Source organism: Urocitellus parryii, chromosome 2 (genome assembly GCF_045843805.1).
Source record: "Urocitellus parryii isolate mUroPar1 chromosome 2, mUroPar1.hap1, whole genome shotgun sequence".
Taxonomy (NCBI): domain Eukaryota; kingdom Metazoa; phylum Chordata; class Mammalia; order Rodentia; family Sciuridae; genus Urocitellus; species Urocitellus parryii.
Window position 1 is genome coordinate 55,030,615 of NC_135532.1, and position 144,179 is coordinate 55,174,793.

Here is a 144,179-nt window from a genome sequence, read left to right on the forward strand (position 1 = left end):
TTTGGTTATTTTAAGTGGATTTGTTCACAATGAGGGCAGTGAGAAAAACTGACCCAGTACAAAATGCATGAAACTTATGGTAGTTAATACTATAAGCACCCACAGTTGTAAAAATCTACTCATATGAATGGAACTCAATCATTCACCTCTCTAATACAGCACATAATGGAAGTGTTAGGGTACGTCCATTAGGAAAATCTATTTAAAATGAACTAAATAAAATTCCACAAAGCTGCCTAGTGTAAAAATATAATTTTTTATCATGATCCTATTAATATTAAATATTTTTAGTCCATCTATAAAGTATCTTTTGGGTTTTTTGGTTAATAATATCCCTTTTCATTGTTATCCTTTTATTCTTTGTATAAACAAAAATATCTATTCACATTTGATCAATTACTCTTATTTTTCAATTAACTTAAAAATGATACACAAGTGAAAATAAAACAGGACCGGTAAAACAAATGACAATCATTCCCACAGAAGAAAATGGAATCATTTTCCGAACCTATCACACATATGCTATACCGTATTAAAAGATAAAAAAGAAACATTGGATTCATTACAAGACAAATAAAATAAAAAATTAAATTAAAAAAATAAAATAAAAATACAGTCACAGTTTTATCTTTACAAGTTGGTTCATCACTGTTCCTCTCCAAGATACCATTTTCTCACTTATAAAATATTTAGCTTTGGCTACCTAGAAACTGAAATGTGACGAGTCTAAACTGAAATGTATGTAAGTTTCAAGTATAAGACATATTATGGAGACCAAGCACAAAAACAGAAATGTAGAATACTTCATTAAAAATTACATATTTGTTCCATACAAAAATGATAAAATTTTATCTGTATTTTGTTAAATAAGACATTATCAAAATCATTATTTTGTGTTTCCTTTTGATATTTTACGTGTACATTATAAAGTTTAAAGTTATATTGCCTGTGAGAAGGTACTGGGGAATGAGAATGATCAAGTTATGTTATGCATGTACAAATGCACCATATGAATCCCACTTTTATGTATAATTATAATGCACTAATAAATTTTTTAAAAAATTTACTTTACCTCATAATTTTGGACTGTATTATCTTTCTGTAGGGAAGTGCTGGTCTATGAAACAAAATTTAAGAGCTTTTTACTAATAGGAGAAAGATGAATCTCAGTTAATCTTCTATTATTTTGAAGAAGATATATTTGCTATTCAAAATATTCCTTCCATGTTCAATTTAATATTTTAACAGAATATATTTTGTTTATTTTAATGTTTCAAACTTTATTTTACTATTTTTATATTCTAGATTGAGAATGTAATCATGGTCTGTGAAACTGATCTCTACTATTCAAGGACACAATTTTGAGATACTGGCAAGTAGGAAGGATACCTACTTATTGAATTGAAGCAGCCACCTCAGTCCTGCTCCTGAATCATGCAACATCCTTACATGTAGTCCTTTATTTCAGAATCATGAAAATTAGGTGGAGATGTTATTGTCACCATATTCTATCATTAAAATTAGGCAAAAATTTCACAGTTGAAACGTGAAATGTAGTTTGATATTTTCTTGATTTGGCTGATGAGGTTTTTATTGAACCAATTAAGAGTTTTCAACACTGGGAGTTATCCCATCTTTCAATTTTCAGACATACATTGCAGCAATGTTATGATTTCCTCTGGGCTGCTGCTTTATGAAAGCAAGAGATTACTTTAATGGGATACATAGCTCTCATGTAAGGAAAAATATCCTAAGGTCACTATTTTTTATTTAGAATATTTATCTGTGAGATATCTCTCTTTGATTCCAAGATCAAAGTAAAATCATTTTAGCTAATTACATATAGGTACTATGTTTTATTATATACATGTGTGTATACACACTAAAAAGCACTTATTCTTAAAGAAACATTAGCATACTCATCCTGTTAGGTTTTGCACATTCAAAAACATCATTTACTCAAAGTACAGTAAACATTATTTTCTCTTATAATAAAAGTATAGTTTCATTTGTTAATGCATGTATTCACCCACTCAAAAAAATAATTGCCAACTTTCTTTTCTCTGAAAAGCATTGATTATCAATGTACAACACCAGAAAGTAAGATAAAATCCACAAGGTTGGAAGCAATTTTCTTAATGGTAATTATTTCAGATGATGAGTTTTGGTGCAATGGAAACCAATTAAATTAAATTTCAGTTTTTTTGTTGAGTAAACAAAAACTACTGAAGATTGTTGATATTGAAAAAAGCCATTAAAAACTCTGTGGTTTTCATATTGAGCTCTTTACTCTTGAGTCATACTTGTTTATTTATACATTTTATAGTGACAATGCCTTCATTGAAAACTAGAAATAATTGGATTGTTTTGATCATGATATACAATTCAAAATGCCATGATATTGTAAATATAAACTTCAATTTAAAAAAAATAAGTGAAGAATAATAAATATTGTGTTTCAAAAGCATTTGAAAACATGTAATCTTAGTTTTTACCAAAGCTTATTAGTTACTCTTAACAAATTTTATATTACTAAAGACAACTTAGAGCATCCAGGTAGAGTGTGTCCTAAATAATAATAAATAATTGTTATGGATTTTAAGACTCAATATTTTTTTCATTCACCTTACTTTTCAATTGGAGATTACTGTTTGCAGAATAAACTGGATTTAATGCTCTTCCCTTAACTATGACAGAAATATACCAAGATCCCAAGTGCATGTCTGAACTCTATATGCACAATGTCTTTTTTCTATACATACATACATACCTATTACAATGTTGAATTCACAAATCAGTCAAAATAACAGATTACAACAACAAATGAAGAGTGATAACAATATACTATGGTAAAAATTGTGTTTTTACTGGATAGAATTGCTCTCTCTAGTCAAAACAAATTATTTCAGAATTCAGTTGACTATGTGTGACTGAAATCACGGAAAGCAAAAATACATAGTGAGGACTACTTTGTCTATTTCCATATAAATATTGCAAATTTAGCGAAAATGTATTATGTATTGAAACATATGTGTTTGGGAGGCTCTTAGTAACATCTTAAACATTTTCCAATTAAGGACAATTATTATCAGTGTGATTATTACCTACATGATAGTTTTTCATATTCTTAAAACTTGGAGAAAAGAAGCTAAATCACTTTGCTACAGAAATGCTATATTTATCTACATTTAACTGGGAGATGTACTACCTAAATATGAAAAAGTAATCTATAATTAAACTATTGTCTTAGAATTACCCTTATCTGTATTTTATCTTTAAAAAATCCTGGATAATAAAGTCTCACATTTCTTTATTTCTGGAAAGTATTCTGATTAAAGTGATTTTTGTCTTTATATGAACCAGTAAATGAAGAGAAGCAGTTCTGGTCAGCATTACTTTCACAGGCATAATAATTTCTTTTTGCTTCTCACTGCAAATTTTAAGTAATAAAAATAGAGTTATGCTCAGAACCCTGTCTGGCTCTTTTTTAATACACAAAAGAAAATATCATCAAAATTAACAGATAATAAATTTTTCAAAAATTCTTTACATATTTGAAAAGTATATCTTCTTTCTTCTTCTCAGAAACAAACAAAAACAAAACAAATAAACAAAACTTCCTTGATGTTATTGTAAAACAAGTGGATAATGTAGAACCATTAAGAAATCAAATCTCCAGATGCAGTCGCTTATAATATTTGTGACTTTGAAATTTATTCTTTTATTTTTAAGGTTTTTTGTACTCTTTAAATCATTCAAATAATATAGCCCAGGAAAACAAATATCTTGCTATTGTTTTTGCTTTAATAATAAAATTGCATGAATTCAGTAAGTGAGTTCATGTGTGTTTTATTGTACTTGCTATTGATATCATATGCAGAATTATAATATTCAGTATAGAGTTACCACTAATGCTCATCCAGAAAACAGGAAAATGACCGTTAGTCAAACTATCTAAAAGTATTATGTGATATGTAGGGAATGAAAGCTTTAGGAATCTGCATGTATCAAGATTCTATGGCAACTTTGCTATTATAGACTAGGACAAAATTGTCTCAGTAAGGAAGATCAACATGATATTGCAGCAGTTTGTGAATCAGGACAAAGGAGTATACAGATACACTAAAAACCAAATGTGTACTTTGATTTAGCATTTGCAAAGATATAATTTTTTTATTATTATCCAAAATTGTAAACTTAATGGAAGCTTATTGATAAATTCTTCTCTTATTTTCTGCTATAGTTTGAATGTTGAATGGCACCCAATAGCCTATGTGTTAAAGGTTTATTCTGCTGGGTGGCTCTTTTGGAAGGTAGTTGAGCTTTTACCAAGTGGGGCCTCATAGGAAGTCCTTTAGTCATTAGAGGCATGCCCCCAAGAGGGCTTGAGGGACCTTGTCCCTTACTCTTTTTTTTTTTTTTCCTTTTTCCTGGTCCGGAGGCGAGTGTTTTTTTTACTACTATATGCTCTTGTCATGTTATGCTGATTTGCCACAGCCCCAAAACAACATGGCCAAGAGATCAGGTACAGAAATCTCTTATACTTTGAGCCAAAAATAAACCTTATTAAAAATATGTTGACCATCTAAGATATTTTCTTATAGTGATGAAATGCTAACAGTTTCAAATAAGTCCTTATAAATGAAGTAGCCCCTATCACTCTCTACAACTTTTTCTACCTGTATCCATTGTCACTATTATGCAGAAAAGTCAATTCCTGTTTGTTTCTGAGCATTTGTAGGTGTTTTGTACCTACAAAGTGTCCCTTTGCCAATATTCCATAGTTTTCTTTCTTATTTCATTCATTCCTTTGTTCAAATTTCAAATAAAAAGTCTTTTTTGACATGTATAATATATTCTCTTAATTTTTCCCCAAACTGTATATAACTACCTGCCAGCAAGTTACATGTTAGTGAATTTAACTAAGTCCACTTTCTGAAAAAACTAACAAAGACTGGCTTAATCTAGGAAAAGTTTATTTCTCACTCATATTACACTTCCTACTTTTGTTAAGTGGTTCTTTAATGGACAGTGACTCATAGAACTTTCCATCATGAGCCACTGTCATTTTCTAGGGTCTCCTCAGTAGCAAACCACTGTATTTGCACAGAGACACAAAGAGTAGAGAATAATACAGGGCTTGTCATGGCTAGGTTTAGGTTTGAATTGGCACAATCAATTCTTTCTCTTTGCCAGCATCCAGTAATATGTTTACATTATAACCGAAAGGGATACTGGAAAATATAAGTCTTTGTATTCTGTGTAGTCTGGACATATAAATAGGATGGATGACCCTTTACTAAGGGCCTACTGCAACATTTATTTGTCCAAATGTTTATCTTTTGTCTCTCAGCTATGTTGTACATCTCATGGACAAGAGCATTTTTGGGCTCCTTTTCTGCTCTATTCTCAATGGCTAGAATAGAGTGTCACACAAGGTAACTGTTCAACAAATAATTGTTAAATGAAAACATAAATTCAGTCTTTTATTTATCTTTTGCTCCACATTGACCTACAAGCTGATAACACATACCAGAGCCAAGAAAATCTTCTAGCATTCAGCATTTCTGTGCTAACTGGCAACAATCAGAAGTATACTTGCAAGCTAGCCACTCTCTCTCCCTTTTACTAGGGTCAGCTTAGGTTTCTATTTGATTCATTTAATTCACACACTGTTGTCAAACTCTTGGATATGTAAGTAGCCTAACTTCTCCTAACCATTTAATAGAACATGGGAAATTTTAATTTCATATATAATTTTATAATAAAATACAGTTAAATTTTTGATTGAATTTTTTTCTAATGGGAAAGTATTTGGGCTGAATATTGCATTTAATTCATTAAGACATTGTATTCTTTTTATAACATTTGCAGAGGACTTTAGAAAACAGTTAATATTCTTGATTATCACAAAAATATGCGAGTGTCCTAATTGCTTCTGTTTTACAGAAAAAGACTATGGGATTGAGAATCTGTCATGCAAGATCACTAACTCATGAGCAACTAGGTTTTAACCTTGTGACCACTCCACTAGATTAAGTGACACAAGCATTTATAAACAAAACTCACAATCTCCAAAGCAATTTTCTAGGCAAAATTACTAGTCATGTTTTTATGTGCATTCTTTGGTACAATTGTCCACAATTTCATAATATATTGGGGCTGTAGAAAAGTATGAATTCAAAGCTCATATGGGCCCTTTTTATCAAATAGAATGAGACTTTCTGATTAGTTATACAGTAGAGGATAACAAGCCAGAACAGGCAGGAGGTAGACGCAAGCTTCAAAACATGGCTATCAAAACGTGCATTAAATCATTTCATATAGTTTGGTGATGACTATCTATGATATAATAGAAGCAGTCATAGAAGCTATCCTTTTCCAAAAGTGATGTGGCAAAAAATGATCATCTATGTTAAATCAGAGCCCGTGTTAGAGGCAAGGATGTAAACACAAATTTACGCTCCATGATGGATATAGAAATACAGAAAATGAACTGTGATTCAAGGTAGGTTATAGACACAATGAGCAATTAAATTGAACTGCAAAGAAAATTTACATATTATGGATGAAAAATTTTTTCAAGAAAAGAAGGGAATATATGTATGATATTGTAGATTATTCCATAATGGAACTTCTGAAAGCTTCATGCTAGCATTTTAGATGGCAAGTTTAGGATGCACAATATTTTCAAACATTGCCTATCAGCAAGGTACAGACCCACATATTTAAAATTGTTTGATATTTATTGATTCAGGCCCTAGAAAGTACTAAGCCCATAAACTAATGGGCAGTTATGAGACAATCAAAACTAGATGATGACTTCTGACAAATTTAACATTTTAAGAGATCTGAGAGTACAAGTAAAGTAACATATTTGTGTCTATAAATGGCCATATATAGACCATATATAGAAGTCTGAACAAAACACAAATAGAGAAGTTCATGATTGTTTCCTTGTTGTAAGGCAAGTATAGATTTTAGTGATGGCGGTGTTGTGTTTAATGATATTGCAGAGGAAATTTAGTCACTATCTTAGTTCTTAATTAGGAAGTGCCTGGGTGATATTATTTAGAAACCTCCAAATTATTAGGTATCATCTGTCATCTTGTTAATAATCCTAATTCAGGTACATCGTTTATTCCTTATATTGGAAAATTAATAGCTTAAATAAGTTTTATTTACAAAATTTCTGGTGTTAATATTTGTTATTTTTAGTGTTTTATCATTATTATTCAGATGTTTTTTCTTATAATTTCTGACATTTCCTACTGTGTTAAATATTGCATTTGATGCATTATTATTGATCAAATTTAACCCTTCCTCCATGATTTATAATACTGCTACTGCCTTAGGTCAGTGTTCTTATAATCTGGTCTAATAAAAATATTTTTTTCTATTACATTGATGATTCCCTTAGCAAAATAAATTAAGTAATGAAGAATTAATTTTTAAAAACAAAATTATGGAATACTTCTGCTAAGGTTAGTCTTACTACTCAGATTAGTTTGAAAGAAAGAGAATACATGACCTGATTCAATATTCCAGTCCTTGAACAAAATGATGGCCTTTCAAATCTTTCTATTATTTCTGTAACTATCTCTCCTAAAGTTTTTGTTAGGTTTATTTCTAGGTACATGTTTTTTTTTTTTTTGTAGTCAATTATGAATGAAAACATTGTCTCTAATCAAAGAGTAAGTATATTTCATAACTTTTATGTAACTAACTTGATTAATTATCTTATTAATTCAGATGGTTTGTATAGGTGAGTTCCTGGATTTTTTATGTAGTTATTCAGTCAATTGAAACTTTTAAGGTTTAGAATATTAAAATTTTAAGGTTTAGAATGGATGCTCTTTGAATGTTAAATTTGTTTCTTATGGTTGCATACATTTTTTTTTTTTTGGCATTAGCCAGGACCTCTGATACAAATTTGAATATAAATGATGAAAAGGGCTATATTCTTCCTGTTTTTCAATTTCAGTGTTTCTCACCACTAGAGTTACTGTTTTATGTTTGTTTGTTTCTTTGTTTGTTTTGGTACAAGGGCTTGAATTCAGGGGTACTGGAACACTGAGACATATCCTCAGCCCTATTTTGTGTTTTTATTTAGAGATAGGCTCTCATGGAGTTGCTTAGCACCTCACTTTCACTTAAGCTGGCTTTGAACTCACAATCCTCCTGCTTCAGCCTCCTAAGCCACTGGGATTGCAAGTATGTGCCACTGTACCCAGCTGTTTATTTTTAATGTATGTCATTAAGGACATCATATTTCTAGTTTCCTACATTCTATAACTCACAAATTAACATTCGAGTTCCTTTACTATTTTTTCAGCATCCACTTGTGAAGATCAGAATTTTAAATTTTCTAATTGATTCCAAAAAACTTAATTAATTTTCAAACTGAAATACATATAATCTTTAAAAACATTCAAAACCTTTCCAAAGACTACATAGGCTTGAGTGACTTTAGTAGAATCAATTTTAATATTCTCAATTTTAACTGTTCTTTCTTAATATAGACATGCCTAAAAATATGCACATATTGCCCTTTTACAATTGTCCTCCTTGACTATGACCAAAGAAAATTGTAATTCTAACCTATCTAGAATATGATTAATTGCACTGATTAAAAAATACCCCAGGACACAGAACAAAGTGGAAAAATAAACATATCTGTGTTTGCAAAGACTCCTTTAGTCAAGGTAACCTGGAGACAAAGTAATCATTATATTCATATTCTGTCTTATGCATGTTTTATGTTAGGGTGCATAGTGTGATAAAAAGAATAAACTATTTTGGTCCATCTTAAGAAATTCTAAACTAGATATGGTTCAATGAAGTGAGAGAGATGATAGCTTTCATATAATAACCTTACTTGTTTGATGGCACAGTTATTATAAAAAAATGTTTCACTATGAAGGAAAAAAATCCAACAAGAGGGGGGAAGTAAAGGAAACTATTTTTAATAGAAATGGTTGCTATTTAAGTGATCTTTATTTCACTCAAATATTCACGGAGAGCCCTTCTACCTTACATATTATAGATTATTTTATTGCTCCCTAGTTTTACTCCCTTCCCAAAAGAACATGAAAATATTAAATGACTGTCATGTGGTATTGCTTTGGTTTGCATTAGAGTCAACTGAGCATTTATTATTGATGTCCTTCATTTGGGCTATTGCTTTCTTTTTTTTTTTCACCAAGGAATATAAGAGAAAGAAGAAAAAGTGGCAATGTGTATTTTGCTGGCTGATGTTTTAAGACACATCAAGAGCTTCCCTTGGTCTTTTTGCATGTTCATTACCCACCATGAGAAAATCATTGCAAGTGGCATTGCTCATTCAGCCTGAGGCCCAGAAGGAAAAAACAGGTGGGGCAGACTTAAATTGGCCTATGGCCTTGCCTATTTTCAAATAAAACAACAAAAAGGCCAACCTGAAAACTCGAATTTTCTTATGCTGAAAATGTGAGAACAGTGTTATAGCCAAAAAATTATGGGTTTTGCCTTACCAAGAAAGAGATCTAAGATTACAAGGAAAGCTAACAACTTAAAATAGGTGCATTCACATGTGTATTAATTTTATTTTTTATATTTAAGACCCACCCCCCCCTTTTTAAATCATGGTGAATAAAGAACACTGTTATGGGTAAAATTATGAATTACTTTTTTTGAGGATGTTATTCCTTTGCTCTGTGAGTCAAAAACAAAGCGTGCAGCCCTGGATTTTCTTACAAACACAGATATGAGCACTTTAAAAAATAAAACAAGGACTTTAGAGGAAGATGCATTTTATATGTATGTGATTTACATTCCATTGTTCTTATAAATGGTAGAGTCCATGTTAATTTTATGATAAACTGTGTCTAAATGTAATACACTGCCAAAGGCCAAAACATACTGCAGTATATTCCTGAATGAATACAGTGTATATATTGACCAACAGTACTGCCACAACTGTGAGGAAGAATAAGACAAAAAAAAAAGAAAAAAGAAAAAAAAAGTACCTCATGTGAAAGCTAATATTTCTCTGCAAAAGGGACTTGGCTGAAGTGGAACACTGAGAATTATATTTAGGTCTTGATATTCTTGCACTAAGAAGATGCACAGAAGGAGAAAATAGGGACTGATGCATATGTTATAAATTTTAGTTCCAGAATTATAAATATCCAAGAAACAACCTGGATTCATTTGGAAGGTTAAATTTAGAACATTCAAATATTACTTTAAAATTTGACTATCTATAAAAAATGTATGAGTATTCACAAAAGAAATAAAGTATTATGCCATATGCTTCCTAAATGCATTAGTCAACATTTTCTTTTCAGAAGCTACAATCCAAGATTTATATTTCTAATGCATATAGAAATACACTGAACAGATTTTATTGTTATGTAGATTTTCACAGAATCAGCCTCTTCTGCAGAGAATGAAACCACTAAACAAAAGTGAACAACAAAAAAGAACTACAGAGTTAGGAAAAGTGGTGTTGTGAATGGATAATTATGATAATAATGCATTCCACTATTGTCATGTAAGAAATAAAAAATAAGTAATATTATGATTTAAATAAATAAATAAATTTTATTTAAATATTTAATGCAAAATTTTTAAATTAGATATGTATTCAAAATCATACAGGCCTTCATCATGGCAAAAATGACATACTTATGCTGGGCACAGTGGTGCATGCCTTTAATACCAGTGATTCTGGAGGCAGAGGCAGGAGGATTGCATATTCAAATGCAGCCTTGGCATCTTATCGAAGCCCTCAGCAACTTAAAGAGGCCCTATCTCCAATAAAACATAAAAAAAGTGGGGGCTGGGAATGTGGCTTAGTGGTTAAGCCCCCGGGTTCAATCCCTGGCACCAAAATAAATAAATAAATAAATAAATAAATAATGACCTAGTTATGAAATGGTAATTAAAAAGCAGTATAGGAAGAAAAACTAAGAATAAAAGTATTGTACAGCACAGCCCCCAATTCTCTAGAGATATTCTGGAGAGATTTAAAAAATCACAAAGGAAAACAAGGTAATATTTGATCAATGTTTGACTTAGTTCCAAACCTTCTTTAACTTTTGACTTCCCTTAGCCCACACTCAAAATCAATCATTAGGACAGGCAAGAAATGTGTAGCAGATCATAGGAGGGAATAGAGAGATATTTGTCTTTTTTACATAAAAGAGCTTGAACACGTTTTTCTACTTCCGAAGTTTATGCATGTGAAGACATGAGATATCATGAAATCAACTATTTTATAGGGATTCTGAATAAAATCAGTGCAATCTTTATTTTGAAATGACCATTTAGATTGCAATGTAATAGAGAAAGGATGAAAAAAGAGTGAGGAAGCTTAAACTATGTATTTGTATTGAATTAATTTTTATTAATGATTGAATATACAACCTTATATAACATGTATATATATACATAATACACATATATAATGTTATATATACATATATATGCATATATACACACACTTAAGATGGAAATAGAACAAAGTATCTTACTTCAGTACAAACCTTATACTCTGAAGGTGAAAGGTAAAGTTTTGGTTACTTGCCTAGCTCTATTTTTGTTTTTTTTCCTGTTCACCATTGCCAGAAATAATAAAAATAAACTAGTCAAACTTGAAGTTGAAGCTGAAGCTGTATTATGTTCAGATATTGGATATAGTATGGTTAAACAGTATTATGTGCTTCATTTGAAAGGGGCCAATTTAAATATGTGATGTAGAAATTTACTGATGCCAGAGTTTCACTCCATTGAAATAAAGAAAACTAAGTTTGCAATATAAATCTCAGTAAGGGAGTGATTTTACCTGAAAAAGCTTTAATGTGTATTGATAAACTGAAAACATTTAGCAAAGTGATGCACAATCTTCAACATATTGAGGGGCCAGTAAAGTTTTGTAAATGATTATAAGAATCACTGTATTATGCCAGAATGGATGTAATGAGAACGGAAAGCAAGGAACAGGTAGCTATGAGAGATATTATGGAGATATAATTGTCAAAAATCTTTTTATTGCCTAAATGTCATAGCATAAAAGAATAAGAATTCAATATGATTCATGTTTCAAGTCTTCATAAGTAGAAGCAGTATGATACATACCTTTATACTAGAATGTATTAGAAATTCCAACAGATGGTTATTTCAATATGTGTTTTTGTAAGTTGATTATCATTATTAAATGCAATGAATTTTCTAAGGTGTTGAGCTAACTGGAGAGCTAAGTAGGTACAATTTTTCATTAAATTAATGTAACATTTATAGAGAACACATTATGTACAAAGAACTCTTGTATATATCAGAATGGGAAAATACTAAAGCCTAGAGAGTTTACAAATTTACCAAGTGTTACAGTGGGCTTAATATACTTTACTGTTTAACTTCAAATCCCATGATCTTTTCTCTGACCCAAAAACCTATTTGTGAAAAAATGTAAATTGGAAAACAAAATATTTTTTTAAAAAAAATAGGAGCAACATATCTATTCATTCACTCTTTCATTTTTAAATTCTAGGTTTCTGCCTCGGCACTCATAGAGTTAACGCAGTTTTTTCTGAGTCTTCAAAGCTCTGAATAGAATTAGATTCAGTCAGATGTGGGTTTGAAACCAGACTCTCTTGGTTAACTAGGTGTACGACCTTGAGTGACTGCCTTAACCTCCCCGAGGTTGAACAAAGCTGTTAATGAGCTCTCAAAGCTGGTAGCCTAGAGTAGTCCGCACTAAGTGCAATTAGGGAAAGGAAACAGGCCAATTAGTAATTGGAAACAGAAATTGATTCAGATATGCTTCAGGAAGGAACAGTGCTGGCTTCCATCAATCAACCAATCAATCAGTTGGGGTTAAGAAAGGAGAACAAGTCATGATGGATTATTTGGAGATGTACTAATTCTGACTTTTATATCTTAACTCCACATTGCCTATTTTGTTCATTTGAGAAGCAGTGAGCAATTTGGAAAATTGGAGCACTGAATTAAGAATAAACAATTTCATTTACTTTAAAATATTATGTGCTAATTGTTGATATTAAGGTTTAGGTTATAACAGTAACAACTGATTAAAACTAAGGAGATTTGCTTCCTAGTACTTATATTATTGGGAATATGTCATTGACCGGTACTGACAGTCTTTGAGTATTTCTGAGCCCTAGTTTCTTTGTAAAATAAAGGTGTGGGGATAAAAATTTTCCAAAGACCTCTTTGATATAAAACTTCTGTGATTCTTTTATTTGAGTTCTAACAAATACAACAGAGATAGAAAAGAAAGCTTAAACAAAATGAAATCTATGATCTATTAAAGGTAAACTGGTATTAAGAATAATCCTACATTAAAAAAATAATTTTAAATTAATGCAACCTCTGATCATACCATTGGAGTTAAAGGTATTTTATATAAATATACAAGTAAGTATAGAAAAGATTCAGTCAGAAAGAATCCTAAAATGAAAAAAAAATTTTGAAATACTAATTAGACATATGTAAGAATACTTACATAAACAATGTATTAATTTATAGTAGATGCTGAAGAAATGAAAACAAGTATTAAATCCTACTAACTAATGAAATAAAAGTGGACAACTGTATTATAATTTAAATATAAGGATCTAAATATTATTACTATATAGAAAGTAATGGTACACATTCACATGTTTGATTGAAAAGAGAAAGACTTTGATCATTAATAGAAAAAAATGTAAATCGAAAGTGTAAAATTTTAGCTCAGCATTTAGTGAAATTCTCCAAGGCCTTTTATAAAATTAAAAATATTCAGTTTCCTCATTTTGTCAGATGATTCGAAAAATTAAAAGTAATCAAGTCCACTGCATTTCAAACTATTTTCTTTTGTCATTATTTCATGAATCACATAAGGACCCAACACTACACAGAAGCTTAAATTCTAAGGTTGTAAGATGTTGACAATGAACTGCCCTGATTCCATTTTTCAATGCCTTTATATTTGTGATATAGGGGATTTTTCTATCATCTTTATTTAATTCAGCCAAAACGGGCTTTTAAAAGTGCTATACTTGTTGTTCTTGTATCCTACCAGCATGGTTGGCCATGAGACATAGTTTGAAATTGAATTTCATTAATAGCTCAGCAGCCTATTAGTATCCCCTCTGGATGAAGGCATGTCAAATTCATAGAGAACAAGCAGGGACCTGTCTAGTTTGATCTCACAGACACCATCCCTTCTAAAATAAGGTAAAATGCTTAATCAAACCCCAGGCCTTGATGCACCTCGTTTCTGAAGACCCATACCCCAGGCATATGGGTTTGTCTCATTTTTAGATACACATAATAAAACGGTCATTCTGAAAGTTCATTCATGTGTGCCCGATACAACTGCTGACACAGGGGGCTTGTATTCTTTTAGAACATGGGGCACAGTGGGGGATTGCAACAGGCTCTATTTGCTAGTCAGCTCTCACAATGGATCACAGTCTAAGTCCTTTCACTGTAGGTTTCAAAATTGAAAGGCAAACCCTCTGAGAAATCTTTCATGTATTTCTTTTAAGCTGGGCTGCAAAAATAATGAGCAATTAGCTCTTGAAATGATGCACTGCTGTTTAGATGAACGACTTGTAGATATTTCAAGTAGCCCATTTGGATCCTGGAGAAAAGAAAAGAAGTCTACCTAGGATGAGCCTTCCTATTTAGTCTTCAAAGTCCTGGGTTGTTCACCACCAAGCTGAGCTTCTGAATAAAATCATTGCTTTTAGCCTCTATGAAATGTTGGCACTCTGTCAGAAACATGTTTTTCAAGTTTCATTTCCTAGTGCCAAATTTTCATGCTATGTAACTCTTTAGGTAGCCTCCAAGAAAATTAAAGCTTTAATATAGAAAACCATATTCCTTTTTCATGGATTTAGTTTGATTAAGCAAATGTGTTTGTAGCTTTTACCATTTGTAGCTCTTTGTTTTAGGAAAGAAAAAAAAAAGTTGAAACTCAACCCTTGATCTCTTTCTTTCAAAGCTAGTACAGACCACATCTGGCAGCAAGTGGTATTGTTTGTTTTTCTACTAACATGTAAAAAAAATAGATTTAGATCATATTATATTAAATATATGTTAAATCCTTTGTCCTATTTACATAGTTTGGTAATTCATACTTGATGAACTGATTTCACTTTGAATTTTTCCACTTTTGCAAAATGTATGTACACTTCTACAAAGCTCTGAAGTTCCAATATTATCATTTAAACACTTTAGGTATAGAGAATCTCAGAGTGGAAAAAATTTTTAGGAATAAATATTCATATTTTGTGGACAGAAATTAATTCCTTATTGTGAAAAATGCTGTTCCATTTCTCCTTCCTCTCCTTCTCCTTTCTTCTTTCCCACCCCCTCTCTCCTCTCTTTCTTTCTTTCTTCTTTTTTTTTTTTCTTTTTTGGCACTGGGTATTGAATCCAGAGTTGCCTAACCATGAACACATCTCCATCCATTTTTATTGTTTATTTTGAAACCAGGGGTCACTTATTTTCTTAAGGTCTCACTAAGTTGCTAAAACTTGCTGCCCTGGAACTTGCAATCCTCCTGCCTCAGTCTCTTGAGTCACTGTGATTACAGGAAAGTGTCACCACATACACAGCATCAGTTCCATTTCTAATGCTGAATTAATGGTGCTGCAAAATAGAGTCTTATGGCAAAAGGACAAAAGACTCAAAATGTTGTGTCTACTTACTCTGCAGTTTCACCAGATTACTCACTTCTTTAGTTTGCATTATTTCTTTTTTAAATTAAAAATTTAACTTAGGTAAACATCAATACTTTCATTTACCACTTTGAATTAGATTACTTTATGAGAATCCAGAGAGTATTCTAGGGGGAAAAAATGGAGCACTGATAGGAAATTTTTAAAGATAAAGGAACAATCAATATGCTTAGAACACTGGGCATGAAAATCAACCCTGAATGATTTTCTTTAATAGATTATTGGTAAACAGAAAGTAGAGCTTCCCATGAGACAAGTTCCCTTTCAGCAGAAGTCTGTGTGTTTCTGCTCTTTACCTAACACAAAATACATCATCCAATTTCTAGCACCTAAAACTTCAAAAAATAAAAATCTCTGTCATTTGATTTATGGAGTTTTCTGGTGTACTAGGCAATGACAGGGTCCAGAAAATAGAACAGGTTGCTTGCTATGAACAAGCAAGCCTTTTTCTGAAAGAATGTGATAACGTTCTTTCATAGATAAATTTTTGAGTATGACTTCTCCGTTGCTATGGGAAAAAAAGGCCTCTCATATATCTGCCAAATTCTCACTAGAATCTTATACTGTTAGAACCAGAAGCCACTGTAGTATTTGCTCTACCCCTGAGTCATTGATTTGACAGTGATATGTTCAGTACAGAGTCTACTTTGAAGCATGTATCACCCCAGGACAGTGGGGATGGCACAGAGATGCCAATGGCTGCAATGCTACAGAGAAGAAAGATCTTGAGGGAAGAAATTCCCTATATACCAGACTCCGTGTTTTCTATAAATCTATTTTAACCTCTCCAGGGAAGGATTCAGTATGAATGACATAATTTGGATTTGTGCAAAGCAGGAATATCTTTCTAGTGGAGGATTAAGGACTGAGAAAATTAGAAACACTCCAGGAGCTGAAGAGGGTGGGAAGTTAATAGATGGCTAGTAATGGAGAGATCAGAACAAAGGGCCTGGGGGGATTACAAGTCTAAAGACCACTTCATCACAAATTTGAAGTGAGGAAAACCTATCAAGCAGGAAAGCAATGGAACCGTTTATTCAGCTCACAGAAGAGACATTACATGATTCTTATAGAGACTTTCTAAGCAAAAAGCTAGTAGTGAGAGTACAGCAAAAACTGCACACACAGAGAATCAAACAGAATAGTAAATCCACCATTTTTCTGCATGGCAGGGCTTTAATGTTAGAAAATTTCCTGACAAAGAGGATACAAGGCCCACAGGCTCCTTTTTCTGCCCCCAGTAATGATCTTGTGAATTTCAGAGCTACAGGCACTTAGAAGAAAAAAAAAAAATGCTTACACTTATAAGTTTTGGGGCTCTCTAAGTTTGTAGCTGTGCATATTGTTCTTATTATAGATGTTTTCGTGTCTTAGAGTATTCATTTTTAAAACCAAGTTCCCTGATCAGTTTCAGTCCCATGTCTGTCCAACTGCTTACAAAACTTTTTGGAAAAGGGATTTTATTGGTTTGTTTGCTTTTGTTTATAATTTCACCAAAGCAGCTGCTTGGACACCCCATTATATGGAAACATAACCTCCCTAGAAGTAAGGTTTGGTACTGAGCATGAAGAGTTGAAAAACAGCTTGTCACACAACTGTCACAAGCCAGACAGCTTCTCCGGGCAGCATTTACTCTTCTGTCTCTTTTATGGCCTGTGTTCCAATCCTTCACTGCTGCCCAAAGGAGTCCAGATTTAAATGAAAAAGTATTACGCTTGAGCTATAAAAGTATTGCAGAAGAAATCCAAGTGTATAAAGAATGTTTACTCACTCACAAACTCCTCTCCTTTCTATAACATTCCCTGATGAGCAAGAGAAACCAATGTTACAATGCTTTTCCATTTTTTTATTTTTTAATTTTTCCTGAACCACACAATAAAGCAAGATCTTTGGGGGGAATGAAAGGTGAAACTTCTCTACCTTGCTTTTTAATCTTGTTTCTAAAAACCCTTGATCTCATGGCTTTCACTTGTTTTTGATGTCCTCTCCTGAGGCTTTGCATTCCTATCATATCTCATAGGAAAGAGTGGATATTTGCAATTACAAATATGAATAACTTTGCTTGATATATAAGCTATATCAAGCATTTTTGTTTTTCTTCCTAGATAACAGGGATTTGAAAAAAGATATCTTTGGGGATTCTTAGGTTTCAAGTAGAATTTAATATATGCAATTTACTCTTAAAAGAGAATTAAAGCCCTGTTTTTAAAATGATTAAAAAATAAATCCCATTTTATTTCATTAAAATTATTACCAACCTTTCATCATTAATTAGAGTAAAAATGGAATTCACGTGCACTTAGAGAGGATTACCTGGAAGGAAATATTTTTCTAACGACCATTGGAGATAGTTCTACATGCTTAATTTTAGGAAGTTTTTTTTAAAACAAAACATAGAATCTAAATCAATCAGGTTTCTCTAATTGCCTCTTAAATGGTGTCTAAGTGAAATGGATAAAAAGTAAAATAGATAAAATTGACTAATTGAAAGAGAAATGTCTGTTTTGTCTTTTGAGGTCTCATTTCCACAATTTCATATTTAGTCCTATTTTATTTTGAAAAAATTTGAAAAATGGCAGGCATGATATTGGGAGAACATCAATGGAACCAAGTGAGCACAGGCTGTACCATAGAGGGTTTTTTTTTTGGTTTGTTGTTGTTTTGCTGCTGTTTTTTTGTGTTTGTTTTTGTTTTTTCTTCATTGTGTGACAATCTGAATTCAGAATGGCCTTTCATCCCTCTGGTTTTTATCCTTAAACCTTTATGCCTTGTTAGACAAATCGTTCTAATTTTAATGATTAAGCATTTTTCATAAAATTGAAAGTGTTTACAGGAAAGCAATCTTGAATTCCTAATGAGGATGTCTCAGACCTAAGGAGAAAGAGGTCAAATTCTCTAATCAGATTAGGAGCCTCCTATCTATCACAGCGTTCCCTTTGTCTTTCTACACTGTTGCACAATCTTATCTGCAGAAGCTCTGCCTGTTAAAATTTCTCCAAGGAGCATGGTAACAGGACCCTGTTTTTAAAAGCCCAACAGCCACTGTTTAGTAAAATGATGTTTTTGTTGTTGTTGTTAACTTTTATATTTTACTATTTTTTCATTTAATTTCTCCAATAATTTGATTTTTTCTTTTCTGCTGTATTAATGAGTTTCTTGTTTATTTGCTAAATCATGGTCTTTTATATCTTAGAATACTGGGAAATTCTAAGACATGAAAGGTAAATGCACAGGGCATAAATTTTCCTTTGAATGACTTCTTCCCCTTCTCTCATCACAAATAGCTGCCCCTTTTCTTTCTCTTAAGTAACTGTAAGTGCCTCCACTCCTGATAGGGTGATAGTGAAGAGCCAAATCTTTAGGGCTCAAGTGCCTGGGCTCAACTTCTAGACTGCACTTTAGCAGGTTTACATTGTGTGACAGGGAGCAAGTGATCAGCTTCTCTCCATGTGTGTTTTATGAATTTAAATCATCAATTTATGGAAAATAATAAGGTAAAGCTTATCTCAGAGTGATGTGAAAATTAACTGAGATATTTGAATTAAAGCACTTAGTGTGATGTGGGCCACCTATGCAGTACTTAATAATGGATTTTGTTAGTAAGTCTGAAATGTGGGCAAATGGTGTTATAAGCTTGGAGGACTTAGAATGTGGTGTGTGATCAATAAATATTTAATGAATTAGAGCTAATGCATCACATCTGAGATAGAGAAAGCTTAAAGAAGGATGCATTGGTTAGTCTCATGTTGTCTAAAGCCTCTATACAAAATTTTTTTTCACAGAGATTGATTACAAGAAATAGAAAAAATTATGAATGAAGAGAAAATTTATGAATTTTAGATTGATTTATTATAGTAAAAGTGGATCATAATATCATATAATACAGATAATAGAGTAAACATATAATAGTAAATTTATTTAATTTCATGTTAGATCCCAGGTATCACTATAAAAATATATTATAACACTATAATATTATAAAAGATATAAAATATTATTTTTTGCCTTTAAATAATTTAAGAAGATTTTATTCTGACATATAGATAAGAATCTGTGGCACAAAGTATCTAAGGTACCAAGCTCAATATTGTGGAACTGGTGAATAATTGAGCTGTAATTTCATCAAGGCAATTGCGTATCTAGGATTATATTGGCCATCACTTTGATACTTCATCTGACTAGTGAAATTCTTTAGATATATATTAATGTATTCATTAAAATATTTATTTTATGTTTATAATTGATGTGTTCTTTCATTATAATGAAATAATCATATTTTAAATAATTCATCCTGCAATTGTCAAAAACTAAGTACATTGTTAAGTTTAATGCAAGGTATGATAAAATAAGATAATCAAATTTGCTATGCATGTTTAGAGGTGAAGAATTTAAAATGTCTAAGATTTTTAGAGTATATCCCTTGGCTTAAATTTTACGACTTTGTAAACATATCACATCAATTCTGTGGGGTAAATTCTATTATCCCTTTTTTAATATGAGATTGCCGACTGTGAGACCTATAGAAATTCGTCCAAAGTCACATGGCTAGTATGAGGCACAGCTGTATCTAAATTTAGCTAATTTGTCTGAAAAGCTTGAGTTCTTAAACACTCCTGAAATTATCTTCACATCTACTTGGGGGGGGGATTAAAAGTTTGATGACATGTATGATTTAAAAGGAGTTATAAAAATAGATAAGATGTTTTTCATAGAACCATAGAATTTCACAGGCAACAGAGCTTTTTTGATATCTGTTACTTCCACTCTTTTACTTTACAGATGAGGTAAAGAGAATTGTCACAGACAGAGATTTATGAAAGAATGAGACAAAAACGTGTATTCTGTGCAGAGGCAGTAGCCTGAAAAATTGCATAGATCTAGTAAAGAAAGGTGGTATTTTGAAGTAATGTATGATAGTTCAATTTGGCTGGAATATAGTCTACATATGTGTGGTTGGTGGGTTATAAGACTGGAAATGCTAGTTGTGGCTAGAAAATGAAGGGCCCAAATGTCTAGCTGAAAAATATAGAAATGACTCACTGGGAGATATGGAACTGTTGAACAATTTAGAACTGAAAATTACCAGAGAGAGAGAGAGAGTTGTGGTTCAGAAATTTCAATCTGATGGAAATTTGCAGGATATAAAATAAGTGAGACCATGTAAGATTCTCTATGAATAGTACAAGAAAATAATAGGTGATTGAAATAGACTGGTAATTTGAAAGATGAAACAAAAGGATACAGCAATAAGTTATTACTAATAAAGGATCAATCACCCTTCTCAAGTAATCAGATGTGTGGAGCAAGAGATAGAAAGGTGCCCATGAAAAGCTTACCTATTCAAGGACTAAAAGAAGAGAATGCCAGTCATATAAGAAAGCACATCAATCACCTTCCATGGTATTGTCTGCCATTAACTTACAGCTTTTTTTTTTTTTTTTTTTTAATACTAGGGATTGAACCCAGGGGCGCTCAACCACTGAGCCACATCCCTAGCACTTTTTACTTTTTATTTTTGAGACAGCGTCTCTGTAAATTGCTAAGAGCCTTGCTAAATTGCTGTAGCTGCCTTTGAACTTGTGATCTTCCTGCCTCAGCCTTCAGAGTCACTGGGATTGCAGGTGTGTACCATCATGCCTAACCTAACAGTTATTCTTATACTAGCTCTGAGCTAAGTCTTTACAAACTTTGTTTCTTTGAATCTTTTTCCTCAAAGTTTAATTGGCACTTTATTGCACTAAGGAGTGGGGAAAGAATATAACATCTTTTAAATGTTGACAACAAACAATATTTTTGTAATATTGTATAACAGGCTATCTATCCTGCATTTCATCATCACTTAATATGAACATAATACAATTAAGCCGTTTCAAAATTATCATAATTTTATATGAAACTTTTTATAATGAAATGTGCCAATATGTAGCAATGATTGAGACTTCAATATGAAACTAATGCCATATCCATTTTACAGATAAGATCTCCAAGGCATAATAGTATAAATGAGACTATTTAAATCAGAGTCCCAGTGGGTGGTAGTCAGAATTCATTCACTATGGCTAAATTCTGGGGAATACAATGAATATAAGTATGGTTATTTTGTGTTTGAATTACCAGTGTGATATTGAAATCAATGAAAGCTTGGAATTTAGAAGAAATATAAGGCTTAATGTAATTTTGTGGGTTGGTAAATATTGATCCCATTTGATGTTTCAGAGGTTGATGATAAATGAAGGGAATGCTTGAAGAAAAGAAAAAAGGAAATGAACATAAAGGAATCCTTCTGTTAGAAGAAATGGAAATAGACATAATAAAAAGGTTAATTTATAAAATAAAAGAAGAAGAAGAAAAAGAAATAGGAGGAGGAGAAGGGAGAGAAAGAAACCTGACAAGATGAGAAAGAATAAATAGTTAGGGAAATAGAGCAAATGCATAGCCTTAACAAAGAAAAAAGTATGAAATGTACCATCTGCTATATCATCCTCATAGCCTGTATTGGATTATTTAGTTACCCTACATCTTGTGATATATCTGAATTAAATCAGATTAATAACTATGCACCTTATGTTCAACTAAATCATTTATTATAACTTTTAACTAGGCATGTGTCAGTGTTTGTGGTAGAATCTGGACATAAAAGAGTGAACATGGAACAATTTTAAGCTTCTATTTCTGCACTGTGCATTATTTACCTGGGGATGTAGACAGGGTAGCATGATATAGTTGTTCATTTCTATAGGGAAAGTGCTATAACAGAGTTTTGTAAAGCATTTGTGTATCCATTCTGTCTCCAAAATGTGTTTACAGACTGACGAACATTGATATCATTCAAAAGATGATTCAGAGGAGATCATGAGAAAGAGGTGAGGTTTAGAGAAGTGAAATTTATTGCATACAGATATAAAAGATCATATAATGTATTGCAGAGAATTTTGTAATTCAAGAGTAGGAGAGAAGTAAATATGAAACTGAAAAGAGCAAAAAGCTGGAATATTGGGGGTATTTTGTACTGTTTCAAGAGTTCAACTTTAATTCTATGCAGAAAAGTGAACAATGGTCAGGATTTAAATAGAACTGTGACAAAAACAAATGGGCATTTTTAGAAAGACCTCTTTGAAGGCCAGGTTAAGGTCAGGTTAGATGTAAGTTGATAACAGAAGCAGAGACACAAGGAAGCTGCTCAGACAGCTGTAGCAGTCATTGGGTGAGAAAGACAATGCAAGACTAGAGCAATGACAGTGAGATTATAAAGAAGCTAAGAACTCTAATTACAACTTGGGTTTATATTTATAAAAAAAAATGGATTTCTAAGCCAGGTGTGATGGCACATGCCTGTAATTCCAGCTACAGGCAGAGGCAGGAAGATTGCAAGTTTGAGGCCAGTCTTAGCAACTTAGTGAGAGCCTGTCTCAAAATAAAATAATGAAAATAATAACATAATATAATATATAATAAAAGTTTAATATTAGCAATAATAGCAATGCCTAGTGACATATCTCAGTGGTAGAGTGCTTGCCTAGCATGGGTTCTGAGTTCAATCTCTCATACTGAAAAAAAACAATAGGATTTTTGTAGTAGATTATCCTAATATGATGTGATCTTGAAAGATGAAACAAAAGCAAACAAATTTTGCTTACATATTCTATGCATTCACATTATCAGGAAAATATTAGTCAGAAGTGAAGACTAAATCTAAGTCTAAGACATCTATTTAAGATGTTATTTTTAACCTCTTGAAATCATTTTGGAGTAAATCCAAGAAATGCTACAAAGAAACTTGTATATGAATGACTTGGACATGTCTAGTGTGTTACTGGACCTAAATGTTCTTTGATTGTGGAACTCTGAGCGTTACTGACCAGAGTTTAGATTGTGTCTCTCTGAGGTAAACCAGCAGAACAGAAGGATACCTGACAATGATGAATATAACTTACTGAGCAAATATCATTGTATTGTTGAGTGAATTTAATTCTTTGTATCAGTAGTACTAATGTAGGAAGAATAATGAATCCATGTTCAAGGCAGTGATTTTTCTCACTGAAATTCACATCTTCTTGAAGGTCAATTCTATATTACAAAGTCAATGCATTTGACTCAATTTAATAGAAACTCATTGATTTCCTTCTATGTGCCAATCATTGCACTAATGCTAGAACTATAGAAGGGTCATGGAAGATAATAGACTCAGCAAATTATAGCTAGGATGTAAACCAATCCCTTAAATTAAAACAGATTTGGGAGGTACATAGTATACCTCTTTTCACAGAAAAAAAAATATGACAAACATCAATTCAAGAGATGATTTCCAAATGTAAATTCTGAATAAGGATTAATAGTTGCTTTACTAATACTTCAGAATATATATGATAAAGGGAGTCTAATAGAAAGATTCATATCTATTAACATGCAAATATATGCTATTGGATACAACAAAGAAATGTGAAAATAACTTGAAATTTAAGCTTATTCTGGTAAATATTTTGTGACTGAGTATCATTTCTTAAACATATTCTTGTTGTATTATATTTTGCTTTTGTTGTTTGTAAATAAAATTAATTCATGCCTCCCAACACTGAGAATAGACAATAAGTGTGATATATAGCATTTTGAGGTGGATCCATTCATCCAGGTTTTACTCTGGGTTTTAATGTTTCTGTGAGACCTACTTAGTTTCTCTATTCCCTCTGATTTTGAGGGTATCTAAAAATCCACAGAAGTATTTGGGTGAATGGCTATAGAATTCATGTCTGTGGCACTGTTGCTTGTTAAGGAGAAAAATTCCATTCAGTTAACTTGCCATTTCTCAATGTTAAAAGAAGGAAAAAAAATATTTTTTAGAAAAGTTTTAATTCATGCTGGCACAATGCAGGAAAAAAAAAAAAAAATGACAACGCTTTCTCGGTCCTTTGCAAACAGCAGTGAAATTGCAGAAGTGTAGAGTGGAGCAGCATGTCCTGGTCACAGTTCAGTAGCAATTACTGTGGATGATTGTGTTTACTCTCTCCAGGAGATGTCACTAAAGGCTGGCAAGGACATGCTTTACCTATTTGTAGCAAAGATATAACTGGGGAAGGTAGCACTGGTGGGTGAGTTGTGAAGCTTCACTCATTCTGAAAATACATTTGTTCATTTTAACTGCGTTCTTTCTCTGAATAAAGAAAAAAATAACAGTATTATGTGTATCTTGCCTTATGAAAAATTTATTTGTACTTGTTCATTAAGGAAGGCCATTTTTATCTCCATTTACAGAAATATTCCTGCTAAAAATAGTTGAAAGAGGAAGTCGTTGGCTATTTTATTGAAATGAAAGTCTCCCTATTTTTCCCCCCAAAGAGAAGCCAATAGAACCTCAGGCAAGAGTTTGTTCATGAAGTTTTCAATATGTGTTTTTTTATGACTTCACTTTTTTTTAGTATAAAGGAACAGAAATATATTTACTCAGTAGAGCTGAAAGTTTAGCTCTTCGACTCAAGGGATCAAAATCCTTCAAACATGTAGGACTATAAAATGGATTGCAGATTTTATCTGATGATTTCACTCCTATTTTCATTAATATTGTAATGTACATATTGCTATAACAGAATCATACATGGTTTGATTCTAATATAAAGGCTAGAATCACTCTACTTTGACTTTCAATTATTAGAGGATTCATTTTCCCTGTTCTGTTTTTTCTTCCTAAGAATTTAGAAATGGTTCTATTGTTGTTTAATTTTTCATTTCTTAAAAAAATGTCTTTAATTGAGACCTAGTCAATTTAGACATCTAAAATCAACTAAATTTAATCAAGTACAAATTTATTTAACAGTATAATATATCTGTTTTTTTTGAATTCTACATTAGTATCTAACATATTGCTTGATATAAGGTGGCATCTTAATAAATATTTGTCAAATAAATGAATATAAGGAGATATAACCTCATACCAATTTAATTGAAACTCATTCATTCATGTCTCATAATTCTCATGTGGGCCAAATGAAATAGTAGCATCAAGAAAATTTTTTCTCCAGATAAATTATTTGGCAAAATAATGATATTTTCTGTGGAGAACATGTGACCTCATCTTACTATCTCTTATTCAGCTCTTCTTTCAGATAGAGGAAATTAGGCTCAAAGTAACTAGTATGGGGAATTTTTTCTTGTCAAGCCTAAGAAAAATCCCGGTAATTAATAACAAATTTTTTTCTTTGCTTGGGTTTCATTTAGATAATTAATTATTTTATGCATAGGCACAGATTTGACATTTAACACTCTAACTTATTATTATCATCATAATATCACTTGGTCACCTTAAGAAACTTTTGTCTGTTTAAATATCAGAAGAAAAAAAACTGTTGAACCTAATTGACAGAGATCTTAATGTTGGCTTAAGTTACTTTCAGATGTATTTTGCTTATGCTAACTAACCATACACTCTGAAGTTAGAGTTTAATCTCCACATTTATACTTGGCTCCTGTGTATTTATAAGTTCTGTTGTACCTTCTTAGATTTCCAAATAGGAATCTCTTATTTACTAAAAATAAAAGAAGGGGCAGTAATGTTATGCCCTTTATATTCTTGAAGCAAATATTACATGATTGTGCTGAGAAGTAAAGAACTGTTCTAAGCAGCATCTTGATTATTAATTAATAAATTACCATAATGATTCCCTGTTATCTTTTCACTACCTTGACAAACTTGAGACAATTTCCACAGTGTCCATTATGAAAAAAATATATTCAAAGTATTCAAATATCTAAAATATTCAACATATTCAGTTATTTCAAAAAGAAGATTAGAACCCAAAGGGAGCAGAGAATTGTCACTTGAGGGAAATGAAGCCATTGCAAGTGATAGTTATATATTTTCTTGAGAGTTGTGCTAAGAAACATACCCATGAAAAGATTGGGGGTGGGTCTGGGGATGTGGCTCAAGCAGTAGCGCGCTCGCCTGGCATGCTTGCGGCCCTGGTTGGATCCTCACCACCACATACAAACAAAGATGTTGTGTCCACGGAGAACTAAAAAATAAATATTAAAAAATTCTCTCTCTCTCTCTCTCTCTCCCAAAAAAAAAAAAAAAAGATTGGGGGTGTGCTGCAAGATTAAAACTTCATATCCATGCCAGATGAGATGGCATATACCTGTATATCCCAGTTCCCCCTGGGAGGTTGAGGTTGAGAGGAAGGCAAGATCAAAGCCAGCCTCAGCAAAAGTGAGGTTCTAAGCAACTGAGTGAGACCCTGTCTCTAAATAACACAAAATCGGGCTGGATATGTGACTCAGGCTCAGTAGTCCAGTGCCCCTGAGTTCAATTCCTGGTACACCCCTCCATCAAAAAAAAATTCATACTCATATGCACACATGCAAAGAGGCACACACACATTCAAGGAAGAAGAATGGCTATGAGGAAAAGGAACAGAGGTAAGAAAGCACATTATGTAAATATTGAATACTTAAGCATTTTGTCTAGTGTGAACTTGTGTCATCTTCTTCATGTTGCTCAGTTACTTCATGGCAATATCAAATCATGATATTTATGATTGGTTCTTAACTGGAAGGTATAGAACTAAAGAAGTAAGAGTGACTGTGTAGCTCTGGTCTCTTTAGCACTCTCATTAATTGAAGTACCCAGTCATATTACATATTAAATACCTTATCATGTAATTGCAAGAAAATCATGTAAAAAGTCTTACTGTAGTCAGACTGATAATGGCAAAACAAATTGAAAACTCTCCAGTCTTCAATGCATCCTGATACTCTAATTCCAGAGGTACCAAACAGTAAGTATAAAATGAAGAACTTTATGCATATGATAAAGGGGGCATTTTATTTTTGTCATTTTAGCATTCAAATTCTTAGAAACATTTGCTGTGATTTTGAATTTTATTACAAAAAGTGCTTTCTTCTTCACTTATCCACAGTAAAAGTTAATGTGATGTTACAATAAATCAATTGAATAATTTTAAATTAATTCCAAAACGTATGTCCAAGATAGCCTTTAAATTTCACTCAGCCTGACTAAATTTTAGACAGGCTTCTTCCTGCCTCTAGACCTTTGACCTTCTTCTCACCCCAACTCTTGAAGCATCCAGATGGCCTAACCACAGAGGTCCCTCCCATCCTTTTTCTTAAAGCATTGCCTTTAGAAAATTTGTCTTGTAAATTCTCTCTCAGTCCCTTAGAGATGTATGTAAATCCTTTTTTAAAAACTTCTTGCCAGTTTTATGACTCAGGAACATCTTTTTCAAAGACCTTGGAGCCCTTCTTTGTAATGTAGTCATCAAGGCAGATGGCACTCTTATCCCTCAATTCTGTGAGATGGTAGGATCCTAACTTTAGTGAGAATCTTGCTCTAAGTAGTAAAACTCTCTCCTTTCATGAGACACAAGAAAAAATTATGTTCCTTTTGGAAAAATTAGCAAACGGTACAATCCCCTTGACCTCCTCTGTTAAAAACTAAAAGACTACTGGTCTTTTTTCTGGTGAGGTTTGTTTTGTTTTTAATAATCATTATCAAGGATTACAGAATACTGTAGCTTGTTAAGATCACAAAGGAATTTAAGCCTATGCTGCCCTCTGAATTCTACTGAGAAAAAAACACTTATTTGAAATTTCTCAATGTTAAAATTATTCTTATATTTATACATATTTTGTAATTAGTAAGTAATTTATCTCTGATTATTTAAAAACAAATCTGTGAATCTTCAAATATTGTATAATTTTATTGCATAAGAATATCTATATAAACTGATACCAGGAAATAATATTCAATGAAAATTTTTCTCTGAAGTAGAAATTCTGCCTAGTGGTTTTCACATATTGCCAAATGGAATCTTTGTGAAATCCTCTAAGAGTGATACTATTATCATTCTGTTAGGTAAATTTTCAGTCATGAATGTCTGACCAAGGAAAGAGTCATGTGACTGAAAATCTGAAAGATAAACACTTGGTATGTTAAAACCTGCCCCAGCCATAGTTTACATATGCCCTTAAGAAAAACTATTGGTTTAAGATCATGTCATACCCTACCAGATGGCCTGGATAGTCCCTTAATATCTAAATTATGTTACAAGCTCAATCACCCTGGCAACCCAAACATCAAGAACCGCACAAAGAGATCTTGCTTACTATGGTTACACAAAGGGCAATAAGTCATTTGAAGGGTGTTGAGAGCCACTCAGCATATGTTGTCTCCATAGGTGGAGCTGTTGGTCGGACACTTACACCCTCTGGTGATAGAAAGGTGTTTGTAGCAGACAACAGAGCTGCTCACTGGGGGACTCTTTTGGCTCCGCCCACGCGACCCAGCCAATCTGCCTCAAGAGCCATTGAGGTGCCGGTGGTGGCAGTTGGGCTCTCGGGGAATTCCTGGAGAGCTTGGGTGGTGCGGCATGTGTTCAAAAAATAAAGTTCGTTCCTGTTTGACAAGTGGCTCGTGAATTGTGCCCAGCCAGACTGTGGCAGAAGGGGTTGCAGAAAATTGAGACAAAAACAGGGGAACTCCGTTTCCTCAAAATCTTCAATTCTGAGCACCATATGAACTCTTCTTGGTAGTCAGTAGAGTCCTTATGCTGTCAGTCAAAATTCAAAAGGTGGACCTGGGAGGGACTCTGGAAAATTCCCTGAGAACCTAGTTTTACCAGGACAAGAGCAGGCTAGGCACATTATCATTCTTCTCTCTGAGAGGACCCACTCTCTCTTGAGAGTGTTCCCTTTTCTGTTTTCCTAACACTTCTAAAAAACTCATTTCTGTTACTATGAGTGACATGTCTGAAATCTTTCTGACGTGATTGCAAAAATCAGAGTTTGAAGAGGGGGCCTCTGCCCTGTAATAATTCTAATACAAAACTGGAGAATAGAGTAGTTAGGCAAATTGGCAGTTGTCACTCACTTTGTAAATTGTGAACTTTCATAAGCTCAATGCCTGAAATTTTCTATTATTTTGGTTATTATGCTGAGAGAAATTATAATATTTTAAATCATTTGTTTTTATTTTTATAAGGATTACTTCAAAACCTATCTATCTCAGATATACTAACTATACATTAAAAAGTACATAGTTGCTTTTCCTATGAATGATTTCCTTGTATATAAATTTTGTAAATATTTGAAGTTCATACATTTAAGACTCAACTGAAGTTTTAATTTAATTCTAATTTAAGTCATGCATGTTAATCTAAATTATGACATAGTCCACTTTAACTTAGATCTGTTATACTGATATTGCTTTAATATCTTAATAATGATTGATTTTTGACACATATAGAAAAAGCTTTGTCCAGATGTCAAATGGATCCAAATTGCTGGTGCTGATTTTTCTGTGCACATTAGCATATTCCATTTTTCTTCTTTTCAGGTTTTATAAGCACCATCAAACACAATGTTCCAGCTTTGAATTTAATACTTCAATAGCATTAGTAGATTGAAATGGCTAAGTAGCCATTTTTTCTAAAAAAGAATAATACTAAATTAAACAAAATGTTAAGGGAGTGCCTCTGGTTTAAAATTATCTATGTAAAGTTTCTTTAGGAAACAGTAGGTATTCCTCTAGTTCTCAGATATTCAAAATTATACTTTTGAGCTCTTTATAATGTTATATATACACTATGTGGATTTTGCAGCAAAAGGGAATTTGGTTTTGCTTTAATCTCTATTACATAGTTTTATAGCTCACCAATTTTTTTGGGCTACAAATTCTTTCCTATATAGTAGGAATCATAATAAAAAACTTTCTGTAAAAGATGATTAAGATTGATTTATAGTACAAACATATTCTCTATTTGTTTTTATCTGTACTTATTTGCTTCATTTTTAGTTTAATATAGATTTATATGATAATGAATTTATATGATAATCAAATATATACTATATAAGACCTATTTCAATTTCAGTTAATGAAAATCCACTTCTAAGTAGCTGAAACTATGAAAATAAATTATATTCCTTAATTAAAAAAAATCATAGTTATAGAAATGGTTAACCCAATGGTTTTAATAAAATTGGAGACTTTATTTTCTTATCTCTGCTTTTCTTTGATAACTTTATGATCTCAGGTCAGATAGATTCATGGTTGTCTGTTTCTCCAGGCTAATAACCTTACATTATCTGTGATCACAAGGGAAAAGAACCAACTTTATCCTCAAAACAATTTAAAAATTCCTAGGAAAGGACACAAATGGGCCTGGATCAGGTCACATGTTTATACTTTAGACCAATATCCTTGCTGAAGAGGTGCCACATGTTGATCTCTGTGAACAGAAATACAATATTATGGAGTGATATATAGAGTCTGGTCACAAGGAACTGAGTGTAAAAACAATATCCCAGGACAAATATTAAACAACTGTATCTGAAATGTCTTCATAAAATGATACTTTGCTTAACTTTTGCGTTCTTTACCAAGAATTAACATTTCATATACAGCATTGTTAATTGCAAATAAAATAACACCGCTACTGAGTAATATAAATGCCATAGGCTAGCTTCATTAGATTAATGAGCCAATGATTCCAACCTTGATGTCTCTTCTAATTATGCATAATGCACAGTTCCTTTCAAAAGAAGTCATCTAATTAATTATATACAAATGTCATCCATAGGTCATTGACAGCTAAGATGATCACTGATGATTCCCTTTAGTCCAAGGCAACTTAGTACTCCTTTGGGATTTTCAGAAAATGTCACCTTCAAATCAAAAACTTCTCTAGCTAAAAGATTAAAAAGGGAAAAATAAATCTCCAAATTCTCACCTTTTTCATAAAAAATAACTTTTTATAGATAATCTGAACAACAAATGCAACCTTTTCAGACACACATATGTGAAGATTCCCTGTTAGTGATGTAACTAGGTTTTTGAAATAAATCATGTGCCTAAAAAAGAAAATATTTGTCATTGTCAATATTTAGAATGTCATTCTTCCCCAGGAGAAGAAATATTAACATATTCACTTGATAAAAAAATAAAATTAATTCAAAAAATATTCATGACAAAATAATACTTTACAAATTTGGATTATATTTATCTTTAAACATATTAGAAAGGAAGGAGGAATTCATTTATCAATGGATGCTCTGATATATTCTGAGAATACCTGTTTAGTGTGTGCAATCTTAAAATAATAAAATATGATTTCAATTCAATGATTGTAAACAGTGTAAATATTATGGTAAAAAATTACAAAATGTCTACAAACCCTATAATATTTAAAGAAGTATCATAGATATATTAAATTTATGAATACACAGTATTCCATTCTTTCCAAATCTGCATGCCAGTTGTCCCAATAACATGACTTTAAAACTGAGCACGTGGAAAATAATGTAGTAGAAGAGTTGGAACCTTAAGGAAAGACATAAAATGTAAATTGAGAATTGACATTTCTGGGAAATGACAAACATTACAGAGTTTCTTTGGTGTGTAGAATGCATAAGTATGAGGACATGAAAAAATGTTTTAAAATATGTTGGATGTAAATTAGTGTTATGTATAAATATCTGTTTAAAAGTTTGATTTTATTTTGGTCAGAGATTTCAGTGGGTAAATGTATGATTCAAAGAATGTTTGGAGATAAATTTCGCAGTATTGCAGAAGATAAATTGGAATAAAAGCAACACATATCATAGTTCTCAACTCAATTTATGCTCCCTAATTTTATTAATTACAAACACCTATTGATTCTTTTACATTATACCACTAATGTTTATTTTATTAAACTATAAAGTAAATATTAAAACTTAGAAAAGTAGGCAAATGGAAAAAGTTAGATACATGCAAAAGCTTAACATTAATATTTTGTAATAATAAAATGATATCTTTTAAATTCTATATGTTTACACAATTTTTACTAATTTTAATTATTTAAATATAATTGTTAAAATTTAATTTTTTATATGTGTGCATATATATTTATATATGAATACATATGTGTAAGTTTTATTTCAGAATAAATTTAAGAGGGTGTTATTCACAGAAGGAACATAATCAGTAAACTCATTAAATATATTTATCTATATTGGTGAACAATGAATTTTAAATCATGCCATTTGACTTTACTAAGGAATTCACGAGTTTGAAATATCACAAATTAAGTTCTACTTTGAACCTAAAACCAACAAGTATCCAACATAGACCCTAAACATTCATTTATTGAGTGGTATATTCCTACAATGATGTCATTAATAGCCAGAAACATTATCTTCTCAGATGCTACAAACGTAGGTCACCTTTTATTTTTCCGTAAGAAAAAAACTAATCAATACCATGGAAGAGAAAAACATGGAAAATTTTGGAAATAATCATCAATGATTACATCTACTGTAAGAAGCCAAGGAAAGTCTCTGTGAGGAAGTATATTTAAACTTGATATCTAAAGAAGTGGTTCTAACAATATGGTACCTTGGGCAGCAACTAGGAACTTATAAAAAATTTCCCATATCAAACCTGCTAATTCAGAAAATATGGGTGGTGAGATCTAGCAAAGTATATCTTCACGTGCCTTCCAGGCAATTTGGACATTCAGGAAAGTTGGAGAATGAATGATCTTGACTCTTAGAGTGTGAACGTCTAGTGCGTTCGGGTCCCTGGGTAAGGGTCGCGAAATCACCGGGACACAGGGGATGCAGAGCCAAGGCAGCAATTGCAACTGCATGCTGAGCTTTATTTGCATGTTTCTTTTATATTCTTCTTCTAACAAAGCAAGCAATTCTTCAGTAACACTTCGTCCACATAGCCCAAATATCATGCCTCAGCGGGTACACAGAGCTAAATTCAAGTTGTTCCTGTTCCTTTTGATAAGTACCCTCCCAAAGTTCTTTGTAGACATTATCTAATCCCCGAATGTACTGTTCCCAGGTCCAGTATGCAGGAAGCTTCTTCCTCTAGGCCAAACCATGCAGAAGCTTGTGTCTTGTGATAAGGGGAAAAGGACCTTTCCTTCTCCTAGCGAGGCATGCCTTCAGCTGACCTAAATCACAGCCACAGCTTCTTGCAAAGTGTCAGGCTGAGGGAGCTAAACTCTGCACACTTAAACCCCAACATTAGAGGAAGAATAGGAATTGATTAAATAAGAGGAATGAAATGTTTTCAGGCATTTCACTTCAGGTATAGAGGGTACAGGCCATGGGAGAGACACTTTGCTCAAAGCACCAGAAGAAAAGGGAAGACACAATGAAGGTAAAATGGAGTGAAATAAGGTTAGGTATATGGTCAGGGATTCAATTGCATAGAATTACACTTTATTGAAAAAAAGGGCTCAATTGTGCATTTAGTCTGTCATTTTATATAAAGTCACTGTTGTGGTTTAGGTATGAAGTGCCCACCAAAAACTTATGTGTGAGATTACAAGAAAATATAGAGTTGAGATGATTCATCTCCGAGAGCCTTAACCTAACTAGTGCATTAATCCACTCGAATGGATTGATTGGGTGGTAACTATGGGAAGGTAATTATGATGTTCTGCCTCACCTCAGGCCCTAAGCAATAGAGTTAGCCATCTGTGGACTAAATCCTCTAAAACTGTGAGCCCCAAATAAGCTCCTCTAAAATCCTTCTTGTCAGATCTTTTGGTCACAGTGACTAAAAAACTGACCAAAACAGTCACACATCTTTATTTCTTACAATATCAATAAAACAAGGCACTTATTAAGCTGTTTACATGTCATTATCATTGTGGCACCAAGAAATGGTTGTTTTTCTTCTCTCTGTAGTTAAACTCTGGTATGTTCCTTCCTGACTTTCTATGTTGCTGATAAAATGAATAAATTAATAGATAGGAGCTAAAAATCATTATTTTCAATTGTATTGTGTCACTGACTTTAAGGAAAATATATGAAGAGTAATAAACAAAAAAAATAATTATTTCGGTACTTAACTATATTTTATAGTATTAGGCACTTTAAGTTTCAAAAGGCAATTTTGTATACATTATTGAATTAATTTCTATGTTCTTTGTATAAATTATTTTGTAGCTATTGATTTAAAAAACCCAATCCAAGATTTCATACAAAGTTACATCTATACTAGAGTGTAAGCTCTACAAAAATCCATGTTTCTTTGCTATCTTCCATACTGATAACTCTGAAGTACTTGATGATTGCATGAATCATAGTAGGTATGCAATTAGTAGGTATGTAGTAAATGTATCTGTAGAATAAATATTTTAAAAATTGAATCACTATAGATTTATCAATTGTCAATATTTATAAATTTTATATTTCCAAACATTTGTTTGTTCATATAATTTTTAAATCTTTCATTAGGCTACATGAACATATGTGTAGAATGATTTATCATATATATAGTCTTTATTAAAATAGGAATAAGATACATGTCTATGTTTTCCACTTCTTTGCAACTGACCCTCATACAAGTTTTAGCTGGTAAAGGTAAAATAACACTCAATTTTCCCCTTAATAGCTACTGTATATATAAATCTAGTTTGTTTTGGGAAATCATGCAGAGTGAAAGAATCATCTGTCTTATGCATAAAAATCAGGCAGTGAGTAGTCATTGTGACAATACATAGAAGAAGCTATTTGTTCATCCTTTCAGCCATGGCAAAAGAGAAGGATTAAAAAGAGAAGAGTGAAGATGCACATTTTTCCATTATATATTTTTATATAGCCCTGAAAAAGCTTGTTACAGCTAGAAGTTTTTTAAATGTAATTTTTCCAATATACTTCCCTTATATTAAAATGTATGACTGCCTTGCCAATCTTCTACATATTTATAACCAATTTCCATTGCATTGACAAAATGCAGGTAAACAATAAAGTACAATAATACATTGGATGAAACCAGTCAACAGAAGTAATTTTCTAAGCTTGTACCATATTAGGTATATTTCTACACAGTTTATCTCTGGTTTTTGTTCTAAAATAAAATTTATACATTCCACTGGAAAGGAAAATATATAGCCAATATATAAAACAAATATATAGGGAAATTAGATAATTGTAAGACAAATTTATATTTGAAAATATCTTTCATAAATGCTAACAACCAAACCAACTTAACTCCTCACATTATGTAGACTTCACACACACAAACACACACACACACACACACACACACACAAAGATCTCTATATGAGACTCAAATATTTTTGTCATAGAATAAATTTTGTGGGTGTGGATGTGTATGTGTAAAAAAGAAATATGTATTGTTTGGTTTCTATTGTTAGCATTATGATGATAAATGTGTGTGGAAAAGCAGATAGTTTCCATAAAAAGTAAATATGTGTTATGACCTATGCACCTTTAGTTATCAGATTCTGATTAGCTCTTTAACAGTAGAAATGCTTAAGTGTAATGTTTAATTGTGGTTCTAAAGCACATTTATCTGAGTTCTATCCTGAACTTTTTCATGTCCCCAGTTGATTTGGAGAAGACAAATAACTTCTTTCAATTTTGAATGGATATTCTGAGTAGCAAATTAGATCTGACAGGATGCACTTTGTTCAGATTCTATGTTTAATCTATTTGTGTCATCTGAAAAATCTGTAAGGCATAACATAGTCTTATTTCATTTCTTTAGAAATAAAAATAAAGATTTTATTGTTTCTTTTATACACCTTATAAAGTAATTAAAATCATTGAATTATTTTTGATAATGTGTGGACATTTTATCCAAAGATAAAAATAAATATATGGGTCTCACATTGTGTTAGTGTAGAATATATATATATATATTTTATATTATGTGTAGTCATAATCTATGATCTTTATAGTCTATTAACCAAGATAAATATGTATCCACAATATTTTATTAAAAACAGCATAAATATAGGTAACTGATTTATTTTTGTTTTTTTTTTTACCTTGATTCCTTTATCTTTTCCTGTTTTCTAATCTCTAAAAACCCATATATTTTAATTATTTTTTAAAAAAACAGATTCTTTATACTTTCCTAATTTTATAGTCCTGATCTTTGTAAGACTGTGACCATTGTTGTGCAAAATAAGAATATAAACTCTGCAAAAATATTTGCTACCATGATTCAAAAATTTACTTAAATGTTGGTTTTAAATATTTTTTCTTACTATTCTTATTTATCTTCTCATTTTGCTATAATTCACAAATTATTTCTCACATTTGTATCTGTTTAGTTATGCACTTATTTGTTCTCCAAAATTCTACTTTCTCATTTATATTCTTTTGTTTCCGTTCACCTTGGAGCTCTGATTAATGGTGTGATCCTTGATAATTTGCTGTACGACTCTGCACTTCTCTTTTTTGCTGCAGGATTTTGTGATGCTCTATGTTTCTAACAGAAATGTCATTGCTTGAATGATTTTTAAAACATAAATTTCTGAGGATACAAAGTAAAAGTATTTATCAGAGGTAGAAATGTGTTTCTGTTGATCTTTATAATATTCTCTAAGAATAGAATCATTTTCTGAAGTTTATTGATTGGGTTCAAGTGAGATCAGCAAATAAGTTGTAAAACATGAATTTCATATTTTTTAATCTTTGAAATAAATGCACTGACCAATTTCAAGATTTAAAAGAAAAGAATCAGAAATGATGCTGCATTTGTTTAGCAATGTGCAGAATGTATTAGATAAACCAATCAATACCTAATTACTAGTCTATGGCCTTCTGTATTTTAATGCTTAGGCTTTCACAGAGATAAACCACCTGCTGTGTGACCTGATGTATTTGTTCTGACAGCACTTTTAAGGGACTGCTCAAAACCTGGCAATAACTACATTATTCCAAGAGAAATAATTTTCCAAGAGACTTATTTCCACACATGTCCAAATAAATATAGAAAGCCAAAGAAGTGCATGAGCAAATAAATGTACACAGCTGAAAATCTCCTGTTCTATACAAAATAAGTGAAATACAATATTTAAAGCATGCCTTTCCTAACACAATTAAGGGACATAGCCCAAGGACATTAGTTACAATGTTCACTTCTTTATGTGACCAAACTTGAGCTGGTCAGTGTATTGAAAGACAATTCTATTACAATTGCTCAAATTTCAGTGCTCTCTGTGTAGACAGCAGTCCAGCATCTCAGTAGTTCTCACAAAGGTTTCCCTGAAATGTTATTTTTTAAAAATAAAAAATTCAGATAACTTATTTTATGTTATGCACATCATCTATCATGCACATCATCCATCCTAACCCCAGGCCAATTTCCAAGTAGAATTTGTGTAGTCATAATCTATGATCTTTATAGTCTATTAACCAAGACAAATATGTATCCACAGTATTTTATTAAAAACAGCATTGTCCTTTCCTTGAAATTAAAATAAAATAAAACAGAGAGAGAATGTTTCAGCCAAAGAGGTCTTCAGAGGAAGAAAGAGAAGAATGCATCACAGGAATATTTTCTTCTCTTAGAGTTGTTTAAAAACTTTTAAAGTATTGTTTTGTTAATACAATGAAGTTGTATTATGTGAATATTTGAAATCAGAATATACTTTATCTAGATCTTATATCCAAATCTTGAGACCTATTTCTAGTTTCTCTGAAAATCCAGATGCATTCTGAATAGTGGATGCTACACTGATGTTCAGTATTATTTTCTTCTTAACACAACATTTGTTATGGATTTGATTTTAAAGTAAATGTTAATGGACATATTATATCTTCATAATCTTATCTATTATTTCTTTTTCCTTCCTCTCCAACCATTTTATTTATCTGTTCTTTATTTCTGGGGAGAAGTTTATATTCCTTATCATGGACTGTAATTTTCACAATTTTTGTCATTAATTACTTTAAATATGGAATTTAATTCCATTATATCACCTTGAATTTCAACAAACAATGCTTTGATTTTTAAATTCACATGACTTTATTTTTAAGTCTATCAATGTTAGCCTACTTTTGAGCTTGTAGCTTCCTCTCCTATCTCAGAAAGTTCACAGTCTATTAATGTAAATGCTCCCTGAAATTTCAACCTGCTTAGTAGAATCATACTGTTGAATTTTAATTTTTCTCTGAGTTACCTATTGTGATATAGAAATGTTTCATAACAGCATATTGCTTCCTTGTTTCATTTTACTTATATTTGAAGAGAGACTGAACCTAACCCAGTATTTAAATACTTACAGATGATGAAGTGTGTTATGTCTTCGTTGCTGTTAGACTTTATTTCTCAGAAAGTAAACTGAAGTGGAGATAGAATTCTTCAGCTTCCACTTCTGGATGACTTCAAGACCTGAAGACTTGGTCTCATGTCATTCTGGAGGAGAGAAATAACTTTTTCAGCTTCCAGCTTCGATTTTATTTTGAAAATTACATGAAATATTGGTAGGTATTTTACTGGGACAGAAATTACAAAAGTATGGCCAGTTTGATAACAAATATGCCAAGGTGAACACTCCCTCTGAATTCTTCTATCACCATAAGTGTTTGTATATATTTATAGGCTATAGAGTGCTTGTCTGTACAAAGCTGTGATAACCTTGAACTTACCTGCCTCTATCTGTGATCTGCTTTCCAAGAGTCCAGCTGTAGTTCTATAGTTTCAGTATTTAAAAGAGAGACTCTGGTTGTATTAGGAAAATGTGTCTGAACACTAGGACCAATATTTTAATTATACATGTGGAAATGTATTTGTAGCATGTGTGTATGGGAGGTGTGCATGATAGAATAACCCAAACTTCTTTAATGCAACATTCAATTTTATAATTTTTATATTACAAATATATGACTTATATATACATAGTTGTACATATGTATGTTATATATGTTGATGTTCATTTATATTTATTCATAAGTTACATAATAGTACAAAAAAGCTGTATTATGTATATATGTACATTTTTGCACATTTCTGTGTGTGTGTATGTGTGTGAGTATATACATAAATATACACACTTTTGCCCTGACAGAATGCACAGTGCATATTTTTGTGTTTGTTTTGTGTTTTATATATATATTTAGCTTGTTGTAAGATTGTGTTTTGTTATTATTGGTGATACCCACCAAATAAAATTTTCTCTCACCAACAATCAAAATATATTTCTTTTTCTGGAGGAGATCTATTCCTCCGAATTATGAAAATGTCGTGTACTTCATGTTGGTTAAACATAAGAATCAAAGTTTCTTTAAATTATAGACTGTTTTGTACATTCTTCCAGTTTCATGATCTGGTAATCATAATGAAAGATGTTCCTAAATATGCAGGTCTTACTCGCATGCTGTATTACTCCACTTTTGCCTTCAGCTTGTCACCTTAACATTAAGCTAAGTTCGTATTTTTAATGTGTTTTTATGCCAAAACCCCCACTTCCAAAAAAAAAAAAAGTTCTGTGTTAGAACAAAGTACTTACAATATAGAACACAGATATGAAAGTGACACAGAACAACAGAAGTTTATTCCTGAATGTCATGACAATTCATTGTAAGTTCTACAGGCAGCCTTACACCTATAATTTAGGTAGTAATTCTCCCCTAGCCTCGGGCTTCACTGTTTGAGATCTGCCATTTCTCTCTCTCCTGTCTTACTTTTGTTTGTTTGTTTGTTTGTTTGTTTTGTTTTTGCCTCTACAGATGGGAAAAATGAATGGGAATATTTGTGAATCATTTGTCTGGGAGAGACTGAAAGGAACATCTGTTACTCTGGCACATATTCTCATTGGCTGGAAATTAGTGAGGTGGCTGAGACTCCTAGCAAGGGAATCTTCAAAGTGTGGTCCAAGTGCATTCCAGGAAAAGAGAAAAACATAGATGGTGATAAATATAAGTGCTCTGAAATAAGTAGTCCAAAGTACCACATTCTGCTCTTGAAAGGAGACAATATCTTAAGGTGCTATGAGCATTATAGTGACTTAAAGTCATTAATCATGATTTGACAAGGCTAATAAAACTTACATATTGTAAATCATTAAAAATTAAAAATTTTGTTTTTATCCTGTGTTTCAGGCTATATGAACATTTCATTGCTAGTTCAGTTTGTACATTTAGCTGAGTATCTAACCTTTCTCCTCAGTTTATTTTCATGTTTTGGCCCTTTTGTAAACAACATTATAAAATATCATTGCTTAGAGAGAAAGGTCTCAGTGAAGAGAGACCATAAAGAAGTTATTCACATCCTGTGTATATAATACACACAAATTGATTTGCATAAAATTATGTTAAATATAACTGAAAAATAATATCTTATTATTACACAATACTGAAAATTATTATTTCAGAGTTATGCAAATGAAAATGCCTCAAGTAAGCCAAGCCTTTATAACAAAAACTCTTAAAATGCCACTGGTTCACTCAGAGTCCTACATATACGCAAGCAAACAGAGTCAAGCATGAAAGTATTCATTCTTCCATTGTAAAGCAACCAAACAGAACTCACCAATCCCAAGATCAATCCCTAATTGTTCTCTTCTTTTTTTGTGTGATAATTGTTTATGTAGGATTATAAATTTAAAACTAGTATTTTAATTGTTTTAATAATCATGTGTGTCAAACAAGCTAGAGGATGTTAGCTTCATTTTTGCAGTGCTGGGAGCTGAACCCAGAGCCTGATGCTTATTAGGTAAGCATTCTACCATGGAACAACAGCCCAGCCTCATTCCCTTATTTAGTAAGAGACCTGGGATATAAACCCAAGGCTTTCCTCCCTACAACTGTTTTTCCATAACTTTGTCTTACATAATTTTTAAATAATCTGATTTCACCATGCTCTCCAATATAAAAGTAAAACATTTATAACATCTGTTTCTACCAGGTTAAACTCTGGAACCAAATCTATTTAATTACCTCATCACCTGGCACATTTTAAGGCATTCTTATACCTCTAATTCAATTTTCACAGCTGTGTTTGAGGGTTTCAAGAGCCAAAACTGCAGCAAAGCTGATCCCAAAGTACCAAGAAACATAACAATTAAGTATGTTTTATCCAGGTTCTAACAGTGTCTCACCAACTGCTTAGATAGTAAGCTGAAGCAACTGAGAGGGAATAGAGGGAAGTACCATTTTAGGGGTAGACACTGGCAAAAACAAATAGTATCCACTTTTTTCAGGATTATCATCCCCAGAAGCCTTGTTTTTGATCTACCTCATTACCATAAAGATAAAGGACAATACTTCTGAAGTCCAGAATATAATTAAAAAAAAATTTCAACTGAGTTGCCTCCCTGGGTCCTAAAAAAGTCAAATAGTGTTAATTTCATCCATGTCCAAACAAGAAAATGGCTCCCTTCTTCATAATGTGGATTTTAAGGAGAAGGCTGATCAGGGAAATCTGGAAATTTTTTTCCTGAATTCCAGAGGGAGAAATGCTCAGCAATGCAGTTACAGATGGTGCAGAAAATGAATAATCCATCACTATATTTTCTTTCTTGCACTCAGGATTTAACCCAAAGCTGCTTTCCTACTGGGCTACATCCCAATATAGGCTTTTTTTTTTTGTTTTAAATTTTGAGACAGGGTATTGCTAAATTGCTGAGGCTAGCCTCGAATTTGCCATCCTCCTGCCTCAGCCTCTTGAGCTGTTGAGATTACAGACATGTGTCACCACACCTGGCCTGTCACTATGTTCTTAATAGAAATACAACTGGCCAGGTAAACTTTTGGTCTTCTACAGGGCATGGAACCAAAGACTAGTAGGATCATGGCCTGGATGACCAAATGCTGATAAGAACAAGACTTCCTCAGAGAATATGTATAGGTCCTAAAAGAGAAGGGTCTATGGACACCCTGAAATTTCAAGCAAAATTTTGAGTATATTTCTGTGTTCAAGGTGAAGGCGTCTTTCTTTTTCAAATTCTGACCTAGCAAAACGAACTTTGAGTCTGTTGCAGAATAGGATAGAGAAGCCCTCAGATACACTTAAAGCCAAAGCAAGTCTGAGAGTTCACAAAACTGTCACTCAAAAGGTGGAACACACACTCACAACAGACAAATGATAAATTGATTTTTGTGCTTTTCTTCCTAAGTATTTTGAGTCTTTTTAAAACAAGGCTGTCAGGAACTCTAGATTCAAGTATTCTCCTGGACTTGGTCCATTTCTTAGGGAAATATATATATGTTATTCATTCACTAATATTAAACCTCAGGATAGAAGATGTGACAAAACAGCACTCTTTCCTCCATGTTGATTTCAGAGGCAGAGGTGATCAGTGTGGAAAACAATAGAATTTTCCTTGGAACTGGGCTGTCATGGGAGGTGCCTGCCATGATCTTAACCTGCCATCTCTTCCCCAATCCGTTTCTTCCAGTTTCTTAAGGCAAAAAATTATCTCTGAAGATACTTGGTAACAATTCCATCAAACAAATATACATGCTTCCAACACACTACTTTCAGATACTCTAGGTTTAGTTCAGCTGGCAGATGAGCTAATTGATACATTCACCTGGATAGGCAGGTGAGCCCATCTCCTTGAGGAAGCCCACTCTATTTTTGGTAGCATGACCCGCCACAGAGAAGTGAGAAGCGCACAAGAACCTAGTGATCTCCTGGAAATACTTTCCCTGGAAGGCAATTTCAAGAATGAGATCTTCCAGGCAAATGACAACAAACCTCCCCAGGTGTTCCTCAATCACTGTGTTGTCTGTCAGGGGAATGTCTTATTCTTGACCTTTGCTTGTCCGCATTTCAAGACAAGTTACTGGACCAACTTCAGTTTTAGAAATCCCCAGGTCACATAAGATTCTACTATCTGTAGCATTTTTAGGCTTTGAGGGGAAATTTTAACAAAAACATCACTAAATATTTTCTTTAGAGGAAATCTTACAATGGTCCAGTAAGCTCACCCCATCAGTCCTTTGGATGCATACAACAAAGGCCAAGGAATGTTTATCAGGCATTTCCAGAGCACGCAGTTTCACTTCTAGTCATCTGGGGCACGGCTTTGTTATGTTTCTGCTGCCAGGAATCATGTAGAAATGATTTCAGTCGCTTATATCTGTACTCTTTCCCTTTATTCTCCTTTTTCGCCAAAAGTGCCTGGTTGGCCTGGGTAGCTTTGAGAGCTTGATAATCAGCCTTCTTTTTCAGGAGATTTGCTGGAAACAAATGGATTTTTTTCTTTGCTCTTCCTCTGCCACCTGTGATTACTGCACCTGTGCACTTCCACCAGGTGGGGAAAAGAGGACCAACTCTATGTTTACTTGATCATAGAAACCTCTGTTCTCCCTAGTTGTCTTTTTCTGATTCATTGAAGTTTCAGAACATTTAGGAACATATATATGAGAACATTCTCTCTCTTGATAAATTATGTACCATAATTTTCATACATAATTACCATTTAAGGGATCTTTCATTTATTTATTTTTTGATTTGTTATTTATTTTTCTCACAAATAAAATGGAAAGCAGAAAGAAACAGGAAAGCTAGAGTTGAGAGAAGGAGTAATAAGTGGACGTTTTAAGAAGTTTAATAGTCATCACTACTCAGAGAAATCTTGATCCCAAACTATCAATCAGAAATCATTTTGACCACTAAGAATAAAGTGCTATTTGAAATTGCCCCTATACTGTAGTCTACCAATTTGGAATTTTATTTTCTACAGTCTCAGACTGCCTACTGTAGGCAAAAATGCCTTTCTGCCATAGGATCTCAACTCAGAAGTTGTTCAATTTCTTAACTGTTTTGTCTCTTTTATCTAAGATTTAGCAATGAAGCATGTCCTTCACATCACATCATCCTAACTTTGTGGAAGGACAATCCTAATGTTATGGTTTGAATATCAGCTTTAACTAAAAGCCCCTGTTAATACAGAAATATTCAGAGGTGAAAAACTTTAGATTATTAGAGGTATAACCTAGTCAGTCCATCCGAGTTTGAATGGACTGACTTGGTGGTGACTGCACAGAGGTGGGGCATGTCTAGAGGAGACATGTCATTGGGGATGGGTGTTCTTCCTGAGCTCTTTTCACCCATCTTTCTCTGCTTCTTGACCCCACCATCCATTAGTTATACCTTGAAAAAAGAAAAATATTCAATGCAAGAATTGCAAGAATGATATTTTATCATATTCAGTAATACTGTTAAAACTAAAGGGAAAGTGTTGAAATCAGACATGCACATTAAGAGAAAGGGATGTTGGGATTCATCTGAGAATGTTTTTTTTTTTACCACCATCCATCTTCTGGCCCCCAAGGATTCACTTCTTTCTGAACTGCAAAATACCCATTCCCAAATTCACTAAAAATGTCTTCTCATAAAATCACCATCAATAGTCCCATTTAAGGTTGGGTTGTAGCTCAGTGGTAGACTACTTGCATAGCATGCATGAGGTCACATATAAATGAATTAAATTAAAAAATAAAGCTTCATCAAGAACTAAACAAAAATTTTTTAACAAGTCCAATCTAAAGTTAAATTTCATCATCTCATCTCATCTTTTCAACACCAAGATCTTGTCAAATTCATAATCACATTAACAAGGTACGGATAAGATTTTAGTAAATAAATTTTAATTCAGTTCATGGGCCACAGATTCTATCTTTGGACCTGTGAAATTAAGAAACAAGATATATTTGCCTAATACATGTCACATACAATGGTGAGACAGCTATGAGAAGCCACTTTTCAATGTGGCAAGTAATAACTGTCTTTTAAGTATATTGTTTTAAATAATTTATTAATTATATGTGAAATATTTTGGCATGTTCTGTTGAATAGTAAAAAATTTTCATCAGCATCAACTCTGGATAAAACTCAAATGTGAGATATAGACATTACTAGCATTTTTTTCTGAACATTTTCTTTTCTATTTTTGCGGGGGTAGGGGCACTGGGGATTGAACTCACGGGCACTTGTCCACTGAGCCACATCCCCAGCCCTATTTTGTATTTTACTTGAAGACAGAGTCTCACAGAGTTGCTTAGGGCCTCACTTTTGCAGGCCTCCTCCTGCTTCAGTCTCTCAAGCCTCTGGGATTACAGGCATGGGCCACTGTGCCTGGCCTGAACATTTTTCTTTCTCCTGAACTTTTTTATTCCATTTTCTTCTTATTATTAATGTTTGTTGTTTTTGAAGAGGTTTTTTTTTGTCGTTGTTTACATTTTTGCAGGATGCTTTGCAAATAAAATTAAGTTTCTAATAGATATAAGGCAATTTTGGCATTTTGTTTCTTTTTATGATAGTTTGGAAATTTATCTCTCTAAAATACTTGTCAATTTTTGTCATGTCAAGATCTATTTTTGTAAATAAGTCATATTATTTGCTTTTAATGTTGAGTCATTGCTCAACAATCTGAACTTTCTTTGATTGTGCATAGTTTTAAATTGTGTTTTCTTTCTTATTCATTGTTCTATATCTAACTATATTACTTTTATATTTTCAAAGAGACACTTATTTCTTTGATTTTTATCTGTTGTTTGTACAAGTAGATGTGTAAAAAAGTAAATTATTATAGCCTCAAAGTACTGAACTTTGGTGTGATTTGGTATCAGTTTGACTACACTATTTTTATGACTATGGCATGTTGTATGCATTTCAAATTATGCAGTGAAAAATTCAGCATTTTGCAAATAGAGCAGAGTAATATCACCTTGATTTTACTCCTCTAACTCCCTGTGTAGGAAAAGTATAATCTGACTTTGGAGTTGATCAATACTATAAATTTTAAAAACCTAATTTGCAATAAACATATATAGTACTTATATATGAGTTTTTGAGTTTGAAGTCATGCTTGATTTTCTTCTCTTTTTGGCTTCTGGCTTTTATTATTTGCATATAATTTCATTCAAATATGCAAGCCCTTGCATGTATATTTCAATGAGATGATTTCATGTGTTAACCAATTTCATAAAAATTATGTTTTTCATGAATTATTATTATTATTATTGCTAATTGCTTTTATTTTTGTAGTGCTAACAATAAAGTTATGGTAGTTCACTAAACCATGTTTACATATTCACAGACAATATCTGGATATGTAATGCCTTTCATTAATGACATATTATTTACTCCTGAATATAGTGCTTTATTTTTTTTAAACAAATGGATTTTTGTTTGATTTTATACCTAAATTACAACATATTTGTAATTTATTATTTCTGCCTATATTTTTTTCCTCCAAAGCCTGTATCTGTACAACTCTAGGGGAAATGAACTCACTGAAAATTAAAAAATAACTTGCAAAAATTCTAAAATAATATTAGAAAATTATTTATTTTGAATTATATTTTATATAATGGATTTTTATTGTATTTTCTTGCCTTTTAATTATGTGTTGTAACTCTATTTAGGTAATTAATTTCTAGTATTGCCATTAATACCATTTTTCTCTTTCCAAGGCTAGCATTTGAAAGAAAAAAATTATAAAAATAAAACAGAATATGTCTGTGTTATTGGGAAAGGAAATAATAAATGCTTAGTCCTAATTATAAAAGATGAAACATTTTGCATTACCTTAAAGCTAACAATGTGCATACAAATTATATACTAGAGGAAGATATTTGTGATATGTTTTTCATGAATTATTATTATTATTATTGTTATTGCAATATATAAGCTCTGAAATTTTTAATTTTCTCTCAATTTTGTATTATGCTAGTTTTCTAAAGAATCAACTTTCTTGGAAAAAATTAATTCTTTGGTTTTCTAAAACTGCTAGCCTTCTTATTTCACAATCATATAACAATGCAGGATCACTTCCTGTTTACTAATATAGAAATAAGTGGAAAACAGTTCTATTACTTTGAACACTTCTGGGACTAATTTAAGGGCACCAAGGTGCATGAATTTTACTCTTTTTCTGGTTAATAATAGATTCATTCTCAAGTTTGTTTCTTACTATTTTATGGCACTTTTAGATTACACTCATGAATTTTGGAATATAGCTACATAACTCTCGTAAAACTTTCAAATATTTATGTCTTTGTACAAGACATATCTCTTTCAAACTTCAAAACAACCTGAATTATGTTAGGTACCCTTTAAAATGTGATGAAATACTTTTAATTGAAACAACAAAATTGCCATATACTTAATATTTTAGATTCCTTTTGATTTACCAAAGAGTTTAAAGCCCTAATGTGTATCTTAAACACAGACTCCACTGTTATATATGAGAGCTGTGGATAAGTGGATAAGAACTGTATGTCTTCCCATAATTTCTGTTTCTTTTTGATGCAAAACACAAATACAAATACACACATACATACACACACACACACACACACACACACACTAATACATGAATTTTCTTTTCTTTTCATAACGTGGCACAAATATCACACTCCAAACTTAACTACTGATTATTCAATGTCAAAATATAGAGATATAAAATTCTGAATCTGTGTTGAGCAGTGTGTGATAATCATCCTATTAAATAGATGTAATGAATTTGAGACAAATTCTGTTATCTATCTAGGTTACATTCAAGATTTTATAAAAAGTTGGAAATAAAAAATTTCCAATTATTATTGGAAGATCAATTATTAAGGGAGATCAGAATTGGGTATCCATTCTTAGTTTCAGAGTTTTTTGGAAGTGGAACGTATTTTCAATTAAATCTATGAACTAACGATTTCAATTTTTTAATAGCACAATCCACAGGAATATCCATGAACTCCAAGGCAGACAACCTGTCTCTAACATTAGTAAAATACTATGTAGCACCAAAATAAATTAATAAAATTCTTCTAGAATCAAGAAAATAACTCATATCAAGTACCAAGAAGCCATAATCATAAGGACCCAAATAATGAGGTATATAAAATATAAAACATAGGGGTTTAATTTCATTTTCTTGCATATGGATTTCCAGTTTTCCCAGAACCATTTGTTGAAGAGGCTATCTTTTCTCCAATGTATGTTTTTGGTGCCTTTGTCTAATATAACTGTAATTATGTGTATTAGTAATAATAATGCGTTATTCTCCATGTCCTTTATTCTGTACCATTGGTCTAGCAGTCTATTTTGGTGCCAATACCATGCTGTTTTTGCTATTATCACTCTGTAGTATAGTTTAAGATCTGGTATAGTGATGCCACCTGCTTCACTCTTCTTGCTAAGATTGCTTTAGCTCTTCTGGGTCTCTTATTTTTCCAGATGAATTTCATGACTGCTTTTTCTATTTGTTATGAGTAATGTCATTGGAATTTTGATTGGAATTGCATTAAGTCTGTATAGTATCTTTGGTAGTATGGTCATTTTGATAATATTAATTCTGTCTATCCAAGAAGAAGGGAGATCTTTCCATCTTCTAAGGTCTTCTTTAATTTCTTTCTTTAGCATTCTGTACTTTTCGTTCTACAGGTCTTTCACCTGTTTTGTTAGATTGATTCCCAAGTTTTGTTTTGTTTTGTTTTTTTGCTATTGAGAATCCTTCAGAGGATTTTTCACTGACATATAGAAATGCCTTTGATTTATGGGTGTTGATTTTGTATTATGCCACTTTGCTGAATTTATTTACTAGTTATAGAAGTTTTCTGGTGGGACTTTTTGGGTCTTCTAGGTATAGAATCATATCATCGGCAAATAGTGCCAATTTGAGTTCTTCTTTTCTTATTTGTATCCCTTTAATTTCTTTCATCTCTCTAATTTCTCTGGCCAGTGTTCCACGAACTTATGTCAAATGTAAATGATGAAAGAGTGTATCCCTGTTTTGTTCCAGTTTTGTGAGGGAATGCTTTCAATTTTTCTCCATTTAGAATGATGTTGGCCTGTGGTTTAGTATAGATAGCTTTTACAATGTTGAGATAAGTTCTTGTTATCCCTAATTTTTCTAGTGTTTTGAACACGAAGGAGTGTTGCACTTGTTAAATATTTTTTTCTGCATCTACTGAGATGATCATATGATTCTTTAAGTCTATTGATGTGATGAATTACATTTATTAATTTCCATATTTTGAAACAACCTTGCATTCCTGGGATAAATCCCACTTGATCATGGTGCATGATCTTTTTGATTTGTTTTTGTATTTGATTTGCCAGAATTGTATTGAAATTTTTGCATCTATGTGTATTAGAGACATTGGTCTGAAGTTTTCTTTCTTTGATGTGTTTTTGCTTGGTTTTGGAATCAGGATGATATTGGCCTCAGAAAATGAGTTCAGAAGTGCTGCCTCTTTTTCTATTTTCTGAAATAAATTGAAGAGTATTGATATTAGTTTTTTCTTCAAAGGTCTTGTAGAACTTGGCTGTGTATCCATCCAGTCCTGGGCTTTTCTTGGTTGGTAGGCTTCTGATGGTATCTTCAATTTCATTGCTTGAAATTGATCTGTTAAAATTGTGTATATCATCCTGATTCAATTTGGGCAAATCAAATAACTCTAGAAAAATTTTAATGCCTTTGATGTTTTCTATTTTGTTGTAGTGAAAGTTTTCAAAATAATTTCTAATTATCTTCCGTATTTTGGTAGTGTCTATTGTGATATTTCCTTTTTCATATTGTATGTTAGTAATTTGAATTTTCTCTTTCCTTCTCTTTCTAGCATGGTTAAGGGTCAATTAAGAGTATGTCAATTTTTTTTTTATTTTTTCAAAGAACTGACTTTTTATATTCTCATTTTTTAAAACGTTTCTTTTGTTTCAATTTCATTGATTTCAGCTCTGATTTTAATTATTTTCCGTCTTCTATTGCTTTTGGTGTAGATTTGTTGATCTTTTTCTAGGATTTTGAGATGTAATGTTTAGTCATTTATTTGTTGACTTCTTCTTTTAAGGAATGAACTTTATGCAATGACTTTCCTCTTAGTACTACCTTTATACTGTCCCAGAGATTCGATATGTGGTGTTCATGTTCTCATTTAACTCTAAAATTATTTTAATCTCCTACTTGATATCTTTTGCAACCCATTGTTCATTCAGTAGCATATTATGTAGTCTCCAGGTGTTAGAGTAGCTTTATTTTTTATTTCATTCTTGATTTCTAATTTCATTCCATTATGATGTGATAGAGTGCAGAATAGTATCTCTACTATCTTATAATTGCTAAGAGTTGCTTTGTGGCATAATATATGGTCATTTTAGAGAAGGATCCATGAGAAGAAAGTATATTTGTTCATTGAAGGATGAAATATTCTGTATATGTCAGTTAAGTCTAACTTATTGATTTTATTATTTAAGCTATAGGGTTTTTTGTTGTTGTTGTTCAGCTTTTGTTTGGATGATCTATCCAATGATCAAAGAGGTATGCTAAAATTACCCAGAATTATTGTGTTGTGGTCTATTTGACTCTTGAACTTAAAAAAGGATTTGTTTGCTGAACATAGATGCTCCATTGTTTGGGGCATATAAATTTATTATTGTTATGTCTTGCTGATGAAAGTTTCCCTTAAGCAGTATGAAATATCTTTCTTTATGCCCTTTTATTAACTTTGGCTTGAAGTCTACTTTATTTGATATGAGGATGGAACCCCCTGCTGCTTCCACCATCCATATGAGTGGTATGATTTTTCCCAATCTTTCACCTTCAGTCTGTGGATGTCTTTTCTTATGAGATGAATCTGTTGGATGCAGCATATGTTGTTTTTTTAAAAATCTAATATAATCTGCCACTCTATGTCTTCTTATTGGTGAGTTTAGGCCATTAACATTCAGGGTTATAATTGAGAAATGATTTGTATTTCTAGTCATTTTGGTTTTGTTTGGTTAGTGGTTTTTGTTTTTGTTTTTGTTTTTGTTTTTGTATTTAACTTGACTTGGTTTTTCCTTTGATTAGTTTTTTTCTTTAATGTAATACCTCCTTTGCTGATTTTCATTGTTGTTTTTAAATTCATGGAATATTTTGCCAAGTATTTTCTTTAATACAGGCTTTCTAGCTGTAAACTCTTTTAACTTTTGTTTATCATGGAAGTTTTTTTTTATTTCATCATCAAATCTAAAGCTTAATTTGGCTAGATATAAGATTCTTGTTTGGTATTCATTTTCTTTCAGAGCTTGATATATGTTGTTCCAGGATCTTCTAGCTTTTAGGGTCTGGGTTGAAAATATGCAGTTATCCTAATTGGTTTTCCCCATATGTAATCTGATTCCTTTCTCTCACAGCTTTAATATTCTCTCCTTATTCTGAATGTTAGGCATTTTCATTATAATGTGACTTGGTGTGGATCTGTTTTGATTTTGTACATTTGGCGTCCTGTATGCCTCTTGAATTTGGTTTTCCAATTTAATTTTTATGTTTAAAAATTTTCTAATATTATTTCATTGAATAGACTGTTCATTCCTTTGGTTTGTCACTCTTTGGCTTCCTCTATCCCAATAACTCTTAAATTATGTCTTTTTATGTTATCCCATATTTCTTGAATGTTCTGCTCATGGTTTCTTAACCATTTTCACTGTGTTGTCTACATTCTTTTCAAAATTATATATTTTGTCTTCATTGTCTGAGGTTCTGTCTTCCAAGTGGTCTAATTTGTTGGTGATGCTTTCAATTAAGCTTTTTATTTGGTTTATTTTTATTTGGTTTCTTTCATTTTAAAGATTCCTGTTTTTGTTTTTTATATCTCTGTCTTCTTATTGAAGTAATCTTTTACTTCCTGTATTTGTTTATGTAGCTCCTTGTCAAAATAATCCTTTGCTGCCTATATTTGTTCTCTTATATCATCCTTTAATTCATAGAACATTTTAATCATGTACACCATGAACTTTTTCTCTATATTTTCTTCTGGTGTGCTTGCCATGGATTCTAATAATGTGGTATCTTGGTATGTTTGGGTCACTTTCCTCTCTTGTCTTTTCATATTGCGTGCATGTCTTCTCTTCTAGCACTGTGGATCCAAGGAGTTAACTTTTTACCCTATAGACTTATAGTACCCCTGTAGGGATCCAATACCTCTCCTTCAAGGTGAAGGACAACGTTAACAGGTCCCGATATAAACAGTACACACCCTAAAAACAAATGTTTGCTATTAAGATGTTTACAGAAATGGTAAATTTAATTATTATCTACAGTATATTCAATAGGTTTATAAAAGGGTTTACAGTTTCTGATAGTGGGCAATGAACCAAAGAACCAGGAGTGAGGGAAGGATTATATGCTGAGGAGGTAGGAGGTGAGGATATAGAGTTGTTATATTTTAGGAAGTGTGAAAGAGAAATCTAAAAAGGAATATTAGTAGCAGAAAAATAAAAAATGTTAAAATAGTAGAAATTGTTGGGATAAAAGAAAAAATATATATACAATACAGCTTTGATAGACTATTTAGATGTTCTAGTCCTCAAAATCCTAATTCTTGTAAAGCATTTGGTTTAGCATATGTTGGGGATGTGAGGGTGGGAGAACAGAGAGGGAGAGGATGTAAAAAATCTTGAAGGAAGAAACAGGATTGTTTTGTTTTGAAATCTGTGTCTTTCCTGCTTTCCTTCTCATCAAATAGGTGGGGGTCCTCTCTTGTTAGCTGGTACCTCCACCCTCAGGGTAGTGAAGTTAATCAGGATGTCACTGTGCCAGGGTAGCAGCTGCTGGGGAAAGGAGGAAGTTAGAAACTGGGTACCTAACCAGCCATAGTTCCAAACTGGGTATTGCCCCCCGACTGAAGATGGTGATGAAGATGGCCCAAGATGGAGATACCTGCTTTAGGCGGTGAGCTGTTGGGTCATGTAGGGGGAACCAAGTAGTGATGGCATTGGAGAATGAGTTCAGAGATGAGCTTGTGCAGTGTGTGGCTATTGGCTGACTTCAGAGCCTGTATGAAGTTCCCAGGTGCAGGCACTCGACTGTGCATAGAGGACTATGTCCATGGTGCATAGTCCCAAGATGGCAGGGGCCAGGGTAGCCCCTTTTTGGTAGATGGGGATCCACACGGAGTAGTGGCTGGAGATCTTGTGTGTGTGGGAAGCAGCCTGATGTCTTGCGCAGGTGTGGTGGGGATGATTTGTGCTCAGGTGTGTGGTGGAAAGTTCTGCTGATGGTTGCCCACCTGAGTACCCAGTAGTCCTGCATAAGCAAATAGTTCGGAGACCTACTCTGATGCTGAGGCTTGGAACCCTGGAGGGGCACAGTGGATGTGATTCCCACGCAGGAGTAGGAATTTCAATTGCAGAGAAGCAGTATTCTCACAACTTGAGTCCCAAGTCATGCAGTGACACAGAATGGTGCCTCCCTCTGGCCTGCCATCTTGGATCCTCCTAAATCATTAAATTTTATATTTAATACATTATAACATATTTCAGCCTGCCACTTGTGGTAGTATGATTTTTAATGAAAGTTCCAATACACCTATAAATGAGAAATAATATAAATATAAAAATTTCACTGACATTAAGAAATATTTTGACAGTTTGGAATCAATATTTGGCCATAATATTATTGAAATATATTTTTTTAATATTTTGTCTTAACTTTTTAAAAAAAAATTTAAATTAAATGAAACATTTTCTATTCATTTCTTTCTTGATACTGACAACAATTGTACCAATTATTCCAGATTTGTAACAACTTATAACTACCAGTTTATCAATTTTTATAAAGTAAAATATATCTTCAATGTGCTTTAGAGGCAAAGGTATTTGTATCACAAATAAATATCTCAGATTTCCAAATGCTTGCATGGAAACAATTATTTATCATAATGTGAGCAAAATTAATCTTATTTTGTCCTATATATGTTTGTATAATAAAAATTTCACATCTGACCTTGAGTGATGGGTCACAGTGAAAATATAGGTGTATTAAAAATATTGATATAACCACCTGAAGTATATGTGTTTAAAATGTATATAAAACAAATAATTTTCATGTTTAAACTTGAATCTCATCCCTAAAACATTTCCCAATGTAAATATTCCAAATAGATTCTCTGCTTAGGATGTATTATAAAAATATTCTAAAACATATATGTAAACACTTTAAAATCTAAAAAAAAAAAATCCATAAACTGAATCACTTCTTTCCCAAGTATTTCAGATAAAGAACATTCAACTTATAAAACATATTGATTCAAAGGTAAAAGAAAAGGAAAAAAATAATATTCTAAATAATCTCAAGTCATATTTTGGTTAGAAATATTCAGAGTAGATTATTCTGCAGTACTATATTCTGAATCTACGGGCCAGCCCCAAATTTATATGTTGAAATCCCAACTGCTAAAGTAGTGGTGTTAGATGAGGCTTTTGAGAAATGAGTGGCCAAGAGGGCAAAACCCTCATAAATGGTTTCAGTGCCCTTATAAAAGAGGTCTGAGAGAGTTCTCTTGCTTCTGTCTTGTGTGAGAACACAAGAGGAAGAAGCTGTATAGATTATGAGAAAGTTGCACCTCACACATTAAATCTGCAGCCCCCTTTATCTTAGATTTCCCAGATTTGTGAACTATGAGAAATAAAGAAATTGTTATTCATAGATCCCCTAGTTTATTATAGATACTCAAATGGGCTCAAAAACAACAACAAAAAAAAACTATTTTCTTAAAAAATTCTGCTGTGAAGATCAAGTTAAGAAAAAGGATCAATGCATTTTTATTACAACTCATGGACATTACTACAAAATATTATAAATGAAAGTTTCATATAAAATGCATGCTGAATATTTTCTCAAATTAACTATTAAACTAACTAGTGAATAAAAATACTGAAGTCTAGGAATTTTATCCTCTTTAGTCAGAGGACAAATTAAAATAATTAAATCTTTTTTCCTTTTAAAATGTCTCTAATATAAAAATATTTCTTAAAAATATTGATGATTAAGAGTTCTTCAGTGTAAGAGTTTGTTTTGTTTTGTTTTTGTTTTTTGTTTTATTTTGTTTGTGGTGCTTGGGATTGTGCATGCAAGGCAAGCACTCAACCAACAACGTATATCTCCAGCCCAATTTAAGAGTTATTTTATGATTTATTTTAAAATGAAAATATTGCTTCAATAAACTACACCAGAATATTGCTTGTATTAGCTTCTACTTTGTACTTAAAATAAACCCTTTAATACCAAAAGTGAATGTAGAGAAATTCTGGAAAGATTTCTGTGACTTTGTTTTTTATCTAAATATTGCTAAAATATAATCACTGACACCATACTGCTAAAAATTATCCATATTTGTTCACTGGAATTATATTAATGCTTCATGTTCCTGGTTGACTTATATTTGAAAAATTAATTTCCGGACAAAAATCGATATTAGCATACAGATAGAATTGAATATTATGTCAATAGTGATTGACTAAGTTGATATGTTGCCAGTTGCCTCATTTTAGATTAGTTTTGTATTTTTGTCTTGGAAGCAGAAAATGTAAAACAGCTTTTCAATTTTCCAATCCATTTAAACTGAGAAGAAAGTCATAATCTAGAGAAAAATAATAAAGGCTTTGAGGTTAGAATATGATTGACATATGGCTAAAGTATGTTTCAGGTGTAAAGACAGACCAATATCAATAAAACTGTGTTGACTCAGTTGGTATCTTCAGACTCCCTTTGTCCACATTTAATTGATTTTAAAGCTATGACTACAAAAGAAAAGAATGTCACTCTCTATGTCTATATGGATTTTCACTGACATGTCCCTATTGTATTTTCTGAAGTACATTTGAAGTGAAATAAAAATGTGACTTAAAGCAAGTATAGCTAATTTATCTTCGTATTTCTAGTAGTGGAAAATAAATTCTGAAACTTTGCATTTTATTCCAATTTAGGAAAAGAATGTCTATATATGCATATGTATCATGAAATGATCAACAATACATGACAAAATGGAGTGTAACCCATTTTAGATATTAGAAAATAGATTAAAAATATTATAAAAAAGGAGAAAAACAAGTAGAATTTAAAAAGGGAGAGGAATCTTTGCAACAGTAGAAAATGAAGATAATATGTACAGAGAGCTGTTAAACTAGAAAGGTTTTAGAAATTTAGAAAACTCATACACATGTGAGTTTCCATATGTCCAGGAAAAACATAGCTATGTAGAATGTATTAAGTTTTGTTTAAAGCTTAAATGAATAGGTTATAATTAAAATATTAATATTAATATATTCTTGTATTTCTGAGCTATGAAAGAGAGTAGTGAATCCATATCAATTCAAAAAACTTCATAAAGTAGGTTAGATGATTATATTTTACATGAAATTGTAAATGTAATAAAATTAGTTATTTTATTATTCCTAGTGTACTCTATTTGAGCATTGAAATGCCATATCACCAAATAGAGACATGAAAGAAATACATGAATATCAGATTATACACCATTTTGGATACACTTCAATTATTTAAATTTAAATGATGATAAAACCACAGTTTTAAAAGTTATGATAATGACAAATTTTTGTGTTTAGCCCTGACAGAATGTACTTCAGAGGTTGATTTAAAAATTATAAACTATTCTAATTAAAATCCTCTTATGAGCCCCTCTTCCTCCTTGACAAATTACCTTGTTACTGAGATTTTTATCATCTGGCCTGAAGTACCACTTTGGAAATATTTTTTTTTTCTTTTTATCTCCTACCTCTCCTGGGCATCCTCCACACTTTTAAGTCACTGCATAATTTGGCACTCAGGGAAGTGATGTATGATAGTGGCCCTTGTCCTTCACAGATTCTGTTAGCAACCAAAAATTAGGCATTGATCTCATGCCTGAAATATTCACTTAGTTCTTAGTGATTTAATATACCATATATTACATGTTTAATATATAATGTATTCCACAAATTGTATTGAGACAGAAAAAATCTAAATGTATTTTAGAAATTATGCAGTAATTTACATTATTTTCAATATTAGCAAACTCAAAAGTAAACATACAATGCAAGTCATATGTGTCATGATTTTGCTAGTTACAAAGATAATTGTGTGTTCTTTACTTTCCTGAAAAAAATATTAACGGGTAGGCCAGATCAAATTCTAAGAAAAAAATCTACTAATTCTACTATGTACATCAAATTACAGTATGCATACTGTATGGAGTGCTGTGTACATCAAGTTATAGTACAAATCAGAAGATAAAATGCATTTTTACTAATTTAATATATTCCCATGCTATCCTTTGGCAACATGTGAGAATAACATTCTCCCAATACTTCAAGATGCCAAATGACTGTAATTAAGCATTTCACTATAGTGTTGATTAGAAATTTAAATGTAAAGACTGACAAGAATGTAAAGCTTTATAGGTAAAATATTTAAGAGAAAATTCAATGCAATGGGTAGAAAATAAATATGCTTATTTATTCTTGGACTTGCTTTTGCTTTTTTCAAAGTTTGATTTGACTTACATACAGAAAAAAATCTTTAAGATATATCATCAGAAGTATGAGTTTGTTGGTTTGGTGAAAAGAGCAAAATTTTTTGTGTAAGAAATGCCATTAAATAATTCAAAGGATAAAATAAAAAAATATATAACTATTTTGCAAGACATTACTTTGAAAATAATCCTTATTTTATTTATTTTCTAAACTCAATGTTAAATTCATGTCCTTTTACAGAGAGCTTTTCAAATATTAATGAGCATAATAAGAATTTGGATAACTTGTCAAAGCAGGTTAGTGAGATGAATCACAGGTATTTTGACTTTTGAGACCTAGAGGGCTTCTGTATCAAATTTACAAGTTTTGATGAATCTTCCAGACTATGGGCTACATTTACAATATTAAATTTGAAGCATCAAATTTAAATATTAAAAACACATAAACAACCATGTTGGTCTTCAGATGATTAGACTAGGAGTAAAGATACATGGCAGTCTGCATGCTTTTGTCTGAATCATTGCTTGTCAATGAATAGTAGTGTGTTACTAAAAAATCAGGTCCACTGTTTCTTGCTCCACTCTGAGCATGACTTGGTCCCGTTTTTTTTTTTTTTTTTTTTTTTTTTTGGTGGGACTTGTTTATCCTACCGTCCAGAGAATTATTGATGTGCTCTTCATTAGTCTTGTAACTCACCCATTTTCTAAGAGTGTCAGACCAAAAATCTCTAATAATAAAATCTTCTCCCTTTAGCAACCTGTCACCCCAAGGTCTTAATTTGTGTTTACTTAATAGATGTTCAGTTAAAATTTGTGGAATTATTAAAACCTATTTATTATTCACTGGGCAAGTTAATTTTTCCTTATCTAATCCCATCTTCAGTTTTATGCGGTATCTTATCAACATTAGTGACAGAAGAAATGAGTGTCAATAATGACACATAGTCCCACTGATTTTCTCTTTGGGGTTCCCCACTAAAATGTTTTTAATACTTTCTTTTTTTACCTCTAGATTCTTAGCATCTTTCAAGAGACTGGCATATTGTATATACATGCCCGATATATTGCTAGTGCATAGATTTAGTGTTTGCTAACATTTTTGTCTTGCAAGGCTCAAGCATGCATTCCCTCTTGTTAACTTTAATATTTTCTACTCAGCTTTCAATTCTCAGCCCATGTTCTCAGCTCAATGCCTGGTTCTTTTCAGGAATTCTTCTTTGAACTTCAAGTTATGTATTGTACAACTCTGTCTACTAATTCTGTTTGAGCACTTATCAAATGTCTTTATATATTTATTTTGTGATATTTTGGTTAAAAAGCTCTCTTATTGCTTATGAATGTGAAAAGGAAATTAAAAGAAAGTGGTGAGTATGATTTATTATTTATTGAATAATGTGATGTTTACAAAATAACTGAAGCAATAACTATTAAAGAAACCTAACAATGTCAGATTCAGTATTTAAGTAAGAATGCATTATTTAAACAACAATAATGCTTATATTCTAATAGTACTACATGCTGTTGTGATTTTCCTTAATTTTGTCCCTATTTATTTCTTGGCATGCAATCATATCAATGTACTATTTAATGTAGAATTTCTAATAGTTTCTGATTTAAAAGTTTTTTTTAAATATAATATTTAAATGGTTCCCATTGACATTTTCATACAAACTATAGAGAAACAGGCAATTGGGGGAATGCACAAACATAAACAAAAATGTGTATGAGCAATTAAATTTTACCACTGAAATTAGCTGAATATAATTATATCATAGATTATTCAGAAAACAAATGATATTAAGCATAGTTAGGAAAATATCATCAATAGAACTAGGCAATGCAGATATAAAAATAGGCATAAAATTTAGTGTTTTCCCAGGCTGCAGGTGTAACTTGGTGGTAGAGTGCTTGCCTAGCTGTGGGCCCTGGGTTTGGATCCAGAACTGAGAGAGGGAAAAAAAATAATAATAATAATGTTTTTCCCAGTGCAACTCACAATTTTTTCAAAGGCTAAAACAAAATTAGATGTATAATATGATGACAAATTAAAGTGCAGAAATAATTTTAAATGGAGTCATAAAATAAAAATTTCTAGAAAATTTATGCTTTTAATAATTATTGAACTATGATTTATAATAATGATAATTAATTTAAGTCAGTAGAGAGAAAAGAAGAGAACCAAGATAATGACAGTGAGAATTGCCAGTAGTTCACTTTAGTCTTTGATCGGGAAATGGAAAAGCACAAGGTGATAGGATAAAACAATAAGTAGGAATGAATTATGAAGAGATGTTGAATAGCATTCTGAGATTTTGGTATCTACTCTAGAAAATAATAGACTCTAGGTAAAAGTCAATTATACCAAAGTCCCATTAAGAAGTCCAATTTTTTTCAAAATTATACTTATAAAGTTCTAGGAATAATCACAGATATAAATCTAGTTAACTAGGATAAACAATACACTCTAACACAACTTGTTATTGTAGAATTGTTAGGAAATAGTGAATTTATTTTTGAGTGTAGTTATTATGTTTTATCCCAAGTAAACAAATGATATTTCATATTATTTAATAGATGAATTAGTTTTCATTCTCTTCAGAGTACCCAAACCTATAAATCCTATTCTAATTCTACAGAGGACTTTATTTTTTAACTTTTACTTGAAAGAAGAAGGGATTGAAGATATTACTTTAAAAAAATTAAATAGGATGCATGTTGATATTTGAAGTACACCAGTAGGATTACAGAGCTAGATGATAAAATAAATTTTAAATGTTTATGTACATAAAAAGTAATAATTTTTGACAGTCTCTTACAATTAAATATGATATTAATTGGCATTTTGTTTAGCAGCAACTGTGTTTCAAAGAGCAGCAAGCTGTGTAACCTTGATAAGACTTATTTGGAAACAAATACATATGAATTAAATCATGGTTCCCTTGTGGCTCCTTCCATGATTACCCAAAAGAAGATATTAGAACAAAATACTTTTAATTTAAAAACTGATAAGTTCACTCTGTTGTAAGAAATTTTGTAAGAAATAGTGTGAATATGCTATCCTATGGCAAAAATCACAATGCTGATGAAAATAAACTCCCTCTTATTATTGAAAAGAAAACTTGTTATGAATTTAAAATGGTAGATTATACTTCGATGCAGGCAACATTACAATGAAACGTGTGAACAATGAGAAATTACAAATAATTACAGATTTTTTTGGAGAAACAAAATATGAATACTAAATATTCAGCAAAACTTCATAAATGGAAAAGGAACATAAATTAGCCTTTCTTGTAGAAAATCAGTCAGTCTTCTCTATACCTCGAGGTAAGAAATTTTGGTAAGTACACAATGACAGTAATTTAAGGGACACTTTATTCCAAATTATCTGTTTAATACTCCTGTATGTGATGTGTATCTGGTTGATAAGTTGTTATTTAGTTAGGTATAGTTGAAAACGTAAAATGAGATAAAGAGAAGGATATTATTTCCACAGGGTAGAGAACATTGTCATGTACATACTACTAGAATTAAATATTTTAAATAAAATTAAGTATAACACACAGTCTCTCTCTCTTCTAGCTCTATATGAATATATATTAGTTTATATAAATCAATGTGTGCTATGTAAATTATACATTAAAAAATAGATATATAACAAAAGAAAACCAGAAGTTGGACATGCTGCAGTAATTTAAAGATTATAGATTGGCACAAAGAATCAGAATGTGGAAACAGAGGCTTCAGCTAAATTCATTGTTATTATCAACAAAATACTTCCTAAGAAGATCAGGATCCATGAGCATTATTATCTAGTTTGGAAATCTATGAGAGTCTGAGGAATGGAAATAAGTTCAAAAATCTTGGCAGTATAATTAAAATATGTATGCAGTAATTGGGAAAGTTTATTTCATTCATTGTGGGGAATTATAATTAATTTACCCATAAGTCCCAATCCTAGAATCCAAAGACCTTGTCATGACAAATTTTTCATTGCAGAATTTTCATTCTGTAGAATTTAGGAAATTCTTTTGTAAGATGGGAGAATTAATTAGGTGATGTTTTAAGAGTACTAAATGGTCATGGTTATTTTAAAAAACAGAAAACTTTACATAATAAATATTTACAGAGAATAACTTTGTAAAAGTGTGTGTGTGTGTGTGTGTGTGTGTGTGTGTGTTGTGTGACATGCTGTGGCTCAGTAATACTCTAATTTGTATGTATACTATATTTTTTTAATCTATCCATCTGTTGAAGGACACCTAAGTTGTTCCATAACTTGGCTATTATGAATTGTGTTGCTTTAATATGACTGTATCACTATAGTATGATGATTTTAGATTTTTTAGATCTATTTCAAGGAGTGCTATAACTGGTTCATCTGGTGGTACCATTCCTAGTTCTTTGAGAAATCTCCATACTGCTTTCCAGAGTAGTAGCACTAATTTGCAGTCCCATCAATAATGAATAAGTGTACATTTTCCCCCCACATCCTTACAAATGTTTATTATTTTTTGTATTCTTTGTCATTGCCATTCTGACTGGAGATGAAATCTCAATGTATTTTTATTTTGCTTTTCCCTAATTGGTAGAGATGTAGAACATTTTTTCATGTATTTGTTGACTTTATATTTCTTCTTTTAAGAAGTGTCTATTTAATTCTTCTGCCCATTTATTGATTGGGATACTATTATTATTATTGTTTGGTGTTAAGTTTTTTTAATTGTTTGCATATTCTAGTTATTAATGTCTTATTTGAGGAGCAAGTGGCAAAGATTTTCTCCCATTCTGTTGGATCTTCACATGTTTACTTGTTTCCTTTGCTATGCAGAAGATTTTTAATATAATACACTCCCATTTATTGACTTTTTATTGTATTTATTGTGTTTTAATGATCATGTTAAGGAAGTCAGTTCTTGTGATGATATGTTGGAGTGTTGGGACTATATTTTCTTCTAGAAGTTGCAGAGTTTCTTGTCTAAATTCTAGATCTTTGAAACACTTTGAATTGACTTTTGTGCAAGGTAAGAGATAGGGATTAATTAAATTTTTCTTCATATGGATTTCCAATTTTCCCAGCACCTTTTGTTAAAACAGCTATCTTTTCATCAACATAGGCTTTTGGCACTTTGTCTAGTATCAGATAATGTATTTATGTCAGTTTGTCTATATGTCTTATAGTCTATTTCATTGATCTCATGACTGTTTTGTTGCCAATACCATGCTGTTTTGTTACCATAGTTCTGTAGTATAATTTAAATTCCAATATTGTTATGACTCCTGCTTTACTTTTCTTCCTAAGTAAGTATTTCTTTGGCTCCTCTGGGTGGCCTGTTTTTCTAAATGAATTTTACAGCTGCCTTTTCTAGTTCTGTGGAGAATGTCATTGGAATTTTGATAGGAATTATATCAAATTTGTATAGCCCTTTTGATAGTATAGCCATTTTGACCATATTAATTCTGCCTTTCCAAGAACCTGGGAGGTCTTTCCATTTTTAAGGTCTTTTCCAATTTTTTTCTTAATGTTTTATAGTTTCATTGTAAAGGTCCTTTACCTCTTTTGTTAGATTGATTCCAAAGTATTGTGTTGTACTGTATTATATTGTGTTTTTTATGTCACATTGAATAGGATAGTTTTCCTAATTTCTCTTTCAACAGATTCAAAATTGAAGTATAGGAACATGATTGGTTTATGAGTGTTGATTGTGCACGGTGCTACTTTGCTGAATTCACTTAGGATCTGTGGAGCCTTTGGGGCTTCTAAATATAGAATCATGTCATTGGCAAACAAATAATTTGAGTTATTCTTTTTCTATTTGTATCATTTTAATTTATTTTCTCTTGCCTGATTTCTCTGGCTAGAATTTCAAGGACTATATTGGACAGGAATGATAAAAGTGAGTATTCTTATCTTATTTCTATTTTTAGAGAAAATGCTCAGTTTTTCTCTATTCAACATAATGTTGGCCTTGGATTTGTCATATAAAGCCTTAACAATATAGAGATAAGTTCTTTCTGTCCCTATATTTTCTAGTGTTTTAGACACAAATGGGTACTCTACTTTGTCAAATGCTTTTTCTGCAGTTATTGAGATAATCCTGTGACACTTGTCTTTATTTATGTGGTGAAATACATTTATTGATTTCCAAATGTTGAACCAACCTTCCATTCCTTGGATGAAATCCACTTAATCATGGTGTACTATCTTTTTAATATTTTTTTTTGGCATCTATATTCACCAAGGATATTGATCTGAAGTTTTCTTTTCTTGATGTGTCTTTGATTTTGGTATTTGGGTGATACTGGCTTTGTAGAATGAGTTGGACAATGTTCCCTCCTTTCCTATTTTATGGAATAATTTCAATGGGACTGATATTAGTTCTTCTTTAAAGGTCTCAGAAATCAGATGAAAATCTTGTCCTGGGATTTTCTTTTTTAGAAAGCTTTTAAGAGCTGCTTCAATTTCATTACTTGATATTTATCTGTTTAAGTTTTCTATACCTCATACTTGCATTTGGGTAGGTCATATGTCCCTGGGAATTTGTCAATATCTTCAGGATTTGCTAGTTTGTTGGAGTATAAATTTTCAAACTAGTTTCTGATGATTCTCTATAGATTCAGTAGTGTCCATGGTGATATTTGCATTTTCATGTCTAATTTTATTTATTTTTAACTTCTCTTTATTTTGATTAACTTGACTAGGGTTTCATCAATCTTGTTTATCCTTTTAAAAATAACTGTTGTTTCATTGATCTTTTGTATCTTTTTTTATTCTTCATTTCATTGATTTTGGCTCTGATTTAATTATTTCCTGTCATACTGACTTTGGTATTTCCTGTCATACCGACTTCTTTGTCTAGAGCCTTCAGGTGCAATGTTAAATTATTTATTTGTCTTTTTAACAATTTTTTTCTAGTATAAATTCATCACTATAAATTTTCCTCTTAGACCTGCCTTTATATTATCCCAGAAATTTTGATATGTTGTATCACTATTCTCATTGGTATGTAAGAATTGTTTTTTCCCTATCCTGATTTATTCTGCTATCCATTCATCTTTCAAAAGTGTATTATGTAGTCTCCAGGTCTTAGAGTTGCTTCTGTTTTTTATCTTGTCATTAATTTCTAATTTTACTTCATTATTACCTGATAGGATGCAAGGAATTGTCTTTCTTTTGTTTTTGTATTGGCTATTATTTACTTTGTGGTTTAAAATGATCTATTTTAGAATATGTTCCTTATACTGATGAGAAGAAGGTGAATTCAGTTGTTGATGGATGAAATATTTTATAGATATCTATTAGATCTATTTGGTTAATAGTTTTTCTTTAATCTGAGTAATCTTTATTTAGTTTATTTCTGGATCATCTATATAGTGTGAGAGAGGTTGTTGAAGTCACCCAGTCTTATTATTGTGGTTTATTTGACTCTTGATATTGAGAAGAGTTTGTTTTATGAACAGATATATCATTGTTTGTGACATAATGTTTATAAATTATAACCAGTACAAAATTACCTTTTCTCTTCTGATTAATATTGCATTCAGTCCACTGTGCCCAGTATGAGAATGGCTACCCCTGATTGGTTTTATGTTGCATCTTACATCTTTCCCATCCTTTCATCTTCAGTCTATGGATGTCTTTGCATGTATGGTGAGTCTCTTGCAACCAAGATATAGATGAGACTTGTTTTTTAAACCAATCTGCCAATCTATATCTTTTGATGAAAGGGTTTAGATTGTTTACATTGAATATTATAGAAAGATAGGGTTTTTTTGAACAAATAATTTTTATTTCTTTGCATATAAGCATAAATAACATAACTACTCTATGTAGACATGGTGTAGAAGCTAATTTTATGTACATCTTTCATCATCAAAAATATATTTTAGATATTAACCATTTAACAGACAAAATTAGGCCAGAGAGAGATGAAGAGTTTTTCTAAGTTGCACAAATAACTAACAAATAACAGAAGCAAGAGTTAAAATCAGATTTTCTGAATTCAAATCTCCTATGCCTTCATCCATTCTGCAGCTGATCTGGGACAATGGATGAAGAGAAAGAAGGAAGAAAAATCAAGACCAAAATATGGACAAATTCACAACTCAGAATTAAGTTAGCATGAATTTTAGTCATCATAATTCTTTTTTAAAATTTTTTAATTTGTTCGTTTTTAGTAAAATGTATTGTGACATATTATATATACATGCAGTATAACTTCCCATTCTTGCGGTGTACATAATGTGGAGTTATACTGGTCATGTATTCGTACATGAACATAGAAAAGTTATTTCTAATTCATTCTAATGTCTTAGAAAAAATGATTTTTATTTATTGACATTTTGATTTATGTCTGATTTAGACTTTGTTCTTCTTTAATTGACTATTATTCTTTTACTGTAATATATCCTTATTTTGGTTTATATTTTTATTTTTCATTTCTTCTTCATGAAAAATTTTATTTATGTTTTATAGTGCAGGCTTTGTGGTGATAAATTCTATTAATTTCTATTTATCATGGAAGGTTTTTGTTTCATATTCAATTCTGAAGCTTAATTTTGTTGGGTATATTAGTCTTATTTAAGATCAATTTTATTTCCAAACTTGGCATATATTACTCCAAGCACTCCTGACAGTTACAGACTGGGTTGAAAAATCAGTTGAAATCTAAATTGGTTTATCTCTAAATGTTACCAGCCACTTTTCTCTTGCAGCTTTTAGGATTCTATACTTATTTCATCTATATATTAGGTATTTTCATTATAATGTGTCTTGAAATAGCTCTATTGTGATTTTGTGTATTTGCAATCCTATATGCCTCTTCTTGTATTTTACTTTCTATTATTAAAGTTTGGGAAATTTTCTAACATTATTTCACTGAAAAGCTTATATATCCCTTTAGTTTGTATTTCAAAGCCTTCATCTATCCCAAAAACATCCATCCCAAGTTTGTTTTCTTGATGTTTTTCTCAAAATTCTTGAATATTTGATTCATGATCTTTTAACATCTTTTTTATGGTCAACTTTATTTTCAAGATTATATAATCTGTCTTTGAGGCTTGAAAATCTATCTTTAAAGTAGTCTAATCTATTGGTAATGCTTTACATTAAATTTTTGATTTGGTTATTGAGTCTTTCATTTCCAGGATTTTCATTTGTTTATTTTTCAGAAACTCTATCACTTTATTGAAGTGATCTTTTGGTTCTTGCCATTTTCTTTCTAATTTAATTCTTTCATCTTCTTTGAGCTCAGAGAGCAGTTAACTATGAACTCTCTAAATTCTTTGACAGTTCCCCTGCTGTGGTTATCAATGGAACCAGTTGGTGAAGTGTTATGGGATGTCTAAGATGTTTTGTTGCCTTCTTTTTTTCATATTGCTTGTATATCTACTTATCTCTTGGGATGTTCATTGCTTCTTTTTTAGGCAAGGGACTACTTTCTGAACTTCTTTGTTTGCTACAACCCTGGATTGTGTGAATTCCCAGGCATTAATAGTTTAACTCAGTGATTGACCTCTGTTAATTTCAGTATCAAGTCCACTTTGGGAGATGCCAACAAACCCTATTTACTAAAGTCACTTCAGAGCTAAGGCATGTACTGTTCAACTTATGAAAAGTGAAAAGTCTGTTGATATTATTCTATACTGTTCTACTAACCCAGGTACAGACTTGTAGTAAGGTTTTGGAATAGGTTAAAGGAATAGTTTTTAAATATAGTAAATTAGCTATAATAGTATGTGAGGGCTAAAAGGGAGATGAAGGAAAATTGGGCAAATGGTTGAAAAGAAGAAAGAAAAAGAATAGAATGATATTGATCAAGGTAAAAAGGAGAAAATGGTGGATTCAGGGTAATTTGAGGTAGTAACAAAAAATATGAGAGGGAGAATAGGGAGTAAGAGAAGGTAGTATTATCTAGGAATGGAAAGACAGAGATAGGGAGAGAGATACCAATTAATGATTTAAAGTGTTAGAAGAAATACATTGAAACAGGTTATTAGAGTAACAACTAACAATCGAGATAAAGAGTGATATATATGATCAAAATTGGTGTTAGAGTTATTTATAGTGCTATAGTGAAGACAATTCTGTGGAATCTTGGTTGGAATTTCACTAGGATTTGGAACATTTAGAAGATGTACAACATTCTATGGCTTTGATCCCTCCAGATGTGCTTGGGCCCAGGAGCCTCTCACATAGTTACCATGGCTCTCCCATGGGCTTGTTCTGGTTTATCAACTCAGGAACTCATGACTACCAGCTTGGGGAATATGATGTTATGTCTATTGTTTGTTTCTATTGTGTACAAATGTTCAGAATCCAGGGCTCTGGGTTGTGGTTGTGATTGTTGTGGGTTAATGTATACCTGCTCCCCTGGTCTGGGTTTGAGTTTGAAGAACTCTGGTTATTTTCTACTCTAGTAATCAATCTTCAAGTCTCTCTAGGTCTTAGACTTTGTATTATTGGATCTTAGCACATTTGTTTTGCCACTCACCTCTCAGATTTGTTTTTCCTCCTCTTTTTTTCTCTGGGGAGATTGAGATTCACCACTTGCTCCTTTTTGCCATCTTCTAATATTCTCCCCTGTGTTATTAATAACAATATTCCAAACACAAGTGAAGAAAGCCAGAGTCCATTATCGGATGTCCATGGCCTGCTCCTGGATAGTGTGACTGAGGAGGATTGTTTTGAATTGCTTTATGAAGGTGTCCTAGTGCCATGGTGCCATGTTGATATTGTTGAGATAAAGTAATTTGGTGATTCCTTAAGTTGGGCTTTTTAGAGAGTATATTGCCAAACACAATTATACTAAATAATGGCAAAGCATAAAAAGAACTTTTTTAAAATTTAATTTAAAAATTGATGGTATTCTAGAAGGATGCTGAACTTTGACACTACTTGTATGATCTTGAGGTCTTAATTTCCTCATTTGTAAAATAGGGCTAATAATATCTAGATCATAGAATTCTGTGAAAAATAAAATAATTGATGCATTTAAAGTATCTTATATTAATCTGTTATTATTCCTTGATCAAGCATGTATGTTATTAACAAAGTTATTCATGACTCAACAGATTTTTTTGAGCATTTACATGGAACCAGTACCACGTGGATAACACTGAGCTCTGCTGCCATTTGCACAAAACATGGGACTCCTGGAGTCAAGGTTGACATGGCCTCAGAGAGAATGCAAAGCTAAATATGGTGAACAATATTTTAGGTCCCTATGCCAGCAGGTTTCCTGTGGTATCTCTCCAAAGGAATAATCTCTTCTGTATCCTTGTTAGAAGAGCAGGCAGGATATTGATTCAGTGAATTTTATATCTTCATGAGGAGAGCAGAGTGGGCTGCTGGTTCAGTGAGACTAGTGACCTTATGAGGAGAAAAGGGCAAACCTTTCAATCACTAAGGCTTTCATTCTTATCTTCACTTGATGTATTCAAGGACCCCCACTCTAGACATAGCCCCCCAGCATGACCCTGAATCTCAGATGCCCAACCATTCTTCCAAACATACCTCCACAGGGAGGCCCAAGGCCTGGAAATGAGTGGGTAGGAGGATTGCCACCTGCTTCCACCAGCTGTGTTGTTGCTTGCCCTGTGTCAGCAAAAAAAGAGGCTCTAATGACTGGAGAGTAGAAATGTGGCAGATTCAGAGTGAAAGTAGCTTCAGTGTGATGGAGAGCCAAGACAGACCCAATCCACAGGCAGCCAGAGGACACTGTGCTCTCTGAATCCTGACATCAGGGCATGGGCATGTTTCCTGTGGACTCAAAACAGCTGCAGGACCAAGGTGTGCAAACTGTCTCAGGCTTCTCTGCACCAGGCTCAATCAGAGGCCCCTGTGTGTCCTCCTGGACAACAGGAATCTCTTCTGCCTCCACCTGCAAGAGACATCCGAGACTGTTTTCCCTGGGACACTTCTCCCTACAGCACTCTTCTCAGTCCTTGCTCCCATATTTCTGGCATGGTACAGATGTTTCTTGATAATTTGTTTCTCACAAATTTTATAAGAAAAAAAAGTGTTTCTTTAAAAAAAAAAAAAGGAGGTGGGGGACTTAGGACCTCAGGGTTTGGAAGGGAGCCCACCAGCACCTCTCTCCAAGGCCTGGACCCCTTTGCCTCTCTCTCCTGTTTAGTTAGAGACTTGATCACCTTGAGCCAGGGTAGATGGGGTGTCATTAACCTTAGCCAGTGGATCCTGGAACTCACTTTCCTTTACCAGTGTCATCAGGGACTCACTTGCTTTTATCTACAGAGTGTTCAGAGACTCACCTCCTTGACCTTTTGAAGGAGTCTCTCCCCTTGAACCAAAGTAGACATGGTTTACTTTTAGCTTTTTCCAAAAGGAATTCCTCTCCCTTTGTCAGGGCCCTCCCTGAGGTGTGTAGATAAGGTGGCTCACAGCTGCTGGAGAAATCTGATAAACATAGGTTTCTTGCTGGGCTGGGCTGAAGCTCCTAGAAGCCAATGTTAGTGTTTCCCCTGTGAGCAGTATAATTCCTCCTCGGTAGGGAGGAAGGAAGAGCGGTTTTACTTAATTATTTAAATATGTGAATGCTTACCTCCTTCATGCTGAGTGAGCCCCTTCTATCAGGTAACACCTAAACCATGGATTCCATCCTTATGGCCTATGCTGAGTTTTCCATTTTCGTCCCCAAATGCCTGCTCTTCTTGAGGCCTCCTTTTGTTCACAACTTCCCATGGCCTCCTCTTGCCTCCTTGTCACACGTGCAGTCAGGTGGGAAAGGATGTTTGGGTCGATGCAAGTTCACAATTCACAATTCAGGAGTTCATTGGCAGTGGTTTAGCAACTCAGGACATTCAACTTCACACACCCTGAATAGGAGCAGGCTTCAGTTGCACAGTGAAAGCTAGATAAACCTATTTTCTTTGTAAAGTATGAATCCGCAAGTATTTCATGAGAGTAAGAGAAAATGGATCATACAACTGAACAACACACAAACTGTACAATTTGATGAAGTAATCAATTTGTGGAGAAGCATGAACAGTCACAAGAACATGGACATCAGACAGTCCAGTGACCACTAAGCAAATTAATTTACTAACTTGAAAATCTCCAAAAGTGTCTTCAGTTATGGATGGTATCACTAAAGAGTTCTACCACACATTTAAAGAAGTATTAATACCAACTCTATAGTCATTTCCAGAAACTAAAAGAACAGGGAACAATTCACAATTTATTTTACAAAGCTAGTGTTATCCAATTGTTGTACTGGAAAACATGGTGCCTAAGTAAAACGATGAAAGCAACCCAGAATTGACAGGCCAAACTGCATCATAAATATAGATGTGAAAATCCCTACAGAATACACTTGAGGACAGGCCCAGTAGGTCATATGATGTACAAATATCATATGAGAAAATTCAATTTCTATGGATCAAAAAAATCTAGGAATCTAATGTATGAAACATGATATGTCAAGAGCTTTGTAATGTTTTGAACAACTAATAAAAAAAGTAAAAAAAAAAATGGAAATAGTGAGTATTATGTGTTAAATTACATCCCCCCAACGCTTATGTTTAGATTCTAACCCCACACGTAGGACTAAGTCCTTTTTCTGAGAAATGTCATTAATATGGTAAAATTCCCTAAGGATTAGGTCATAGGCAGTAGGGGGAATATTACATCCTTATAAGGAGAGAGCAGGAGGAGCTATTGGGTCAGTGGGACTTTTGTCCTCATAAGAACAGCAGGGTGATCTACTGGTTCAGTGGGACTTTTCCTTACAGGGAGAACAGCCTGTGTTGCTTCTTCATATGAATTGGTCTTTTTTATGTTATAAGTTTCTCTCCTCTCTAGTTGCTTTTTTGTAAATAAAATATTTGAATTTATATTCCTTTCATTTAGGGTACACTTTGTGGTTCTCACAGGCATTGCATTTAATGTGAGAGAGAAACCACTCCGATGTGAAGCTATGGCAGTATAACTTAAATAAGATAGAGAATGCTGTTCCTATACATTTTGATTCCAATTCCCCATACTTACCGATGTCACAATATACCATCTTTATGCACTTAGTGCTCAATGTCATAAACTAGAATGAAGGCTGAAGTGGCCTCTGATGGTCTCTGTAACTCAGCTCGGTAAAATAATTGTTTGTATCCCCTGTGCTAGCACAGTGTCCCATGATCTCTCTTCATAAAATATTCTCTTCTGTACCTCAGAGACTTTAGTGGATATGGGCTTATGTATTCCCGAGATGCCCTCAAGACATCTTTCCTATTGTGTTTATGCAAAGTACTTAGTGTTCCCTTAAAGGATGCAGTCTTATATGAAGTCCTATGTCCCCCTTTTATTTGAATTGTCATCTCATGCTTCAGATTTGGAATTTTTTCTAATATTATTTCATTGAAAAGTGTGTCCCTTTTGTTTGTATTTCAGAGCCTTCATCTATCTCAATGATTCTTAAATTTGGCTTCCTACTGTTAGCCCACATTTCTTGAGTATTCTGTTCTTGCTCTTTTAATACCTTTTCTTTATGATCAACTTTATTGTCAAGATTATATATTTTGAGGGCTAAAAAAATCTATCATTAAAGTTGTTTAATCTATTGATTATGTTTCCCATTGAATTTTTTATTTTTTATTTGAGTCTTTCATTACCAGGATTTCTGTCTGGTTATTTTTCAGAATCTCTGTCTCCTTATTGAAGCAATCTTTCAGTCCCTGTGTTTCCTCTCTAATTTTACTCCTTTGTCTTCTTTTATCTCATAGAACCTTTTAACTATAAACTTTCTAAATTCTTTCTTTCACATTACCCCCAATGTGGTGTTGATGGAGTCAGTTGTTGAAGCATTATGGGGTATTTGATATGGTTTGTTCCCTTGATTTTTTATATTTTTTGTATGTATACACAACTATTGGGCGAGTTCTTACTTCCTCTTTTAAACAAGGGACTACTTTTTGAGCTTATTTCTCCTAAAAGCCTTGGTTTGGGTGAATATCCAGATATTTATATTTTAAGTCAATGTGTGACCTCTGCCTGATCCAAATATCAGCACAGCTTTAAGAGAGATTCCATTAAACCATATTTATTATAATCATTTTAGAGCCAAACCATGTAATATTCAACCTTATAAAAAGTAAAAATCTTGCTAATAATGTTCTCCAGGGTTTTCAAATCCAGTTATAAAGTTCTGGAATAGGTTAAAAATTAGTTATTAGATTTAGTGAAATTACTGTAAACTTGAATGAGGGATACAAGCGGGGGGGAGGTTAAAAAAGATTGGACAAATGAAAGAGAGAGAGAGAGAGGGAGAGAGAGAGAGAGAGAGAGAGAGAGAGAGAGAGAGAGAGAGAGAAGAAAGATGTAAAAGAAAGAATAATTCACACAAAGGTAGAAAGGAGAAATGGATGGATGGTGGGTATTTGAGGTAGCAGTAGATACTACAAAAGAATGAATTGAGGGGAACAAGTAATTAAGAGGAATATGGGGAGCAAATGAAAACTATAGCTAAGAAAACCAAGATAGGAAATATTGATTCCAATTTTTTAAGTTATTAAATTAAATATATTTAAATAGGCTGAAGGTACAATGTTGGCTACTAGGGTAACAACTATCATTCAAGTTAAAGAGTTATTTATGTGATCAAAGTTGGCACTAAAGCTATTTACAATAAACCATGTGAAGGTGAAGAAAATTATGTTTGAATCTTGATTGGGATTTCTTTGGGGTTTGAACATTTAGCAGATGTCCATCATTCTTTGGCTGTAGATACCTCCAAAGTTGAAGGGGGACAGGAGCCAATTTCCTAGTTGCTCTGAATTTTTCAGCAGCCAGTTTGGTTTTTCAGTTCAAGGGCTTATAGCCAACTCCTGGGAAGGTGCAATGTTTTTTTGCTTAATTAATTTTTATTGTGTGATGTTCAGGATGCAGGCTCTGGAGTGTCCCTGTGATTGCTGTGGATCACTGTGTACATGCTCCCCTCTACAGCATCCTTTCCGTATTGGTGAAAACCTGGTGGCTGTCTGTGAGCACAAGAACCCTGGTTTTGGGTTTTCCATAGGTGCTCTGTGGTGGGGAAGTGTTTCCCTGGCTGACACCACTCTTTGGGGACTATAGTGAAGGGACTCTGGAGACTCACCTAGGTTCTAGTTTTCACTGCCCCAGGTTGTGAATGACAGGCATTGATTCCCTCTGTTGACTATTTCTGATTCAAGGTCCCACCAGTATCCAAACTATGCCCTTTCTCCCAACAGTTGTGATCACACGTGAGGCTGAGTGGCAGTTAAGTTTACAGCAGCAACTTTCTGTTGCCTAGGTTCTGTTAACTTTTCTACCTTAACTGATATCCTTCTGGCTATGTTTGCTAGTACCTTCTGCTTAAGTTTCCTGGGGTATTCAGGGAACTCATCTTAGCAGCCTTTTGTCTGAAAACTTGCCACCATCTGGGAACCAGATCATTTTGTCTCTGGATATTCAGGAAGCTTCCCTCAATTATAGCCCTGAAATCCCTGGGACATTCCTTCGGCCTCCCATGGTACCTAAACACAATGTCAGTGGTCAGACTGGCACATTCCTGATGAGTCCATTTTCTTCTGCTTGTGACAAAAGCTTGCATCATTGCTGTTTCTATTTAAATTGAGTAGATGCCTCACAGAGATTTCCGACTTTGCCTGCGTCCTGGAAGCTTGAGTTGGGCTAGGTCCTCACAACCCCCTTCCCCTTCTTTATGGAGGGGAAAGGGGCTTCAGAGATTCTTGGCTAGTAGTGGTCCCTCTGGTAAGTCCTTTTTGGCCAGATTCTTAAGAGGCCCCAGTGCAGGGTATGTCTCTCTAATTTAATGTGAATCTGTCTGGGCATGAGAAGATGACATGGTGATTTAAGTTAGTAACTGGTAGGCTGAGAGCTCCACAAGATGACTGTAGCCCACTGACTCAGGTTCCTATTCACAATTTGGTTTTAAGATGTTTGCTCTGTTTTAAGAACCCTGTTCTTCCTGTCACACTTTAAGTTTTGTCTGCCTTTCCAAATGTTTCTAAGTGGTCGAGCTTAAAAGTTTCTTCGCTGCCTGTTTCTCTCTCTGATGCCTCCCTCTTCTCCTACCCTGGTTCATTTTCTGGGTTGGGGAACTCTGCACTTATTTTCTATGCTGGTAGCCTATCTTCAAGTCTCTCCAGGTCTCTGACTTTGTAAAATTGAGTCTTTATAGCATTTATTTTGTCACCCACCTTTCAATTCTGCTTTTTCTTTTATGTCTCCTTTCTGTGTTGTGAGGAAATTGGGACTTACTGCCTAGCTTCCTTCAGTCATCTTCTGAATCATTACTAAAATTTCTTTTTAATGACAGTGCTGCTCCTTTCACCAATACATTCTTTAATAGTATACTATACAGACAATCTTTTGTACTTTCTTGTGGTACAAATCTAGGGTTGGTCAGAAATAATTTAATAAGATAATCTACTCCACATTTCTATAAACCTAAATTGTTTCCTTTTTATAGCAAGAGACTTCTAATTTCTATTTATTTTGTGTCTTTGAAATTCAGGTTTCAATTAATCAATGAAATATGCAATTGGTATGACTTTTAATAATGCAGGCTAGAACAATACAGTAAAAACCTCTAAAAGTTTTAATTTTACTGATAATTATCACCTAGTCATTCAATGTAAAACCCAATTCAAGGATATAATATGTTGGAGACATTATTGGGTAAAGAAACTACATATATAATAGTTTATAGAAAGAGGTTTAAATCTATACTCTGCAATTCTTTAAAACAATCTATTATTAAATGAGGGTGAAAACAAACAAATAATATTGTTTTAGTTCAATTCAAATTTTTGGTATGTCTACCGGCAGCTATGCAGTGTATAACTAGAATATACTTAAACTTTGCAAATTAGTATTTTTTTTTAATTATATGGTAGTAAAACTTTCCTGTTTAAATAATGTATGTGTTTTTATTGTTAGTTATAAGTAGTGGCTTAAGTGATTCTGAAACTCTATTCAAAAACAGATATACTGAAATAGTGCAGATATGCCAGCAATTGAAGCATTACTTTTTAACTTGAATTACTGCACACAAAACAGTTCTATGTTGACAGGTAACTATTATTTATGAGAAGATGATATATTACTTTAAGTTCTCCTGACAGTCTTTATGTGTATTTCTTTTACCCAAGATAGTTGCAATTTAATAGTGCATTAAAAGACCATGTGCTATGCCATTTGTCATATGCTATATTTATATAATCTCTGCTATTTCCTGCTTAGGTTCTAATTAATCTAGCAAACACTTCATTACATTTTTAAAATCCTGACTCTATTTTAAGGTCAATTATTAAAGTTCCACAGCATTACTGATACATTAACTACACATGTATATTTTTATCAATATCTAAAAAAATACACAGGACATTGGGGAAACTATGGTACTACTTCAGCCATGTTTAATTATGGCTTTTTGTCATAAGGTTGGCTTCGCCTCAAACTAGCATAGTATTATATTTAATATATATATATATATATTAAATATTAATAGAAAAATACTGATTTGTTGTGTTTAAATAAAGGCAACCATGTAGAGAAAGGAACACATATAAGTTTTTCCTTCATCACAATGATCCACAGATCATGCTGACACCAGTTTCTCATTGAAAAATGTGTTCCCTCCAAGTGTCAGGACATCTTCCTAACCTTTTTGTCCCTTTCTGACATTTTAAAAATAAACTCTGTCTATGAGTTTTCTTGGTGAAAAAATATCAGGTAAAAAAATACACCTGGAATATTCCTAAGCATAAAACCAGGAATATTGAATTTCATTTGCCCTAATATGTTATCTCAAAATTTCACAGAGAAAACACAACTTTAAAAATGAACTGAGAAATAAATAAAATCGGTGATATGGCATAATGAACTATTCTAACCTTTTATTTAGGAATTATCTGGGTCTCAATTTAAGAAAAAGTGATGCTCATGAGGTAATGGAGATGAAGTCCAGAAATCTAAATTTTCAATACCTTAGGATGAATAGGTTCCTTGAATACATGATGAAAAAGTTATATCCTGTTGTGCTAATTGTTTTTTTTTCCTTTTAGGTATTCATTGTAACAAATGATTGAAAATACCCTTTATTTTTATGTTTTTAAGACATACCTGATATTGGCTTAAGAATAACATTTTAGATACTATTTTGCTGCTTTTGGTTAGTTTTCTTAATATTATTAGGAAGAAAATTAGTACTTACTTTTCCTTCAGAACAAGTAGCTATTTTAAAACAATAGACCAAGAATAGATCATTTATCTGTTCCATATGCACAAATGACACTTTGGAAAGTACACAGATGTACAGGAATAAATAGGGTTGAAAGAAAGCCACAGAATAGTCAAAAGCTGAGTGATTGAATATGTGGTTTTTGACAATAAGAGTCTGAGAAATATGTTGTCATTTGGATAATAATTGGTTTCCTATGCATTAAGGACTAAAACCTGAAATGTCAGCAGCTCATGAATTACCATCTAGTGGTGTCCTGTGATGGGTTTTCTTATTAGACTTCAATTTTGAGCCATAATAGAATTTTATAAAAGCACTTCTACTTGTATTTAATTTAGACTTTCAATAAGGGCTGTATTTCAGGCAGAAAAGAATGTTTCTAAATGCAATATTTTAAGATCATATTAGTCTTACTTGAGACAAAGCTCTTTGCTTTTACAACTATATATGGTAGAGGAAAATATAAAGCTTGTCATTCTCAGCAAAGCAAAACTGAGACAAATAAAACTGGCTATGTCTTGCTATAAAGTCAATTTTACTTGGTATTTTGGGGTCTTTGTAATCTTCATGATTAGTACACACAACAACTATTTAATATATGCTCATTTTGTGACCAGGAATCATATAAAGTACTGATGCAACAACAGTATTCAAGTCCTTCACCCATCAATGCCTTTAAAAAAGTAAATCTGAGAGTCACTTTTAATGGGAATAATTCAATAATAACAGAATTGTTTCAGTTGAATCAGAGGTTAAAAAGATGAATTATAGAGACTTCTTATATTTATATATTAAAAATGAGAATAAATTCTTATTTTAAGTACTATACAGTTAAATTTGCATAGATTCCATGTTTGCCACATGAGACTTAACATTAAATAAAAATAATAAATTAAGAACATAAATAAACATGTCAATGAAATATTTTACATTGAGCTGAGAAAAAAAATGAGGCCAAGATCACATATAAAAGCTGATTTAAAAAAGGATTCATTGAGTTCAAAATAAAACATTAGATTTATAGTAGCAGCAATAATTAAATAATGAAAATATATCTTATTGCTTATCTATTATGCAAGGATCATGAAAAAATATCATCTCAAATATCACTTAAAGAAAGAGGTGAGAATGAAATAAAAATCCAGGAGAAAAGTGTATATCATAAGCAATCAACATAAATTGAGATGTGAAAATAATTGATCAAACTAAGTAAATATATAAAAATGATCATGAGAATAAGACAGGATAATTAATATCTTAATACTTGTTACTTTTTAATAAAATAGCCTGATGTTTTTCTTTTCATGTCAAGCAGTTAAGAGTAGCTTTTAATTCACTGGGAATGTGAAGAATAAAATTTAATTTTAAGTACAATTTTTAAATAATATAAAATGAACTCTGAGAATGCAGTTATCAAATAGGAAAGAGAGAACTTGTAGTAACAATTCTAGAGATGGGTTAGTGACTTGTCTGTGGTAATTAAAACTTGACAAACTCCTCCACTAGAATCTAGTCACTATTATAGAAAGGTTCTGAGTTTGTAGTAGTTGAAAGTTAAAGAAAAAAAAAAAGTATCATCATTAAAGATTTGAAGAATTGGAAGACAGCCAATTATTTGGGCAAGAACAGCAGAAGAAGCTGGTTCAAGTTGCTGGGTAACTGGGGTGGTTACAAAGAAAGGACTACCCCATGGTGAGAACTTTTTCTTGTGGCCTGAGTTTCATTTTCTAAGAAAGTTGTGGGTTACATAGAATGCAGAAAACTACAAGGAGTGAGTGAAGTTGGTATAACAGGATGATAAGAATGAACCAGAAGAAGCAAAGCATACATCTAAAACCACTAAAGACAAGACTGAAAACTTTTTTTTCAAAATGTTAGCTTCTTTGGGCCGAGAGCAGGGTGGCACAGTCTTCCCTCACCCAACCTCGAGCCTGAGGTGAGGACCGTGGCCCTACTGCCTGTGGCTAGGTGCCCCAGACCAGATAGGCCCCACAGCTGGTAGCGCCTCTCCAAGGCCCACCAGCTCACTCGCACCAAACCTGAGTTCTCCACTGGAGCCGGGCTTTGCTGGCTGTGCCCCAGCTTAGCGTGGGGAGGGGCCTGTGCCCTTCAGGCTCCCTTGCCCCCCAGCACCGCAGCAGGTACCCTGAGCGGCCAAGAGGACGAGTGTAGGCTCCATAATAAACTAGCAAACTAGTTGTTGGGAGAAAGGGAAATAAAAAAAAAAAATTAGCTTCTTGAGTGTTTAAGAGTAGATATCTATTTATTAGACTACATAAATGGTTAAGGACTGATATTCACATACATGAAGCATGAAGGAAAGAAAATATTGAAGGTGACATTGCCCCTGGAGACAGAATTAAAAGCTCACTTTAAAAAAGAAAGTAATTGTGAGACTGGGGATCCAGAGAAGGAAGTGTAGCAGATAAAATTCTGATGCTACCAATGGTGGTTTAGAATGTGGCACTGGGCAACTGTAGACTGTGACCAGAGGAAACCTGTTTTGTGGATGGAACACAGGGACCCGATGATGAAGAATCCTTGCCTTAGTATTTAGCATTCTAATGATTCATGAAACACTAAAAAGTTAATTAGAACCCTCACAAGATAATAAAAAACTGTACAACATGTCCATTATGCCAGAGGATTTTTTTAAAAATGTCTCTGATATAGAAAACAGACATTTGCGCATTAAAATATACCCAACATCACATTTCTCTTATTTTTTATTCATTTTATAATTTCTTATCTGTCACATTGACATGAAATAGAAATATGAAATAATGTCATTTTAGTTAGACCGTTTACACTCAAAATGCTGATGTGAAATTTGACTGACTGATATGAAATTTCTCCAATGAATTTTATATTTCCTCTCAGTGACAACTATTCTTTCAGAGTTTCAATATGTTTTCTGACACTAAATTCTGGAAATTCTTTCCCAATGAGTTAAAAACAAAAAAAAAATGGCCTAACTGGAAAATTACTGTGGTATTAAATATAGTTTTCTAGCTTTTGAAATTGAAAGTATTACATTTAACCCTTTACTAGTATTTGTATTAATGTTCTTTTGATATAAACCTTATTTTTATCAAGTGAAAAATATTGCTATAATTTTGATTATGTATTTATTAATAATTCAATTTCATATCTAGTTTTATGATTACATTTTAGACCATTCACTTTGGGCCAGAAAATATTTATTTGACCAATTCTGAAATAAGTTTCCATCCAATGGTGATGAATTTCATGAACTTACTTTCTGAGGGAAAGTCTAAAATTTCATTTTATATTTTGTATTATTTCTCCTTTATCAATTAATCCTTTCTTGACTACAACTGCTGACTATTAAAGATTAGAAAATTCAATGGAAGAAGAATAAACCTAAATTAACCTTTTCTTTATTATTGATTTTAGAATTAAAAATACATTGAAATTTAGTTATTCCATTACTTGTAAAGAATAAAACAGTGGGTTTGTTTTACTTACTTTCCAGTTGAAAAGTAACTAAAACTTATTCCCCACTACTTGTCAGATATTGTATTTCACTGCTAACTACATGTTAAAAAAAAATGTGTAGCCGTATAGACACTGACATGTGAATTCTGAACTCACTATTATGGAGGATACTGGAAAGTGTTATGGACAGCAGCATTAGAAGATTGAAATGTCTGTGAGGTGCAATGTCAGTGAAACCAATATTAAGAAAGATATACCACTTGCCAGAATCCCCAAATCATATTGCTTGGTGAAAAGTCATATAATAAATGCATTCTGTGGATTTTCAAAAATATTTTAGGAAAAACATTGTAGATAAGACAGAAAGTCCTACTTGTCAAACACATGAAAGCTAGAGGCAAGAATATTGGAAGATTTATATGAACAAATATTATCCTCTGTTTTTGTCATTACTCATTGTTACAACTGGGAGCTATTACTAATAGATGTGATTGCTAGCAGTTTACACTAAGTTTTGTAGAGTGAAGGTCTGTAATCAGGCTTTGTATTTTCATTTCAGTGACCTATAATTTAGGGTTTTCTAAAAATATAGATGTATGATAGTTGTCCTGGTTTCCTTTACCTTTTTGCCATTCACTAATCAATGCTACCACCATCTGCAATAATAATCAACCCCCACAAATTACATTTTCATGACAAAAGTCATTTTTCACTCTATCAGTTACAGATTTATCAGTTTGTGAACCTAGTTAATATAAAAGTATGCCTTTCTATTCACTTTAGGATAAAATTAAAAATCCTTAGCAAAGTTCACCACTTAAGAAGTATTATTTGCCTGCTACTAGCAATGATTGGAAACATGGTAAGTTTATTAAGAAATTTGCTATGTTGTTTTCTTTAAAAATTGTAAGCAAATGTAAATAATTCAGATTCCGTATTAAACCCTCTTGATGGCATCTTACCCCCATGGTCTGTCTCTAGCTCTGTTCTACCAACATAACCTCTTGTCTTCCATTCTCAAGGTCATTGTATGTTCTAAGACCATTTACAAGAAAATCTGCCTTTAGCTTCACAGAACTCAAGATAGTTTTTTGTGACACTGTTCCTTAGTAACTAAGCACAGGAGGTCCAAATCCATTGTGGTAAGGCACACACCCTCTTTGACATTGATGAGGACCCCATAGCCAGCACCTTCTCTGGTGCCTTCCTTTCCCATAGAAGCCCTTCACACTCAGAAAAAGAGTTTGGAGGACCTAACTACTCTATCTTCCTCAGGGAGAGAGTCAAATGAGCCTAATTCCTTCTACCAATAGTGTGGTAACAAAGTCACTTTTAAAAAGGTCTAATTGGTCCTCTACTCTGGTTTTGTTTTAAATAAATTGAAGCTGTGTAATCGAAAATATTCATTTAAATTCCATAAGTTTTTAAATCTTATTCAATGAAAATTAAAAATCGTTATTCTCAAAGATAAGAGGTATTTTTATTGGGATATTTTACAAAAACAAATTTTTAGTATTTAGTTAACCATGATTAATTTTTAAGAAACTAAAAACTATTTGAAGGTAGAGCACTGTGGGAGCTGAATAATATCCTATAGAAGACAACTCCCCATAGAGATACAAATTTGAATCACTTCATGTACCAAACCACCTTTACAAATTTGAAGGAAGCAAGTAAAAGAACCATAGTGCCAGTTTTAATATAATAATAAGAAAGACACATTGAAGAAGGCAGAAGTTTACTCTAACTGCAAAGAGTCTGAAGAGTGATTCCTTCTACTTTGAAATTTTTTGTTGTTGTTTTTGATTTTTATTGGTTGGTTGGTTTTGGGAATATTAAGGATCAAACCCAGGACCTCCCACATGTGGGACAAAAACTGTCAGCTGCTGAGCTGCAACCCCAACCAGGTACCTCAAACTTGAGGAAGGGAGAATAAATTAATTTCAGGTCTTAGACTTAAAAACCAGGGCTACCACGGTGAAACCCAGAGGTAGAAAGAGTGTTGCAACCCATGTCCCCAGACCAGTTCTGTTAGGACTACTTTAGCCTGCTGGCTAAGTGAATACTCTACCCCTACTCACCCAAACAAAAGTGACAGAGGGAGGACCTTACAAAAACTAGCCCAGGACTTCATGTTGGAGCTCAACATCAGGGTCAGTAAATTGATACCCAACATGAGGCAGAGAGCAAAGTCTATACTCAAAACAGAGTTCAGAAATGGAAACTCCAGATCTACCCAAGCATGAGAAAGAAAATTATTTCTAGTGAGTTGTGCTTGAGTTTTGGCTCACATCATTGCCAGCCTTGTGTGGGATTGGATCATATTCCCCTTCCCAAGACTATATAGGTGCTATAACTATGAGACTAAGGCATTATACTCTTAGCATCACCTGGCAGCCCATGAATGCACTGTTTTCACCGCTTGTCCTCTAACCTGGTGCAGGTAGCTATCCCAAAGCCAGTTCTTACAGATGAAGCCTCTAGATTAGCCCAGGTACCAAGTACAAATGTGAGCCCTGAGATAGACATACGTTTCAACCTCTATTGCCTCCAATTGTGGCATTTGCCTGGGTGTACCCCAGAAACTGAGTAGGTGTTTGTGGCTTTGAAGCAGTGGTAACCCAGGTTAGCATCAGCCTTGGTAATTAAGATACTGCCTTCAACAGCTCTATGTCCTAACCTTGGATAGCATAACATTTGGCAAGTCTGTTTGCTTCGGGTAGGACACAGCATAAACATAAGACTTACATGGAACAAAGTGCCAAGTAGTGAAACCTAACATGTGACAGATCCTAACGATTTCCATTCTTGCACTAATGCCAAGAATGAAACCCAGGTCTGAAACATTTCTGGGGCCAGGGAGATACACAGTAGAGACACATGGCTGTAGTCTATTCTATTCCAGCAAGCACTATTTGTACTGGATGCAGTGAACTTGAGCCATGAGTTCTCTTCAGCAGGAGGCAGACCATAGAAGTATAGGACTTTGTCTCACACAAGATATTGATCTTGGCAAACTGTGGGTTCAGAGTGTGACTCAGCATTGCAATAAATTGTGATACTATTTGTGGTCATAGGTGCAATATGGGAACTGGGGACTTCTTTCTCCATGATGATTCTGCAAAATCCAAGAAGGATCTCTCAGTACATTGACCACATGTGCTAGACAAGTATATGGGTGTACACTGGGCCCAAGTAGAGGAATGTTGGGGGTGGGCTACTCTGAAGTTATTTCTTAGTTTATGCTGAATAACACATCAACTGTGGATTTGGGACAAATTGAACATGAATCAGCTTTTAATGCTCAGAGAAAATGCAACAGAGGACTCACAGTAAACATGCATTTTGGTCATCGTGTAGTGCTGAAAGAGTAGAAGTTACTATGGTCTCAGAGAAAGCCCATATAGGATCAGGGAAGCCTTTTGAGAATTTTATAGACAGTTGCAAACAAAGCCAGATTATGAACACTAGTCTAAAAACTCCAAAGCATGATGTTATCCCATCCCAATATGTAGCAAAACCTTTTGAGGATCCATGATTTCACCTAACAGTCACAACAAAGTGCCAGAAACCAACCATTGGGTAATCAATATGGATAAACTGTGAGAGAATTCAAAATAGATGTTTTCAGGAAACTCAAGATGCTTCAACAGAATGTGGATAAAAAATTTAGAACTCTAACGGGGAAAGAACAAAGATGGAAGCAATTGAAAAAAAATCAAGCAGAAATGCTGAAGAACACACTAAGTGAAATTTTAAATATGAGAGAAAAAAAATCAATAACCAAAAAACATCCAACAGAAGAATGCATTATAACCTCAAAAACCAGATTTTTGAAGAGACACAGAAAAGATAAAAGTGAACAAAAATGAAATAGAATGAAGAAAGCTTACAGGAACTTCAAAACAGCATTCAAAGACCAAACATTTGGGTTATAGAGTTAAGGAATTTGAGAATGTAAAAGATGTAGGAAAAGAAAAAAACAAGGAGAAAATAAGAAACAATTTTCTAATTTTCTAACCCTAGAGAAGTTTGTGAATAGTCAAGTATCAAAAGTCAAAGGCCACCTGTCAATTTATTTCAATGTATCTTTCCAAGATATGTATGATCAAAGACACAAAAGTGAAAGAAAATGAAAAAATTCCCCAGGCACCAAGAAGAAATAAGCAAATACTTATTAAGATTGTTTCAGTTTACTTGTAGCAGACTTTGCAACAGAAACCTTATAGGTCATGAGAGAGTAGTTTGATATTTTCATAGTACTGCAGACGAAAATAACATAGAATAAAAACCAATAGGGACAAGGGCTGTGACTCAGTGGTAGAGTTTGTGCCTAACACATGCAAGGCCCTGGGTTACATCCTCAGCACCACATAAAGTAAATAAAAGTATTGTGTCCAACTACAACTAAAAAATAAAAATTAAAAAGAATAAAAACCAATAACACTGTACCCAGCAAATGTCATTTAGAAATAAAGAAAAAAATATTCCTAGATAAACAAGAGCTGAGAGAATGTATATCCAGTAAACTTATCCTATAAGAATGCTAATGAAAGTTCTTCAAACTCAAAGAAGACATTTATGAATAATAAAAAAATCATAAGGTATAAAATTAATTGGTAATAATAACTTCAGAGAAAAATTCAGAATACTCCAATATTAGAAATATTTTATGTAATGTTTGACCCAAGTATCTCTCTCCTTGGTCTATACCCGAAAGACTTAAAAACAGCATACTACAGTAACACAGCCACTTCAATGTTTATATCAGCACAATTCACAATAGCTAAATTGTGGAGCCAACCTAGATGCCCTTCAGTGGATTAATGAATGGATAAATAAAAAGTGGCATATATACACAATGGAATATTACTCAGCAATAAAAGAGAATAAAATCATGGTATTTGCAGGTAAATGGATGGAGTTGGAGAAGATAATGCTAATGAAGTTAGCTAATCCCCCCCAAGAAAAAACAAAAAACAAATGCCGAATGTTTTCTCTGAAATAAGGAGGCTGATTTATGGTGGGGTAGGGAGGGGAAGCATGGGAGGAATACTTGAATTCTAGATAGGGCAGAGGGGTGGTTGGGAAAGGGAGGGTGGAATATGATAGACATCATTATCCAAAGTACATATATGAAGACACAAACTGGTGTCAACATACTTTATATACAACCAGAGATATGAAAATTTGTGCTGTATATTTGTAATAAGAATTGTAATGCATTCCACTGTCATTTATTTTTTAAAAAAATCAATACAAAAATAAAATAAAATTTTTAAAAATGAAAAATAATAAACTAAATATGTTAAGAGATAGGCAATATGTAAAAATGCAAAAATGAGACATCAGAAAATAAAATATGGGGAGGAATGGAGTACAAGTGTAGTTTTTTTTTTTTCAAAAACATATTTTCCCTCTCTTTATGGTATCTTTTTTGTCCTTATAGAAAGTTACATTACTGTCATTTCAAAACAGCTTGTTATAATCAAAAGATGTTTTTTGTAAACCTTGGGTTAACCGCAAAGCTTGAATATATAATAGACAAGCAAAAATAATGAGGATGAAATCACAATACACTACTTGAGTAAATAATTTAATTACTAAGGAAGAGCACAAAAGTAGAAGCAGTTTAGAAAATGACTATAATAAAACCTATTACCAATTGATAATTACATTAAAAGTGATGAATTAAACTAACCATTAAAAATGTACAGTGACTGAATATATTTTTTAAAAGACCCAAATATATGTTGCTTACTAAAATTTATTTCACCTCTAAGGATACCCATAAACTAAAAATGAAAGTGAAATAAAATAGTTTAGTGGATGGAATTCATAAGAAAGCAGGAATAGCCATATTTATATTAGTTAAGATAAAATTTAAATCAAAAGTAATAAAAAAGATAAATAACTCATTATACCTTATTACAGGGATCAATTCCCTAAGAGGAAATAACAATTCTAAAAATGTTATCCCAAATTAGAGCACCTAAATATGTAAAGCAAATATTAACAGACCTAAAGAGACAGAGGCTCCGACTCAATGATTTTTGAGGACTTTAAGAACCCCCATTTATCAATGTTCAGATCATCCAATCAGAAAACTACCAGCAGATGTAAATTTTAGCCTAGACCTTAAAGAACCTAGTAAAAATTGGTAGAATTATCCACACAACAACTACAGAATAGATAATCTTCTCAATAGCACATAGATCATTCTCCAGGGTAGATCATTGGGTAGTTTTATTTTGTTCCTTTATTTCTTTTGCAAAGGGTGGGTTGACCAGGAGTTGCAGCCATATGAGCTGCAACTGACAAGACTTTTCAAGGGATGAAGGCTTAGGCAACTAGGGGCAGGGCAACTAGGCGCTATTCCAAATAAAACCTGTGCCATTCTGTGTCTGACCCCCAAAGCCTCCTGTCCATTCCACAAAGCAAAATGCATTCCATTCATTTCCAATTGTCCCTGAAATCTTAACTGTTCTAGCACTGCTCAAAAATCCAAGTTCAACATCTCCTCAGAGATGAAAGGCAAATTGTGAACCCTTTTAAAAATAATAATTAGAAGTGGAATCCAGGTATAGCAGGTGATCTAGGAGCAATTGTCCCTAAACTGCATTGTCACCATGTCGCAGAACATGGGCATTAGCAAGAACTGGGAGCCGCCCTGGCCCTGGCTCAGAAATGAATTCAAGTATTTCTGAAAAATAACCACAAACTCTTCAGGAGAAGGTAAACACAATCTACATACCAAAAGACCTGGTTCTCTATTCCTGAGAAGAATCGACCTTTGAAGACAGAATTAATAAAGTTCTCAATAGAGAACCCCAAGAACTTACTCAGGAGCTCATTTTCTTGCCAAAAGTCTGAACAATGCCTTAAAACTTACTGAGGAGCCAGAATTAGCAAGTAAAATAGACATAGTTTGGATAGTAGGAGGCAGTACTGTTTATAAGGAAGCCATGATTCAACCAGGCCATATTAAACTGTTTGTGACAAGGATCAAGCAGGAATTTGAAAGTGACACTTTTTTTTCAGAAATTGATTTGGAGAAATATAAAATTCTTCCAGAATACCCAGGTGTTCTTTCTGAGGTACAGGAGGAGAAAGGCATTAAGTACAAATTTGAAGTTCATGAAAAGATTGATTAATGTGAAGATGTTTTCTGATTTATTTCAGGTTATCCCTCCCTCTAAAAAATTATATATTTTATATTAGAATAAAAATACTTAAAATAATAATATATATATACTATATACACTAATAATATTTGTACTAGAAAAATATTTTCACTATAAAGAAATGATTAATATTTAGCAGATAGATAGGTTTAACTGATTTAAACATTATATATATATATGTATATACGTATATATATAAACATCATATAATGCCCCATTAATATGCACAATGTTTTTATGTATCAGTTAAAGAATAAACTTAACTTATATTTTCAAAATATAATGTAGAAATATCAACTTTTAAAATGAAATGACAAGTAACAAATAAAAAATGTTTTGACTCTCAACATTTGCAAATGTTTCAAACAAATGCCAAAGTAAATTTATTAGAAAGACTGGAATATTTTACTTCTCATTCAGTAGTTCATTTTCTACATAATCTTGGAAAAGGAACTTAATTTCTCTTGTCAAATAAGTAATAACTTTCAATTAGTTGGAAGAAACAGAATTATTTGCTATGTGCCAGCATAAATAATTGCATAGATAGTTTTCCATTTGAATTAGATATGGTTTTCATTTAATAAAATTTATCCATTTTAGCCTCATAAACATAGTCAGTGACCTTATATGAAGGTATAGTACATTTCCAACACTGAAAAACTCCCTTCATGTTTGTTCATTGACAAGACCCTCTACAGTGTGTTATCATTAAAGTATTGGTTTTCCCTATGATCAAAATAAATTTAGTTATACAGTTTGAAGCCTTCTGATTCTGGCTTCTTTCAATTTTAATTCAAACATATTGGTTCACATTTCATCAATCAATTCCTTTGTATTCCTAGATTGTATTTCCTTATATTGATGCAATATATTTTATGTGTTTCACCATTCAAGTACAAATGAGCTGTTTTCCTTTTTTTGTTCATTGAAAACAAAGCTTCCATAAATATTTACATCTAGATCACTATATTATTTCAGTACATACATCAATATCCAGAAATGTCATCAACTGATCATGTGGCAACTTTATGCTTAAAGAAGGTGACAAAAATATTTTTCAAGTGACTGTGACATTTTGCATTCATACAAAACTTCTATGACTTTCCTTTACTTCATGTTTTGCAAGAGTGGTTAATTTTTTAAAAATTAATAAAATGTAACTATCTCATAGAAATTTAATTTTCTTTTTTCAAAGTCCATCAAAGTTAAATATCTCTTGAGATCCTCAACAAATTATCAGTGTTTTACAGAGTGCCTGTCCAAGTATTTTATTCATCAGTGGGAATATTCTTATTGATTTTAAGAGTACTTAATAATTTTGTATGCAGAATTAAGATGTTAATATATTTTCTCTCAATCTGAAACTTTCGCTCCCATTATTTCATTTTACCCAAACAGTACACAATCTTCATTATGATGAATCCAAATTATCATTGTTTAATTTTACATGTTGTACATTTTGTTTGCTTGTATGCAAGAAATATTTGCCTGATACAAAAAAATTCCTATAAAGGTTTTTTGTTTCTGATTTTTTAATTATAAATTCATTAAGTCTATGAAATATTTTGAGTTTTTTTGAAGATATGAATTCAGAATCATTTTTAGTATACCTATGTCAAATAGTTTCAACACTAAATGAAAAAGTACCCTTCTCCCAAATTGTTACCCTTCAAGCCTTTATTGAAGACTTACTGAGCTTCTACTTGAGTATCTTTTATTGGATACTGTATTTTATTTCATCATCTGTATATCTATATCTTCTCCAATTTCACACTACCTTGACTAGTGGAGCATTGTAATAGATGTAAAATGTAGGTAGTGTGAGTGGGTAGTGTTCTAAGTTTTTTCTATTTTGTTTTTTTTATATAAATTTTATGTCCTAAATTTACATAAATTTAAATTGATTAATTTCTGTTTTCTAACATTTTCTACATCTCCATGCCCTATTAGCCTCTGGTAACCATCATTCTACTCTGTACTTTAATTATGAGTTCAACATTTTTAGATGCTATATATAAGTGAGAACATGCAATATTTATCTTTCTATGATTGGCTTATTTCTACCTGTTATGTTGTACCTATTGACCAATCTCTCCTCCATCCTCCTTCCTGCCCCTTCTCCCCAGTTTGTGGTAATAGCTATTCTAAATTTTTATGAAATTACCTTTTCAGATTCCACATAGAAGTGAGATCGTGTAGTACCTGTTTTGGGGGACTTGGCTATTTCACTTAAATGCAATATCCTCTAGGGCTACACCTGTTATTGCAAACCATAGGATTTTTCTCATTTTGGGCTGAATAGTACTCCATTATGAATATATACCACATTTTAAAAATTGTGGCCATCAGTTGAACAAATGCTTGTGAAAATATAGAAAAAAAAGGATAATTCATACACTGTTGATGGGAATGTAGATCAGTATAACAATAAGGAAAACAGTATGGAGCTTCCTAAAAAAATAGTGCTATCCTATCATCTGATCCACAAGTACCACTATTGGATATATATTTATTCAAAGGAAATCTAATCCGATTATAGACACATCTTCAGTCTCTTTATTGCAGAAAATGGATTTTTAGATGTACACTAATGTAATCTGTGTCCAGTATTTCTTATTAATAAGGTAGATACAAATTTTTATCTTGTACTACTTTTTCTGTCTAAAATATGTTTAAAACTAGTTTTAATATATCCTATAATACATGCCTGCTGTCATTACACACAATACACACTCTTAGTTTTTTTCTGAAAGTTTTGTTAAATTCGACCTTGAAGGATTCTGTTTGGATAAACACACAATTATGATTGAACAGTTATTTAATTTTCAACATTTAAAAATGTCATTTCAATTTTTCCTAGTCTTTATAGAATCTAATGAGAAGTATAATATAAGTCACATATGTTTCCCTTTGTATAATACAACATCTTATTCTGCTTGCTTTCAATATTTTCTTGCTCTTCTGTGTTTCATCCGTGTATTATCTACATTGGAGTTTTTAATTGTTTTGATTTGGTCTAGTTTTTATACTGCTATATGTTTTATGAGCTTTTCAGATTTCAAGTTTAATGCAATAATTTTAGAGAAAAAAAACCTTTGGCCATTATTTTAAAATACATTCCTTTTAACCCATTCTTTCTCTTTATCTTCTGGGATTCCAATTAACATATGTTAATTCATTTGATGATATCCTGCAGCTCTATATGTTCTTTATTTTTTTCACCCTTATTAATAACTTTACATTTCCCTGTGGGTGATTTAACTTTTAGGTTTCTCTGATTCATTTCTTGGCTCTCTGAAGTCAATAAATGTGTCCTATTATGTATTTTATTAGCCACATTTTCACTTTATTCCTAGTAATTATATATACCTCTCGGATATAATTATTTATCTTGCATGTCATTCACCTTTCTTATTAGATACTTTACCACATTAATGAGATTACTTTAAATTGTCTCTTCTGGTGTTTTTAATACAACTGAGTTTCCTTCTACTTATTGTTTTGCTTATTGATAATAATTCTTAGGTTCTTTTGTCTGCCTCCTTATGATTGTTATTGAAAAATATTTATAGAAGATAAAACGTGTATAGGTATTTTTACATATATGAAAGTGAGCAAAAATTTCTTCTACTAGAATTTTAATGTAAATTATTAAAAAATAAAGCCAGAATTTGTTTGTTGGTTTGTTTGCTTGCTTGCTTGGCACCAAGGATTGAATCCAGAGATGTTTATCCACTGAACCACATCTCCAGACCTTTTTCTTTTCTTTTTTTTTTAACTTTTTTTTTTTTTTAATTTGAGACAGGGTCTTACTAAGTTGCCTAGGACTTCGATAAATTATAGAAGCTGGCTTTGAACTTGTGATTCTCCTGCCTCAGCGTCCTAAACCACTCTGTCCAGAATTTTTGATAAATTTTTGATTTGTAGTTGCTTCTATTACCCTTTGGAACTACATAATTTAATACTTTCTAGTTTTCTTTTTGTTTAGAATGAGAATGAGGTTGCTACAAATTTATTGCAATGATTCTCCACTTTTTGTTATTACTGGTGACCCTTTTAATTAATTGTTTTATTTAAAATTTTGCTGAAATCATGAAATTCATAGGGCAAAATAAAAGACCCAGAATAGCAAAAACAATGCTAAGCAGGAAGTGTGAATCAGGCGGTGTAGCGATACCAGACTTCAAACTATACTACAGAGCAATAGTAACAAAAACAGCATGGTACTGGTACCAAAACAGGCGGGTGGACCAATGGTACAGAATAGAGGACACAGTAACCAATCCACAAAACTACAACTATCTTATATTTGATAAAGGGGCTAAAAGCATGCAATGGAGGAAGGATAGCATCTTCAACAAATGGTGCTGGGAAAACTGGAAATCCATTTGCATCAAAATGAATCTGAATCCTTATCTCTCGCCATGCACAAAAGTTAACTCAAAATGGATCAAGGAGCTTGATATAAAATCAGAGACTCTGTCCCTGATAGAAGAAAAAGTTGGCTCTGACCTACATATTGTGGGGTCAGGCTCCAAATTCCTTAATAGGACACCCATAGCACAAGAGTTAATAACAAGAATCAACAAATGGGACTTACTTAAACTAAAAAGTTTTTTCTCAGCAAGAGAAACAATAAGAGAGGTAAATAGGGAGCCTACATCATGGGAACAAATTTTTACTCCTCACACTTCAGATAGAGCCCTAATATCCAGAGTATACAAAGAACTCAAAAAATTAGACAATAAGTTAACAAATAACCCAATCAACAAATGGGCCAAGGACCTGAACTGACACTTCTCAGAGGAGGACATACAATCAATCAACAAGTACATGAAAAAATGCTCACCATCTCCAGCAGTCAGAGAAATGCAAATCAAAACCACCCTAAGATACCATCTCACTCCAGTAAGATTGGCAGCCATTATGAAGTCAAACAACAACAAGTGCTGGAGAGGATGTGGGGAAAAGGGTACGCTGGTTCATTGTTGGTGGGACTGCAAAATGGTGCAGCCAATTTGGAAAGCAGTATGGAGATTCCTGGGAAAGCTTGGAATGGAACCATCATTTGACCCAGCTATTGCCCTTCTCGGACTATTCCCTTAGGACCTTAAAAGAGCACACTATAGGGATACGGCCACATCAATGATTATAGTGGCACAATTCACAATAGCTAGACTGTGGAACCAACCCAGATGCCCTTCAATATATGAATGGATAAAAAAAAAAATGTGGCATTTATACTCCATGGAGTATTACGCAGCACTAAAAAATGACAAAATCATGGAATTTGCAGGGAAATGGATGGCACTAGAGCAGATTATGCTAAGTGAAGCTAGCCAATCCCTAAAAAACAAATGCCAAATATCTTCTTTGATATAATGAGAGCAACTAAGAACAGAGCAGGGAGGAAGAGCAGGAGGAAAAGATTAACATTAAACAGAGGCATGAGGTGGGAGGGAAAGGGAGAAAAAAGGGAAATTGCATGGAAATGGAAGGAGACCCTCATTGTTATACAAAATTACATATAAGAGGTTGTGAGGGGAATGGGAAAATAAACAAGGAGAGAAATGAATTACAGTAGATGGGGTAGAGAGAGAAGTTGGGAGGGGAGGGGAGGGGGGAGATTTGAGCATAGGAAAGGTAGCAGAATACAACAGTCACTAATATGGCATTATGTAAAAATGTGGATGTGTAACCGATGTGATTCTGCAATCTGTATTTGGGGTAAAAATGGGAGTTCATAACCCACTTGAATCTAATGTATGAAATATGTCAAGAGCTTTGTAATGTTTTGAACAACCAATAAAAAAAATCTCAAAAAACATTTTGCTGAATTTTTTGTAATATTGCCTGACATTATTAAACCCAGGAAGGGAAGTTCTTGTCTTTTATTAACCTTATTTGAGGATCTCTGACTTTCTTATTTTTTTTTCAGGTTAGTTTGCTTCTCTGTCATCTTATTTCTCTGATGAATAAAAGAGAACTTTGCAGAACATCCAGACTTTACTTTTGTTGTGAGGATAAAAGTGATGTTTGATCTAGAGTCTCTATCCTAAGTGTACACCAGAAATCAATCCATATTATTTTAATAGGACTTAATTAACTGCTTTCCAATAGGAAATTTGTGAAAAGTATTACCTTTTTCTTTAGGAGCACAAGTTAAATAGAAAAAAAATAGAAAGTTTCTATTATTTTTTTACATCATCAGTTCACACTAGAGAAATGGAACAGTTTGTTATCCTCTTTTGTGTAATAATATTCCCTTCTAGGTTGCTTTCCGTTGTAAATTACTTGGAACTTTCAGTAATTTTAAAAACTACAAAGTAATGCTATTTATTACATAAAGGGTATTTTTCCTAATCTTTCTTTTATTAATAATCAAAACTTAAATATTTGGTACAATACTAAGGTTTAAGACATGAAATGTTTATATTTTCTTCAGAAAAAATTAAACATAAAAATTGTATAATGAAATAATAACTCACATAATGAAGATTTTTTAAAAATTATCATCAGATACATGAATTTTTCACTAATCTTTGTGGATATTTTAAAATTGGAAAATATAATCTATCATATATCTATATAATTTGAGAAATATATGTTTGCCAAGCATAGGGAATTTGATATATTTAATTTTTCACCTAAATTTTCCCTGACTATATGCTGTTTTGTTAGAGTAATTGTTAGCAGACTATATTTCCTAATGTTCCTTTCCTAGAGCTGGGGAGAAAAAAAATGTTACAATTTATTGTTAATATAATATCTTTAAAAACATGTGTACTTTTTCTGAACCTCGTTATAGTATTGTTTGTTCAACCTAAATACAGAATGATTTTTATTCTTTTAAGGACTGTGCTGACTTCTACTGAAACTACATTCTGTATGATTTACAGTAAGTATCATTAGTCCACAACATTATAAGCATAGGGATACAGTGTCTTGTATTGAATTATTTAATACACTATATTCATATAAGCAAGATAACCATATGGGTTAGTTACATTTTTTTTATTATGTAAGCTTTCAGGTTGCTCTTTAAAATTTTTATCAGCATCATTAAGTATAAAGTTTAAACATTTTCTTTAATAGAGCACTGAGGGAATAAATATCATGCACATTCTCCTTCTATCCTCTTAAATATATAGTAATCATATTTCTTATTTTAAATTCCAAAGGAAACATACACATTCATCTATCACAGACATACTGTGAATTATGTAAAATCGATCATGTGAAATGAAACAAAAAAACATAGAAATATGTTGCTGGGACCTTTGGTGTTTAAAATTACATAGATACAAATTGTCTATTATATAGAATTTTGATTAGATATTAAAATGATTCTATTTTATAAAATTCTCTCGGTCTTCATAGAGGCTTCATTCTTTAACTGTATCTTATTGGACTCATCATACAGATTGTAGAGTTATAATTTGTATTATGTATGCTTTTTTAAATTTTTGTTTTTGTTTGTGTATTTGTACCAGAGATTTAACCCAGAGGTGCTTACACTGAGCCACATCTCCAGACCTTTTTATATTTTTTTCTAAGACAGGGTCTCACTAAGTTGCTCACACCCTTACTAAGTTGCTGAGGCTGACTTTGAAATCATGATTCTCCTGCCTCAGTCTCCTGAGCTGTTGGGTTTACAGGCCTGTTTCACCAAGCCCAGCCAATGTGTAATTTTATATTTATGCTTTGATATCCTTATAATCTTAAACATTGAGTTACACAGGATATTCATGATTTGGGGATGCTAAAAAATAGTTTTAATTTTATGACATTAAATTCACATACTCATATTAATTTTCAAAAAATAAAACACACTAAATCATTTGGTGTATATTTAGTCATCTATTCATAATATTGTAAGGAATTAGTTGGATCTGTTTAGTTAAAAATAATTCATGCAAACCAATAGCTAAGAAAAATAATAAATTAATCAAAACTATTAAATAAAGAAAAAATAAGCACCACTTGAAAAATTATGTGAATAAAATAGCTCCAAGTAAAGGGGTGAAAATAGACATAAAAATAAAAATGTTAGAAACATAAAAGTTTCATTCAGAAAACAAAATGGAAAAAGTTTATGAAGTTAATTAACATCAGGAACCAGAAGAAAATTCTTTGAGATAGGTAAAACCTTATTTTGATAGGCTGAAATACTTCAACAAATTACAGATTGGATTTATAAGAAAAATAATGTTTCCTGGCATAAATTATAGAATTATTTATCTCAATTTGAAAATAGTCTCATTGGGTTCTGTGTAGAAAGTAAAAGTTGCCAACAAAGGGGAAAAAAAAATATGCCAACATTGAGTTACTTCTTTCCTGTCTTACTAGTAAAAAAGCAGAATAAAAAAAAAAAGAGAAAACTATAAAAACACAATTTAGAAATGATGTAACCAACCAAGGAATTAATATCATGGAGGAAATTTGTGATTTTTAAAAAACATATTGTCCATGAAGTATACCAGAGTCCAATTTTGGGGAAAAAAATTACCCTTAAAAAAGTTTAAAATTTTTAAAATAAACTAAGAATTACCACAAGTTGGAAAAATATGACAAAGGTATAGTTATCAATAAAGCTTTATTACATAGTTAAATATACATTCTATTATTTATATATGTATTTCAATGGAATTGGAATTAATATACAAGTAATGAGTTACCCAGAGTATTAAATGAAATACATATATAAATAATGGAAAAGAAATCCAAACATATGACATATCTATTAGTCTATTTTTAAAATAATAAAATGAATAAGAATAAACTAGGAAACTTCAATGTAAGTTCTAAATAAGACTTCTAAAAACATGAAAACCATTCCCTAAAGCAAAGTCATATAACACTTAAGTATCTCAGCAAATCCCAATGGAGCTAAGAAAAGGGAAATGTTTCAAGAGTAATATACTAACAAGTCAAATTATAACATTGATTTTTCTAAATACTGCAGGGACACTGCCAGAACAATGTTTATAGCAGCACAATTCACAATAGCTAAACTGTGGAGCCAACCTAGATGCCCTTCATTGGATGAATAGATAAAAAAAAATATGGCATATATACACAATGAAATTTTACTCAGCAATAAAAGAGGTAAATGAATTTGCAGGTAAATAAATGGAGTTGGAGAAGATTATGCTACATGAAGTTAGCCAATTCCCAAAAGACAAATAAGTAGCATGTTAGTAAATAAAAACACAAATCCCTGGCTACAATAAGCTTGTATTGTTGTTGGAGAAATAATAATTGATAATCAAAATTGATAAGAATATTATTTGGTATGTTTAATGTTGCATTATCTCTACAGAAACAAAATGTACATACTTATTAAACATATACATAATGCATTACATTATATTGTCATTACTGCTATGCATAAAAAGAAATAAAAGTACAATCAGGTAATAGTAACCAGAGTGCATGGAAGTGATTGGGAATTTCAGTTTCAAAAATAATGTTTCAGAATAGGCTTCATTCAGAAACTGACATCTGAGAAAGACTTGAAGGAATATGGAAATTAGCCATGAGAATAATATCTGTTGAAAAGCGCTTCCAAGGCTGATGGAAGAGTCAGTGACAGTTTGAATGGAGCAAGTGGACCACAAAACAATAAAGACATGAAGAGGGTAACTAGAGAAGGGAGTAACTAGAGAATAATTCACCGGGTTTGGAAGGTGCTCAGTAATTCAGAGTAAATTGTAGAAGCCAGTTGACAGCTATAGGAACTTTGGCTTTGACACCAAGTAAAATGGTGAAATCATTGCAGTTTTAAGCAAGAAGAGAGTTTTAAGAAATGTGGTATATACATACACAATGGAGTTTTATTTGGCCACAAAGAAAAATGAAATTATGCCACTTTTAGAAAAATGGATGGAATTTGAGAACATTATGCTAAGTGAAATAAGCCAAACTCAGAAGGTTAAAGGAAAAAGGAAAAGAAAGGTGTGGGGGGGGGGGAGAGGGGGAGGGCAGGTTAAACAGGTATTAGAAGAGAGAAAAGGGACCAAGTGGTGGCAGAATGGGAGGGAAAAGGAAAAGTCTAGGGAGTAATATTGACCAAATTATATTATATTGGTTGCATATACAGAATATGTAACAAACAATTCCACCACTGTATATAATTATAATGCATCAATTTAAAAAATGTGGGAAAAAAAGAATTATTAGAGTTACAGAAAACTAATTTTTAAAAACTCTTCTAAATTAATTGTTTTAATTTTTAATTTTTGGATGAAATTAATAAACTTAATTGCAAATAAAAAAATTTAAATATTTTGGCAATATAACATATATTATAAGGGATAAAAGGCAAAGATGTAATTTCAATATAAATATTTTAAAACTTCAGATTTATTTTTGCCTTGACAGAGTCTTATTTTTCTTATCTAAGTAGACTGTTTTCCTAGCCAAATAAAAATTTCCTTTTGGAATTTTAAATCTAAAGATATATACTCTAAAATATTTAATTTTATGTACATTTTTAAAAACGAATCTCTTTTAAACAGTACATTTGCAGAATTAATAAATGTATTATATTGTAATTGTACAAAAAATATACATTTGCATAGCAGTTTTAATTAAAATATTTTCATAATTTATACTTATAATTTATGAAATTTATATTTCAAAATATTCTGTGCAATATTAGCACTACAACATCTTATATATGTGATTTCACAGATTAATTCATTCTAAATAAAAATATTATTTATTTTACTCATTTGATACATATTTTAATTTGCAGATGTGAAAACTTGTATGACTCTGTAGCAAAACTGAGATTTGCAAGGTATTTTGTGCATTTTCTCTTCAACCACACAAGTACAGGTTACATTATTCATGCAATGATGAAACAGAAAATATGATTCCCCCCACACACAATGAAGAACTTCAGATGTTTTTCCTTTTAAAGTAAATGCCAATCATACACTGTTTCATCATGTACTCTTCAACTCTTTTTGAGGCATATGAGTTCACATAAAAACTTTTTAGAATTATACGAATTGTTAAACCAAAGTCAAATTAAGTTTGAGTCTGAAAGTTTCTATTTTCTTGATTGAATTAAATACAGAGTGCTCATGTATATGCACAAACACTGGCATTCAGCAGAGCCCTCATTACCATGCTGAGAAGTGTAGATTCAAATTAGAGCTGCATGTTAGACAACTGCTTGCATAAGCTAAGGCTTGTTAAAACAATGTTAATGAGCCCCCATTGTATTGAACAGCTTCACTTTTCAGATCTTTCATATTTGTTCACATGAGGCCAGGGAAGATGCTGAACTGATTAAGTCTGAAATTGGGCAGGAAACTCTCCACAGAGTCACTAGGGTGAAGGGAATTAGAACAAATCAGGAACAAAGAACCATATACGGTTTACTTTAGGTTAAAAAGCATGGTAATACAACTTTCCCTGTGCCTCAGAATTTATTTAATGCATGCTTAAAAACTCTAGCCATGCAAAGCATACATTACATATGTAACCTAACAGTTATCCTCAATTATATTTTCCAGTGTCATTTGAAAACATCTTTTTAAGGCTTTATGGCTTTTTTTTTTCCTGTATAATTATTGTCTTCACCAAGAAAACCTTTTTTTGTGGTGCCAAGTAAAATATGTTTCAGGGGGAAAAAAAACTTCTTTATAAGAAACAAAAATCAGCAACCCTTTCTCAATAGTTATTATTCGTATGTTAGAGACGTATGATAGTTTGAGTATTTCTAGCAACTGCTAAATGATGGATGAGAATCTCAGTTTAAAAAACATTTCATTAAATATCAAACTTTGACACTTTACATGATCACCATGCCACATAAAAACACAGCATGCCCTTCAACAATATGCACTTTGAAGTACTTCTACATTGCTTATAACATGTACCTCAAATTACTTTCAATATTACAGATATCAGAAATTTAAAATTCATTAGAAATGTAATGATGATCCTATAGAATTGGCAGATCACAGAAAACATATTACTAATTGGCACTTAAGATTTTGAAAACCACTGTTTGAAGATCCCTGATCTGCTGCCTTTAAAATATATCGATGTTGAGCCAATCTTTAATGAACATCAGTTGTCAATCACACTGGAGTTCTTGAGAGGTTACAGTTTTTTAAAAATTTGGATGGAAACAGAACCAATGATAAAGGAACTGGAATTTTCCTAGCTATTCAAAGAACTTGGAAGAACTTATTTACAGAAATCACTTACCTCCCATGAAACATTATCCCTTTTATCTCTGTAATACTGTAGTGATAAATAAATTACAGATATCCAAATTTATGCTGAAAATCATTAAGTGCTGTAAAGTGTGAACATGTTATACAGTCAAGGGCATGAATTAATAGAGAAGGCATGGATGAAACAATTCCTTGACAGTTGATCATAGAAAAATAATTAAATATTTCTTCATGAATGTTATTTGCAATTTGAGGTCTTTGTGGTCTTAACAATAAATAGTTACTAGGTAACAATGAATTGCAGCCTGTGAATGAAAAGCAATACTCTTGGAGAATGCATGTATTCTTTATAATATTGGCCTGGAGAGATACACACTTTTGTGTAAAAACATAGTCTAAGACATGAATGTTCAGGACTTATTAATACTCAACATTAAAATTTGAGAAATTCAAGATGTCTGAATGTTCTTTTTAAACATTTAGCTATTAGATACACTATCTAGATTATAAACTTCTAAAAATATCAAAGGTAAGGTTTTACTCAGAAGCATATATAGGAATACAATTTTATAATTTGAACTAATCAAAATTTCTAAAATGTTAAAACATTTTGAGTTTAAGAAAGCACCCCATTTTAGTGGTTGCCTGTTCTATCCATCTACTCTGTATGGAAGGAGAGGCCTTTGGCCACTTGTCCATATCATAATGACTTTTTTCCATCCATTAGGCCTTTCCTTCTCATGTCAGGGCCTTATTTATTTTCCAGTTCAAAAGCAGCCCTCTACTGCCATTATTCAGTCTCATTTCACCCCACAACTTTCTTCATGACACTTAAATAAAATTAATAAAATATTTGTATCTGTGTACATGGTCTAGTAACTCCACTAGGTGGCAATTTTGGAAAGGAAATGGGTATGTCTATTCCATTTGTAATTTTAACACAGAGCCTAATATGTTCCCTGGTGCAAAACAGGAACTCAACAAATCCTTAAAGACTGAGAGAACCACAGGGGAAATAAAAGGCTTGAATTACCTGATTTTGTTCAGCATGTTAAGGGTTAACCATGTGAAAACTATGTTGAATCAGGAAAGTCCAAAGGAAGACCCTGAAGACTCTACAACAGCACTTGTTACATGCAGCATCTAAAGGTCAGCAAATGCTTCATGAAAGCCTTTTGATGACAGCTGTCATTACAACTTCACTACAAAGTAAGCTATAGTTATAAAAGCACTCATGGGGAATGGTAGGCACTTTGAGACCAAAGGTTTACTGCTGGAGCTATTTTTACATGTCAGGTCCACTTACAGTTAGAACAGTAAGCAAGACAAATGAAAAGCATGTTCAAACTTGGTGGACAATGACTGTGTGGCTTTGGTTGAATATTTTACAATTCATCAATTCAATTCCTGAGCTTATTCCTTTAAGCCATTGAATATTAAGGAGATGTGAATCCAAAAATTTTGCTTGTTTCATTAATTATCTATAAAATAAATATCAATTAAAAAATCTTAACCTCTAAATGGGGCAAAGGAATGGATTGCAAAATATATAATATTCAAACACTGGGGCCTCTTTACTATGTTTTCTGTGGAAGACAGAAGAAAAGTTGAGCGTGATGGGAAGTAAGATCTTGCAGAGTTTACAGTTATTAGTCATTTTGGATTATTATAGTTTGAGAATTCCTGTAGTCAAGTAAAAGTAAGAATGGAATAGGAAAAAAAAAAACATGCTAAAGAGTAGACACTCAGCTGGGCACAGTGGTGCATGCCTGTAATCCCATTGGCTGGGGAGGCTGAGGCAGGAGAATCTCATGTTCAAAGCTTACTTCAGCAATATCGAGGCACTAAGCAACTCAGTGAGACCCTATCTCTAAATAAAATACAAAATAAGGCTTGGGATGTGGCTCAGTGGTTTAGTGCCCGTGAGTTCAATCTCTGGTGCCAAAAAAAAAAAAAAAAAAGAGTAGCACTCAGTCACATTATTGGTAAAAGATGGCCCTGGCATCAAGAGGTCCAGTCATTTTTCAAAGGCTTCATAATTGTAAAGGAAAACTGGAGATTATTATTCCTGTTGTGAGGGGCAAATAATCCTCAGCAAAGCATGAAACAGAGATACTCATCTGCTGGTAAAACTTACATAAAAATTTCTTATAATTTTGTAATAATTTTATTGTAATTGTTAGGGGAAAAAATCCATCCTACTGCCCATTGTTATTAAATACTACCAGACTCTCTGTTATAAATATTTGGAGTTATAAATTTTATTTCTGTGATTTTTAAATTTATTGGGGGAAGTTATGTAAACTGACACATCATACTGCATGAGTTTATGAACAGAGTGGAGAGGAAAATATTGCATATATAGCTGACATTATCATGTCCCTCTGGGCTGTAAACAGGGGTTCTGGCATTAGCTATTATTCTCTTCCTGGTCAGTGTTTCCAAATCATTCCTAATTAAAGAGACAGGATGTTTCCTTAGCTCTAAAACTATACTTCCAAAAGAAATACCAGATCTCGCTCAGATCTAGCACAATAAAATATATAATGTAATATACACATATGCCATATATCACAATATAAATATAATATACATACATATAAATATGTCATGCATCATAATATAATCTATAGAAAAATAACCTAGAGTTCAAATTGTATAATGAAGTCACAGTTCACAAAGTGGGACAAGTTGCAACCACAGACTATTTTTATGCCAATTCTGGTCAGCCTCCTGAGCAACTGTTGCTAGGCATTCTGCTCCTTGGAGTATGATCATTCATTATCTGGAAATTTTTCACATAACCCACACTCGGGGTTTTGCAGCAAGGAAATTCTTTATCATAAGAAATCACTGTAAATTTCCTTATCATAAGGAACATGATTCTCAAACATGTTTGTAGTATATGCTGAAAATCGGGGATGTGTGTAAGGTTGCAAGTTCACCACAGAAAAATAACTTTAGGCAGTTAGTGGTGTTATTAAAAGTCATACAAACAATGGTATTTTGAGATATCTTGGGATGTGTCAAGGACATCCCATGGTAAATTGCTACTCACAGTATGACTTTAGCCTAATTGCATATAACATTATTGTTATGAATACAATTTTTTTAATGTACTAGGTGTCTTATCAATATTGAGTGCTGGGGAAATAGCTCAGTTGGTAGAGTGCTTGCCTCATGTGCACAAGGCCCTGCATTCAATCCCCAGTACCAAAAAAAAAAAAAAAAAGATTGGACTAGGGTTATGGCTCAGTGATAAGAGTGCTTGCCTCACATGTGTGAGGAACTGGGTTCAATCCTCAGCACCACATTAAAAAAAATAAAATAACGCTATAAAAGACGAGTTGGTACATGTGGTAAAGATTAAACAAATATTTAATGCACACACTTAAAAACAATAAAAAAAAATGAATGAAGTAAGAATTTTATTTCAAGATTAGAGTTTCCATTTTAGGCAGAGATAAAATGTTCCCCTAAAGCTGTGAAACATGAACAAGTAATTTTAAACAAGGTGTACTTTTTAAGTATTGTCAATGACTCATTTTTCCTAAAAATATGTTAGAATAGCTTGTGTATTTCTATTTTCATCTTTTACAACTAGTATGTTTTTCAAATAATTGGTGAATATCCAATTCTGCAGAAATTAAAACTTCTTGAGATTTTGCTATAAGTTATTTTTGGATAACTAAAATATGAGTAACTGTGAATATAAGCACCATTATGAAACCAAACTTTGTAATCTTTCTATAGTAGAAAATCTTAATTTATCACAAAACCCTCATTAAAAAATACTGGTATTCCATAACCCAATTTAAAAAATGGTTACCAATATAATATGTACCATTCTGCTGTAGGTTAAACAGTTCTCAGATATCCAAAAAAGAGAAAGAGGAATTTGGGAGGAGAAGGAATTTCTACAGAGCTGCTCACCAATAGAATTGTCTAAAAACACCAAGGAAAATGTTCAGATTTGTATTGGCTATAAATTCAGTAATTCTTGAGCAAAATAAGTGGCATATTTAGGCATTATTTGTGCTTATATAAATACAAAACTATACAGTCATATTCCACAATCAATAATAGATCAGATTTTACATAAATATGTTTTACATAATTATATAACTTAATATACACACCAGTCATATTTTAGTTTTTAAATGTATATGGTATATTTATGTTATATATGTGTACATACTCAAAATTCTTCCTTTGCTACAGATATTTATCTCTCTTCTCTTCCTATAACATAAACAGGACTATTTAGAAGTAAGATTGAAAGTCTCTAGTTTTTGAAAAATGCAATAAATATTTTAACAGATTAACTTAAATTTGGAACAAAGTCTCTGAAGATATTTTCAGATGTCATTGCTCTTTCTATATTTAAACTTCTACTCTTATATGCTAGTATTGCATATAAGTAAGTAAACATTTGTTTGAAGAATTTGGTGGGGAGAAAAGGATATTCCCAGTTTCCATGTTAAGAAGAATTATATGACTACATCAAGGAAAATTATCTAATTGGGTGGGTGCAAGGTAAGCTGCAACTTTCTTGTTACCTCATATTTTTTATGTGTTCCTTCCTCTGTTTACTTCTCTGTCCTAAGTCTCTATTTCCTCCTTCACACTATCTCTAACAGCTAAGATCTCTAGCAAATCAGCTACTGGAGCAATGAACAACTGAATTAAGAGCAATTGTGTGACTTTTTAAAATAACCATATGAGATAGGTACTGCTATTGACTTTATTTTACAAACAAGGAAACCAAGTCTCAGAGAAATAAAGTCATTTGCTTAAAGATAGTTATTATATGTTAGAGATTGAATATGAACCCAGTTCTCACTAACTCTAAAGCTACACAATTAACCATTAAGCCACTTTCCAATGGGTAAAATTCCTTCATAGATACTTGTTGCTTTGGCAAGTTGTCAGGACTCTTTTAAACAATCTGTACCCATCAAAGTATAGTTGTGCTGTCAGTCATTTCAATTCTATCTAAACAAGAGAATTCTCAATTCTGATTTTTTTTCATATTCTACATGTTAATGTAATAATTTTTTCTCACCCAAAATAAATTTTGGTATTTTCTCATATAGAAGATGTAATGGAGAGTTTTGTTTGCATCTGGAGCATATATTTACAAAGAGTTAGTTTCCTTATATACAAAAGATAGTTTCCTATTGATCTTTTCATCTAACTTAAATTCCAAAATCACAGTGTCTTAAAAACACATTATACGTAGAATGTGGTTAATATGGTCAAGGATACAGTGGAAAGGAGAAGTTTTGTTTAATGAGTATAGATTTAAATTTGCCAGATTAAAAAAAGTGAATCTTAAAAATATTTCTTTATAAATTTGTACATTTCTGCATATACTTATCTTGCTATTGCTCAATCCCTGACATAAAACATCTGATTCTCTCTCCCACTTATCCTCAGTTACTATTAAATAGATATTGTTATCTATATTTAACTACTGTATACTGCATTTGTTTATCATCCTTGTGACTCTGTGCAAAATAATTTCCCTTTCATCACTTCAGTTTTCTCATTTAAAAATGTAAATAACAATGTTATTTATTTCAAATGTCATTATAATTAAATAAGTTGTACCTTTAAATAACATTTCATAGTTATTGGCACATAGGGACCACCAACTGAATAAAATATGCACTTTATTCATATTATTTTATAAATTATATTATTTTATATTAATATTATTCCTCTTTGACATAAAACCCACCTTTAATCTCCAAACAAATTATATCAAAGAAAACAAATAAGATCAAATATACTATGACAGATATGTGTGAATTTTTATGAAACTAATATCCTCATCTTCTTGGACTAACTAGCTTGACTAAATTTCTTTGATTTTCATGCAGTTTTAAATTTGGCCAAATGATGAATTTCTAGTTCACTCCAAATTGAATACAATTGGTGTGATTCCTTTTAGGCTAGAGATGATGAAATCTTTCATCCACCATTATCTGTGCTTTTGATACTCTTCCATGCTTGATATCTATGTAGGAAATCTGAAAGTCTCATGATAAAGATGATGAAACCATTAAACAGTGAAGTCTATTGAAGTAGAACTACCCATCAGTGAAAAAATAGGCTTGGGAGTTTATGTAAGAAAGAACTAACTTCCTTGTATTTAAAACATTATGAATTTCTATAGTTTGCTTGTTCTAGCAGCTGAAAAATGAAATTTGTATGTGCAAGTGGCAAAATGGAGGAATCTCCAAACATTGGTCCAGTTTGATTTATTAATTATTTTGAAGAATGAGTGCTATGTATCTTAAAATGATTTCCTTTTATTTACCACTTCAAAGTTAAATCCATCATAACTTATACATAGAAACATAAAATTTATACATATTAATGGGTAACCAAGTTATTTTTTGATATATAAACATTGCACAATGTTTAATTCAGGTTAAACATGTTTATGTCTTTAACCATTTATCATTTTTGTGTGTGTGGTAAAGACTTTCAAAATCCTTTTTCTAACTTTTTGAAATGTTAGTACGTTATTGTTATCTATTGTCACCACACTATATAAAAGCACACTAGAATGTTTCCCTTTTATATACAGGATCCTTTAGTATTCTTACCTTCAACACTTCCCCCACTGTGTATTGATCAAGAGTCAGTTGAAACCTTATCTTTTTAGTTCATGTATGGCTAGAGTAAAATAAACCAGGTTCATATATAAGAGACAGGAAAGCACATCAGATAGGAATGCTGTGCTTGAGCTAAATGCACTGATTAGGTGGAGTCCTAAATACTTTCTTTTGTGGAAGTGATGAGCTTATCCTTATATGTAGAAATAATATTAAAACAAAGATTTAGTATCAAGAAGAGAACAATGTGAAATAAGAAATTCACATAAATCATTTATCTTCTTTCCAGATACAGCAGTTAGTCTTTCTTCTGGTTAAGCATTGCCCCGTGAATGGATTCTGGATAATGAGTACTATATATTAGATAAACTATTCGGCAAAAATTGCTAAGTAATTGGTTATAGAGGAATAAATACAAATTTATTATCTCAACATCATAAGACTGAAAATGCATAAATGTTTAGATTTCTCTAAACGTATATTTTTAAAAAATATCCTATGACCCTGGAATGTATAATGATTTCTGTAGCACAAAATATATTATGGTTTAAATATGAGGTATCTATGTTTGAGATAATAAAAGAAAGTTTAGAGATGAAATGATTTCATTATGAGAACCTTAACCTAATCCCTGCATTAATACACTTGAATGAATTAACTGGGTGCTATGAGGTAGGTGACTTGCAGTGTAGTCTTCTGGGTATATATTTTGTCCCTGGTGAGTGGAACTTCATCTCTGTACTTCATGATTGCTTTCTTCCACCATACCCTTCTGCCAAATGCTCTGCCTCACCTCAGGCCCAGAGCCATGGAATTAGCTTTCTATGGACTTATATCTCTGAAACTTCTACTCCTCTAGTAAACTTTTCCTCCTCTAACAGCTCTTGTCAAGATTTTTGGCCACAGTAACAAAAATGCTAAATAAAACAGAAATAGGTACTAGGAGTGGGAGCATTGGTCTAATTAATCTGACAATGTGGTTCAGAAGCTTTTGCAGATCTTTGGAATTTGTAGGAAGAATTTTGGAAAGTTCAGAAATGCAATCTGGAAAAGCTTTAGAATTTTGTCAGTTGAGCTTAATGGGCAATTCTCGTGGAAGTTCAAAAACTATTATACCAATAGGACTGTGGACAATAAAGACTGGACCCATTAGGTTTCAGAAAAGGAGGACTATTGAAAAATGGACTGGAAGCTATTTATGTTGTGCTGTGGCAAAGAAGTTGTCTGAACTTTGGCCATGTCCTAATATTTTCTGTGAGATCACATTTAAAGGTGATATGATAAAGGAAATTTCACTGTAGTAGAGCATCCAGGCAGTAGAATGGATATTGCTGGTGGCTTTTAAGCAAATTTTCTGTGATAATCAGGAGCAGAAAGCAAAGCTGAAATATTTGAATAATTGCAGCATGGACAGACAGCTGGGAGTTCAACTGAGGATAAGGACAATGTGTTTGTTAAAGGAATTACAATCATTAAACAAAAACCAAGTACTTTACCCCTCAAATAATGGAAAGGATGGCTTTATGGTATCTCAGGAATTGGCAAGACCACACCTGTTTCAAGTTCAAAGCTATAAAAGTGAAAATTCCTTTGAGAAAAGACCATTGGGGCACCCTGCTTGTACAGAGGGCCTAGGAAGTGGTTTCACCATGCTCTTGGAACCAGGCACACAGAGGCTTCTACAGCGAGGGTTTTAAGAAGTTTGGCTACTACTGGAGATCTCAATGGACGTTGGTATCAACCATATGATATTTGTTCTGAAGGAATGCAGGATGCTAAAGTTAGGGGACCATGGAAGTTTCAAAGGAAGACCTGGTAGCCCATGCAAAGTATAGCAGGATGGAGTCACTGCAGGCTGCCCCTAAGAAGGTGATATGTGAAGATGTGAGAAGGAAACTGAGATGCAGTGGAGAACTCCAAGATTATGAGATGCCAGTACCTTGGAATGCCTGTCAAGGGAAAGCTGCAGGATCCAAGGAGAGACAATCCAAGGAAGAGAGTATGTGGGCTAAAACCAGCAAAACCACAGGAGTGGATCTACAAAAGTCTTTTGGAGAGAATATTACCATGCCATGTGCATCAGATGGTAGACATGGAGCTACAAGGCTTTGTCCAGTTTAATTTCAGTCTTTATTTGGTCTCATCCCTTTTTTCTATGCCTCTATTCTTCCTTGTGTAATGAAAATGTGAAGTTTGTTCCATCATATATTATAATATGTAACTTTCTTTTGATTTTTGCAGGGGCTTATGGTGAGAGTTTTCTTTGAGTCTTGAACATGTGAGAAATTCAGGAATTGTTAAGACTATGGTTAACTCTTGGAAACAGATTAAATGCATTCTGCCTTGAGAGATTGTCATGACTTTTTGAGGTCCAGGGGCAGAGTATTATGGTTCTGATTTAAGGTTTTCCCCAAACAGCTCATGGGTGAGACAATGCAAAGAAGTTTAGTGGTGAAATGATTGGGTTAGGAAAGCCTTACCCTCTTTGGTACATCAAACCACTTGAATAGATTAACTGGGTGAAAACTGTAGGCAAGTAGGGTATAGCTGGAGAAGGGAAGTCATTAAGGGCATGTCTTTTCACTATATATTTTATCTTTGATGATCAAAGTTTGCTTTCTGCTTCTTGATTGCCACATCCTCAGCTACTTCTCTCCACAACATCATTGTGCTATGTTGTCCTGCATCACCTCACCCTACAGGAATGGAGATGGTCATCTGTGGTCTGATACCTTTGAAACCATAAGCCCCCAATAAACTTTTCTTCCTCTAATTTTTCTTGTCAGGTCTTTCAGTCACAGCAACACAAAAGCTGCTTAAAATAATATATGAATTGGTAATATAAGGAAAGACCAACTCATTACATCACATTAAAATTAGAATCATTGTAAATTAAAAGTCACTTAATGACAGAGAAAATGTATAACACAAAACAAAGTATTATTTATGACATATAAATTGACAAATTGATGTATGTTTGAAATCTATAAAAATGTAATGAATCAACAATCAGGGAAAAAAAACAAGTTATTTGGGAAGAACCAATAGTTGGGAATTACAGAAAGAATTATTATAAGTTGTTTGTAATATTTGAAATTATGCTTAGCTTCATCAATAATAAAGAAAATTAAATTTACAATAAAATGACTATCATAAACCATAAAAAGTATGAAATTACAAACAATTCAAAGTTTTCTCAATACCAAATAATATCATGAGTGTGAATGAAAGAGGAGTCTTACTCAAAATAAAAGTACAAAAACCAGGTAGTTGTTTAGAATAACAGTTCTAATATGTTGTACTAATGTATTTTCTATACTGCAGCTTTTTCTGTCCCATCAATATGAAGCTTTAATATTTTATATTTACCAGGAGATATTTGTATGATTCATTATATAGAACATTAATATCAGTAAATTTTGTAGAAAAATAAAATGATCATGAATGGAAAGTTTGTAATATATTACTATAATGAAATATTTTAATTTAGTGAAAAATAATGAGAATAGCTGCACATTTTTATATGAAAAAAAGCAAGTCATAGTAATGACTAAAAATACAAACCACAAAAATATATAAAATTTTATGTCATTTCTATTAATTTGAAAACAAAGAAAAATAAATAAACTTATTATTTAGTGATAATTATGAAATTGGGGAAACTTCAAAGAAAGCAAATAGTTTCATTCACAAAGGTAAAGCTATATTTTTCTTCTGAAAAAAAATCTTTGCAGAATTTAGGCTAATTTTTGCTTATGCCAGATGCAGTGCAAATGAAGGTATCTCCTATATGGTGATGCACCAAGCTAGATTGTTGAAATTGTACCCTACCATGTTTTTTTCCTAGAAGAATTTCAAAGAGAATTCAGTAACATGCTGAGTTTTATAATGCCTTACACAGAAAAAAAAGAATTGTTGTATTTCATTTTTCAGAAATACATAGCTTTACCTATCTGAAAACTGGAAATTTTTTCTCTCAAATGCCTAAGCAGGAAAGATATAGAAATAACTGTTGAGCACTATTAATGTTTACCAAGGCTAAAAACAGAAAATCAAGTATGAATGTTCTCTAAGAGGAGAGGTATAGAAGAAGAAAGCATTATTTATTTGAAAAAGAAGCAAAATAGCGGGGAAGCTTCCAAACCACTGGTAATATTCTGTGTATTTGTAGCCCAATATTCTATGTATTTGTAGTTAGTAGGTAAATGTGTTTTCTTTTTATTATTGTAACATAAACTATCTACAAAAAATTGTGTATATTTTTTTATGTATGATACGCTTCAAAATATAATTCATAATTTAATATAAACATTTGAATATCATATATCACAGTATATCTTATACAACATACACATATGTGAATATATATCATTTATCACAGTATATTGTGGTAAGCAGATTAATAACCCTCCACAATATCCACATTCTAAAGCACGAAACCTGTGAATGTTTTACCTTATATAATAAAAATAATCCAGCAGTGCAGATTCAGGTTAAAGACCCTAAATTATGGAGGTTATATGAGATGGTCTGAGTGAGTCCAGCTTAATTTTATAGGTCCTGAAATTTAACAAAGTTTCCCTGGTTTTGGCCAGAGAAAGCTATGTAACTGAAGTGTTAGGAAAATGCAATATTTCTGGGTTTAATAAATGGAAGAAAGAAGCCTGGTGGGGTGGTGCATGCTTGTAATCCCAGTGGCTCAGGAAGCTGAGGCAGATGGATCCCAAGTTCAAAGTTAGCCTCAGCAAAAGTGAGGCACTAAGCAATTCAGTGATACTCTGCCTCTAAATAAAGTACAAAATAGGGCTAGGGAGTTGGCTCAGTGATAGAGTGCTTCTGAGTTCAATCCCTGGTAAGAAGGAAAGAAAAGATGAACCAAAATACTGGTAACTTCTAGAGGCTGGAATAGGTAAGGAAAAGGGATCTGGGGTGGAGTTCAGTGGATAAATATAGACCCTAGATTTAATTCTTAACATACACATACACATACACAAAGGAAGAAAAAGAATTTGATCCTAAAAATCTTAAAAAGAAAGTCAGCATGGGGCTGGGGTTATAGCTCAGGGGTAGAGCCCTTGCATCACACATGTGAGGCACTAGGTTCGCTCCTCAGCACCACATAAAAACAAACAAACAAACAAAAAATAAAGATATTGTGTCCATCTTGAAAGAAAGAAAGAAAGAAAGAAAGAAAGAAAGAAAGAAAGAAAGAAAGAAACGTAGCCCTGTCCACATCTTGATCTTTACCAGGTGAAACTTGTTAGACCTTCCAAAATTCAAAATAATAAATTTGTCATGTTTTAAGCTTCTCAGTTGGTGATGATTTGTTATGGCACCAATAGGAAACAAATATATATTAATACACACTCACACATACATGTACATATATATTACTCTCATAAACAACTCTGAATTTCACTGCAATTAAATAATTACCTAAGATTTTGAGCATATTAAGTATGCCTGAAGTTGCTAAATATAGAAGTTATTATGATGTTTGTTTCATTAATTTTAATTAATTTAGTATATAGAATAATTTCTTTGTTTTCCCACATACTTATTGAAATGCTCAAAATATTAAAGATAGTATCAAAGAAAAAAATTAGAAAATCTTTCAGATGAAATGTATAAAAACAGCAAGATATCACTTCTAGGTCAAAGAGTATGAAGTAATCAACCTTCCCAAGAATAGGGCAGTCAGAATGTCAAAACTGATTAAAGTTAAAGCTGACTGAAGTAATGGTTGTTGAAATTGTTTAAGTCATGGAACATATAGCAAAAAGAAAAATTTGTAACATTTTTTCAGTTAAAAGGATTTGCGTAAATCAGCACACAATTTGTTAAGGCAGAGATAAATATGGAACATAAATTTTGCTATAAATCAGAGAGCCAAGGATACATGATCTATTTCCTTCAAGTACTGTATGTGGGAAAAACTGTCCAATTCTTTGGGGGAATAATAAATAGAATTGGTTGAAAACAATAAATATAGGGTATTAAAAGTGCTTGAATATACCAATGGCCTGCTATTTCTGTAAATTTTGACTTTCACTTTCATGCACTTTACAAAGTTTTAAAATTATTGTTAGGTTTAACCCTAAGTCAGGTTATCAAGTTTTGTTCTAAGATGTTTGTGGATTATCTACAAAAAAAAGCCTGGAACCTATTGAAAACATAAAGCATTTTTAATAATTCTCCTGGTGTTTCATTATTATTGTTGCTGTTGTTCTGTTGATTTTTAAATTTTATTTTAAATAGTAGAATGAAACAGACATTATTATTACTGTGTGTATATATGTGAATGCATGACCAATGTGATTCTGCAACCTGTATACTCAGAAAAATGAGAAATTATATCCCATCTGACTCAAATGTATGATATGTCAAGGTCATTGTACTTTCATGTGTAACTAATTAAAACAAATTTTAAAAAAAATTTATTTATTAATAAAAATAAAATATGAATTTTTAAAGCAAAATAAAATTTTGTTTTAAAGACCCCCAGCTTTCTTCATTTCTCATAAAATCTGTAATGCACCTCATGTAAATAAGTAATATCTGAATTAAAATATTCCCTTAACACTGTGATTTCACTAAATGACTCTAGAACTAAGGTATTAGAAAAGAAAATGGAAGTCAAATCCTATTCATGAAGGTCTACAGAGACATTGTGTTCAGGGAGCCATCTCTCTGAGTGTCCTTAGTATATTAACAGTGATGCTCATGTGTGGTAGGGAAATTGGCTTCTTTTTCTTCAACTTGAAAGAAAAAAGTAATCTTCCTTTGTTCCCAGAGGATTAAAATTCATTATTATTTTCTTAAACTAGTACATTAGGTGACAAAGGTAATCTTTTAATTTTTATCTATTTAAATTAGTATACAAACACTAAAATAATTATTAGACACAATCAGAACTTTAAAGTCCAGCACAATTCAGTGTACAAGGTAATCCTAGAAGAGAGAAGCCACATTATTTTCTCTGAAGTGGGGCAGTGGAACAGACCAGTTTCAGCCTAAGCATTCCTATTATGCTTCCTAGATATAGAGATAGCAAATACTTTCTTGTTGGTAGAAAAAGTGACTACTTCTTCTAAAGCAATATGGAGTTGTAACATACCTTTAGAGATCTATGTTTTTTTTTTTTCTCTTCCCTGTTCATGAAACCAGAAAGAAAAAACTCTTAAGGAGACAACTAATAGAAAAAAGATGGACACCTGCATTATCACTTGAAAAAGACCTTTGAAGGGAAATTTTGTTTGTTTTCAAGCAACCAAAACCATTTACCTGACTGTTACACAATGAAGAGTTACAGAGAGAGCATAACTATGAGCAAACAGAAATTACTAAAAGTAATATTTAATGGGAAAGAAAGTAGCAGGTGATAATTCAGGAACAAAGAGAACTCAGTTCACAGCAACAGATCCTGGTGTCTCATTGCCCAGAATGGAGTGGAATAGAAAAAATCTTACGTACAAGTATATATGGAGCTATCCATGATTCAGTTTAAGTAGAGAGAGGAATCATTTCTAAAGCTTATAGAAAATTTCAGAAAGTAAAGGAACTTTCATGAGAATCCTGAGATCAGCTGTAGGTAGTAAGAAGAGTTGTGGCAATGGCAAGGCCATTGAGGAAAGTGTCCAGTTCAGACTTGCTGGGTTGGTGAAATCACCAGGATGGTTGTTAAAAATTAAATTCCGGTTACTCCAGGTACAAAAAATTCTATCTCGAGGGCAGCCTGAGAATCTCTAGTTTTAGTCAGAAATTATGCAGGTGATCCTCAGGATGAGACCAATTTGACAACATGGGCATACACCAACAGGGTCCAGTCTTCAGGAGAATGACATGAGCTGTGTCAGGTCAATCTGTACACTAGAAGAACTCTCCAGGATTCTCAGACACTGGTCCTGTTACTCTTTTTCCTCCCTAACCTGTCGCTCCACAAGCCTTCATTGTAAATCTGTCATTATACTGGGTGAGATTTCAAGGTCTCCCTCTGATGAGCTTAAAATTCCTAAACAAAAAAGTTGTCAATGATAATGGGGTGTCTTGTGTGCAAAGTGGCAGTGGTGCAAAGCATTCACAATTCAGGCTCAGAGACTTGTAAATGATAAGTTTATGAACCTAGTAGCTCTCTATTATCCTGTCTGTTGATATGGGACCAATAAATAAATTAACCTAGCCTTTCTCCTATGCCATGGTCTCTTGTAGAGATTTGGTCTCACTGATTCAGAGCACTTAGTTCAAGAGAATATTTAGAAAAAAAAAGATCAAATATCAGTAATATTAAAACAAAAAACAAACTAAACATAGCTTAATGCTTATCAAAACTTAAAATCATCTAAATGCCTTTCCCCACAGAAATTTAAAAATTTAGTCCTGTTAAGTAAACAATGTGAAATGAGTCGGTATTTCTATTTTAGCTCTGAGAGTAGTAAAAATACATGCTGCTTCTGAAAGTCAAACTTAAAAATTTGGAAAGGCATTTCCAAAAAAGTAACCTCAATGCTTCTGTGTGCTAGTTTTAGTGGGTGAGTCACTGCTGACTCCAAAGCAATCCATGGTGTCTCGTGAGGAATAAAACCATGTAAGGAAGCACATAAATGTCGCCCTACAAGTGGGACACTGCCTAATGGAACTTATAATTCTTACTATACGTTTCCCTTTGGAGCATTGATGCATTTTTAAAATTTGCTGTTAAGAGTGGATTGTAGTTTTTTATTTGTCATTATAGCACCAGAAAATGAAACAGTGGTTTGGTGATGCAACCCTAGGGATTTCAGAATTGAAAACAAACAGAACAGAACAATACCAAAAACTGCAACAATGCTTTCCTTTGGGATAATATTTTGGTATTATGTATTGAGTTTTTAAACAACATGATGAAATGCTATAGGAGGCATTAAAATAAGAAGATCCAGGGGAGAGCCTAAAATAGACTTTAATAAAAAACAGAAATTTGTCCTATTTTTTTTCTTTTAGGAAGGTGGGGTTAAAATTGTTTCTGACCTTATTTTTATCCTATTCAGTGATTGAGATGAATATTTTGTACTGTGAGAAGGATTATCTCCAGAACTACTACCAGTTATCTGAGTCCCATGTCAAAAGTAGTACGGTTTGTTCTATCATAGGTGCGTATTTTAGTTACAGTATTTGTATTTCATTTTAAATATAATATAGTTATAATAGGTATATGTTATTGTCACAATACAACAAAAATACAAAAGTATAAAAATTTGTGATCATTAGTTTATGTGCATATGTACAATGTGAGAGGTTATAATATTCCCTTTAAAAATATATATTTACAATACTATCTTCTTGTAGAGCCATGAGAAAAATATGCTATAGGTTCTTTTATCTATTCCTAATGGATACACTTTGTGCATATGTCCTGTTAGGTTACTCCAACTAACTTTTTTCATCTCAGAAAAAAAGTTTATACAAAAGAACAGAAAGTAAGGACCCAAACCATAGCCAAGCATTCTGCATCCACCAGTACGGTGCTACTGCTCCCATGTAGGGGGCAACAAGATGCCATATTCTTCACAACTATCTTCTCTTGCTCTTCTACAGGCCTCCTGAAACACTACCATTAAAGATATTGCTCAGAAAAGTAAATGCTTAATTTTAAAGCCCAAAATCTTTGAGGGTCGGGGTTCAGTAATGCCCAAAATTATTTGCTTTTTCCTTTACAGCATTTATTTTACTTCAGGTATATGATTCCAGACTCAGAGGCAAATAATTTAATTTTTCAATTAATCACAATCTTTCAAAAATTTTCAGATAGTAAAATAAATTTGTATCATCGTTTTGGTTTATTTTGTTTATTTTGAAGACAAGAAGAATAACTCAGAACTCAATTTCTGAATAATCTGAACAGACTTCTGTTACTCTCTATTTATAATTGCTGAGATCCCTAGGGAAAAGTGGAACATGAAATAACAGGTAGATCTACTTTATTCGCTAACCCTAAAACCTCAATTGTAAACCCCATTGTTGTAGTCCAATTGAAGGAAGCTGGTCTTGATCCAGCAAACCTTTATAGTCCTTTCTCTGGTTCTACCTATTAATTTATATTTTGGAGACATTATTTTTTTCCAGAAACTCTATCACTTCCTATCTCTGGTCAAGATGAGGTCCTATCAACTATGTCTCCTAAATGTCTGTAAACACTCTCCTCATTCCCAGTTCACCCTCCCCTATCCATGTAACTACACTCTCATTTAGCATATTCAGCAACCTTCTACCTTATCATACTGCTTTTTTTCTTGTCTCTATCTTTTCTTACTGGCTTTTCATCTAGGCTTCTTATTTTACCATTGGCCCTCTCATCAGATGCATGTCTTATAGATGCTGTTACTAAAACATACTTTCAATAAACTCTGTTACGTTATCCTGTGTTAGGTAATCAGTTGTACTTATCATAGCAGAACAGCGGTAATCAAATTGTTAGTCCTTGTATTCCTATGAAACCAGCAAGTTTTATAATGTGTGTGTAGGAAACTGATCATATATAACTTGCTCAATTTTGCACCCTCAGTGCTTTAGGGGGATGAGTGGCAAATATACCTATTTGTGGCAAAACAAAATAAAGCATGGAAAACCAAAGAGGATGAAAGCAAATGAAAGGAGATAGAAATTGCTTGATTTAAAATGTTTTTCTACCCCTCCCCCTTGAGGTTCAGAAAACCCTGTATCATGTCAGTAGGTTGACACTGGACAAAACACCATGAGAGCAAGTACTTGACAAAGCAAAGTGAGAGACAGAGATGCTATCAGTTCAGCCTAATGGTCACTCAACCTTCCTCCTAATCATTCCTCAGTAAAGCTTTATTCTTTGTATGCAGACTCTGGGAATTTTCTTTAGGCTCTTGGCAACCAATCCCACTTCCCTGAGACAACTGGGTTATGGATTTGATAACTGGAGGACCGGCCAGGACAGTTGACAGTTGTGGGCTCTTCCTCACAGCAATGTAGGCAGCAAGAGACGGGGAGCTTCGGGCTAAAGCCCATGACAAGCAAGGGCAGAAGGAATTAATACTGGAGCACGAAGTGCATTTAATTCAAGCAGGGACCACTGAGAAATTAATTGCTCATGTGAAGAGTACTGATGAGAATTTAGAAACTCTAGACTGCCAGTTTAATAAACTGAAAGGTAAACATTTACCACAAATTAGAGTAAGGATGGTAATTACTCAGAAGGATTGGGACCACCATAAATGGGACCCGTGTGAATCTAGCATCTCAGAAGAAGAAAATAATAACTAGAATGAACTGATTGAGGTTCCAGGGCCAGCGTCCAGACTGGTCATATCCCAAAACATACAGATAGGTCAGCAGTGGCTGATTGGAGTAAGTGAGAACCTGCCCCCCACCTCAACTGGCACATGAGGCATTATACTAAGGCTGGTCTGGTAGAACCTGGGAACAAGTTTAGGCTGCAAAACAGGAACTATGTAGCAAGATGGCTGTTGTCACTCTGGGACTCTGGTGCTGAATTCATATTCTTACCAGGGAGTGAGTGAATGAGTAATATCACCTCAGTCACCACAAACACTGCACTATGGCAATGTTTATATTTAATTGTTAACGTAATCAGGACATCTCTTTATTGTCCTGGTAGGTATCTGCCTGTAAAAACATTTTGACCAATGTGGAGGATTTATAGTATGGTGCCCCCACAATAGCAGTCCATGGAAGAACTACAAGACCTCCTAAGAGAGTTAGGGATGAAGTATACCATTTATGCAGCAAACTACATTGTTCTTGATAATCAAACATTCACAGCAGGAATAAAGGCCATCTTTTTTCAGATGGTTCCTAGACAACCATTTGAATCTCTGGTATCAATTTTGAGCCCTTTATTGGACCTCCTCATTTCTCAAGAAGCAGAGGCTGTAGTTAATATGGGAGAAACTGAAAAGATGAGGAAGCAAGAGATACAGAGTATGGATCAGAAGGTGAAAGAAACACAGACAAAGGAAATACAAGGGATCCACTAAGAGAAGTCTGGAGCAACTTGTTTTTACATGAGAAGTGCTAAGGTGGACTTTTTTTTTTTTTTTTTTTTTTTTTGGTACTGGGGATTAAACTCAGGGTCACTCAACCACATGGTCAGCCCTATTTTGTATTTTATTTAGAGACATGGTCTTACGGAGTTGCTTATCACCTCACCCATGGCTAAAGCTGGCTTTGAACTGGGAACTTGATCACTCAGGTCTTTTCCCAAGTAAAAACAGTTGTAGATTAATTACAAGTCTTGGGCATATTAGTCCAAGCACAACCCTATGAATGGGATGTTTGTAGCTAGTCATATGAATTTGAGTGGGTCCTATGACAGTGTTAGGGCAAAATATGAGTTCCATTAGGATCTTGGTTGCATCTATGGAAGGGAAGAAAAATACAGAAAGACACTGGGAAACAATTGCCACATTTGCAACAGGATATGTATCATGAGGCAGCATACAGCTATGCTTCTTCACCAGACAAGAAGATAAACTAAGGGCTCTGGTCTTATATGTATTGGGATTATTATGACCTATTCTTATTTACATATGAGCTTGTGTGAGGAATCTAACAGATTTGAGTATTTAAATTGCCAAAATTCACTGAGATATTTAAATTACAAAGTCACGTATAAGTAACCAAGATGTGCTCCTCCCTCAAGAAGTCTCATTCCTCTGCTGATATTTATAAGCTCTGTACTATATGTGCTATTTGATTTGTTGAATCTAACCTGCATAGCCTCAGCTATCAGTTTTTGGTCAACCACACCATCACTTTATTAACCATCTACAAATTCTTCACAATTTCAGTATATTCATTGCTGAAATAAAATGATAGTTGAGCCTCTCTGAAGACATGTCAGAGCCCCTTAGGTATTTTTCTTCACAATCTGTAGTATAATACTTTCTTCACAGGCAAATATCACTTGCCACTAGATAACCAGCTTCACAAAAGTCAATATTCTACATTTCAGTAACAAACTGTTTTCATTTCACGTCCTTATTCATAATTCTCAATACACTATTTGACCCAGAGAAATCACTGAGGAAATATTTTGTACATTTCATCATAATTGCCTCTTTTACAAAATTACCTTTTTAAATTACATATTTGGAGGAAAATCGCTCAAAAGGAATTGTTAAAGACTTTTAATTTTATAAAAAGTGCTCTCTATTCTGAAAGTGATAACTTCACATTGATTCTTCTTTTTCCTTTCTGTTTTAATGGATCTGTCCATAAGGAGAAGATCTCCTCTTTATCCTCCCTTGTCTTTGTTGTTACTTTTTCAGAATTGTTTCATTGTTTCTTTCTCAGTCCCCTCAATTAGCAATAGCTATAATGGATAAATTGATAGATCGATGGACATACAAAATGTATTTCTACTAACTTTGTACTCAATTAATTTTACCCATTTGTTCTTGTGGTAAGTGGGAGATAATGCGCTTTCTTTTCTCCTTTATATTAAAAGATACAACAACAAATATATTGATACTGAACCTATTGCTGAATTTAAATCAATAATTTGAGAAATGTGATATGTATCATATTGGTGTCTAAACCTTTTTGAAGGTTCACTGTCTTTAGAGCATGACACCATTGGTCATGAAACTTGACATAGGAGTCAATTACTGGATACTCAGTAGGCGACTGCCTATAGTAGGGCCTTTACAAACCTTTTATAGGAATACAAAGATAACTGAGAAGAAATGCAAAATTGTCCTAAAAATGGTGAAGTAAAAACAATTTTTTGGTCTAAATTATACTTATTTTGTCTTTGGTTTCTTTTATCTCACTAATTTTTAATTGTTATTCCTCAAACCCCAAATCAGTATCTGTGGTAGTAAACAGCATTTACGAAGAAAAGAAAGAAAGAATCACCAAGTTTTACCATTTTTTCCATTTCCAGGCTGTCAATATTCCTACAATGGCTAATTTCAAACTAAAAATGTGAAATTGTGAAGAAACATTAAAAATCATTTTTCACAAGTCAATGTGTGCTGACTCCAGCTCACCTGTGCATACCCCTCACAGATATGCTCTTTGGTACCCAGAAACATGAACTCTAGCACATTAACATGAGTTACAGCCATTGTATTGATTTTCTCAACCAAGCCCATTGATTTTTAGTTAATATGATGTTATTGCTACATTTTAACTCCCACATATTTTTGTAAGCATCATAAGCCCTTTGAACTATGTGAAGTAATATGTAAATATGTTGGCTATTCTGTGCCCACTGTGTGGATCTTTGTTGAATTGATTGAGTTAAAAGACTTCTATTTAAAGAGATGGTTTTAAAAAGTCATAATTTTATTGCTCAATATTAAATATTATTTATTTAAAATACATGCATCACTGTCTAAGAGAGTACATATGGCAAACATATATTATATTTTTTTAATTTTATTTGTAAAAGAACATTGTTATTTAAAATCCATGGTTTATGTAACGTCAAGAAATACTTTGAAAGCAAAATGCATCTGAATTAAATAACTAAAATGAAAATAAAACTGAAATATACTATTGACTAGTACTTTCTAAATAGTGAACAAAAATATGCATTAAATTAAAAACATAAAAATTGGTTGTTAATTCACACCGCTAAAGCCTAAAAGGCAATGTGCAGTCACTGAGAAAAACATGTTACAATTGCTTTCACAGATTTTATAAAATGAAAATGCCTTTAAGTAATAGTCATAGAAATAGGTAAGAGAAGAATTAAATAGCTTGGTAATTGTTGGCTTTTTAAATCAATCACCTTTTAAAAGTGTAATGTATTCAGTGGATTTCTGCCTTTGGCAATTAAATTAATTGTGTATTTTCATATAAATGCTTTCTAACCACAATTCACTTTCATTATTTAACATGTACAGTATTAAATCCCTTAGACTAAGAGAAGCAGTGGGTAAAATTCCTGATGACATTTTTCTGTATTTTAATAATAGATTTCTATTAAGCAAATATCTGTCAGTTTCTTTGGTAGAGCATTAACTCTTTACATTTGTGGTGATACACAAATTATTACTTGTGTTCTACATTTTTAAATTACACATGAGGATAACAGACTTGCACAGAATTTATACCTTGAGATACTCATTGCACTTCATTCAGTTTCATGTAAATTGTAGAAATAACAGATCCAAAAATGAAAACTAATAAATGACATTAACTAAATATATAAGATTGAAGTTGTGCTTAGATTGCCAAAATCACGTGTCTTCTAAAGTGTTTCTCAGGGATCTATGGAGTAGTATTATCTCCTACTTAATCTGTTTTCTTTGACTTCTTTTATCCTGAATAGACCATGCTGCTTTAAACCAGCCAGGTGTCTTTAATCTTTAGCTTTTAGATGCACAGAATCCAGAATTCAGTGGAAAGAGATTTGGACAGTGGGGTTTGGGAGTATGTGTGTGAGTATAGGTGGTACTGATCAAAATCACCTGAGCATTTTCAAGGTTAATACTAAATAAAAATCTCTCACTGGCAGATATCATTGTTAATATGCAAATTTTAATAGTGGATAGAAGAGGTTGAACTATGTAGCATGTTCTGTAGTTCCCTAATTTTATTTCTAGGATTAGACTATGTGCATTCTAAAATAAATACTATGCTTTTCACTTTTTTCTTAATAGAATGAGAGTGAGTTTCACATGAGATTCCATTTTTTAATTTTTTTTTTTATTATTGCAGCTTTATCTTGCAGCTTCAGGGGGGAACAATGTTTTGCCCTATTATGTAGGACTAAACTGCTTGTGAGGAATAGACTGCCAGGTTTTTCTATCATAGGAATAATTGTCAAAATAATTGTGATTTGGCCCTGGGAGTGTTGCTGGTAGGAGAGGGCTCATCCACATGTGCAAGGCTTTAGATTCAATCCCCAGCACCACAGAAAACAAAGCAAATAAAGATTATCATTTCAATTCGCATTAAAGTGCCATAGATTATGATTTCAATGTGCCTTCATTGCATTAAAATCCTTAAAATACAGTGTTCATTATTGAATTAAGAAAATACAAAGAAAATCAAGTGTTGTAGAAATGACTAAAAATCACTCCAGTATGCCAGAGGTGAAAAGTTTACAATACATCTAGTCCTGGAGGTAGTTTAAGAAGCTACACTGTGCATTTCTTGAATTGCAAACCCATATATTCAAACTTTTAGATATACACATGATATCTAATAATCATTTAAGAAAATCAATGAATAAGATTTGAATCAGAATGCATGTTAGAAACTATATACATTCATGGTTATTTAGTCTTTTTTTTTTTCTTTTATCTGATCCTGTCAGTCATAGACCTCCAAAACAAACGAAAGCTTGACACAAAATATACTGAAATACTGTAATAATAACAAAACACAAAGAGACATTTGTTCCAGTGTTTCTTTTGTCACCAATATAAAAAAAATTTACATTTCACGAACTCTAAGAGACTTCTACGAAGAAAATTTGCCACAGCTAACAAAAGTGAAGCCTTCTATATCCCACACATGGAGAATCACAGCCTGCAAAGCAAAGGTCTGAACAATATTGCAATAAAAAAATGCTGTTTAGTTTTGTTTATCCTCATTGTTCACAACTATACTCGACTAGAGAACAGTTTTTCAAATAACCTTTCTCTTAACATCTTAGAGATCCAGTATTCCACAGAAAACTCTATGATATTATGTTTTGAGCTGAGCAAGTACTCAACTGAATGCAAACTAAATTGCATTGTAACCTTGCCTTTTCAGCACAGTGCAGGTAAATATGAATCCACTTTGTAGAGCTGTCTGTATGGATTTTCTCTCCAAAGACTCACCTGGCCACCAAACTTTATCACTATTAATAAATAAGAATTGCCTATGTCTAGGGAAAAATTCAATATCTTATCTAATATACTGTCCAGTTTGCCTATCCATCCATAGACAGATATGTGCTTTTCATGTTTAATGCCAAAACATTAGTTTGCCTAATTCATATACATGTAAATTATTTCAACATGGGAAGATATAGAACTAGATTGTGCATAAATTATGTTAAGGATATTCCTATCTGAGTTCACTAAACATAAAAATGTGAAAATTTCCTGGTCCTATGATACTTGCTTCCACTGAAGAAGAATGTGAAGTTCTCCTCCCCTGACTAACTTTACAAGGTTGAGTGAATAGTCAAACTCTTTGGGAACTTTGTACAAAATCCAATCCACAATAATGACACACAAAACCTCTGCAGAGAGAGCAGAGACATGTCTCTCTGAGACAAATAGTGCAAAACCCACCTGGAAATTAAGGTTTCCTATTCTTACCACAGAGGAAGTAATCTGTGTGTGTGACACATGTAATAGTAAGGTTTAATTTAGATGTGTTATATAACTTATAGGAATTTATTTTTAGCATTGAGTACTTGCAACATAAAATAGTTTTAAAAGCTCGATCTTATAGTTGCTTACATTATTATGTCAAAGTCAATAGCAATAATGTAGATGGTTCTCTGTGTGTCTTAGACACCTGTGCACTGACATACTCCTCTGAAGATTACTTCTTTATACTTCTGTTTAACTCTCAATGGAAATAGCTATTTTTATATGAAAAAATGACCAAAAGGAAAGTGATTTTAAATATATCTTGGGAGAAAAGACTATGAGGGATTCTAGAAAATATGGCAACCTGCTTTCATTTTGTGAAATCAAGTACCTTAAGTTCAAAAGGCTAAGTTGTAGAAAGACAAAACTCATTCTTTTCACTTTGATTTTGTTGTTTCCTGCTTTTTTGGATATGGGGTGTTCCCCAAAAGCTCATGTGTGAGAAAATGTTGGAAAGATCAGATATAAGAGCAATGAGTCAAATTTAAAAATATACTTTTTAGATTTATTTTCCAAAAAGCCTCCAGTTACCTCTGAGATGTTCCTAGCCATAAGTAAAGACTTCCTTTCCATCTTCTGTTTTAATGCTCCAGAGGAACGGACATGTACAAGTGGGAAAAGACCCTCTTTAAGGTCTTTTTACTCTTTCAGCTTCATGGGTATAGAGTGAAATTCATGTATAGTATTCAATAAAAAGTGTTTTGACAACACCAAAAATAAATTGGAGGGTTTTTTTTAAACATTTTTTAAAAGTCCTATGTCAGTATTGTAATGCCTTCTCACTCTTCACCTCCAATTGTAGGACAACTGCAGCAATAATTGCAATTGGTTTTCAAATCCCAGGTGACAGGTCTTTGGGTCTAGCAAGGCAAAATAATAATAATAATAATAAATAAAATAATAATAGAAAGACAGATTAAAAGGTAAAGATTTCCCAATGTGCAGGGAAAGAACTCCTTTAACTGTGGGTGTCATTTTGAAAATGTCATCCTTGGTTAATTATTTCTATGTTAGTTCCTTGGGGTAAGTACCTAGGTTAGTCAGATTTTTGTTTCTGTGACAAAAATACCTGACAAAAACAACTTAGAAGAGGAAAAGTTTATTTTGGCTCATAGTTTCAGAGTTTCAGTTCATCATTAGTTGATTCCATCACTCTGAGCCTGAGATGGGGCAGAATATCATGGCAGAAAGGTATAGCAGAGAAAAACTGCTCAGCTTATGGCAGTCAGGAAGCAGAGAGAATTATGGAAGAGCAAGGGGAACACAATTTTATCACCTAAGGGGCAACCTCAGAAACCTGATTCCTTTAGCCATGCATCACCCACTACAAATTATTAATTTGTCAAATGTATTAATCCACTGATTAGGTTACAGCTCTTATAATTATTTCACCTCTGATCTTTCCAGAATTTTCTCACACATGAGCTTTGGCAGAACACCCTATATCCAAACCATAACAGTACCCCTCTCTGCTAAAATGAAACCTTTTACATAATCAATTCTGGCACAATATCTAGTATAAGAATGTGGGAAATACAGGTAAAATCTAATACAGAGAATATTGTTTGGGAGATGGGATGCCATAGAAAGTTGTATTAATTCTATTGCTTTAACATGTGGTTTAAAACAATGTCATTTACTCACAACTTAGAGTTTTTAAAAGTATATAAATAATTACAGATTTAAAAATCCTAATTTTATTTTGCTTCCACATGTATTTATTTTCCAAATAAAATAGCTCTAGCTGATAAATGGATGAATCTCTGTTTTGATTTTAGAAGTCCTCTCAGATGTGCAGGGTTTTTTAATGTTTGCTGTGAATTATGCTTTATTTTAATGAATAAAGCAGAGGAAATCAATAACTGCTTTACATTTTTGAAGATTTTAAGGACATATTTATCAAAGAGGAATGCATTTTATCTTGGAAAGACTTATAAGAGAATATATCCTCAATATTTATAGTTGCTGATCTTTCTAAAACAGAACAACAAAAAGGCATCCAAGTGCAATTAATAATTTTTAAATCTTTATTTGTATTAATAGCTTCATACAAATTTGTTTTCAAAGCACGCACATAAATAGTACTTTGTTTTCCTTTTCTATCCTTGAGTGAAGAATGTCAAGCTGAAGTAAAATTAGTAACTAAGGAAAGGACTAAAATCTATTTATTTATCTATTATTTTTAAAAATTTTAACTGACAAGTAATAATTATATTTATGGGGCACCATTTGGTATTTTGATACATGTACACATTGTGAAATGATCAAATCAGGCTAATTAGTATGTCTTATCTATCACTTCAAATATTTAGAATTTATTTTTGGTATGATCATTTAACAATATATACTACTACATAAAGTTGACCTTTTTCATATGTGGGTTAATTATATATATGAGAAACCATTAGCTATAAAATAATCTTCATAAGCCAATATATAGCATAATACATAAAAATAAAGTTTTAAAACATGACTTATCCATTTTCAATTAAATGCTCAAAAGATTATCCTTTTTTTTTTAGATTGAAATCCCAACAGAAGCAAGGTAGAACAACTGTTGTTAAAATGTTATTTAGTACTGAGAGGAGTATCTCAAAGATATTCTTGTTTCTCAGACTTCTTTGGCTAAAGATAAGCAGTGGTTGTTCTCACAATATTGCTTAGTTTTTTTTCCACCTTGCTTGTAAAAATGAAAAATATTCCCTTTTTTCTCTGCTATACATAGCTGAATTATTTCCTTTGGTGGCCTTTGATTTAAAATGAACTATTAACAGATGTTTTAGTCAGCTTTATCATGACTATTACCAAAATAACTGAAAAAAAAAAAGAAAAGTGTATTTGGTTCAACATTTCCAAGCTCTCAATTTATGGATAGCCTACTCCATAGCTCTGGGCCCTAGGTGAAGCTGAACACCATGGTGGAAGGGCATGGTGTAGGAAAGCAGCTCAGGATACAGCAACAAGAAAGCAGAAAGACAGACTCTCCTCACCAGCCTCAAATTATAAACCCCAAAGGCACATCCCCAGTGACCACTGCCTACAACCACACCCTACCTGCCTAAAGTCACCATCCAGTTAATGTCTTTCTGGGGGTTAATTGACTAGTTAGGTTAAGGCTTTCGTAAATTAATCATTTTCCCTCTGAACCGTCTTTCATCATCTCACACATGAGTTTTGGGGGGACACCTCACACCCAAACCTTAATAACAGCATTTCTTCTTCCTATGTGCTTTTCACTCACCTACTTTTCCTCAGGAATCTCAACAGAGTCCTATTTTCTCCACCATGTTCAATAAATAGTCATTGTCAGTCCAAGTTCTCACACTTGTCTCTCTTAACTGATTATAATGACATGTTAGAAAAATAGCATTTATTTTTTTTTAATCTATTAAAAGAGTTTTTCTACCTAGAAATAAAAAAGAAGTAGGAGGGTTTTTTTCATTTTATTTTTTCTCTTCCTCATCTGCTCCCAAAAAAAAAGTAGAGCATGAGGGAAATATGGTGCCGAATTATACTGTGATTTAATTAGTCTTTAAAAAGATGAAAATGAAGGGGGAAGAATCTATTTGGAATTTAGGCAGTTTTTAGATTTCAGAAAGGAATTTGTCCTTTCTTGTTTCACAAGTCTTTTCCCCAAAATCTCTTATGAGCCTTCTCTTGAGTCTTTCTCCTTGTACCTATGACAAAACTCAATGGTTTGCTGCCAACTCTGATTCACTTATATATTTTTATAGACAATTAAACAATCACTTTAAAACTAGAGTCTAATTTCAGGTAAAACAAACTACTTACAGAATTGTCATACTTAATGTACATTTTTACATTTTTACTTGAGTGAATTTATTTTGAGGGCAGCAAGTGGGGAAAATATTTCAGAGTTTGCAATGAGTTAAATTTTGTTTGAAATTTCTGTTGGGCTGTGTGCATATGTCACTGTCTAAATAATACAAGTTGATGCATCATAATTTACTTTCCAAAATTCTTGAGTACAGATGTACACTAAGCAGTGGAAACCAAAAATAATGATTTAGTCCTCTTAAAGTAGAATTTACAATTATTTATGTCTCTAGACTATATTGCATAGAATTTTATACTAGGATAAGTGTACTCTGACACATATGCTTGCATGCATGTTTTCATTGCTCCATTTAGAACTAGATATTTTGAATAGGATGCTAAATCCCTGCTACTCTGATAGGGCCATTGAAATTCTTAAAACCGAATTGTATGAAAAATTATTTTAATTGAAGTAGATTTTCAGAATATGAAGGGAGGATATTTCAGGATATAAGTGATTAAATACCCTTGAACTCAGTAGGTTAAAAAAGGAAAAAAAAAAAAAAAAAAAAAAAACCCTGCTAATCAGATGTGTAATTTATACAGTTCCTGAAGTTAACCACTGGGTGGCAATGCTTACCCACTTTTTATTTTTACTTTCAATTTTATAGCAATTCAAAAGCTGTAATAGAGGGAAATGAGCTTTCTGGTCTTCAAGGTTATTTGTGGATCCTAAGAAACTGAGAAAGTCCATTCTTTTAAACGTGTTCTGGTTTCTTTGTTTTCCACACAGAATAGGCTCTGTAGTCTGTTCTGTCATTACTGTTCTCAATCCATTAATTGATCCTAGCACAGAGGGGCATGCTATAGAGAATTAAACATTAAGTCCAGAAGAAAGAACTAAGAATCACTAACGAATTATAAAAACCACAGTGGATAGCCACAAGAAAATGCCTTAGAAGATTTATTCTTGAGAATTAAATGTTGAGGAGTGAAAATGGATCATTCATTTCTGAATCAAAATCAGTATGGTGAGCTTTCCATTAGGATTTTGATTGGTGTTCAGAACTATTTACTAGGGCAAGTAAAATTGAAAAATAGAAATATATTGATCAAAACAATCAAAAATTTAATAAATTCTTCAACTTTATTTTAACTAGAACTCCTACACCAATTCTTATCTTCAGATAAAGGGCTAACCCTGGGCAAAGAGTTGAGCTAAGTTGAATTGAGCACCTTCCCCCTCTTGCTTTAGAGCTACTCCAAATACAGGTAGGAAATCAGCACAAGATTCTTTGCATAGGTGGGAACTGCTGGGTAACTTCAGGACCTTAAATATTTTGGCTTTCAGGTGAATATTTTCTGCCACTGGGGTAGAAAGAATTAGTGAGGATGACACAGAAATTCCCTAAAAAGATGGGAACTGGCTAAAGCTCTCCAGTTGGATTCTTAACTCCATGAGAAGTTCTAGTTAGAAAGGATTCCAGGCTGTAAGTCTCACACAAGATTTGTGGTTCAGGATAATAGAAATTTTACATTAAACAAAGTTGATTATTGCAACTTTTTTCCCCTAGAAATGTCTCAATAATTATTTAGTTTTAGTGTGTTTTCTATATTTAATAATGATTATTTATTATCTTATTATAACTCCTTTTTTGTCTTTTGACATTGGGAAAGGAGAAGACTAAGAGATCTTCATTTTTTTTGTTTGTTTGTTTAATTGGTAAAAGTATAGGAAAACATTTTCATCTGTTAGTTTAAGGCAATACTGAAAGCAATGAATGTATATATGCTATATAACTTTGAGGAAATAAGATAGAGAAAAATCTCCTTCACCAAGTGATAATGTAATGCATTATTGAAGAAAGGAAAGGTGCATGAAAAGAAGAGAGGATGGGGTCAGTAAACTCATCTCAGAACTTATAGATAATATAGATATATAATTTTAAAAATAATAAAGAAATTAAAAAAAAAACAGAAAAGCATAGAAGTGCTCATTGAAATTGGCAACTTTTCTAATACTAGCTAACATTTAGGAAATAAAATTTTATTTATGAACAGCAAAAGTACAAGGACCAAAAATTATAGACTACCACTTCCAGTCTTTATAGAACACATCCACCATATTCCAGTAGAAAATAGGGTATGTGGATCGACTTTTCAAAAAATTGGACCACAGGCAATAAAAACTTGCTTCTGTGAGAAAGGAAACAGGAAAGATGATATGTGCAATTGATACCACCAGTTATTAGTGGTCAGTGCTTCACCCTCTCCTATTGAAATATAACATTAGAGAAGCATGCCTGCAGAGGCAAGCATATGAAGCAGGGTTTATTTAAAAAGGGATAATGTAGACTTCTCCTGGGAGGGAGAAAGGGCCATATCTGGTATCCCCAGAAGAGAGGGTGTTTTGTGTTTTTATATGTCTTAGGCTTCCTTTGTTCTCCTACTTTCTTCCCCTTATCTTTCTCTTTCCTGTATATGCCAGATGGGATGGCCAAAATGTGAGAAACAAGGTGGACTGGAGGGGACAAGCAGGAAGGGGAAGTAATTAGCAACTCCCTGTAGGGAGGGACAATCCCTTGGACAGGTTTCCTTAGCAACAGGTTGGAGCAGGGGCAGGTTATCTTGATAAGAGCACTGAAGGCATTATCATTTCAATCCCTCTCCAACTTCCTGGACTCACTCAAATTGGCCTCCTAGATCCAACCTGACTTGATTTATCTATCTATACTGAATGCCTGTCTAATTCTAGCCTCACAGTCACCCTGGCTTTCCTCTGGGAAGCCATTTACCAACTATGGATAGAAAGACCAATGACAATCTTGGCAGCCTCCTGAGTTGAAAGGCAGACTTCAAAGTTTTCAACCCTGATGTGGTTCAACATTGTGGAGCAGAATTCTTTGTAAGAAAAAGAAAATGTGAGATAGATTTTGGGTGTCTATTAAAAACTATGTTGCTCATATCTGTAAAATACAATTGCCTGTTTCATTACTTGAAATTGATCTGTTTAAAGCATGTATGACCTCCTCATTCAGTTTGGGTTGGTCATATGTCTTTATAAATTTGTTGATGTCTTTGATATTTTTTATTTGATTAGAGTATAAATTTTCAAAAATATTTTCTAATTATCTTCTGTATTTCAGATGTATCTGTTGTGACATTTCCTTCTTCATCTTGTATTTTAGTAATTTGAGTTTTCTCTCTTTTTCTTTGTTGGCATGGCCAGGGTTTATCTATATATCATGCTAGATGAAATAAGCCAATCCCACAAAAGCAAAGGCTGAATGTTTTCTCTAATATGCAGTTGCTAATTCACAATAAGATGGGGGGAGAACACTAGGGAAGGATAGCTTTACCTTAGATTTGGTAGAGGAAAGTGATAGGAGGGGAGGAGAAGGGGTGTGGGCACAGGAAAGATAGTAGAATGAAACAGACATTATTACTATATGTATATATGTGACTACATGACCAATATGATTCTGAAACATGTACACTCAGAAAAATGAGACACTATATTCCACGTATGTATGATATATCAAAGTGCATAAATGCATTCTACTATCATGTGTAACTAATTAAAACAAATTAATTTTTCTTTTTAAAATATGATTGCCTGGATTTCGAATGAAGTTGCAGAACTGACATATTTATATCAAGTTTTCAATGTACACACAAGGCACACACTCCATTTGGATGCCCTATTTCCTATTTCTCCATAATGTTCTATACTTTATTCTCTACAGACTTGCATGCATGAAAAAATGCCAAAGGATTTTTGATGGCTCTTTAAGTGATAATTTAGTCTTAATTACTGTTTGCGATAGCACAGAAATGGTTTAGTGACCTTTAAATTTTAATCTTACTTTTTCTAGTAAGTGTTTTGGAGATTACTTAGAATTTTTTACAAAGAAAAAATGTCTATAAATAAAAATTTTATTTACTTTTTAATCTGTATGCCTCATATTTCTTTTTGATGCCTTATTATATTTGCAAAGACTTCTGGAAAAATACTAAATACAAGTGTTGCAAATGAATGTCTTGGCCTTGATATCTTGCCTTAATATTAACTGAAGATTTTTCATAAATAATCTTTTTCCAATTTAGCAAGTATCTTTCAACCCCAAGTTTGCTGAGAGTGCTTATAACAAATATGTTTAATTTGCAAAGTTTTTTCTTATGCATATCCTGATATGATCATATTTTTGTTGTAGTTTTGCAACCTAGTAGAGTGAATTGAATGGATAAATCTTCAAAAGTTACATTAACTTTACATTCCTGAAGTAAAGCCCACCGATCATGATATGTGGTCCTTTAAATATGTGTTTATGATCACTAATATTTTTTTTGTATACTTTAACATTTATATTCAGTTTTCTTGCAACATCAATGTCTTATATTAACATCAAAACAATTCTAATCTTAAGAGATTAAAAAATCCACCTTTTCTCCATAGTTTGAAAGAATTTTTGTAGAATTCTTATGATTTCTTTTCCTATCAATTTGGTATAACTTACCACTAAAGCCACATTGATCAATAATCTCTCTTTCTCTTTCTCTCTTCTTCTTTTCTTTTTTCTTTCCTTTCTTCCTTCTTTTTTTTCTTCTTTCTTCTTTCTAGTGGCTATCTTTAAAATAATGTATGTTTGTGTGTGTGTGTGCGTGTGTGTGTGTGTTTATACATAGAAGTGCATATAATGCTCTTCACATTGTTAATTTTTGGGGTCTTCTCACTTTATTTTTAAATGATCAGACTATTTAGAAGTTAGCCCTTTAAAAATACTCTTTTGAAATACTCAGGTCAAAAATCTAGAAACAGCTTAGATAATTTGTAACACTTCTATAGGTATTTAACTTTATGCTACAAATTTTATGCTGCGATTAATAAATAATTTTAAGAAAAATTGGTATATAGTTTTTACTTGTGATTACCTCCCTGAACCATGAGTCCTTTAACAGTATCGAATTTATTTCCCAAATATTTGGATATTTTCCAGATTTGCATTTTTTTAAATTTATATTTTTGGGGTATAGACATATTTAATATGATTTAAATACCCTTATATTTTTTGAGATGTGTTTTATCACATGGAACATCATCTATCTTGGTAAACATCCCATTATACCTTAAAATAAGGTATATTATGCTATTACTATGTGGAAAATTCTTTCATTCAGAAAATGATTATGAAGACTGCTTTTTTATTATTTTTTATTTATTATTTATTATTTATTTATTTATTTTCACAGCCTTATTTTTTCTTCACTTGTCCATTAGTGTTGAAGTCTCCTACAGTAATTGTGGATTTATATGCACTTCTTTCAGCTACTTTTGTGTTTACTATTTGTATTCAAAATCGATATTATTGAGTATACATACACCTTTAGAATTGTTATGCCTTTCCAATATTATTATTCTTTTATTATTATAGAACTGAATAGATACTTATCTGTTTATATTATTTTACATTTTAAACATCCAACTTGACTATTTCTTTTGTTAAATTGAAATCTTTAGACCAATTATTTACATATACTGAAATTACCAATACCTTTAATGTTTGTTTAAATCTATATTTACTTAGTCTCTTTGTTCTTTTCCTTTTCATATGCATCTTTTCTGGTGAAAAGTTTCATTCCTTTGATGTTATGTTTATTTATTGGCTTGTAAGATATCCATCCCTCTCACCCTGAAATTCTAAAGTTTTATATAACTTGGTTTTGGTAATTTGATTATTATGAGCCTGTGGTTTATTTCTATTTTATTCCTCAGTTATCTTTCTGAATTGTTGAGATTATGGTTTTCATTGCATTTAAATAATAGCTGACCTTCCTTTATTCAAATTATCTATTCCTTTTCTCCTTTCTCTTTTCCTTTTGGGACTGCAACAGGACATATATTAGGATACTTGACATTTTTTTCCTGCAGGTTATTGATGTTTTGTTGATTTTTACCTGTTTCTGTCTCTCTCTTTCTCTCTGTTATTTATTTTGAATAGTTGTTGTTTGCCATGACTTTATGTTTACTGATGTTTCCTTCAGCAGTGTCTCCTTTGTTTTTTTATCTAAGGAACAAGTTTTCCTAGACATTGATTATTGCTTACCCCAACTGTTTTAAGAATAGCTTTTATACCCCCTTATTTTCTTGATCATATAGAGCATGATATAATTTCCATTTTGATCACAAACTGTGAAGTGTCTGAGACTTATTACCCCACTAACAGGATAACGAATCAGCCTAACTCTGAATTATGAATGAATGCAGAAAATATGACTGCATAAAAAAATGGTAAGATATGATAAGGGGCATAAACAAAATCAAGTTAGTACTCCCAGAACTCTCAGTAGGAAGAGAATTTGCATTTCATTCTGGTTATTCCAGCCCTTGTGAATCCAGGTCAGTGCAGAGGGTTGCAAAGCCTCTCTATACAAAATGTGTTGCATGACAGATAGGAAATCTGAATCTAATGGACAGGAAACATCTCTGCCCTTTGTCTTAGTGGGACACCTTGCTTTATTATTCAGGGGATTAAGAAAGCCTGAAGTTTGCTCCAGAGGGAGACATATCTCTGTTTTAAGCTATTAAAAAAATCTGCTTAATCTTTAAATATTTCTTTGTTCTTTACAAAACATTCCCGAAAACTTAGTAACAAAGAGCAGACAAAATGCCATACTCCAAAGACATACAGAAATGTAAGGGATCCACCACGGTGAAGAGAGTTGACCTTCCAGTATTATTTGCTAATTCTATTTTCTCTGTGATTTCTGGAACTATTTATTTATTTTTCTCCTTTCCATGAGTCATATTTTCCTGATGTCTTAAATTTCAGACAAATTTTGATTAGTTGTCAAATGTTAATTTAATTGTAGAAATGCTTTGTTTTTTATCTTTTTTGTTGTTGTTTTTGTTTGTTAAACAGTGTTAAACTTCAGGCACACTATTTAGTTTCTTGAAATTAATTTATCACTTAGAGGCTCAATTCTAAACTTTGTTAGGCCACCTCCAGAGCAGATTGAACTCTAAGTCTGGTGTAGTTCAATTACTGGGGTAACATCCATCTAAAACTTCTTCCCAGTGGTTTCTGTATTTTGAGACCTTTCCATTTGGACTGATGGAAACATATGCTATTCCTTGCTCTGATGGAACACAGGGAATTGTTGAGACTACTGCTTTCTGATGGTGATTTTCTGACCTTGGACTCTTTCCTTCTCATGCATGAATAGACTAGAACTCAACCGAAGTCTCAAGGGGAACTCTCTGAAGATTTTTGGAGAGCTCTTATGTTTTCTTGGAGAGCTCCTTCCTCTTTAGTATTCTGCCTCAAAAATTCTGACTGCCTTGACCTCCCTGAACTCTGATTTCTGCCTCCTTGATGCTGTTAGAATGCAGTTTCCATTTGATCTTTTTTCACTCTGTGTGGTGACCTGGAAACTGCCTGCAGGCAGGAAGCCCATGCGATTTTAGAACTCACCTCATTTGTTTCCTCCACTCCAAGATCTCAGTTTTTTACTGTCTATCAGTGTGTGAAAACTTTTGTTTCATAGATTTTTTTTTTTATTCACCAGTTGCTTAAGACAGGAAGTAAATCTATTCCCTGTTACTAGATTCTAACCTGAAGCAAAATTCATCTGAAAGGTTGCAACTGTCTCTTGTCTTTTAGTTGCAATTTTTAATCTGAATAAGGGTGATTTACATTCATTCCTGTCTCTGTTTGTAACCCTTTTAATTCATGTATTTAGTGTGACTAACTCTAACTTTAAATCTATGAGTATAATAATCCACAAGACATAGAATATAGCTATTTCTAGGTAGTGACATTTAATACATACAATCGCCTGGAAACAATATTTTTAACACACATACATATACACAGACAACCCTCACATCCTACACACATGCACCTACCCCAACAAAACATGTATATTTTCCATCACTGGATTATTTCTATATAATAAATCCAATACCCATTACGTTACTATTATACTTAAGTTGCATGTTAATTTGTAATTTTTTTATATATATCATACATAATCTTGATTTTCCAAAAATAATTTTAAACTATATTATTGCTTAAAAAGAAGTCAGTCTTGGTTCTTTATTCAATATGCTATTATTTCTGTATTTTTATATTAGATTTTTAACTGTTATAAGTTCTGAAGTTATCAGAGATCCATCCTATCATTCTAAATTTCAGCAATTTTGTAGTAATTATGAATCTCAAGCTAAATTAATCAGAATCTCAAGCTAAAACAAATGCAATTCAGCCAGTCAGCACATAAAGCATAATTTTTCCATTGAGAAATTTAGGGACTCCTATGAAATAAAAGAAAATAACTTCTCTGACAATCAACATTTATAATTCTTGGTAGCAACTATCAAAGGAAGGAATGATTTATGTTTAAATTATTGGATACATCCTCAGCAACTTTTATAAATTGAATTTGAATTTGTGGAAATAATACTCAGGGAATTATTAAATATCTATTAATAGAAGAATTTTGCATACCTGATTTGAAGAAGTATGAGATTAGTGTCTATAAGGAATGATTAACTAATGTAAAATTTAATATGAGACTTTCATTACAAAATCAAATTTTAAGCCTGTATATGATATTTTTATTTTAATAAAATTAGGTTTGTTTTGTTGCTGCATCAACCACTTAGGATTCTTGATTAAAATCTGTACCTTTCTGAAGAATACTTTCCAAATATATATAAAATTGGCTAACCCATTTAACAGAATAGTTATTTTTTTCTTTAAAACTCTGCCTCAAAAGTAGTAAGATATTAAAAGAAATTAATATAATGATGAAGTTCTTAATATTCTATTACAATTGAAAGAAATAAAACCTAAGGATGTAGTCAAATACCACCTAAAAGAAATACTGCATTGCTGGCGTGATGATACTGCTGGTTACAGGTGATGACAAGCTCAGTTTCCCCAGGTGTTAAAGTTTGAACATCGGAGAAATGCCTAGGCAAGTTTTATTTAAACAATAGTAACACAAACTTCTCTGCAGAGAAGGAGAACCAGGGTTCATATTCAAAGAAGTGGGAGTGTCCTACCCCTTTTATCAATTTTAGATTCTCTTTGTTCTCCTGCTCTCCTTCCCCCTTATCTCTCCCCATCCAGCCTACAGTAAGAATGGGGGGGTTGTTCCTAAAAGTGGGAATTAAATGGGCAAGGCTGTAGGGTCAAATGGTGGTGTGATCCAAGCTGTAAGATAATAGCCAGAAGGTATCAATTGACAACTCTTATAACTCCCTACTGTGAGGAACAATTCCTGGGACTTTTCTAATTTAGCAACAGGTTGGAGCAGGAAAAGGGTAAAGGGCTTTGGAAGGAGGAGCAGAAAGGGCAGCATTTGATTTTCTTTTCAACCAGCCCCAACCTTTCCAATAGGACCCAATTATTGATTATCTAAATTGACTGTCTTTCTGCCCCCCCACCACCCTGACTCACTAATTATACTCTTTCTACTGAAATATCAATATCTTATCATGTACATGGGATCCTAATGTTGCAACAGGTCTGTTTGGTAAATGCTACTGAAAAAAAATTTTTTTTCTAATTTTAGTGTTACCTATTAATTGAATATTAGTATGGGAATGGGTTAATAACATAAATTCTGGATTGTCAAGGCATAAAGATATTTTCATTCTAAGGTGAATAAAAAAAATAGATTCTCTCAACAATCTTGCTTACCTATATGTTTTCCTTTTATTTATTTGTCAAATTCCTTTTCATTTTCACATACATTTTCAGATTATGAAGTTTCATTAATGGTAAAGTTTTAGTAATAGTTGTTCCTCACATGAAACATTAAACTGAAACTATAACAATGTCAAGTGAATTATAGTAGTTAAATCTGTAAAAATATAATATTGTCTAATTAGGAACATAGTAAAATATGTTGACAAACGTAAAGAGACACGACATATCTTTAAAATAACACTTACTGATTTCTTATGGAAGTATATCCTCCATAGTTCAAATTGTATTTGAATGTTTGAGTTTATGGGATAAAGAGCATCCATCACCAGATTAAAGCCTATTGGTTGGCTTCCAAAGGTCAAAAGGGTGTCATTTTCTTGATGATTTTACCAAAGTTAAGGAAGGGCATCTAAAAGTAACCATGCTCAAAACAAATTCATTGGGATGCATGGGATGTATCCATCTCCCCAGATTCATCTTAATTTAATTGCACTCAGAAAATTCATATATAGGATAGAAATTGCTTTTTGGCAATACAGTAATTTCAGCTATAATCCAATACATGCATTCCTAAAAAGTCTGCAAAACAGTAACAAAAGCATTAGTTTGTATCATAGGAACTAAATAGAGCTGCATGAGCAGACAACACAGCTTGGATAGAAATTGCCATTGTTGATTTTTTTTAATGAAATAAAACAATGGAATGTGAATGTAACATCACAGTCACCATTACATTGCTGGTAGATATTGAGACCATCTATATGGAAGATAACACATTGGCTTGTGGAACTGCCATCAGGATGAAGATTTGTAGGCCAGGGTCTAAAAGACTGATAATGTTGAAGGTGCTCTGTTTTAGTAAAGTATTCAAACAACTCATGCTTGGTTTCTATTTTCTTAAACACAGTGGAATGAACTCTTGCTGACAGTATAGATATCAAATTTAACTTTGTGTGGGTTTCCTTTTCTCTCTCTACTTCTAGTATTTTCCTTCCCTTATATCACATGTGAACTAAGATGATGACATCATGCTGATACCTTCTCCATTAGTGCACATATGTGGGAGCAGACTGAATAAAAATGCATATGACCTCCAGCAGGCAGAAATTTTCTCATGGGCAGGACTAGCTCCATTCTATATCATTAAATAAATAGAAAACTAAATAATTAGAATTATTCTTGGTGAGTTATAATATGAATAAAGAGAAACACATGTATAATTCAAAGGCTCATAGCATCAAACTAAAAAAAAACCACTTTGTTCTCCACAGTAGGCATTTCTTGCCAGTGGAGTGTTATACACAATTCCATTTGTTAAAAATTCATTGTGAAGTATTCCATGAGTGCTTTATCAGCTTTCTCCTATGATACCTCTATGATTTCAGGGCTCAGGAGCACCAGAGGATGTTGATGCACAGTTCTTATATCCTAATAATGCCACAATCAATCATTGCTAATCTGAACATAATTACATAATTTTAGTTGAATTTGTACATCTAGTCAATTACATATTGTATTGACTGAATTTTTAAACCTAGGTCAGGATTTTTCAATATTCGAATTAGGGACTAGGTGATTCCTTGTCATTAGAACTGCCTTGTTCATTGAAGATGTTAAACCATATTCCTGGCCTTTTCCCACTGGATTTCAGAAAACATGTAAGATTTTTTAGTTGTAATAATATAACATGTCTCCAGACATTCCTAAAGTGTCCTGGCAGTCAGAAGCCTCATCAGTTGAGACACTGCTATAGTATAATATAGACAATATTAATAGTGAATTGGAAACTATTTTTAATTCTCACTTTTCCTCTTAAGATACTAGCTCCTCTGTATATACTATAGCCTCTAGGAATAAGAAGGAGTATGTAATAGAGAGTTTGTTCCCCTCTATCACCACATCTTATAAAGGAAGTAAGAATTTTGGTGTAAGTATGGTTTAGTAAATTTTTAAAATTCCTAAGATTGCATAAACTAACTAGTCGTCATTTATTTCTTCAGTATTCAAGGTTTATTTACACTGAAGTGTTTAGTTTTCTATTCTTCCCTTAGAATAATTTTTTTAATATTTTTAAAAATTTTTTAGAAGTAGTTGGACATAATACCTTTATTTTATTTACTTATTTTTATATGGTGCTGAGGATGGAACCCAGGGCTAGACGAGAGCTCTACCACTGAGCCACAATCCCAGCCCCTTAGAGTATTGTTAGTGCTTATCTCTATAATATCATCAAAATGCTTTAGCTTTCAAGATTGAATATCTATATCTATATCTATCTATATATATATATATATATATATATATTAGGAATTAGGTACAAAATCAACATTTACAAATGTTGAAGCCAGAATTAAAGGCAGGCAGCCCGTGCAGACAAGTAATCACATCTAAAAGGTAGAGGCCAATTTGGAAGTTGGAGACTACTCCTGAGGAATTGAAATATTAATGTTTTCAGAGCCCTTCCTCTCTCTTTCTCAAAATAACCTTCCCCTGCTCCAACCTTTTGCTAAGGTAACCTGTCTCAGGTATTGCCCTTCCCTACAGGGAGTTGTGAAAGTTGTTAATGAATGTCTCCTTGGTTGTTTCCTGCCTTATCGGCCATTTGGCCCTTTCCCCTGCCCATCTGCTTCTGACCTTTTGGCCATGGCACCTGAGCCATCTCCTGGGCCTAGTCACTTACTTAGGAAGGAGATAGTTAAGGGTAAAGAAGGCAGAAAAACAAAGGAAATCAAGAATGTACAAAAGCAGCAGGATGCCCTCACTTTTTGGGATACCAGGATACCAGCTATGGCTTCCTTCTTCCTCCCAGAAGTCGTCTGCATTAGTCCTTTTTAAATAAATCCTGCTTTATATGCTCACCTTGGAGTGTTTCTCTAATGTTCAAACTTAGTGAGGAAGCAGAACTCAACACCGAAAACTGGTGATATCAATGTCCCTATCCAATATATTATTTTTATGCTGCAAGTAATTTAGCTTTCACAAAAAGAGAAAATAGTTCAGTTGAACATTATAATATCCGGGAAATTTTCAATACATATTAAAATAATAAATGTTATGCACTTCCATAAGAATATTGTTCAACAGTGCTTTGATTCATATTATCTAGTATCATTTGAAATATGAAATTTTATGTAGATAAACTTTGTCATTCGAAACCAATAATAAAATATTTTTTAAAAATATTTCCACATTTCCAAATAAATGTCTCATTTTATTCTATTTTGTGAAAGGATAGAAGTAAACAAGAACTGAAGGTGTATCTCTCTAGAATTTGTTTCATTCAAATATAGTCTTTTAAGACTTCCAGTAATTTATAATTTTTTTTTGTTTTTACCATGTTTCACTTATGGTTCACATATTTCTTACTCTCAACCTGGTGGTTCCAAGTTGCAAGCTTTATTTTTTCCCCCTGAAATTTATTTTAAAACTTTTACTACCTCAGTTTCTCCCTTCTCCAAAGTGAATACAAAATGAACTTTTATATGTGCATATATGAATAACTCAGGAATTCTCCTGAATCAGTGAATATCTACTTCAATATTAATCATTTTATCCTTAGAAATCAGCATTTTTGCAGGACAAGTTGTGTCATCCACACAGATGAGGTTAAGATACATAACTAATGTCCTCACAAATTAAAGCAATGAGCAAACAAACATAATATTTCTTATCGTATCTTCTACCTAATTTCATTTTAATGTATTGCATCAGGACATAATTTTTGTGGTAACATTAATATATGACTCAACTTACATATTTCAGAAAAATCTATAGCTTTCTAATTTTAAAGATCTTTTTGTTACTGTTTAGAATGATATAAAGTTTGAAATATAGTAAACAAAATAATATAAAATTAGCAGATTTATAGCTTTGCTTTACATCTTTAAATTATATTTACTATTTTTTAATCTTTTAAAATCACTTCTATTTTTTGGAGGCTTCATTTGGAAAGGATGATGGGTAATTTAATTATAACCGTTACATGAAGACACAAATGCACTTTGTTAATCATTTTACTATATATAAGAATTTTATAGCAAATCAGTTTTTATATTTTACCTCGAACAGTACAGTTTGTTTTGTTTTGTTTTAAATATAATGTAGTTAGCCTTATCTTACAAAGAATTAAAACTGGAATTCAGGAAATCAACTGTCAAATAAGAAGGACATTTCACATTTACTTTTCTTTTCATTTATTTTTAATTTCACTTTCCAGTTTTATATAATGAGGAATAAACAGCAATAATATGTCCTGGTGTATATCCCTGTGAATTTTTATTAAGAAAATTATGAATTTTCAAATCTTTTTGTTAAAGTTAATTCTTAAAATATTTTAAGTTGTTCAATACTAAAGAAAAATCTTCTTCATATATATTATCCAAATTTTTTGTTACATGACTAAATAAGGTTGAACCAATTTTTTATTTAATTCACTTAAATGTTATTAAAAATGTTATTAAAAACTGTTATTAAAAACGTTTCTAATAGCTACACATGCACAATTATGTAAGAATTCATATTTAGATTTTAACCTTGTGATTTTGAAATCTATTTAATTTCACTTCAGAGATGATAGTTTATTTCACCCCAAATTACTTTACTATTGTTGCTCTAATGCTGCTTTCATGCATATAAATTTGCAAAAATAATCATTATAATCAAGTCTGATTCTGTACTCTATTAACAGAAGGTCAATAGCAAAGGGCATTTTCAGAGCAAGAAGTGGAAATAAATGAAAATATTAGTCCATTATTTTATTTAACTAGACCTGCATTCTGCAGGATAGAAGATAGAAATAACACTGAAAGTTTTTCTTACTTTTAGAAAAGGATTGCAATTACAGTGTGATTATTAGAGAAGGGGAAGGAAATCAGGAGAGGTAAGGAAGGAAAATGAAGGGAGGAATATGATCAAATAAGAAATGAAACACACTATTTTGTATAATTAAAATTCACTAAAGAAAAAAATTAAAATGTAATCAAATCAAAATAATTTGAGGAAAAAAATTAGGTCAGTAACTCATATGTTTATTACTTCCTTACTATTGTGTTCTGACCAGAACCTACTTCTCAACCTTAAAATTGGCATTTCATGCCTGAGTTAGTGGCCCTTTACTTTTATTCAATAAAAAGCATTCATGTAATTAATAGATGCTAACCATTTCCAATATTTATTTTACCACAAATACTTTTCCCTTTAAGTGAAGAATAATGGAATGCATCTGTTTAATATAATATTTCAGTGATAGAGAGTAAATCTATTTGTTTATAAAATAGAACAAAAATACAAATAGCAAAATTTTTCTTATAAAAAATGCAAAATCCTGGGCTGTGGTTGTGGCTCAGCCATAGAGTGCTGGGTTTCATCCTCAGCACAACATTAACATAAATAAATAAAATAAAGGTATTGTGTCCAACTTCACAATTAAAAAAAAAAAGAAATGCAAAACGCTGAGTGAAAAAATTTAAATGATAATTTTGTACTTTCTAAAACCTTTCCTCCTGGGACTTGATCATATCATTTTCTCTGATTCTGAAAATAAATAAATAAGTAATATAACAGCAACAATACAAAAAATAAATAAAATAAATAGGCCACAACATGATACTGAGAACTTGAAAGAGTACTACAATTTTAAGAGTCTTGTATTTCAAGCCATCAGAGTAAAAATAATTGTACACTGGCTGATCTTTGGGGTCTTTAACAGATGTTTGTAAGTAATGCCTTTGCATGTAGGTATCACAAGATCCAGAATAAGTTTTTTTGTTTTTGTTTTTTCCCAAAGTGCTCTTCTTTTAATTCGAAACACATTCTTTCTTTTTGAAAGGTCCTCAGAAGGTTTACTAGTATGGTCACTTCTTGAATACTCACTCAATGTTGAAATTCCTTTAAGTATGTTATGTTTGTCCCAATTCATTTTTATTTGTGAAAATTTTAATGCTCATAATTTAAAAGATATTGCTAATATCTTTTATTAATGATTAGACCTTTTCATCCATGCAAATTTAGAGTCATGTAATATTTTAAAATATTAATGCAGGGGTATAATATGGTATGTTTGACATTTGAAATAAAAGAGCAAACTTGGGGAAAAGAATTACTATGAACTCAATTTTTTCCTTGGATCTAAATAGTTAGAAACTTTGAAATATCTAGATTGCATTTTTATTTGTTCTCAATTTTTATGAGTAAAATATAGAGGACATGTAAAAATGATATAGACTTCATGAAGAAAATTCCAAGGTTTATATGAAGTCAGTGCCGATCTAATTTAACTCCTGCACCTACATCTAGAGTTTCATATAGTCATTGATTTTCTTCAAAACTTGCCCTGTGGTTTATTGCCTTCATTTATTCATAGCATTTTTTTCTGCTATAGCTAAACCCTGTCATTTCTACCTATTGAAATCCTATTTATCTGTCAAGCTTCAGCTAACATGTCACCTGCAAAGAAGCAATTTACAATCTCCATCCCCTAGTAGTTAGCATGTATTGCTCACTTCTCTGAACTCACATAGTATTTTTATGCCACACATACAACAGGTTACCAAGCATCATAGTCATTTGCGACCCATAAAGATTTTATGCCTCTTGAGGATAGATATTATTCATTTTTCAGTACCTAGAGTACAATGAACAGCTAAAGGTAACCAACAAAATAGTTGATAAATAAGTACGGAAAAAAGTATGAAACATTTTTTTTTTAATCTTCCATGAAATACAAGAAAGAATAAATGTTACTCGGTGCATTTATTTAAATATATTTTAAAATTGTAATTTTCATCAATCTGCATCCTGACCATTATCACTAACATGGCTTTGCATCTCATACTGTCAACAAGATTATTGAGTGACTTGACCCTTCTCTTTGTGTCTATCATCTCTCATCCATTATTC

General features: G+C 32.4%; 2 pseudogenes; one reads left to right on the top strand and one right to left on the bottom strand.

The window, feature by feature from the left end:
• Positions 1-42,989: 42,989 nt before the first annotated feature.
• On the bottom strand, positions 42,990-71,761 carry LOC113190759 (large ribosomal subunit protein uL30-like 1 pseudogene; annotated as a pseudogene).
• A 35-nt stretch (positions 71,762-71,796) lies between these two features.
• On the top strand, positions 71,797-87,585 carry LOC113190758 (dihydrofolate reductase-like; annotated as a pseudogene).
• Positions 87,586-144,179: the final 56,594 nt, after the last annotated feature.